This window comes from Canis lupus, chromosome 2 (genome assembly GCF_011100685.1).
Source record: "Canis lupus familiaris isolate Mischka breed German Shepherd chromosome 2, alternate assembly UU_Cfam_GSD_1.0, whole genome shotgun sequence".
In the NCBI taxonomy this organism is placed as follows: domain Eukaryota; kingdom Metazoa; phylum Chordata; class Mammalia; order Carnivora; family Canidae; genus Canis; species Canis lupus.
The window spans coordinates 39,993,549-40,137,727 of NC_049223.1; the positions used below are offsets into that span (position 1 = coordinate 39,993,549).

General features: G+C 39.4%; 2 protein-coding genes and 1 non-coding gene across 8 annotated transcripts; 2 read left to right on the forward strand and 1 right to left on the reverse strand.

Annotated features, from left to right (window-relative positions):
* The first annotated feature begins 5,977 nt into the window (after window positions 1–5,977).
* Window positions 5,978–6,085, forward strand: LOC119870540. The gene has a single exon (XR_005356216.1). It is a non-coding gene; the product is annotated as a U6 spliceosomal RNA (small nuclear RNA).
* Window positions 6,086–27,751: 21,666 nt separating this feature from the next.
* TCERG1 (transcription elongation regulator 1) lies at window positions 27,752–93,457 on the forward strand. Of its 6 annotated transcripts, XR_005355502.1 has the most exons (24): window positions 27,752–27,900; window positions 34,636–34,861; window positions 37,439–37,591; window positions 38,453–38,846; window positions 43,155–43,397; window positions 47,738–47,800; window positions 48,970–49,170; window positions 49,900–50,012; window positions 51,078–51,166; window positions 60,388–60,548; window positions 62,310–62,366; window positions 62,517–62,583; window positions 63,671–63,721; window positions 65,089–65,224; window positions 66,042–66,131; window positions 75,460–75,578; window positions 80,082–80,232; window positions 84,254–84,418; window positions 84,932–85,114; window positions 87,245–87,424; window positions 88,096–88,179; window positions 89,542–89,642; window positions 90,462–90,555; window positions 90,825–93,457. XR_005355502.1 is itself a non-coding variant. In XM_038530523.1 (23 exons), exons 1-23 carry the CDS (start codon window positions 27,842–27,844, stop codon window positions 91,024–91,026), a joined length of 3,288 nt encoding a protein of 1,095 aa, XP_038386451.1. In that variant the 3' UTR covers window positions 91,027–93,457. The 6 variants fall into 6 exon arrangements, 5 of the variants coding, with proteins under 5 accessions (XP_038386454.1, XP_038386455.1, XP_038386451.1 ...); XM_038530523.1 differs by lacking the exon at window positions 90,462–90,555 and having other exon boundaries at window positions 27,842–27,900; XM_038530525.1 differs by lacking the exons at window positions 27,752–27,900; window positions 90,462–90,555 and adding an exon at window positions 28,556–28,680.
* A 1,384-nt stretch (window positions 93,458–94,841) lies between these two features.
* Window positions 94,842–96,185, reverse strand: GPR151 (G protein-coupled receptor 151). The gene has a single exon (XM_038529577.1). The coding sequence runs from the start codon at window positions 96,183–96,185 to the stop codon at window positions 94,842–94,844; it is 1,344 nt and encodes a 447-aa protein (XP_038385505.1).
* Window positions 96,186–144,179: the final 47,994 nt, after the last annotated feature.

Consider the following 144,179-nt stretch of genomic DNA (forward strand, 5'->3'; position numbering starts at 1 on the left):
CCCTGCTCCTGTTTTTCATCTTAAGGCTTTCTTGCAGACTTTTTTGCACAACAAAGTTCCAGATGAATATTTCACACTAATGTACCTTGTCTAGGACCCAGGGCAGTCTGATGTATTAATGTGTTAACCTTTACTGTCCAGAAATGGCAGAAAAATTAGAAATCTATATTCATTAGGAATGGCAAATGGAAACTCAAATATGTACATAATGTATATTTAAATATTTTATTTTCATATATTAATTATGAGGAGAGATACATTTATCTACCTTAATTATAAGCAGTATATACATGCTGCTATTTCCACTTTGTTTGGAACTGGAAAGAGGCAGATATAGGATCAGAATCCTGGTTTGGCTGATACCAATGCCAGCAGTCTTGCCACCATGCCATGCCTTCTAGTAGGTATTAGGATTTGGTGGTAGTTGTGGTTCCTCAAAGAGTTTTTAATTCTTTACAAAATAAGGATTTTTATGCACACCAAACTGATCACAGCGGCCACATGTAAGGAGTGGAGAGAGATTGATAAGAGAAATAGGAATTTTACATCTCTGTGTTGATTGACTTATTTAAATAATGAGTATGGGTTCATGTAGTTCTTGTCAATTTTTAAAAATTAATTAAAAAAGCCCCTTGTGCATCAGTACTGGGAATACCAAGCAGTACAACCACTTTTGAAAACAGTTTGAAAGTTGTTAATCAAGTTAAATATACACATACCATATGACCTTGCAATTAATTGCATTCTTAGTTATTCACCCACTAAAAATGAAAGCATATGCCCACAAAAAATCTGTACCCAAAGTTTATAAAGCTTTATTCATAATCACTAGAAACTGAAAACAATCCATGTGTCCATCTATAGGTGAGCAGATAAACAAGCTGTGGCACATCTTACAAGGGAATATAACACAGTAGTAAGAAGCAACATACTACTGATATATGTAACAAGGAGGCTGAATTACAAAAGCATTTTGCTAAGCTAAAGAAGTCTGACATAACAGGTTACATATGATTCTGTTTATATAACGTGCACTAAAAGTGAAAAACATAGGGACAGAAATCAGATCACTGGTTGCTGGGAAGAAGAGGGGGGAACTAATTATATAGTGGCATGAAGGATCTTTTTGGAGTGATGCAAATATTTTTACTTGATTGTATTGGTGGTCACACAATTATGTGTGGATTCATCAGAACCCATTTAAGTTTATATCAAAAAAGGGCTAACTACAGATAAATTATGGTTTATATTACAATTGTATAAAATATAGTATATAATGTAATAATATTACGTATAATATATAGTATATAGTCTAGTGTACACTAATAATTTAAATCCTAGTATATAATTGTTATAGTATATAGTATTACAGTATATAATTATATATTATATAACTACTAGCATTAAATTATAGAATGTAAATATATACTATAATTTAAATTATGTTATATGTACTTTATATATATACTATAACTTATAGTCATATATAGCTATATATGTCTATATCAAGTTAATGTTATTTTAGTAGAAATTATAATTTATAGTTTATATTTTTATTTGTAGTTTATATAATTATATATGGTTTATATACAATTATAGTTTTATTTTATTTTGTTTTTAAAATATTTATTTGAGAAAGAGAGAGAGAGGGAGAATGAGCTGGGAGAGGGACAGAAGGAGACTCCTCCTTGAGCAGGGCAGCCCTACATGGGACTTGATCCCAGAACCCCAGGATCATGACTTGAGCCGAAAGCAGCCGCTTAACTGACTGAGCCACCCAGATGCCCTATAGTTTTATTTTAATGTAACATAATTTATATTATAAATCATAGATCAATAAATATAATTTAAAATTTAATAAACAGAGAAAAGGGAGACGTTTCAAACAATTAAGGCTAAAAATGACATAGTGAATACCTCATAGGGATAAGTTCAGCAGAGTGTGGACCATCTGGCAAAGACACAGCAGCAGGAACTGGGTGGTGGGTGATTATGTGATGATTTCCAAGGTTCCTATTCCTTGTTCTAGATGCTCATCATTGTTCATGCATCTCTCCACTCCAGGAGGCAGCTATTCGCCTATACCTGACTCTCCAGTGAATTAGAATAGGCCCCTCCTCTATGTGGAGGAGGTGCAGAACCACGGAGCACTCCTTTGCTGGCAGATGGTGCCCTAGTGAACCTCAAGGATGTCTCGGGACAGGCAGAACAAAAAATATGTGCCTTGTAATAGTCTCAGGTAGGAAGAAAGTAGGAAGAAGGAATCTATCTGCTAAGCTCCATCCTTTTTTCTGTTTCCCACTGGTCAGGCTTTACCCTAGGGAGAGTTAACTCTTTTATGCCTCAAGTTACCTCATGCAATCCTTTTAGCAGCCCTTTGGAAAGCTAGATTAAATGCACTATGCTTTTTTTAAAAAAAATTTAAGAGTCTATTTATTTATTTGAGAGAGAGTCGGCGGGGGGGGGGATGTGGAGGGGCAGAGGGAGAGAGACAAGCAGATTCATACTGAGCTCGGAGTCCAACAAGTGGCTCTATCTCACAACCCTGAGATCGTGACCTGAGCTGAAATCAAGAGTTTGATACTTAGGGATGCCCGGGTGGCTCAGGGTTGAGCATCTGCCTTTGGCTCAGGGCATGATCCTAGAGTCCTGGGATTGAGTCCTGCATCAGGCTCCCTACAGGGAGCCAGCTTCTTCCTTCTGCCTATGTTTCTGCCTCTCTGTGTGTCTCTGATGAATAAATAAATAAAATCTTAAAAAAAAAAAAAAAAGAGTTGGATACTTACCCGACTGAGCCACCCGGGTGCCCTAACGTACTATGCTTTTATAGCATAAGTCCAGATGTGGCAAGAGAAGCAAGAAACCCAGGGCATGTAGCTCTTAGATTTGGCTGCACAGAGGCAGTGGGGAGGAGGGTTCTTGGCTTCTCCCAGCAATGAATGATCAGCCCTAGGTGGCAGATACCTATGGGCTTAAGGGGAATCAGGTCATTACAATGGCAGTCAGGCCAGAACAAGCAGTGGGGTCCTGAAGTTAATGGCACCAAGAGAAGATGAAAAGGCCTAAGATTACAATTCAGGACTCAAAATTATTTGTTGAGTAAATGAGTGAACAAATGAATCAATGGAAATGATAGGAAGATGGTAGCAGAGGCAGCAAAGTTTTTAAATCTTCCGAAATTCCCTTAAAAAAAAAAAAAAGACAGAAAACTCTAATGGCAAAATCCAAGGCTCAATGTCAACATCTTTAAAAAATCTAGATGAACATGATATCTTCATGAACCCAAAATATAAGCAGATGGAAGAAAATTACCGGTAACTAAAGACACACTGTATATCCATGCCGCATGAGGGAGCAGTGAGGTATCTGACGATCCTGAGAACTCCAAAACCGACAATGGGACTTAGTGAAATGCAGAGTGAAGCAATTTGAGAACAACTGGAATGAGGAGGACTTGCGAACACTCCAATAAAGCTGTGGCTGTGTGGGGTCCACGATAAGATGCAAAGATGCTGGTATAGTCTTGGCTCTATGAACTTTCACAATTACAAAGCCCCCTTTCAGGAGAAAGTTTCACTCCAAGGGTAGAGCTCTAAGAGTAAAACCCCTATGGGGAAGGACAGGGTAGAAGAAAGGAAAAAGAAAGTCTAAATAAAAGAGCAAAGAAACCATATCTCAGGACGCAGAAGGCCATTAGAAAAGAACTCTGTGAGGACCTCGTAAGAGGAAGATCTAGAGCACTGAAGCCAGAAAAGCTGTTCAGACTCACCCTTTTTTCACAAAAGACAAACTGAATTCATATAAAAAGAAACAAATGAATTTGATCATGGTCAAATCCAGTATTAATCTGGATGTGTTAACTTACTTCATTGTGGTAATCATTTTACAATATATATGTATATAAAATCATTGAATTGTATACCTTAAACTTTATACCATATTATACATTAATTGTATCTCAAACTGGGGAAAAAAATCCAACACTGTTATCATAGAAAAAAATAGCCAATTAAGAACATAATAACATGCCAACAATGAAAACATATTAGAAAGACATGCTTAAAAACAGATGAAAAATATAACATTATTGCAGGATGAGCTTACAAACTAATAAAACATTAAGAAAAGACTACAATAAAAATTAGAAAATCTCAGAAATGGGGCAGGAGAACTCAGAATTAATATTAATTGTTTGAGAAATGGAGACTAAAATGGGACCTAAGGGTGAATAAATATAAGAGATAATAACTGATCTAGGAGGTGAAAACGAGTGAATTTCAATAAATCAAAGAGATTGAAGAGAAAGTGGTGGATATAGAAGGTGAGCCAAGAATATCAACACACATATACCTAGGATGAGTATTCTCCTGTTAGAAGACCTACAAATAAGAAAATAAGAAGTAATGGAAATTGAAAACTAATTTACATTTTAAAAGCTAACATTTAAGGAAAACTTCCTGAGAAATAGAGATTTGACACTAGTACCTAGGAAATGAATCCTGAATGATCACTATCAAGATATATTCTAGAAGATGTCTGGAGTTTACCAAAAAAGAGAAAAATCATTTGGGCATTTAGTTAAAATATCAAGTGACTTAAGTGACTATCTTTGGACTTTATTCCATAATGAATAGAGCAACATACTGAAAATATTCAAAGAAAGGTAACACTAAGGCAAAGACTTTATATCTAGCCAACATGTTAAAAGTAATGAACATTAGAGAACCAGAGAATATAGCTCCCATGTGGCATTCCTGAGGAATTTACTAAGGAAAGGTTTTTTAGACAACCAAAAGGGAAAGGCATTGATTAAAGGACTAATGATGAGCATAAATATGTAGTTACCCATAAAACTATGATGGCTATAAGGAAAGTACTTGCTCAGTCCACTTGAAAAACAGAATATGGGATGCCTGGGTGGCTCAGCAGTTAAGCGTCTGCCTTTGGCTCAGGGCATGATCCTGGAGTCCTGGGATCGAGTCCCACACTGGGCTCCCTGCATAGAGCCTGCTTCTCCCTCTACCTATGTCTCTGCCTCTCTCTCTCTGTGTCTCTCATGAATAAATAAATAAGATCTTTAAAAGAAAAAGAAAAGCAGAATATATTTGTTGATTGTTTTATAGTTACTGATGGGGGTAAAAGGATATTTATTCAAATGAGAAGCTGGTAAATTGGGATGAGAGGAAAGAAATTATTAACTAATTTAAATATTTTGGGGGAACTGATAGAAAATAACAAAAATAAGATGGTGTGTGGGGAAACTAAGATTTCAGCTTCCTTTTTAAAAAAATATTTTATATATTTATTCATGAGAGACACAAGCAGAGACATAGGTAAAGGGAGAAGCAGGCTCCCTGCAGGGAGCCTGATGCAGGACTTGATCCTAGGACCCTGGGATCATGACCTGAGCCAAAGGCAGACATTCAACCACTGAGCCACCCAGATGCCCCTTATTTTAGCTTTAATACAAAACTAACTATTAAAGGGGTACCTAGGTGGCTCAGTTGGTTAAAGCATCCAACTCTTGATCTCAGCTCAGGTCTTGATCTAGGGCTTGTGAGTTCAGGCCCCACCTTGAGCACCAGGCTGGATGTGGAGTCTACTTAAAAATGACAACAACAACAAACTAATAATTAAAGTAAGTAAAAATATATTTGAGAAAATGAGTACAATAGACCACATAGAGAAAAATTATTGCTATGAAAGGCTTGTATATATAATATATAGGACAATAGGAATTGAAAAGAATACGATTCAAAGAAGTATATACTACATACTACCATCTGAATAAAAAAGAAGGCAAAATGAGGACATATGTATGTATTTGCTTATTTTTGCAATTAAGAAAGGATAAACCAGAATCTAATACAATTTGTTATATATGGGGATTGAAGAAAATTTCTCTGAGTTACCATTTCATGTGATTTTGACTTTTGAATTATGGCACTGTTTTTACTTATTAAAAAAAATCATATCAGTGCTCCCCTTCAGCAGCACATATACTAAAAATGTAATGATACAGAGAAAATTAGCACAGGCCTTGTACAAACACAATCTGTAAATTCATGAGGTTCCATATTTTCATGATGGGTGTTAACTAAACTTACTGTGGTAGTCATTTTGCAATACATACATATTCTTTTTTTTAATCTTATTTATTTATTCATGAGAGAGAGAGAGAGAAAGAGGCAGAGACACAGGCAGAGGGAGAAGCAGGCTCCATGCAGGGAGCCTGATGTGGGACTCGATCCTGGGACTCCAGGATCACGCCCTGGGCTGAAGGCAGGTGCTAAACCGCTGAACCACACAGGGATCCCAATACATACATATTCAAATCATGAAACTGAAACTAACACAATGAAACTAACACAATGTCAATTATATCTCAATAAAATTGGAAAAAATAAAAATAATAACATTTTAAAAAATACAAATAATAATGGGGCATCTGGGTGACTCAGTCCGTTATGCATCTGACTTGGCTCAGGTCATGATCTCCTGGGATTGAAGCCCTCATCAGGCTCCCTGCTCTGAGGAGAGTCTGATTCTCCCTCTCCCTCTGCCCTTCCCCTCCACTTGTGCGTGCTCTCTCTCTCTCTCCCAAATAAATAAATAAAATCTTTAAAAAATACATAAAATAAAAAGCCCACTACCACAAAGAAAAAAAAAAAAAAGAAATCAACATGGAGAGGAAAACCCTAATTTGAAGAGAAACAAATGAATTTATTTCAAGGTTAAAAGCCTTTTAAACACACCATTACCTTTAGTCAGCTATATTCTAAGGATAAAATAAAAGCTGCAAACAATCTTGTACTTTATTAGTAAGTTTATTGTGGTAGAGACATAGTGATTCTGAACTATTCAGTGTATTGTAGGGAGCTGTAAGTAAGCAAATATACTGATGTCGGTGAAAGCCAGGGTTTTCAATGTGGGAAAAAGGAGATAAAAATAGGGACTAGGGGAAAAGAGGAAGGACCCTGTAGTGTTGGATTGGAGTTGGAGGACTGAGATAAATTAGTTATTTAAAATAAAATACACTTCCTGACTCTGTCCCCTGAGAAAGGCCTAGAAGCAGTGACACCCCACCTGCAATGAGCACTCTTCTCACTCAGTTCTTGGTTTCTAACAACTTTTTCTTCCTGAAAAGAACCAGGTCTGATTCCAGATCTGGGCCAAGGAAGGTACAAGATGAGCTTGGGATTTCCTCTGTTAGAAGAACAAAGAAATGCTCAAAAACAGGCAAGTGTCAGAAAGACATAGAAACCAGTTTGAAAGGGCTCCCATTTTGAAGGAGAACACATTTTGGACAAACTGAAGATCAAGAAGCAAGAGAATGGTAATGAACATTCTGAGTTCATCATGATACTCAAGAAAATTGCAGAAGTGTGTGTGAGGGAAACGAAAACCCTTTTTCTTCAACAGTGGAATGTCAGCTAATAATGTAGAAAAAATGATAGATTTTCTTTAAATTGTGGTTTTTGCAATCACAATTGCAAATTGTTGATTCAGGCAAGCCTTTTTAATAATTGTTAAAGCAGTGGCTGAAAGTTTTGGGGGCACAAGATACTCTCATATTCTCACAGTACAATCCCTCGGGTTACTTCTTAATCACAAAGGAGAAAGATATGTCTTTATGACTGAGAGTGCTACCAGACAGCACCCCAATCAACTGATTCAACTTAGTGTGACCTATGAAAGAACACAGTGACATCATGTGCCTTTTGTTGTGATGCACTGAGAAGAACCCAGCCTCACTCCTGTAGAGCTGTTGCTAAAAATCTTTAACTGGATATAATCTGGAAGAAAAACCAGGCAACTCAAATTGTGGACATTCTATAAAAGCACTGGCCTGGGGATGCCTGGGTGGCTCAGTGGTTGAGCGTCTGCCTTCGGCTCAGGTCGTAATCCCTCTGGGGTCCCAGGATTGAGTTCTGCATCGGGATCTCTGTGGGGAGCCTGCTTCTCCCTCTGCCTATGTCTCTGCCTCTCTCTACGTGTCTCTCGTGAATAAATAAATAAAATCTTAAAAAAAAAAAGCACTGGCCTGGGGCACCTGGATGGCTCAGTTGATTAAGCATCCAACTCTGGTTTCGGCTCAGGTCATGATCTTGGGGTTGTGAGACTGAGCCCCAAACCCCATGTTGGGTTCTGTGCCAAGTGTGGAGTCTGCTTAAGACTCTCTCTCCTCTCTCCCTTTTCTGTCCCTCCCTGCTGCACTCTGTCTCTCTTTCTCTCAAGTAAATAAATCTTTTATAAAAAAAAAATAATAAAAGAACTGGCCTGAAAGTCAATGACAGGAAAGACCCATCCCTGCCCCCAACAAAAAAAGCAGGAGAATTGTTTTAAAATAAAAGAGAGACTGTAGGATGACTTTATTTTCCTTTTTTTTTTAAATTTTTACTTATTTATGATAGTCACAGAGAGAAAGAGAGAGAGGCAGAGATACAGGCAGAGGGAGAAGCAGGCTCCATGCACCAGGAGCCCGACGTGGGATTCGATCCCGGGTCTCCAGGATCGCGCCCTGGGCCAAAGGCAGGCGCTAAACCGCTGCACCACCCAGGGATCCCTGTAGGATGACTTTAAAACAGCATGTAATTCTTGATGAATCCTGGATAAGAACAAAAAGAGAAAGACAAACTCAAAAAAGCACCAAAGGATGTTACTGGTTACTCAAAAGAATGCCCTTGTGTCTTAGGAGGTAGATCTTGATGTATTTTGGAGTGAAGCTTCATAAAGTCTCTAACTACTTTTGAAATGATTCAGAAAGAAAGCCCTTATATAGGGGAAAATGTCCAGTGAATGTATGTAGCTGAATGTTAACAACTGATGAATATAAGTGAAGCATATTTAAGCATTCATTGTATTATTTTCTCAACTTTTCTGTATGTTTTCAAATGTTCATAATAAAAGGTTGGGGTGGGGGACAAACATATGGACTGCAGGTAGGTGCAGGACTCCACAGCAATAAATCTGCAGGGTAGCCAGCTAGTGACCCAGGACCTGAGTGACCTGGCCTGAAAAGATGAGCTGTACTGTATCTGCTGGGATCCTTCTGGCTTCAAGTAACAGGATACCTGAGTCAAAGTAGCTAAAACTGTAAGGACATCTAATTATCTCATGTAACAAGAAGTCTAAAGGTGAATGGCTCCAGGGTTGGTTAAATCGTCAACTCAAGGATGTTATAGCCCTCTGTCAGTTCCTCTCTAGTTCTCTTGGCTTTATTTCATTTTGTGACTATAAAGTAAACCATACAACCACAGCTTCAAGCATCATATCCTCATATGATATGTCAAAGCCAGCAGGAAGGGCATGGCCTAGCTCTTCTATAGGCTTTGCTCTCTTGTATCAAGGATAAAATTCTTTCCCATAAGCCTCCCCACCCTTCCTGAAGATTCCTCTTCCATCTCTTTGCCCTTCCGAACCAATTTAGTTTCTCACTTGGGGTTGTTCACCTGAACAAAACTAATTGGGAGGGATGGTTGTTGGATAGGCAGCCAATCATGTTTGCCACATGAGCCAGTCACACTCACTTGGTCAGGAATCTGAGCCAAGAAACCTCGCCTGGGCTTGCTGTTAGCACTCAAGCTGGTGGTGAATAGACAACCAGAAGCTGAGTCATGCCCATGGCACACTAGGCTTTGTAGAAACCAAAATTAAGAGAAAACTCAGGACATCTGGGTGGCTCAGTGGTTGAGCGTCTGCCTTTGGCTCTGGTCATGATCCCAGGGTCCTGGGATTGAGTCCTGTATTGGGCTCCCAATGAGGAGCCAAAATCCCTCTGCCTATGTCTCTGTTTCTCTATCTGTGTCTCTCATGAATAAATAAATAAAATCGTAAAAAAAAATACCACACAAGAGAAAACTCTATAGAGAGAGTAAGGAAGCTATTTGGTAGGGAAAGGAGAACATAGCACCTGTGCTGAGAAAGGTGGAGTTGCCTTGAGGGCTAGAAACTGCCCCTCAACCGCCTAGATCCCTTGTTTCTTAGTTATGATTTCAGTTCCAGGCCACAGAGAATATACCAGTAAGGACTTATTTGCCAATAACAGAAAAACAAAAAACAAAAAACACCAAGAAACTGCCCTGGCATGAAAGCGCAATTAGTTATAATTGCACAGAAATATCTTAAACTACCCAAGGCAGGAAGTTTGGCTTGCCTGGAAAATGTTAGAACCTTCTCTCTGCCTCTTCCTTTGTGTTTCTCTGGAGTTATTTCAACCTTATCTCTGCAGTAGGATATCTTCGCTTGCTGGCCCCATGTTATCCTACATTCATCCACACCTCCTAAATTTGTGTTAATGTTTTGAACCCACAAAGAACCCAGGTGATAGTCCCTAGGTCCTGGTTTCAAATTCCCACAGGAAAGAAGCCGAGAGGCCCAAGTGGGGTCAGATGACCAATATAGCAAGTCCACAGGCTTCAGGTCACAGCAGACAAGCATGGGACAGGGAGGAGGGTCAGTGCTTGGAGAAAGGGGTCACTGGCCTAGGCTGGAAAGATATCCCCAAAGTTATCCATCATGATCTTTAAGATAGTGGTTTTCAAGTTTTGGGTGGAAATTGGCCCCCCAGGGGGACTGTTAGCAATGTCTGGAAACATTTTTGCTTATCACAACTTAGGGGGTCGGTGTGACCTGCATCTAACACGCAGAGGCCAGGGATGTTGCTAAACATCCTATGATGCTCTCACAACAAAGAACTATCTAGTGCAAAATGTCAATATTGCTGAGATTGAGAACCCCAGCTTCCCTTTTGATTCTAGTTCTTTCAATCAAGTCAAGTATCTGTACCCACAGAGAACAGACCCAGGCCTGGGAAGTCGTGGGGCTCAGTTAGTATTTGTGGGGCGGAGAGTGAATGAAAACACCATCATGAGAGTGTGTGGATGCTGATTCCGCTGCCGATTATGTGGGTTCAGGGGGCACCCTCAGTGCAGGAGCACACAAAGGCAGGAGACCGTAGAGTTCTTGCCCTGGGGTGGGGCGGGGCGGGGGGGCTGTTAGACAGAAAAAGGAGATGGCATAGGCAGAAACATACAAGCAGAAGACAGAAGCATAAACACACACACTTTGGTCTTACAAGTGTTCAAAACACAAACAGCAGCTGCCTAGCCGGTCCCTACTCCTCCCCACACACCATAAGGTAGAGCTGTAATCCTCGCATTCCAAACAGCTGCCAGCTATGATCAGAGTGTCTTTTTTTTTTTTCCACACTAACTTGTCAGGCAGAAAGGGACAGGCTCCAGGCCACTGGGTTTTCTTTTTGGCGTAGTCAGTTCAACATCTGCTTTCCTTTCCTGAGGAGGGTTGTCAGCCTAAAATCTTGAAAAAAAAAAAAATTCTATAAATGGTACAGAGCAGAGAAGGGTTCAGAAACAAGGAGAAGAAAGAGTTTGTAAGGCTCGACATTTTCCTGAAATTCCTGATAAATCCACGTCTACTATTTGGCAAAAGGAAATAAGTTTTATGGACTTTGCCCAGCATAATCAGTCAGAAGGTAGATAATTTAGGGTCTTTGCTGCCCTCTACTGATAGTAACAAAGACTAGCAGGGGGTTCAGAGGGAGAGAGGCTTTTCAGCAGAGTGCTTCACCCCTTCATTTAATTTTTCAGCACGTATTTACTGAGCTTATACTCTGTGCAGACGCGGGGTGAGGCATTAAATACAGTCGTGAGAAATGCGTACCAAGTCCTTGCTCTTATAGGATGTACATTCTAGCAAAGGCGATAGACGGTGTGTAGGTCAACAAATAAAAAGCATTTGAAGGTTGCTTAAAATGCTCTGAAAGTAATGAACAGGGTAATGGGGAGAGGGGACAATTGAAGATTGCATGGGTCGGGAGGTGACACATGAACTGAGAATGGAAGCGGGAGACAAAGCCAGTAGTGGTGAGAACAGGACCCAACCCAAGACTTTCCAGGCAGTTCCAGAGCTGGGTGTAAATATGGGAGGCAGGAAAGATCTTGGTAATTTCTGGAACCCAGTGCGGAGCAGGGGACAGAGTGGAGAGAAGGCTCCAGATCATGAAGAAAACCTGCAGTCTGCAAAGGAACTTGGATTTTATTCTGAATACATCTTACTCAGTAGAAAAAGGTATTGAAGGTTGCTATTTTTGTTTTTAAAAGATTATTCTTTTGTTTCGTTTAAAGTAGGCTCCATGCCAAGCGTGCAGCCCAACACAGGGCTTGAGCTCACGACCCTGAGATCAAGACCTGAGCTGAAATCAAGAGTTGGATGCTTAACCAGCTGGGCTACCCAGGCACCCCTAAAAGATCATTCGTTTTGATGCAACATATTTGCTATAGAACATCAATAAAGACATTTCCAGAAGTACCAGAAAGTTTACAAAGGTACATGTCAAGTAAATAAGTGAACATCTAATAGGTAAACATACTTTGTCTCCTCTGTGGATAATAATGTCCCTGTGTAGGACCATGAACAAGACTAGGAGGTAGAGCCAGAGGGGGCTGTGCGGGGGTCAGGCTGGGCCAGAATGATGCTGTTGAGATGGACACAAATGAATGGGCCCGAGGTGCCTTTGGGAGTTGCATCTGCAAGACAAGGAGATGGGCTGCAGGTGGAAGATGATGAGAGTTGCCGAGGCTATGAGGGCAAAAAAAATTGGCCCTGACATGCGATTGAAGAGAAGTGGCATTTGCAGCCTGCGACCCTCGCTCCTTATGGGCCGGCAGGTGAGGGCCATGCACTGGTGCTTCTTGGCTCTCTTTCCTTCTGCTCAGTCTGGGTGATTATACCTGACAGGTCTCAGGGAGGCATTCCTCATAAAAATGGCTGTAAAGCCTTTTGCTAATATGAAGCCTCCCATAAATGTCAGGGGATGAGAATTACAGCCCCGCAGCCTCATAAAAGAGAGAGCGTGTCGTGGCTTGAGGAAGCCACAGCGACTGGGAGGGCACCGAGCTGCCTTTGGAAGCTGTATTTTAGTTTCGGGGAAGAGAGGACGGGAGGAAGTGGAGTGCTGGCTGAGGCCACAGTGGCTCCCAGCCTTTCTTGAAAGGCCCAGTTATCAAACCTGTCAGCAAAGTCTCCCTGCATCTGGCCTGGGGCTTCTTCAAGGTGAAGTAGAAGAACTCTTAACTTGTTCTTACTTTTAACTAATGAATCTGAACTAAGAGTTGGTCTTTCCAACGGTTCTCTGCAACTGCTCTTACTAACTCAGTCAGGAGGAGTAGGGGTATTAGGGAATCTGGCCTCGGGCAGTCTCTGATTCCAGGGAATAAACAACATACTGCTTCCCACCTCCTCCAGGCCTTGACCCACCTGTCAGCTAATTAGTACATGTTCCCCAGGTGTTTTTCCTGCCCTGAGCTGCTCCCCTGCTCACCATCTGCCTGACATCCCTTTGATGTACCCCATATGTCTAACAGCCCCGACCCCAATGCCCTTTATTTCTCCCCTTTTATTTCTCTCTTTACTGTGCATTCAAGATACGGCTCAACATCCCCAGGATCATATGATAAGCATGGCATTGTGCTGAGGTCTTGGAAATGGGGCTGAGGGGCCTGGAAATATGATCTGAAGGCCCTGCTCAGAAGTTACTCATCAAGCTGACTGCCAGCTGGATGAGCAACTTTGAGGAGCACATACACACTCGAAAAGTCGAATAAAAAAAATAACAATGGCTAACATCTATATTGAGGCCTTGACTGCATGCCAGGCACCTGCCCGAGGGCCTTATCTCCAGGGCAGGGGGAGGGGGTCTTCAGAATAACCTGAGGAGGTGAGTATGACTGCTATTTTCATTTTCTGTTGCAGGAGCTGAGGTTTGTGGAGGTGGTGAGTGGGGGAACCCTTCTTCAGTGTAAGAGGGCCTGATCCTGAAGCCTGGGCCCTGCTTTGTCTTTGGCCCATCAGTTACGATGACATGAGATTCCTTAGTGGCATGGGGGATATTCTGCATGCTGTTCCCTCTCTGAAGCCATGCTGTCTTTTTTTTTTAAAGATAGATTTATTTATTATTTATTTATTTATTTATTTATTTATTCATTCATTCATTCATTCATTCATTCATTCATTCGAGGTGGGGAGGGGCAGAGGGAGTGGGAGAGAGAATCTCAAGCAGCCTACCTCCTGAATGCAGAGCCAGAGGTGGGGCTCGATCTCAGGACCCTGAGATCAGGACCTGAGCCAAAATCAAGTCAGACACTCAACGGAGTGAGCCACCTAGTGCCCTGTGCTGCCTTTGTTTTTTTCCTTTCTCCTACACAACTGCATGTGCACATACACGCACATACACATACACCCCTTGATCTATATGCCCATCCCAACTCTTGGATCTTAGCGCACTTTGACATCGAATCAAAATTATACCAACATTATTGCATGTTCATTGAGAAAGCTTTTTCAAGGGCAAACACCAATAGCCGCAATAACTTCCAATAAACTCCAACAAATAATAACCTCCCCTCCAAACATCAACAAATTTATGGAGCAATTTTCTACATTATAAAACATTTTTATAAGTTTTGCTGTAGATTTTTTATTTACTAAGGTAATAACAATAAATAATAATAGTAAAGTAATAACCCTGTCTTTCTGGCAGAATTAAGTGTTCATTTAAATTTCAGAGCGCAGATCTGAATCATCCTGCAGTTTTGCCTGTATCAAATTTTACTAGTTTTTAGATTGTTTTTGTGAGGGTTCTTCAGTGACTGTTGTTTCTACCAGATCCAACTTTTCTGAAACAGATTTTGCAAATATGCATCTGATGATTCGATCAGTCAATTTTTAAAAGAGATTGATTGATGGGCACTGAGGGGGGCTCTTGACGGGATGAGTTCGATATTGGCAAATCGAACTCCAATAAAAAATATATAAAAGAGATCGATTATTTATTTATTTATTTAGTTTATTTTAGCAGGGTAGGGGCAGAGGGAGAGAAGCAAACTCTCTGCTGAGCATGGAGCTCAACATGGGGCTCAATCCTATGACCCTCTGAGATTATGACCCTTAGATCAGGACTGTGGGGTCATGAACTGAGCCAAAACCAAGAGTCAGATGCTTCACTGACTGAGCCGCCCAGGCGATTTGATCTTCAGTCAACTTTTAGTCAACAACCACATCTTAGCACATGCAGTCATGGCCATTTTTAGTTTTAATTTGTATTGGTTATTTTTCCCAGAAATACCCATTATAAATCGGACATCAGACTAGTAGGTTGTATTTATTTCTTAGTTACCTCTGAGAAAGTTGAGAGCCTTTTATGCAACAGAGAGAGCTAGGTAAAACAGAGAGAAAGATCCAGACATGAGGAGATAAATATAATGAGTGGAGATCAAGTAAAAAGAATAAAATCGTATTTATAGTAATGGTAATAGCTACTGTTTATTGAGCACTTACTGTGAACTCTGTTCTAAACATTTCAAATAGGGTTACATTTATTTAACCCTTACAATAATTCTTTGCAGAGATATAATTATTACTTCCATTTTCAGGTGGGAAACTTTTTGCACAAAGACTGAAATCAATTGTCCCAAAATACACAGCCAATAGAGGGCAGATGCAGGATTCAAAACCAGGCAGGCTTGTGATGGAGAGTCTGTAGCAGTCCTTGTACATTTATTGTTTACTTCTCAATATTGCAGCATTGAAACACCCTCTGGACAAAATGGTGACTTAAGTCAAAATGTCCTTCTTTCACCCCATGCTTTTCTGCAATCTGAAATGCCCTCCCACACCATCTGTGCCTAAGGAAATCATACATTTCCTATGGAGGAGCTGGCCTGACCTCAAGAAGGAAGGGCCAACTGCCCACAGGGCTGGGACTCCTGCTTTTCTGCTGGGCTTCCCAGGATCTGAGCTAATCCTTGCTGGAGATCTTATCATATGTTTTGCAATTTTTGCTTCTTAGTCTTCCTCCTTAGACCACAAGATCCTTAACAGCAGGAGTTGGGTCTCATTATATCTATTACCGCGTCCCAGTGTCAGACTGGTACAGATTAGAGAGGCTATGAAATTTCTTGAATGAATGAATGTGTCATTTCACTAACAGTGAATTCCACTAATAGTTATTTGCTTTATTATTTACTTTTTAGTGCTATTACTTTGGCCTGACAAATTCTTCTATAAAGCGACCTGTAACCTGTCATGGCAGTTCTGGAAACTTCTTAACTAAAAGGGCATGAAGTTTTGATGTTGTGGTGTAAGTGACTGGGCTGTGAGTCAATTACTTAATTTCCACTGTTTTCTATTTTGTTCTAGAAATCCTACAGTATCTGGTAATAACAGATTTCATTAGCAATTTGAATATAATAAATAAAAGTCTAAAACCAGAACAGGTCTATTTAGAATATACATCTGTCCTGCACTGTGTGTGTGTGTGTGTATATATACATATGTGTGTGTGTGTGTATATATATATATATACTTACTGTACTCTATACTTGATCTGTAAGGTTGGAGAATTTATCCCTATGTATTACCCAAGCTGCCCAAGTCAGAAATCCTAATGTTGCCTAAAACTTCACCTGTCCCACACTGCAATCCAATCCATCACCTAAGTTTTGTTGATTTTATCTTTTGTGGTGGGGGAGGGGGGTGCAGAGGAGGAGGGAGAGAGAGAATCCCAAACAGGCCCACACCTAGTGTGGAGTCTGATGTGGGACTCAATCTCATGACCCAGGGAGCCAAAATCAAAAGTCAGATGCTTAACCAACTGAGCCACCCAGGTACCATAGTTTAAATAGTTCCTGAACCTATGATCTCTTCTCAATCTTGCTGTCATTATCTCAGCTCAAAGTCTCATCATGGTAAATACTGTCTCCCTAACTTCAGTCCTGCTCTATTTTAACTCCTTATTCTCCCTATAGTCCAAGTGATCATTTTAAGAAGCACATATGATCCTGTCACTCCCCCACCTGAAACTTTTAAATCATTTATCACCTCCAGAGTAGAATATAACCTCACCCACCTTTCCAGCCTGCCCCCTGCCACCCCCTGGCACATTGGTCCTAAATGTAGTTCCTAAAATAGCTTCCAAATCACTGTCCCTAATGCATCCTTTCCTAGTCCTTTTTGCTGCCTCAGTTTCCACCTCCACAGAGGAGTTTTCCTCCAAATATAGTCCCCCATTCTGTGTTTCTGAGTTCTAAGCAGTATGGCATAAATGTTTGGAGCAGACAGAGTCATGTAGAATTGACTGAGTGGCCCACTTATACGTAGGAGTTTGGGCAATTCAGTTAACCTTTCTAATTCTCATCTGTGAAGTGGGGATAATAAGTAGCTGCCATGTATTATTGTCATGAGGAGTTCCATGAGAAGTTCCATGTAAAATACCTGCATATAGTAATCCCTTTGTAAATACTAGTCATTTGTCTTGACTAAGATTTGGTTAATCTACCCCCTCTTCTAGACTGTGTACTCCATGGATAATGCCTCTTGCACCTTTAGTAACTAAGATAATTTCTCACACAAAATGAGCATCCATTAAATATTTGCTCAATGGACACATGAATGGACTTGCCAGATGGACAAGTTAATCATCTTCTGAATCCAAAATTAGAACACTTGGTCTGATACATTTTGTGTAATGGAGAAGAGTTCAAGTAACTTCTAAAACAATGAGTTATTATGTTAGCAATAAAAAGTTATTAACTCACTCTGTCCCAAGACCGGTGGGATGCATAATGACGTACTGCAGACATTGAGTTTCATAGATTTTAAGAAAGAGAGCGTTCAGTCAGATTTCACGAAGGAATACAAGATCACGGAGACCTGGGTTCTAGTCCTGTCTCTGCCACTAACTGGATATGTGACCAAGAGAAAGTTTCCTTATCTGGAGACAAAGAATGTTCGGTCAGATGATGTCAGAGATTGCTTTCAGCTCTCCAATAAAGTTCTTTTGTAACTTCTCAAAATTACAATTGGAGAAATTGTAAATGACAGGTAGTATACAAAGCAATTGTAATAGAAGAGTCTTAAATATTATCTTTCAATGAGGATTCCTGAGATAATGTCATTTTAATTTTGAGAAACAAAAAAATTTTAATAGTATGATTTTGGAGCTGGAATGAGCCATAAGACATGATTATTGTTAATAATAATAAGGAAGAGGAAGGCTCCCTCCCACTAATCCAGTAAAAGAAATGCTATTTACTTTACACAATGGATTTGATTAACTGTTTGTGTTAATAACCAAGTTATTGCAAATGTGTCATTGAATATTTTGGGACAAGTCCAAAATACTGAGTTAAACTAATAAAATGCATATACAGTGGACTTAGATCTAGTCATCTGTGTTAAAGAATCAAAAACTTGCACATAAGTGGGTGACTATTCCAAGACAAATCCAAATTAGGGTAATCTTAGGGAATGTGATTATCATTTAGTAAGTGAAGGCCTAAGTAATCACATGGAATCCTACTAGGGAAAAATTGTGGAAGTAAAACAGACATGGTTGTCTTGAAGCAGTATACTCCACTCTGTGGCTCACAGATCCCAGGTGGTCCATGGAATTATCTTAAGAGTCTACAAATTCACGAGCTCATCAACCATTTGTTGTCTATTGACTGAATCAACCAATGACGCTGATGGTAAAAATGGCTTCCTCTCTATTTGTTTTCTATAGAGCAGAATAGAAAAGAACACAACTCTTTAAAATTTCCTTCTAGTTAGGGAAGTAGGGTTAGATATACATGGGAAGAAGAGGTTCTTGTGTAGGGCAAAGAGTTCCCCAATGCAAGGGCAGACACAGATGGTCTAAATGGAGGGTATATATCTCTATTTGGAACAGTGAATTATCAAGCTTTCATGACCCAATGTTATTAAAAATTCAAATAAAATAACTTACTGCCCTTGTTCTGCTTCCAGTCTCATTGAGCTGTTTTCTGGTAATTTTGCTAGCTTTGTTAAGTCTGCCCATGGAGAGGACAGGGTCATCTTGCTCACCTGACTATTGTAATTCTCCATAAATAAACTGGCATTCTGGTTTATGGAGATGGATCTTTCTGTGCTCAGTTTAAAGTGAGTGTTACTGACTTCGGTTTTGGTCTTATTTTGCCAACGAAATCTACCTGGGAGACTGTAAAGCTAGGAGTACAATCCTTAACCACAAGTATTTCCCAAGGTCAAGGGTACCTTTGGAGGTCACTTGGCACTCATGTAGCTGAAGCTTTTTCTAGGGACATTTTGCACTGCTTGCCCTTATCATTGGATAAGCATCTTGTCCCATCCTCTCATTTCATGGACGAACTAAGGTATACATCACAAAATGACTGTGGTTTTTATCCTCTGCACTTAGTTGGCATCATTGAAAGCTAGCTTTCTGCAAGCTGATGATATATTTTGAAAAATTTTTTATTTTGAAATAATTCCAGATTTATGCAGGAGACGCAAAGTTAGCACAGAGATACTCTGCATCTAGTTTCCCCTAATGTTAACAGATTACATAACCATAGTACATTTATCAAAACTAAGAGGTACAATACTAAGTGAACTACAAGCTTTATTGAGAGTTCATCAGTTTTTTCCACTAGTGTCCTTTTCCTGTTCTGGGATGCAATCCAAGATACCATGTTTCATTTAGTTGTCACATTTCCTTTGTTGCCTTAAATTGGTGACAGTTTCTCAGTCCTTACCTTTCTTTCATGACTTACACATCTTTGAAGAGTATTGATCAGGTATTTTGTAGAATGTCCCTCAATTTGTATGTTTGATGTTTCCTTGGGTTTAGACTGCTGTTATGGATCTCAGGGAAGAATGACACAGAAGTGAAGAGCCCTTCTTATCACATGGTATCAGAAGTGCATGCTGTCACTGAAGATATTATCCTGCAGCACTTGGTTGAGATGGTGTGTGCCAGATTTCTCCACCGTTAAGTGTAAAGAATATTAGGTAGAGTAAGTCACTATGTCAACCTACACTCAAGGAAGGGGACATTGAGCTCCATCTTTTGGAGGGAGGAGTATCAAAGAATTCATTGATGTATCTTAAAACCATCACAGTATTTTATAACTTTTGGGTGGAGATATTTTGAGCCTCTGCCAAATATCCTGTTTCTCTCTATAGTTTCATCCACTAATTTTAGCACACATCAGAAGAACCTGCCTAGAGCATAATTACTGTAGTATTCTTTTGTTTTCTTCATTCTTTCTACATTTGTTAGAAACAATATTTTTAATGGATATGTTTGTAACCCAGGGTGTTTTGTGACCTGGTATCTTTTTATCTGGCTCCTGACCTTGGTCACCAGGGATAAGTCCTTGTCTTGAGAATCTCTTTTCTTCTAGAAGAGAGATTCACAGGTTTCTTTCCCCCTTTCCTTTGTAGTGATCAGATTTTCTCTAAATTTTGGCATTTAAACAATAGTACACATACCATTGTTGTCAGCTTTCCAACAAAAAAGTCAAACATGAGATTTCTGTTATCTTAATCCATTTTATAGGATGCTCTCTTTAAAAATTTTTAATTTACAATTTAAGTATAGCTGACATATAACGTTACACTAGTTTCAGGTGCACAATATAGTGATTTGACAGCTTTATATGTTATGCAATGCTCACTATGTTGAATGTAGTTACCATCTATGACTATAAGGTATGACTACCTTACTCTTTATCTAATTTAGCTGGTGTTGGGATAGTTGGTATTATCAGTTCACTTTACTTTCTTTCTGTTTTTAAAGACTTATTGGGATCCCTGGGTGGCGCAGCGGTTTGGCGCCTGCCTTTGGCCCAGGGCGCGATCCTGGAGACCCGGGATCGAATCCCACGTCGGGCTCCCGGTGCATGGAGCCTGCTTCTCCCTCTGCCTGTGTCTCTGCCTCTCTCTCTCTCTCTGTGACTATCATAAATAAATAAAAAATTGAAAAAAAATATTAAAAAAAAAAAAGACTTATTTATTTGAGAGAGTGAGGAAGGGTGTGAGCAGAGGGAGAGATAGCGGGAGAGGGAGAGAGAGAATCTGAAGCAGATTCCCTGCTGAGGGCAGATTCCGCATATGGGGCTCCATCTCAGGATCCTGAGACCATGACCTGAACCGAAATCAAGAGTCCGATGCTTAGCCCACTGACACACCCAGGTGCCCTGTTTACTTTCCTTTCTTATTTTTTGTCAGACTACAGACTGGAAATGTAGGCAGATACATTTTGCTGTGTATCAGTTTAAACAGTTTTATGTAGTTCCCTACATTGCAACGTCTCAAAGGCTTAGATTATTTTCTTTGTTAATGGAAAATTCCAAATATTAAAGAATAGAGAGGATAGTATCATAAACTCTCATCTACCTATGACCCACCTTCAGCAATTCTCAACATGCAGTGAGCCTTGTTTCATCTGTAATCCTCTCCCCTGACTTGCAGCTCCCTACTCTTGTTTATTTTGAACCTAATCCCAGGTATTACATTATTTAATCTGAAAGTCTTCAGTAGGTATTAGAATGCTTTTTGTTGTCAACTAGAGATGATAAACAATTCGTGAATTTGCTTGTTAACTTATTTATTGACTGGCAGTGAGCTACATTCAAGAGAAACAAGTTGAGTTGAAAAAAACATGGATTCAGTCCCTACTCTCTTGGAGACTACATTCAATTGGACATTGAAGTGACAATCTGAGCCACTTTAGCTACTTCACTTGTTAGTTACTTAACTTCTCTTTGTCCCAGTTTCTTGATATGTAAAAAGGGATAGTAATGATAACTTACTTAGAAGATCCTTGTGAAGAACAAATGGATAATTCATGGAAATTTGAGCATCAAGAATGATGATTGATTTTAGTTAATTGAAATGGATTGAATCTATTGAAAACCCATGAGTCCATGCTAAAGCTTAAAGAAAGGAGTCAGAAAAAACCAAATTTGTCTCTAGTTGGGATGGCTATCAAATCACCTTTTTATTTTGAGAGTTCATAAATGAAGGGAAAGAATTAAGCATTTATCCACTTTTTAAAATAGAAACCTGTATTTTATAGTTACTAAATAGCTGCTGTTGTTCAAGGAAATCTCCAATTTACAGAATTGTTAGCCGGTAAATGTAGAAGGTAACATAATTAGAAACTTATTATTTTGCCACCCCCTGAGGAGAACATTGATTTAGGAAAAGACAAAACCACTAAACACCACTAAACCATTTAAGTTAACAGTTGATAGATAGGGTGACCTCATCCAATTTTATCAGAAATAGCCCTGGTTTCTAACTACAGTCCATATGTAACTATTAATAGTGCAGATAGTATTCTAATTACAGTGGAAGGATGTAACTGTCATTACTGTAATCCAGTGTCAATCTCAGCATTATCAAGGGTGGGATAATCAGATATGCGTGGACTTCTTGGTGTGTTATAACTGAAATAAACAATACTACTTATGAAATTTTCTTCATAAAAACGTTCAGTTTATATCTAACCAAGTCTTCACATCTAATTTCCAGCTTACAGAAATACCAGGGTTAAAAGGAGGAATCAGAGAAATCCAGCAGGTGGAACTGGCCTGGTATCTTCAGCAAGTCAGCATCCTGATAAAAGGAACTCTTCTAGATCAAAAGCGACTTAAGCAACATAGCAACCAGATGCATCAAATGGTTCTGAATTGGATCTTAATTTGGACAAATCAGCTGAAAATGACATCTCAGAGACAGTTGGGGAAATGTGACTATGTACTTGGTATCACTGTTAACTTTGTTAGGTGCGAAAATGTTACTTTTGATATGCAGAAAACTGTGGGTCTTTTTTTTTTTTTAAGAGATATATACTGATGTACTTAGTGGTGGAATGTTACAATATTCATAATTTACTTTAAAATACTACAGAATTAAAATAGAAAAAGTTGACAGGAAAAGAAATAAGACAATATATGCAAAATGTCATCTACATAATGCTCCATGTTACAATATGTAGTAACAAGTGGTTGGAATGTTAAAAGACATGAAGGGTGCTATAGGAAAAGAATATAATAGAGGATATTACCTAGATGGGCATAGCAGGTCAGATGGCCCCCAGCGATCTCTGCCTACTGGTTTTCAACTCTTGGGTAATCTCCCCTTGAGTGTGAGCTGGACTGACTTACTGACCCGGTTCTGATGAACAGGATATGTGTAGAAGTGATGAAATTTCACTGCCAACATTGGGCTACTAAAGTCTGTGGCTTCTGTTTTAGGCATTCTCTTTTTCTCTCTCTCCCCCTCCTTTCCTCTTTCCATTTCTCTTTCTCTCTCCCTTTCCTTCTCTCTTTCTTAAGATTGCTTATGCTAGGGATCCCTGGGTGGCGCAGCGGTTTGGCGCCTGCCTTTGGCCCAGGGCGCGATCCTGGAAACCCGGGATCGAATCCCATGTCGGGCTCCCGGTGCATGGAGCCTGCTTCTCCCTCTGCCTGTGTCTCTGCCTCTCTCTCTCTCTCTCTCTGTGTGACTATCATAAATAAATAAAAAATTAAAAAAAAAAAAAAAGATTGCTTATGCTAGGAGAGGCAAACTGCCACATTGTCATCAGCCCCATGGAGAGACCCATGGGTGTATCCTCAGTTGTTAAGAACCTGCAAGGAAGTAACACATGCCAACAACCAGATGAGAGCGTTTAGAAGCAGATCCTTAAACTTCAGGTGAGTCTTCCATCTTGGCTGCCAGCCTGACTGCCATCTGACAAGAGACTTACAGCCAGGGGCTGCGCCTGGACTCCTGACCCAAGGAAACTGTGAAATAGTAAATTTTGTTGCCTTAAGCTGTTAAATTGTGGGGCAATTTGTTATACCCAGAAATAGATAACTAATACAGATAAGGAGTTACCTGAGTGAAAAAAGGCACAGGTAAGCTGCTATGATGATTTTCTGCTCTGATCCTTATGTTGATTTAGTGTGATGTTTACTATTCAGAGACTAATATTGTTCTAGTATCTTGGCTGAGAGCTCACTGTTTTCACATGTATGGGTGACAAAGCTGAAGACTATCTTGATCTTAAACATTTAGGTGAAGCATTAGCTAGCAAAATGCCCTAGAGCAACTCGGTTAACAAATTTTATTGAGGCTTGTCAATTGTTGCCTAGGCCATGGCAAATGGTTATTTATAAAACCTCACAGCAACTCTTTCTTTTCCACATAAAGAAGCTGAAGCTGTGGGAAGTCAAGTAATTTGCCCAGGATTACACAGCCAGTAGTTAGTAGAGCCAGTATGAGAACCCTGTTCTCATTTACTCGAAAACCTGTTAGCAACTGCTGTCTATCTGGCCTCTTAGGTAGTCAGCAAGTGTATCTCCATTTCTGACTTCTCTTTCAGTGTTTCAAAGACAAGTATTTCCAGGAAGGAACAATATAGCTGCACAGCACAGTGGATAGTATTGCTTTATAGGTAAATGAACACTCTACCAGGACTTGGGGATTCAGTGAAGAAAATAGAGTCCTTTCAAAGTATTTCAGTCTAGAGGAAAGAGGAAGAAATGATATATTAGCTATGCTATCTTTGTGGTTTGGGTGAGATGTGGGATTTAGCAGTACCCAATTGGTTTTGGTGTGACATAAATCTGTGCTTGAATCCTAGCTTCACTTCTTTTTTTTTTTTAATTTTTATTTATTTATGATAGTCACAGAGAGAGAGAGAGAGGCAGAGACACAGGCAGAGGGAGAAGCAGGCTCCATGCACCAGGAGCCCGACCTGGGATTCGATCCCGGGTCTCCAGGATCGCGCCCTGGGCCAAAGGCAGGTGCTAAACCGCTGCGCCACCCAGGGATCCCATAGCTTCACTTCTTATTAGCTGTGTGCATGTCACTTCGAGCCAGTTATGTGCTCCCTCAGTTTTTCCATATGTAAAATGGTGACAGCAGGTCTGCCTTGCAGGGCTGTTGAGGAGATTAAAGACAGTGCATGCAAAGTACCCACCATAGGTTTAAGATGGTGCTTAAAAATGGTAGTTATTAAAAAGAAAAGCCTGATTCTGCATTGGAACCATTTTTCAAGATCACTTCTGAAGAAGTTTTAGCTTCATAGCTAAAACTTAAAGCCTTGATACTAATTAGTCTTAAACAAACACCGGCTCTTTACCTCATTTTGATATAGTAAGTTTTAGGGTCCATAATTCAATTGCTGCCAATTGGGCAAAGGTGGTATTTGTTTTTCTGTTCTGTGTAGATAGGCACAGTTTTAGTATCCTGGCTCATCAAGCTTTGACTATTGGAATGTGCATTTGGTCTGCAAAGATCAGATATTTGCAGTATGATTTTTGTAACTATTGAGTGCAAAATAACTGAATTTCAAGCTCAAGTTTATGTGAATAAGTTGTGGCAATGAAAAAATGAAATGATTATACATGTATAATCATGTATATATACCATATATATACATATGTATGTATGCCTGCTCTAAAATCTAAAAAGAAGATAATACAATAAGATATAAAAATCTAAATGTCTATATGTAGATATAAGTAATAAAACTAGCAAAGGATAAAATTTTCATTACAACTGCAAAGAGTTAAAAAAAAAAAAAAAAAAAAAAAAAAAACAACAACTGCAAAGAGTTTCGTCCATTCATTCAAGCTGATAGTTTGTTTTCACTTTTTGTACAAGCCAGTGATTTGCTTTCTAGAAGATAACTATTTTGAGGTGTTTTATTTCTCCCCCAGCCACGGGGATTAGTTTGTTGTCAGCCATCTATACCAGTATTAATCTCAGAATAGTTTGCCAGGATTTGGGAATGCATACTGATGTTGAAAAAGAGACCTAACCTCTCACTCTTAGACTCCAGTTTGTTTGAATGTCACATATGTAGTGAAGTTTATTTATTTTTAAAGATTTATTTATTTATTTATTCATGATAAGACAGAGAGAGAGAGAGAGAGGGAGAGAGAGAGAGCCAGAGACACAGGCAGAGGGAGAAGCAGGCTCCATGCCGGGAGCCCGACATGGGACTCAATCCCGGGACTCCAGGATCGCGCCCTGGGCCAAAGGCAGGCGCTAAACCGCTGAGCCACCCAGGGATCCCCCTGTAGTGAAATTTAAACCATTCTTTCTTTCACCAACTGATCACCTCAAAACTCTGTTCAGCCCTGATTACATTTTATCATACTTAATTGATTTTGAATATTTTAGTGGGGTTCAGTATAGCAAGTGTTTATTACAATATAATTCACATAAAATAAACTTTATCCTTAAAACTGTACAGTTCAGGGCAGCCTGGGTGGCTCAGCAGTTTAGCGCCTGCCTTCTGCCCAGGGCATGATCCTGGAGACCTGGGATGGAGTCCTACATCGGGCTCCCTGCTTCTCCCTCTGCCTGTGTCTCTGCCTCTCTCTCTGTCATGAATAAATAAATAAAAAAAAATCTTTAAAAAAAAAAACGCTCTACAGTTCAACGCATTTTAGTATATTACCAAATTGTGCAACACTCATCATCACTATCTAATTCCAGAACATATTCATCCTATCCGAAAAGTAATCCCATACCAATTGGCAGTCACTCCCTTCACCCCCTGGAAGCCACTAATCTACTTTGTCTGTTTGGATTTGTCTATCCCAGGCAGTTAATATAAAGGGAATCATACAATACGTAGCTTTTTCTGTTTTTTTTTTTTTTTTTCTTCCCCCACTTAGCAAAATGTTTTCATGGTTCATCTATGTTGTAGCATGTATCAGTACTTCCTTTTCATGACTAATATTCCTTTGTATGGATATAGCACTTTTTTTTTTCTTTTTAAATCCACTCGTTACTTGCTGATTGGACATTTGGGTGACTTTACTTTTTTGGCTATTCTGGATAACGCTGCTATAAACACTTAGCACATGTTTTTGTGTGGGTGTCACGTTTTCAATTTTCTTGGATACGGTCCTTAAGAATGGGGGCTTTGCGGCCACCCTGCTTTGGGTTTAAGGTCACGCTGTGCCACTTACTAGTTCTGCGAAGTTTCGGGACTCGTCCGCACCTCCGTTGCCTTTAGCGGCTGCGGCTCCTCCCGGTTCCCGCCTGCCCGTGTTCGCAGACGTCGGAGAGCGCGTCAAGTCCCGAGGGCCGGGCCTGCTGCAGGCGGTTAGGTCTGAGTAAAAAGGATCCATTATTTTGAAAAAAAAAAAAAAAAAAAAAAAAAGATGTTATTATTTAAATATTTTGATGGGTTCGATACTGTTTGGTTAGGGGTCATCTTCATTACGCCTACGATACCCGAGCCTAAAGATTCGTCTTTCAGGTTTTCCCCACCTTTAACAAAAAGAGGAATGAGCAGAATTGCCTCCGGGAATCAGGGTGCGCGGATTTCGGACAGGCGTGCCTCGAGGTTGAGGGACGGAGGCTCCGTAGGGAGCAACGCGAGCAGAGGCTGGCCGTCTCCGCGACCCGCGCACCCCGCCCGCCGGGCTGCTCGCGAGGACGCGCTTCCGAGCTCGCCGTCTAGCGCCGACCGCGCGGGCCGCAGCGCCCGACTCGGAAAAGCCGGGAGACGCCTCTTGCCACAGCCGCGCCGTGATCGGTGTGGGCGCGGCCCGGGTCGGGGTTTGATTGGCTCTCGCCACGGAAAGGGGCTCCGCGGGGCCAGTATTGCTAGGAGGGGGCCAACATGGCTTCAGAGCTGGCTTTCCTGGAAGCCGGCAGACACGTGGCTACCGCAGCCGGCGGTCCGCGGGAGGACCTCGTCCTGCTTGCCGCGAGAGGGCGCCGGCGGTTCCTCGTCGCGCCCGTCTCATTTCCCATAAAGCCTCCGAGTGACCAATCACCTGGCTGTCTGGATACCGCTTTCAAAGTCGGCGGGCCCGTCCGCCAATCGTGAGGCGGGTACCGCCCTCAGCCCGAGGATTGATGGGAAGCTGCACCAATCAGCTCACGGATCTCTGCGCTCTCCGCCTCGCTCGCACGGGATTGACGACGCGTCCGGCCAATAGGGGACGCTCAGTCGGCGGGTGGATGAACGCGGCCCTCTGTAATGGCGGAGCGTGGCGGGGACGGGGGGGACGGTGAGCGATTCAACCCGGGGGAGCTCAGGTAAGGGGCGCTGCCCCCTCTTACATTTCAGCACGGGGGAGTCCCAGGGGCTCCGCCTGCGGCGCGGAGGTCCGCGGTGGGGGGGTGGGCGGAGGAGCCGCGGCGGCTCGGGGCCAGGACCGCATGGGGCTGGCGAAGGGGGAAGGGGAAGGTGGCTTGAATGAGAGAGCCGGGCCGGGGCTGGGCCGCGGCCTCCGGCGCCTTGGGCCGGCGCTGCCCGACGCTTCCGCGGGGCCGCGGCGCCCCTCGCGGGCTGCGGCCTGCGGCCTCCGGGCGGGGCCCGGCGTTCCCGCCTTGCGGCGCCGCCGCCTCAGCCGCGTGCCGCCTCCGCCTCGGCCCCGGTCGGCCCCGGTCAGCCCCCGTCAGCCCCCGTCAGCCCTCCTCAGCCCTCCTCAGCCCTCCTCAGCCCCCCTCAGCCTCCCTCCGGGCTCCGCACCGCGGCGGGCCGGGCGTCCCCCCTCGGCCCCCCTCCCCCCGCGCTCAGCTCCCGGGACCCCCCGGCCCCTCCTGGCCCAGCCTTGCCCACGCCCTCCGCGGCCCGCGGGGTCTCCGCGTCTGCCCCGAACCTTCGTCCCCCACGTCGCTTGCTTTTCTGAACTTCCTGTGTGTTTCCTTCCTTTCCCCCCCGCTGCGCTTCTCCGGGCGGCGGCGTGAACCACAGCGGTAGCCGCAGCCGTTTGTTACGTGCTGCTTCTGTGCGCCTTTGGAGTAGTTGCTATTGTCATTCTGCAGGCCACAGACCAGAGTCCTCTCCAGTTAAGTTACTTGCCCATCTTACAGGTGAGGAAACTGCACCTCGCAGAGGTCGAGGAAGTGGGACGAGGCCGCATAGGTGGGATCGTGGCTCCAGGAAGTGGCTCGAACCCAGGCGGGCGGGCTCCCGAGCCTGCAGTCTGGATCGCTCTTCCATACTTTTGCTTACGCCATTGCCCTGAAGAGTGCAAGTGACCTTTCCTCCTCTGGAATCTGCGATTAAGATGTGGTTCCGTAAAGTGTCTTGATAAAGTAAAATTCTTTAGTCAGCGATTTTTGAGGACCAGAGGGACGGAGCTTTATGTATGTTCGGTACATTTTTTTTTTTTTTTTTAAGCCCCCTTGCATGGGGGAAAATGTCATTTCAGATGTTCAGCTCTCATTCTGAATTGTGCCATTGTCAGCGTTTGGAAATGAAAAAGAGCAGTGTAGGTTATGAGGACTCTTTAGCATTGTCTGGAGTTCAAGATGAAATTGTATAAAGAAATGGGTATTGTTACTCAAGTTTTCAGGAGAAAAAAATTTTCTAAATTATGAATTGTCACACACAAAAATCCTTGTTTGACAGGAATAAAATCTTGTTTTCTTTCAGAGATGAATTTCAAATCCTTTAAACCCCATATGTACACTTTATTTTTTAAAGATTTAATTTATTTATTCATGAGAGGCAGAGAGACAGGTGGAGGGAGAAACAGGCTCCCTGTGTGGAGCCTGATGCAGGACTCCATCCCAAGACCTGGGGGATCACGACCTGAGCCAAAGGCTGACGCTCCACCGCTGAGCCATCCAGTGGCCCCTCCCCTCCCCCCCCCCCTTAGGTACACTTTAGTAATGAGTGATCAAAATGCATTGTCAGGGTGGTTCAGTATTAGTGATGGAACGTTTATTCCTGATTGTGCTCTCAAGAGAATAGTTACTTAGCTAGTTATATTGGGAACATTACTTTGCATTTTAGAGCTTCACAATGAGTAGCCTTTTAGACTTTTTTATTTTTTTTTTAAACTCTTTTTTTTTTTTTTTAATTTTTATTTATTTATGATAGGCACACAGTGAGAGAGAGAGAGAAGCAGAGACACAGGCAGAGGGAGAAGCAGGCTCCATGCACCGGGAGCCCGACGTGGGATTCGATCCCAGGTCTCCAGGACCGCGCCCTGGGCCAAAGGCAGGCGCCAAACCGCTGCGCCACCCAGCGATCCCTTTATTTTTTTTTTTAAAGATTTTATTTATTTATTCATTGACACAGAGAGAGAGAGGCAGAGACACAGGCAGAGGGAGAAGCAGGCTCCATGCAGGGAGCCCGACGTGGGAGTCGATCCCGGGTCTCCAGGATTACACCCCAGGCTGCAGGCGGCGCCAAACCGCTGCGCCACTGGGGCTGCCCCCTTTTAGATTTTATTAATAGGAGCCTAGATATTGTTGTAAAACTGACTTGAATAGGGTTTTAAATTAGGTGTTCTCTTGCGTATATTTTATACCTTGGCCTCTTGGGTTGGAAGTTGCTTCCAGAGCGTATTGTAAAAACTATTTCATGTAAATAAAATAATTTATTTTAGCATTTCTCATGGTTTAAGAGATTATCTATTTATGTGGCTTCTTTGATGGTAGAAATTGAGCCTTAGTTTTTGTATTTGTATTCTTAATGTATATCATGTTCTGTCTGTAGTAGTGCCTGGCAAATAAGGTATTCAATGGATGTATGGTAAATAATATAGGAAATTTAGAGATGGTTTCCTTATTGGACCTATATTTTGTGTGTGCTCTGTGACAGTCATTGACCTAGGTACCTGCTGGCATTAGAGTCTCTTGAACCAGACTAGAAACCTTTTGTCCTCAAGGAGCTTCCATGCTACTTAAGACTGATCTAAATTCTAAATTAAACTAATCTCATCAGATGATCAGCCTGCAAGTGTGAAGAGCCTTTTGCAGGGTCACCGAGTAATTGGCAGGGTCTAGGTCTCTTTACAGCCCTACCACTTAATTTGATTCCCATATACCAGTAGCACCTCTCTATTTTTGCCCCTTCTATTAAAGTACTTGCAGTGTTGTCTTCACTACAGAGGGCGTTGCATATCTGGATAGAATACTTGTAGGGAAATACATTTGTTCTTTTGCGGAAAAAAAAGCTATTTTTTTATTCATATAAGAAGCCTTCTGTTTTCCAAAAGGATTGAAAGTGGTAGGGATGCCAGTAACCCACAGTAGATAGAATTTATTCAGAGATTCAAATGCCACCTATCCCTTCATGTTTGAGGACCATTAACAAAACTTCTGTAGAGTCCTGTTTCTGTAGATCCTTTATCTGAGGGCTTTGTTTACCTATTAATGCTTTACATCTTACAACAAGGTACTTGCAATCTCAATTTACCCAACTGTACAATGTGCATAAGAGTACACTGGTGCTATCCCTGGCTAGCTGCTTTAAACAAGTTATTTTTTTGTGTCATAGTTTCAGTGGTGCCAAACTTAACCTTAACTGGTTGTCTGAGTATAAACGAGTTGGTATAAATACTGTCCATATAACTTGTCTAGTATATAAGAAGTATCCAGTTTTCACTCTCATTAAAGGAGTAATGCTTGAACAAGTATCATCCTGGGCACTGGGTTGCGGCAGTACACTAAAAGGAAATTATATACTAGTGGGTAGAGATAATACAGAAGTAAACAAGCGAGGAATTGCTCTATAGCATTTATCATAATTGAAAATTCACATTGAGTAATGAGCCAGAGGGATTGGGAGAGGTTTGGGATGGGAAAAGAGTTTGAGGTAACGTTTGAACTGAGACAGAATAATGAGCCAGTTATGTAAACATCTGGGGAAAAGCATGCCAGGCAGAGGCTTCAAGGTAATGAACTGTTCAAGTATTTGATCAAAAAAGAAGACTGGAGTCTATAGAGAGGTCAGGTTACAGAGGGGTCAGTTATAGGGAGTCTGGTAATAGTAATTATAGTAATATAGCTATTATATAGCTATGGCAATATATAATATAGCTATGGCAATATAGCTAACGCTATAGTGAAGCTAACGTTCTAATATTAATACCGTTTAACACCTACTCATCTTCCTATATACTAATGTTATAGCCACAGTAATACTAGCTAATACTTAGTGAAGACTTAACTGCTAGGTGTCGCTCCAAGTACTTTTTAGCTCATGTTTTCCTCGCAGTTTCTAGTAAGGTTGTTGGGATGAAACTGGTATAAAGAGCTCTGCACGTGTGTCATACAGATCTGAATCAGAAGATGCCAACTTTAGGCTGTTGATGGGGGAAATTCTGTGAATCTTGTCACCATTTTTAGTGGCAGACTTGATAGCTAAGTTGTTTAGTCAAATTGCCAGTGAAGTGTCTTTTCAAGTAGTGCACTGTGCTAGGTTTTATAGGGGAACGAAAGTAATGATAAAGTCGATTACTGTGTACCGGATACTATCCTAAATGTTTCACAGGGATTATCTCATTGAACAGAGAGATAGGAGATAGGTTTTATTTCTCTTCCCCTGCTAATTTACATCTGAGTATACTCAAGCTCAGAAATTATGTAACGAGCCTCACAACAAGAAGCAGAGCCCTGATTTGACTTTTCTGTGATTCTAGAGCCTAAACGCTTAACTTCAAGCTGTTAACTAGGAAGTGAAATTCTAAAGAAAGAATTACTGTAAATTTTTCAAAAAGGGAGAGGCAGACTCAAAGGAAATCAGAAGATTAAGGTGCATTTTTAACTCAGTGCTGAAACAGAGTATCTTTCCTTGGCTTTTAATATTTTTCTGCCCAAAGGTTAAGATTTTCTTCAGTAACAATGGCTGTCTTTGGGGGGTGCCTATGGTTTGAAGAAGACTAATTATTCTGATACAATCATTGCTGCTTTTTTGTAGTCACTATTTTTACCTCATACTTTGTAACCTTGAGTGTACAATCATTTGCAATTTTGGTTAAATACACTTGGTATAATAATTCTTGGATGTGTTTATTTATAATCCTGGCGTTCTCATGGAAGGCATATTGATTCTTAGGATTTTTTTGTGACAGTTGACCTACAGTGTGGAAAATTTAGAAAGTTCAAAGGATAATCTTAAGCAGAAGGTTGAAAAATGCAGAAAAGTTGGAAGAGCTTGGTGAGGAGAGTATAAAAATTATTATTTTCAAATATACATAAGGAATGTAACTAGTAATCTTGTGAGCACAGAAATGTAAATTTCATGTGTAAAGGAGAGAGAGTAGCTACTGAGAAAAATAAGGCGAATTACCTTAAAAATAGTTTTTAGAATATTCTGCATAACCTACTTGTAAGGTAGCTTGTGTAGGATATCACCTAGGTATTCATCGGTTGATTGCACACATACTGAGACCTACCGTGTGCAGACCTGTGTGCTAGGAATATACAGGGTAGTGGGACAGACCTAATTTCTGCTCTAAAGGGCCTTATGTAGACAACAGGGCGTAGTGTTTAAGAGCCAATTGCCTGTGTTCAAATCCTAGTTTTACTGCTGAACCAGCTGTGAGGTCTTGGGCAAGTGATACTTACCTTTTCTGTGTCTTAATGTCCTCATCTTTAAAATGAGGTTGATCATGCAGTTGAGCTTTGAACAATGTGGGTGGGTGATAGGGATGCTGACCCCCAGCCCCCATGCAATTTGAAAATTCAAGCAGAACTTTTGACTCCCCCCAAAACTCATCCATTAATAGCCTGTTCTTGTCTGGAAGCCTTATCCATAACATAAGCAATTGATTAACACATGTTTTGTATGTTATATGTATTGTATACTGTATTCTTACAATAAAGTTAGCTAGAGAAAAGAAAATCATAAGGAGGAGACTATAAGTTAGTACCGTACTGAATTTAGTGAAAAACATTTGCCTGTAAGTGGACCTGCGCAGTTAAAACCTGTGTTGTTCAAGGGTCAACTCTAGTGTCTTACGTCATAGGGTTATTATGGTGGTTAAATCACTTAAAAAGAGCTTAGAGCACTGCCTGACATAGAGTAAGCAGAGTTAGTAATTTTTTGAAAAAGCACTTGTAAGAAGAGGTGGATAATACTACGTTAGATGTTACTACCTATCTGTTGAAGTGCCATGGAGAAAACCAAGGTGTTTAGCTAGAGTTTGAAGGATGGAGTGGGGTGCAGTGTAGCAAAAGGCTTTTCATTTAATTAAAGAATACTTGTGATCTCTGAAGCCACTGCCCACCTCTCCTGTAAAAACTTTGTATTTGGAAGTAATTTCAAGAATTTCCAAAAATGAAGGTAATCACCTATTGTTAATATTTTCTCTCTTCTGCTATATAATTTGCATGTATGCATGCTCTTTGTTAGTCTGAACCATTTGAAAGTAAGATACATATACTATGGCCCTTTACCCCTAAGTACTTAAGTGTCTATTTTCTAAGAATTGAGATACTCTCTTAACTACAACACAGTTATCCGACTTCATAATTTTGTTTTTAATAAAATTTTATTCATTTATTCATGAGAGACACAGAGACATAGGGAGAGGGAGAAGCAGGCTCCATGCAAGGAGCCCGATGCGGGACTCAATCCTCTGACTCCGGGATCACGCGTGTTTGTCTAATATCTCCTCATTATTAGATTGAGGTTATACATTCTTGCCTGTAATAGGTGATACTGTATCCCTCTCAGTCACATGGTATCCATTTATCCATTTTAGATGATAGTAATTTTGATCACTTGGTCAGGATGTTGCCCAGTTTCCTTAATATGTAGTGTTTCTTCATCCTATCCTGCAACTGTAAATAGCATGTGGGGAAATGTCTTAAGACCATCCAAATATCATCCGTATCCAAAGTTCCTCCCAGATTTGGTGACCATTGATCATTCTTACCAGTGTACTTTTTGCCATGATGATTGCAAAATGAGGACTTTACAACTCCACTTGCTTTTAAGGGCCTTTTAAATTTGATTTTAATTAGAGATCAGTAGCTACATTTTATAATTTTGAGAAGGAAAAATTTATGCATTGCTTTCTCACACAGGATGGCTCAACAGCAGGCCTTGAGGTTCCGAGGCCCGGCTCCCCCACCAAATGCAGTGATGCGAGGCCCACCACCTCTTATGCGACCTCCTCCACCATTTGGTATGATGCGAGGCCCTCCACCACCACCTCGGCCCCCTTTTGGACGCCCTCCTTTTGATCCTAATATGCCGCCAATGCCTCCTCCAGGAGGGATTCCTCCACCCATGGGCCCTCCACACCTCCAGGTAAAGAATGTAGAGGTTGCTGTTTCTGTGTTAGTGTTAGTATCGATATTATATATGAGTTTTGCTTAAAAACCAGTTCTTAGTTTCATTGTATAGGAAAATGGGAGCTAAAGAGAACATCCATATGTTAGCATCTTTGTCCAGAAGCAGTGGTAATATAATTAGTACAGAAATTCAGAATGGGAATTTAGATGGTGATAGGAAAAAAACCATACATGTAAAACTAGGATTCAGCAGGGTAGTTCTTACATGCCTTTGTCTCTTGAGAATTTAGTAATGTCTTTATGGGATATGAAATTTGAAGTCTTAATATATAGAGTGAGCGAAATTTATTTTCATTGATCCATATTGCCAAGAAGTGTAAATGTATGTATATATATTTCTGAGCAGTTTCCCCCAGAAATGATGCCTAGGAAAGAATCTAGAAAGTGACAATTAATACGTAAGTGGAATACTTGGATTTTCTCTCCCTGAGGAGAAAAAAAGGGTTATCTTAAAATTTTAGAAATAGAATTATTGTGGTATTTCTTTAAATAAATGCTTTTTTGGTATTTTAACCTGAGGCATTATATTTTTCTCTAGTTTACATAGACTCATTTATTGTCTAAAATGTCATGAAGATATCAACTCTCAAATGTCTACTTTTGAGATTGTATTCTTTTTGTTTGAGTATGTATCTGTTTTCATGTTTATCTAGCCAGCACACCTCTGAAACCGAATATAGTGCTGTCATCTGCCCTCCATTAGCTTAGATAATCAAGATTGAACTTACTAAAAATAGAAAAGGGTAACGATGTAGCATTTAAGTGAAGTTAATTCAGTCTAGATAGGGTTATATTTATGGAAGAGACACAAGGTTTTAATATTTTGCTAAGTAATTGTATTGCCTTCCAAGTAGTGGATAGTTCCTATATGCCCCCCCCCCCCCAGTATTAAATGGTTTTATATTTCTTTGAAGATTAGAATAAGAAATAGCTTTTTGACCTACTGACTCCGGTATAACTTGTAATGATAGGTGGATATATTCTAATTTGTGTCTTTAAGAGTTAAATCTACTTGTGAAATAACCATAAAATGTAATGAACTAATGTAACTCTCTAATGGAAATAAGTCAGATGTTGTAATGTGATATTTTCTAATGTTGTGATGCATTTCTTGGTCTTGATGGATAAGAGAGTGGTTTTACTTCAAATCCAAATGATTTCCAGCTAATGGTGCATGAAACGTATTTAGGGTGGTTATTTCATAGGATGAAAGTCTGTGTGCTGTTGCTGGAAAGACCAAACTGAATCCAGAAAAACCTGGAGTATGGGAAAGACCGTTTTAGACAAAGGAAATGCAGTTTCATATTATTAGCATAGTGTTTGTCCCATTATACAGTTTAAGATACTTTGGGTAGTTCAATTTTAATGTTACTTATAGATTATAGAGGCATCTTTTAAATTCCTGTTCAGAATCTGTTTTTAAAATATCAGACCACTTTTCTGCTTTAGTAAGTTAAGATATAGCAGTTGCAGTTAAATTGTTTGACTTGGGGTCTTGTGTCAGCAATTGTTAAAGAATGACAGTAAAGGAATTGTCAGAGATAGGATTAGATCAGCAATGGCTCCAGGAAATTTGTTAAAAATTGTAATATATACCATTTAAGTTCTTATTTTCACTAAAAGTAAAATGGATAACTATTTAACTGTCTTTGAAACTTCCTGATGTTTGTGTTTTTAAGCTACATTATTAGTATTATTTGGGAAAAAAAGGAAATGATGAATATTTTCCTACCTTATTATAGTTAACTGCTTTATAGGAAAAGAGAATAAAGGGTTAGGTATAGCTGATTTTTCTTTTTTAGTTCTTGCCGTGTTATTTTATGAAATAATGTTTCTCTTATGATTGGTTCCTGTCATAGATGAGGTATGGAGGCATTGGTGTGCTTGGTGTTCAGCAAAATGCTAAATCAGTTTTTTCCTTTTGAAAATAATCCACTGCCCAGGGTCATGAAATAATACAGTTAAAGTAAAGAATATAGCAAGATTGATTCATCCATGAGGCTGTAACACAGTGAGGACTCCTGTTAGTATTTTTTTAAAAAATATTTATTCATTCATTCATTCATTCATTCATTCATTCATGAGAAACACAGAGAGAGAGAGGCAGAGGCACAGGCAAAGGGAGAGAAGCAGGCTGCATGTAGGGAGCCCAGGCCTCCAGGATCACGCCCTGGGCCATAGGTGGCGCTAAACCGCTGAGCCACCCAGGGTGCCACCCTGTCAGTATTTTGATGTATTTCTTGTTAAGTCTGTTTTAGTAGTCATTTTTTTAATAATAAATTTATTTTTTATTGGTGTTCAATTTACCAACATACAGAATAACACCCAGTGCTCATCCCGTCAAGTGCCCCCCTCAGTGAGTAGTCATTTTTGTTAAAGAGAAACTTGTCTTATACAACCTAGATGAATGTATTTAAATGGACTATAAAACTAGTTTCTCTTATATACTACTTTACTATTGGGTAGAATTTAGTTATTTGAAGGAAAAGAAAGATAAATGTAAGTGACCATTACTGTTTTCCTTAATCAACAGAGACCACCTTTTATGCCTCCGCCCATGGGAACCATGCCTCCTCCGCCGGGTATGATGTTTCCACCAGGAATGCCTCCTGTGACTGCTCCTGGTACTCCAGCACTGCCTCCTACCGAGGAGATATGGGTTGAAAATAAAACTCCAGATGGGAAGGTAAATTATAAAATATATTTAGGTGGTTATCCTGGCAGATGGAAATCAGTGACTGTATCCTTGCCAATTAAAACAAGTTCCAGATAAGCACTGGATAGGTTAGAACGCCAAGAAAGGCTCACCGGATTGGACTTCTGCACAGACGTAGGGTTGCCTGGAATGCTCACATATGTTTACTTATGATTCTGGAAGCTTGGATTTTAAAGTGTCATGAGGTTTGGTGTTCTCTAGGAGAACTCCCAGAACTCCGCATATAGTAGTACTTACAGCTAAGACTAATTACAGTGAAAGGATCCGAAGCAAAACCAGCAAAGAAAGAAAGGTGTATGGGGCAAAGACTGGAGGAAACCAGGCACAAGCTTCCAAGAGTCCCCTCAGTGGAATCAAATAGAACATAGAACATGTTTAATTCCTTCAGCATGGAATTGTGACGGTACCTGTGAAGTGTTACCTACCACTGAAGCTTGCCTGAGCCAAGGAGTACAGGATTTTCAGGGAATGGTGGGAGCCCTCTTAGAATTCTGGTGTCCAAATGCCAGTCACGGGTCAGCTTTGCAAACAGGGCTTTTTATGGAGAGCAGTCTGAGGCCTGCTGTGTTAACTTTGTACACAAAATATAACTTTGGTTTCCTTTTAATGTTCAAGACAGTGTGCTCATAGGACATTAGGGGAAGGGGTGAAAAGGGAAAAATTACCTTTAGTATTACCTTTAGTATTATAATAAACCAACAGCTAGTTTCCATGTACTTCTTTTTTCTAAATTTTTTTTTTTAATACCTTTTAAGACAATATAGTTGCATTAGTGTTTTTTAATGATAGTTGACAGATTCTGGGATACCAACGATTTTGCTTCCTCTGCAGGTTTATTATTATAATGCTCGGACACGTGAATCTGCATGGACCAAACCAGATGGAGTTAAGGTTATTCAGCAGTCAGAACTGACACCTATGCTTGCAGCCCAGGCTCAGGTTCAGGCCCAGGCCCAGGCGCAGGCACAAGCACAAGCTCAAGCGCAGGCCCAGGCCCAGGCCCAGGCCCAGGCTCAGGCCCAGGCTCAGGCACAAGCACAGGCTCAGGCGCAGGCCCAGGTGCAGGCCCAGGTGCAGGCGCAAGTACAAGCACAAGCAGTAGGAGCTTCCACCCCTACAACCAGTAGCCCAGCACCTGCAGTGTCCACTTCAACATCATCATCCACCCCATCCTCTACCACTTCTACCACAACAACTGCCTCTTCGGTTTCGCAGACAGTATCAAGTGAGTACCAGCCAGCATGTATTTTCATTCAGGGGCTAGAGAAATGGACAAGTAGGGACTGCATTGCAAAATGATCCTAGTGTTTCAGGTATTATCTTTGATTTTGTTTAAAATACACATTGACATTAAGATTTTTGGGTTAAAAAAAGGAACAGGAATTTACATTAGAAGAAGAAACTATTTGTCCTTTTGGCATTCATGGAGCTAAACCGGGGAGTGCAGAAGTAGCTGTTCATCTTGGCCGATAGTAAAGCTGGGTGCCGAGGGGTTTGTAAAATAAGTGTCTTTGTTCCTGCCTTCCAGGCCTTCCAGTTTTTTTAATTGAGGCAAGCATAACATGTGGGACAATTAGAAGTGTGCACAGTCATTATACAGTGAGAATAGAAGGTGTAGGAAGTTAAGAATAGGGAGAGACAAGTAAATGGGTGGACAAACTGGGTTTTGAGGTTGGTCAAGAAGGATGGGTGGTAGGACTCGAGTAGGTTTCAAAGTAAAGATATTTTTTCAGGTAGAAGGACAGCATGAACAAAGGTCAGGAGATGAGAACAAATACAGTTCATAGGATTGCTAAGAAACTTCTGAGTTGGGGGTGGTTATATCGGTTAACATATTTAGAGTGAGACTAGATTACAAAGAGTTTTAAGAACAAATAGGTGAAGGAGGTAGGTTCCGGGGTCCTGTGTAAGTGCAGTGTTCTGGAACGTTTTTCTGATATTCTTTGTTTTTGCTGTGAGGGTGTTACTGAAATCAGGAAAAATTACTAGGAAGTTTTCATTAATCTCGTTTAGAGGTAAATAGGTCTTAGAATAAGATACAGGTGGATGGATGAAGAGCAGAGATAGAAGCAGTCAGAAAAGTGAGAGAATTTTCAGGTGTCACATCACAGAGGCCCCCCGGGGTAGACCTTTCCGAAAAAGATGAGAGGGGATTAATAGCAGATTTTAGGAATGGGAAGAGAAGAATTATTAATTAATTTGCTTAAAAGGATGTCGTTTATATTTACACTACTAGTTCCGGGAGGTTTTTTGTTTGTGTTTTTATATATATGGTGCTACTTAATTTTAGGCTGAGATTGAGCCCAAAAATAATTAAAGAATGATTTTACCAATTAGATTATTTGTTATGATACAGGCATGAAAATACATAGTTAACCCTATAGATAATTAGAAGTTGGATTATTTTGCTACCTGGATAATAGATGAGAATAAGAAAAGTCCCGTAGCTTCAGGGACTTGGGAATTATTAGTGTCTTTTACCCTGTAAGAAAGAAGTGAGAGAGATTTAATAGTAGTAGATTCAAATTGGATTGATAACAAGGAGTAACTGCAGAAGTCAGGTACACCTGATGTAGACTGTTCTGATATATTTTAACGGCTGTACTTGATATATTTTAGAAGTTTGGGGGAAAATGCGCTTAGTAGGAAGATGTAAGTAATGCTTTACGAGTATTTTCTCGTTTAGCTAAGGTGAATTCCGCCATGGAAGTATAACGGACAGGAGCTAGCTGGCTGAGGGCCTTTCCCTTCTTGTAGGCTCATGCTTCTCAAAACCTGTGTGGTAATTCAGGAAGCTGCCAGTTTTTATGGCATACCTGTGGCGATAGTGGCAGAAGGAGATTAATAAAAGCATTGCAGTTCTCTGTGGATGCTGTGTTGCTTATGCTTTGTTACCTTCCTTCTTAGGAAGGGGAAGGAGCAGTACTTTGTTTTAAAGAAGGTTGGTAGTAGAATACTTTAACTGTCCTGTGTGTATTCTGTTTCTGTATCAGAGTGGTCTATCCATTGGCCCAAAGCTGTCTTGCTGCTATGAACTATTCCTTTCAGAACTGTGGTTTGTCATTTTTTGTACTGCCCTTCGCTGATTGGGAGGCCCTTATTCTAAGAACAGAATAGCAGAAACATGTTCTTTTTACTGCCTTTAGGCATCACTTTTGATGTTCTTTCTGAGTATTCCTGATGTCTGTTTTTATTTCACTTGATTCAGTATCCTGAAGTGTTGTCATACTGCAGTCTTAGTATTTCTCCATCTGTTGTAGTCACTTGTCTTTTTAAATTAATATCTGAAGCTGGATTAGTAGTATATTTGAGGCCTAGCGTTTCATTAGTTATTTTAGCAAGAGGAGTTGGCAGGAGTTCAGTGACCATTAAGTCCTAGCTACCATTTTCCCAGTTTTCCATTGAATTCTTTCATTGCCTTTGTGTCTTTCCTCTCATGACTCATGGCCACGATCAGATTTAGAAAATCCTGTGTCAACAGGAGAAATGGGTTGAGTGAATAACTTTTTGCCATCTCTACTGGTGTTCCTTTCCACTTGAAATTTGATACTTTTGTAACTCCTATTCTTTTCCTGACTACAGTACTTTTTATCTTCTACTAATTATATCTAAATAATTATTACTATAACATTTTTAAAAATGTAGTTGTATGAACTGTGGTATAGTCCTGTGTGTTAATGGAACTAAAAATTATTAAGAAATTTATGTTTTAGCTCCAGTTGAGCATAAACTCATTTTATTGTGTGCAAGTTTGTGAAAAATGCTGATGGAACCCTCCTTCTCAGGGACATTGGGAAGAATAACTAGACATATTTTCAGCCATTACGGTAGATTACAAATGCTAAGTGGTATATTTATGGGACTGGGCAAATGTTGCATGTAATTTGTATTTTTCACACTGTTCTATAAAATTATATTAATATGATACTGTACCCTAAGGCTAGGTCTATGCTAGACCAACAATTCATTCCTGGGCCCCTGAAGATACTTGTTTGGCCCTGCTGTCTATTTAGCCAAGGTGAGTCCCGCATTAACAAGTATGAAATTGCTCACATCTTCCCAGCCTAAGTGAGTTTTTCATTAGTAGGAGCTGAAAAAGATACAAATTTTGTCAGTTGGATTATTGGGTGGCTTGTATTCAACAGTGTGCTTTCCCTTAGAATAAAATTGGCATAAAGATTGGGAATGCACGGTTTTATTTCATTTAATTTGATAAATTCATTCTTAGTCCAGTACAGGTAGTTTGAAGTTTTTCTTTACATCAAGAAAAAATGAAGTATTTGTTACCAGTGAATTACCAAAATGAATTCTGTTTTGGAACTAAATGGTTTATAAATAAATAATAAAGATGTTTTATAATATTTGAGAACTAAAACTTTTTAAGAAGTATAAAATACGAATTTATTTATTTTGGGAGGGTCACAATTTGATTTTAAATGGGATCCTAGAGATGAAATGTTTTATTTTTGTTACTTAAAAATAATGTAGTAGAGTCAGATTATCCCTAGTTTCACATTCTCTTGGTCTCTCACACTGGAAACCTGAGTTGTTATTATTTTTTCTTTTTCCACTTTTTTATTTTGAAATTATTGTAGAGAAACCTGACTTGTTTTTTACTCCATTTTGTTCATACTCAGTCATCAGTTATTACTTACCTTTTTCTCTGTTCTTCCTTGCTTGGACAATTCCAGAAAGGCTGAAATTGATTTTCCCACCTGTGTTCTTCCTCTTCTTCCCATTCATCTGCCAGATTAATTCATCAAACAAACATTGATTAATCCTTTCCATACAGAAACCTTCATTTTGCCTCTCTTAGACCTCTTCTATACTCACAAAGTCACACAAATAACACATGAATGCATTCTTAGAAAAAAATTGAGACTAATGAAGGATATGTAGCAAAATGTGGAAGGCATTTACAGATGTAATGAGAATATACATTTTGGTGTGCATTCTCCTAGATCAGTTTTCTACACTTACATTAGCTCTTCCCTCTCCCTGCCCAGTGAAGTGCAGACTCCTTAGACTTCTGTCACAGCCTGCTACTTGATGCCTCTGGCCTGCCTCTCCAGCCATAACTCTCTGGTTCTTTTGATATGCCTTGTGTTTTATTAGTTGACTGCTTGCCATGTATTTTCTAAACAATTCCTTGTCGTTACCTCCTCTTTGCTTTTACTCACTTTTCCCACTACTTATTTTCTCCCTCCACTTTGTCATTGTCCTTGTTGAAATCCTAATCTTTCAAGGCCTGTCATCACAGTATACAACTTTCTGTACCCTCTCACAGTTAGAAATGGTCTTTGCGTCTTGATGTACACTCTGCTACATTTATCCCATTTCATTTTATATTTTAGTTATGTTTGTATTTCATTTAGCTATTTTCAAGCTTCTTGAAGACAGAGACCTTGTTAGAAATTTCTCGCAGTGCATGGAATGGGCTCTTAAGTACTTACTGAATGAGTGAATGATGAATGAATATAGCGAAATGGTTTATGAAGGAGTGATACATATTCTTTTTTTTATCTTTTATCAGCACCCACAACACAAGATCAGACCCCAAGTTCCGCTGTTTCAGTTGCCACGCCTACAGTTAGTGTTTCAACTCCTGCTCCTACAGCCACACCTGTGCAAACTGTTCCCCAGCCGCATCCCCAGACGTTACCTCCTGCTGTTCCTCATTCAGTACCTCAGCCAGCAGCAGCAATACCTGCTTTTCCACCAGTAATGGTACCTCCGTTTCGTGTTCCCCTTCCTGGCATGCCAATTCCACTTCCAGGTAAACCAATAGATTCTAATAGTCCTTTCCAGCTATGTTTTCATATTGTCAGTTAGTTTGTTCTCATGTGTCTGTTGCATTTGAAATTTGCCTTGAATCTCACCTGTTTGAAATGTTTTTGAAAGATTCATGGCTAACTGCAATATTTTCTCTTCAGTTTTGGTAAATGTCCTTTTTTTGTTGTTGTTTACATGTCTTAAAATTAGAGCCACATTTGAAGCTACACTCACTTTTGATAATGGCCTCAGTGAGTTAAAAATGATCATCTTTTCATGTAACTATGTTCAAATGCAATATCTTTGAAGGACTGAGTCTGTGAAGTTGAGAACTTAACAGGTCATTAATAGCTAATACATATTGATTTTATACATCGTGCCCTGCTCTAAGCACTTTACGTGTAACTAACTCAGTTTTGCAACCATGGTATGAGGTAGGTACACAGATAGGTTAAATTACTTGCCCATGGTCACATAGTAAGTGATCGTGTTGGGATATGAGCTAAGCACTCCAGACCCAAATACCATGCTCTTAATAACTATGTTATACTGGGAAGAAAATGTGTCACTTAACTGTAAGAAATTCATCAAAAGCAAAACCAGAACTTTTCCTTGTAACATTTGTGAAATGAAGCATAACCTGCACCATTTAAATAGTTAACGGTGAGATTGTGAAGTGGAATTTTTCCTGTAGCGGTTAAAACAGTGACATTGTTGGGCATCCTAATTTGAATGCATTTGCTGTTGGCAAACACAATTAACCCTTAATCTGTGGTCTGTTCTCCTAGTATTTCAGTTTGAAGCTTTTCTACATTAGAGAGCTCAAGTTCACAGGGCTAGTTTGTAGCAGAGGTGGATAGAACTTAGGCCCCTTGTCTCCCAATTTCATATTCCTCCCGCTCTCTATTGCTACTTTATTTTTACTAGTTTTTATATAAGAATAGGGTTGTAGTACAGCTGTTTCTTAGATTTGTACATTTTAAAATTATCATTACTGTTCTAAATTATCTTTTTCCTTGTGACCACTTGGAAAAGAAACACTTAGGTATTTATTACACCTTAGCAAGAAAGAAACCAGAATTTTAAGAGGTTTTTTCCCCCTAAGGAAAACCTTTTGCACATTGTTGGTGTAGTGTTAGGTAATTAAGTGCCCAATATGTGATGTTTAGGAAACTCAAAACTATTTAAAAGTAAGAGGAAAACCAAAAATGTTTCCTCATACTAGGGATTGCCCTTTTTCTAAATTAAATTTAAGACAAGCTGCTGGATAATTGCCTCTTTGGATATACTCTTGGTAGAAAACCAGGTGATAAATGGAGACTAGGTTGACACTGATCATGAGCTCTTGAATCTTAGGTGTGCTTTGGGGTTAAGGACAGTATTCATACCAGCTGCTGGATTCTGAATGATCTGAAGGAGCTGGGGTTGTTAATTCTGTAGAGGGAAGATTGAGGGTTGGGTAGGGTAATCATATTACTGAAGTATTTGAGAGGTTTTCTAAAGGATTTTTATTTTGCTTCGGAAGTTGTTAATAGGACCAGTGGGTGAAAGGTACGGAGTAGCAGAATTGATATCTATAGAATGTTGAATTTTGTCACAATAAAATCCCTTCATTTATAGCTCTGTTTTGATGTCACAGTCTTCTCTGATCCTCATCCCAGGTTTTAGTGGTGACCATTTGACCAAATGAGGTAGTACCTATGAAGTTTAGTCATAAAAAGCATTTAATAAATGGCAGTCACTAATGTCATCTTGTAGGTCATTTGGAAGCGAGCTTGAGGTAGATAATCTGTAAAATTTTGTCCGAGATGCCAAGATTCCTTAGAGAGTTAATGTATAATAATAATAACAATATTTGTCTATGTGGTAAGGCATCTTTGATACTACGAATTCATTTTCTCATTTCCCTTTCAATTCCGTTCTCCATGGTGCTTTAGTGAGAAAAAAAAGAAAAGAAAAAGATGACTTGTTTTGCTCCTCCCCAGATCTTTTATATACAGTGGGATTGATCTCTTTTTATCAATTTGGCAGTAAGGTAAACAGGAAGGATTTGGATGTTATTTATTCTGGAGCTTTAAGTTCTATCTCTAATAGCAATGTATGGCTCTAATGAGAATGATTAAGGAAGGGATAGTCAAATAAGATGAAGGAAAGGAGTGGAAGAATTACGGGTAAAAAATACAGGAATAAGACTTGGCATTGGGAATAGTAAATTGGATTAAAATTACAGGATGTCTGAAACTATAAAATCTTAGAATATGAAGAAACTTGTCATTGACATTGGAACTCTTCAAAATGCTAAGTGAAATTTTCTAATTTCTTAGTAGAACATAATTTGAGAATAAACTTACAGGAAAATTGAAGATGCTCCCTTTAGGTTCTTTTTAATTTTATTTTTTAAATTTATTTTACTTATTTGAGAGAGAGCATGTGAGCATGAGAAGAGGGAAGGGCAGAGGAAGAGGGAGATAATCTTAAGCCACCTTCCCCCTGAGTACAGAGCTGGACATGGGGCTTATCTCAGGAACCAGAGATCATCACCACCTGAGCCAAAACCAAATCTGACTGAGCCACCCAGGCACCCCAGATGTCCCTTTAAATAGAAGATTAAAAATTCAGATATATGGCAATTTTGAGTCTTATGTATGTAATCATCCTTAAAGAAAACCTTAAGTTTATCTTTATAGCATGAAAAGAAACACAGATGACCTTTCAGTATGGTCTCTTTGTTGTTAGTCAAATGTAGGCATTCTGTGTCGGCCCAGTTGATATTTAACAATGGCACTTAGGCCTAAATATGAATAGGCTTGATTTTCTGTTTTAGATGGATAGTTAAAATTACCTTTTGGGAGTGGTTTTGGAGAACATTGAGAATAAAGTTCATATATGCTAAGAATTGAATTTCTAGTGTTGACTTAATAGGTTCAGTGGTCCTGCAGATGGCAGTATTTATACTAATTTAAACCTAATATGTGGTATAACTTCTTTAACCAAATTAATTTTTGCATTGCTTCTTTTAACGTTATGGAAAACAGAACCGTACATATGACTTAACTCAGCATGCTTTTATGATCTAGTGCTTTTGTTCAGTTTCAGAGGTAGTTGAAAGTTTAGCTTTAATATTCTTTACTTAAAATGGTAATTAAGAAATTAAAGGCATTTTTCAAAAATTGGCAGTATTTTTGTGTGTGCGTGCGTGAACTTAGGTACATTATTTACAAACCCAGGGGTTTAATTTCAATTTTCATCTCTAAATTAAGTGAAATTTATTTTCCTGTACTTTAGTGGGGAAAATAGTGTATTACTTTAAATTATTGGTACCAAACTAGGTTTAGTTTTTTCAACCAAAACAAATAGAAATTAAAACCTAATTCCCAAACTCCTTTTCTTCCTGCCTTCAGCCTTTTCCTTTAAAAGTTTTTTTCTATTTCACACTTAATTTTGGCTTTCTTCAATTAATCAGTCTTAGTTTTCCAGCTTTTCCTTTCATTCCCTTTTTATCACACTGTAATGCATCATGATGAGTCTTCATTCTTCTAAGAACTGTACGTAATTTCCATTCTTTGATACAAGTGCTACTCCTTTAGTTGGCTTAAATTATAGAGGTTTCGGAAACAATCAGCCCATGTAGTCATAAGTGATACTAAAGGGGCTGTATTTTTCTTCACATGTTAGCCTGCTTCCACATTGTTTCAAGCCTGTGACATTCCACAGAGCAAGCACTGAAAATGGATATTTTGTCATTAGTTGAATGCTACCCTTCTTTTCATCTCTGCCCTTTTATTTGAAATATTTGCATTGGAATATTTGGATCCATCTCATACCTTACTTCCTTTCTCTCACACCCTTCTTTGTCCTATCTTATTCTTTTTCTCCTTCTGCATGGTTATGCTCCATGCCTCAGCTTCTGCATGTAGTTCCCACTTAGCAGCACAGAGAAAGTGTCTTGTCAGTGTCATGCTGCATCTGCCTTTCACTGGTATCTAAGCAACAGCAGCATGGGTTTGATGTCCTGTGGGAAAATGTCCCACACGAGAACTTGTTATATATATATTTAATGAAGGGGCTTCCTTCATCGATTTTAAACTCTCAAGACTCCTTCAAGTATTATCACAGCTGGTTTGATAAAAAGGTAATTGATGCTATAATTTAGAATTAGTTATCATTGGATTTGGCACCACTTCCCACAAAATGTCAAACAAAAAAGAAATTTTACTCCATTCTTGGTCTTTTTCATTGGAAATTGCATTCTAAATTGTAGTGGTAAATTACTTCCCTGAATCCCAGTGGTAGCCGACATACCATGGCAGCTTTCCAACGTATGCTTGCTTATCCATTTTACAGGTGTAGCAATGATGCAAATAGTCAGCTGCCCGTATGTAAAGACAGTCGCTACCACCAAGACCGGTAATTTTTAAAACCATCTTAGTTTGTTTTGTCTGTAAGTTGGCATGGTAGTGAATGTTGTTGTTTATCCTTTTATTTATTTATTTTTGCCCAAGTGAGTGGATTTTTTTATATTTTTCTTTTTAATGAGCAGTATAAATGCAGTTGTCATATTTGGCCAACACTTAATTTTCCCAATTGCCTGTAGTATTAGCTTCTTTGGTTCACAAAAGCAAATAAGGTCAGATCACTTTATATCTTAATTTTTGTAATAAGTGTAAACAACTTCATTCTCATATTCATAACATTTAATTTTATTTTTGATGTGTGTTTTTAAGTTAAATATAAAAAAATCATTTCCATGTGTAAAGTGATGTGATTATGCTTGCATGCTAGTGAGTATATGTGTGTGAATATTTGTGTGTATAGTATAAACTTAAATTTTAAACTTCTTGAAGACAGCTACCTGAAACTTAAATTCTAGAATAGGATTTGAGGGTTTTTTTTTTTTTCAATTTGGATTCATATACCTTAAATTATTTATATAATGTCAGCTTGTTTAGCTGTCTGATTAAAAAAAAAATACTAAGCTTGGCTTATCTTTTAAAAAATAGAAACTGCCTTTTTTTTTTTAAAGGAAAAAAATGTAAACTGACAAAGAGTTAACAGGGACACCTGACTTAATCACTTAGTATATTAAAGTGGATTTGATAATAAACTCAGTCATTTACTTTAAAACTGAGAATTTTATTCATACCCTTTTAGGTACCTTAGAACTAGAAGATAATTTTGCCTCAGGAAATAGGCTCAGTAACTGTTTGTTGGCTTGATTTCATTAGAATTTGAGAGATTCTTTATAAAAATATATTTCTGTTCACATGTAGAGAATGTGTCATGATTTTTATAACTTACTGTTAGGACTTCATCATAACTTCGATCCAAATTTTTCACTATTCTTAAGGTACTTCTTGGGTTGAATTTCTGAAATCTAATTGGATTTAGATCCTTAGACCTAAACCAGGGAAATAGCATTAAGTAATGAAATCACATTTTATATGATTTGTTGTTTTTGTTCCAACTGGCTCATTCATTTATTAATATTTAATGGAAGATATAGCTCATATTTTAAAGTTTTCATTTTGCATTGCAGTTTGATACTTGGACCTAACTTTGTATTCTTCTTCTTTTAGGTGTATTGCCAGGCATGGCCCCTCCTATCGTACCTATGATACACCCCCAGGTTGCTATTGCAGCTTCCCCTGCTACCTTAGCTGGAGCAACGGCAGTTTCTGAGTGGACTGAATATAAAACAGCAGATGGAAAGACCTATTACTATAATAATAGAACATTAGAATCAACCTGGGAAAAACCCCAAGAACTAAAGGAAAAAGGTACTGTTTTAATGACTTGTTGAGACATAGTAAAAGCCACGGTACTATAAATAGAATGCTGTTTGAAATTCTGAGTTAAATTCCTTTTTAACGCATTTTAAGAATTTGCTAATTCCATTGTTGTTGGATTATTTATTTCTACCAAACTGATAAATATGTATGAATTTAAAAAGCCAGTTCCACTTAGATGTTGGTCTATGATTTTTTTCCATCCAGAGAAATTAAATTATTTATCTGTACACATAATCTATTATTGCAGTTAAGAATTATGTAATTGTTCTCCTGTGTAATTACTGAGATTATTGATATAAGGAAGAAATGTGTGTATAGCATGTGTTTCTGAAGAAAGAAATAGAGGCCCTTGGGGAGTCTTGGATGGAGAAAACTCATAATTTTCTGTATCATAAGTTCCTGTTTCTAAGTCTCTTAGTATCTTATCCCTTTGAGCAAAATGAATCATTGCTACAAAGGATGCGTGAGTGACTTGAAAGACTTCATGTCCCTCTGCAATCAGTGGTTCTTCTCTAGTGACAGTTTCCTGATGGGATAGCAAGGTATTTCAACTTGACCAGTACATTATATTGAAATTAATCATGATACAAAGAAGAACATTTTATCTTGGTGGTTAATAACTTCTGGTTACAGAGTATCTCCACTGTTTAGTCTCTGAAAGTTCTTGGAAAATTATAACAAAAACCATTGAGTGACATTGTCTTAACTTTGTAATAGAAAAATTGGAGGAGAAGATTAAAGAGCCAATTAAAGAACCTTCCGAAGAACCTCTGCCAATGGAGACGGAGGAGGAGGACCCTAAAGAAGAGCCTATAAAGGAGATAAAGGAGGTAAAGGGCCACGACCGGTTAACTTGGGAGCTAGCATTGATTATTGTCTACAATTTAGTTGTAATTGAAAACTCATCTGATACAGTTTTAGATAATTGTTAATGGTCTGACTTCTGAAATTTTAAGGTTCTTTGAAGTTGGTAATTCAATTTTTCCTTTAAAAGTTTCATTAATGTTAGTAAATTGAACACCAATAAAAAATAAATTAAAAAAAAAAAAAGAAAATGAGGTAAAAATAAAATAAAATAAAATAAAAGTTTCATTAAATTACTTCTTACAGTAAATCAAGGCCCCTAGAAAGAAAGGGCCTTGGACCAAGGCATGGACCCAGTTCCGGCCTCTTGATGTATAGACTGGCACATGGTAAAAATTAGAAGTACAATTTTTTTTTTTTAAAGGTTTTATTTATTTATTCATGAGAGACACAGAGAGAGGCAGAGAGATAGGCAGAGGGAGAAGCAGGCTTCCTGCGGGAAGCCCGATGTGGGACTCGATCCCAGGACTCTAGGATCACGACCTCAGCCAAAGGCAGACAGACGCTCAACCACTGAGCCACCCAGGCGTCCCATAAATACAATTTTATATATTTGGGGAATGTTACATTTTATTGGTCTTCTCCTGACACTGGAATGATCTCTAACAGCACTATAAGAGCTCTGCTTTTTGGAAGCTTCCTTTATTCAGTGAGAGACTAATGATAGTCATGTTTTATTAGTAAGGAAGTTATTAATAAGCAGGAGAAAGAAGGAACCTTAAGTGAAGAGGTCTCATCTAGTTTTCTATCCTAAGTTCTCTACTTCTGCTCCTAAGCAGATAGTTGGTGAATCTGTAAGATAGGACCATCTGCTGTTGCTGGAGTCTGCTGTTCTAGAATTTGGCTCTGTCTAAGGAGCAAAGTTTTAGAACCTTCTTAGAAGTCCCTACTCACAGTCTGTCCTCACTATGCTAGCAACAGGCCTGATGTTGGTTGTACTTTGAGGTATTTGCAGTATTACTTGTATTTGTGTGAGATTCAGGTATAGTTTTGTGATACTAATTAAATGGGAGTAACCTCATTTCCCTTAGGAGCCCAAAGAGGAGGAGATGACTGAAGAAGAAAAGGCTGCCCAGAAGGCAAAGCCAGTAGCTACTACCCCCATTCCTGGTACTCCATGGTATGTACTTGGCTCAGTTAGTAAGTTACTTTATTTCATTCTTTGTTAATTTATTGCCTTTTTTGATAAACGGTTTATCATATAGAATGAAACATGCTTTAAAAAATACATACCAAGTAGTTATTTTTATCTGGTTAATATTTTGGTTCTTGTTTCTTGTGTTTTGGAGTGTTCAGACCTAAAACTCAATTGTCTTTCTCCTTTCATTATAACTGTCTCTTAATTTTTATTGTGCGCAATTATAGACTTGAACCACTGTGAGATCCTGAATCTAGTTTTTATTGTGTAAAATAAGTTTTTAAAATTAGTTTAGGGGCAGCCTGGGTGGCTCAGCAGTTTAGTGCTGCCTTCAGCCCAAGGCGTGATCCTGAAGACCCAGGATTGAGTCCCGTGTCAGGCTTCCTGCATGGAGCCCGTTTCTCCCTCTGCCTGTGTCTCTGCCCTCCACCCCCGCCCCCCGTGTCTCTCGTGAATAAATAAATAAAATCTTTAAAAAATAAAATAAAATTAATTTGGTATATATGCCTACAAAGATGATTACACTTACAGAACTGTGTAAAATTTTTTTTAAGTGTTTTTCTTTTCTGCTTTGGTTTTCTTTTCTTTCTCTCTTTCTCTCTTTCTCTTTCTCTTTCTCTTTCTCTTTCTCTTTCTCTTTCTCTTCTTAAAAATTTGTTCATGAGAGACACATAGAGAAAGAGGCAGAGACATAGGAAGAGGGAGAAGGAGGCATCCTGTGGGGAGCCCGATGTGGGACTTAAATCCCAGCACTCCAGGATCACGCCCTGAGCCGGAGGCCCATGCTCAACCACTGAGCCACCCAGGCATCCCTCATTTTTCCTTTTCTTATTCTTCCTAAGTCAGTGCTCTGTCCTGGTCCTGCTGCAGCCCATTTAATCCGTGTACAATCCACACATTACGTAGAGTTGTTCCAGATGTCTTGTAATCTATAGATTCCCCTCCATTGTGTTTTCATTGCATCTTTCCTGTTTTTGGTATTTAAAAAATAAATGTTGGTTACATGGAGACTCACAGTCTGAATGTTACTATTGCATCCCAGTGGTACTGTTTCAGTCTTCTATTCCTGAATTTCCTGCAAACTTGCAAGTGTATGCAGATACCTGGTCAGATTCTCATCAGATTTTTAGCAAGACTAATTCATACGTGGACGTTTGGCAGGGTTGGGGGACATTTTTGGTTGTCATAACTTGGAAGGGGTTAATAGCATGTAATATCTAGTTGTTAGAGGGTAGGGATGCTCCTAAACATCCTACTATGTACAAGAGATCTCCCTACAAGAATTATTTAGCCCAAAATGTCAGTAGGCCTGAGGTTTTCACAGTAATGAGTTGGTTTGGGTATTATAGATTCATAGATTTAAATACATGTTCTTTGCTTCTCTCCAGGATAGTTATTATGCTTACCAAAGTTCAACTGTTTCATCTTGGGCTGCGTGAAGCCTCTTAAGATTGACTCCGGGGTTTTTTGTTGCAACCCTGTTCTTTGATACCTACCTTGTTTTCTACTCTGACAAAGATGTTTCTGGCTGTCTCATGTATTTCCTGCATCAGACCTAGATTTGGCCATTTTGCTATGGAGCCTGGTTTCTTTTCCTGGGATGTGGCATTTATAGGATCTAGGGATAGTTGTTATTACTGAAAAAGTCATTTTTTTTTAGACCTCTTTGCTAGACAGATTGAAGATTGAAGATGCACACATTTAAAGACATATCATGAGTTCATATAATTATTTGCAGTTGAGGTTTACTATAAGGTTTTTACTGAACCTCATCATCTAGTTTAAACTCAATATCGCCTTTCTTGCTGAAAATCCTCTTGCTAAGCGATAGCAACATAATTATTTATTTGCTTTTCTCACACACAAGTCACAGAATTACAGTACTAACACTGTCGCTTTTACAGTGTGATACTGAAACCATTTTTAACTCCTCCCCCACCCCCATTACATTTATGTTCAGGGAATCTTACTCGAGGGGTTCATTACAGATTATTCTGTTTTAAAGTCATTTGGAATAATTATTTTCTATATATTTCATTCTACCAACTTGATGCAAAGCCTCATTTTAAAAAATAAAATATTTACAAAATATTTACCACAATTGAAGTTATGAAAATAGTCCATTCAAAGAATATGTTCCTAGATTGTGGTTTCTGTGTTTGTACATGAAAAGTTGGTAACCAACTCTGAATCTCACCAGTCTGCAACTTCATGGGCCCTCAACAGTTTTCAGATTTGGGTCTGTCCTCAGATTGGTGGAACTTTTCTTTTGGAATTTATTTAATTATTGCTTCTCTTTATCTGTTTTTCCTTTTCTGGAACATTTGTTATTTGCATGTCACATCTTTTATGTTATCCTTGAAACCTTTTTTCTGTATGTTTTATATCTATAGTTTTTGTGTCCTGCTTTGAGTTGTTTTCTCATTGATCTGATATTATTAGAAGAGAATACGTGAATCCATAAATACATACATTATGAAAGAATTACATGGAAAAAATTACAGAATTCCACTTTCATCTAGCCTCTTCATTAATAAAAGTTTGGATACATATGCTTTCTAGGCCCTTTGCTATGCTTTATGTACATGTATACAGGATTTATGTGTGGTGTACATGCGTGTTTATAGTGTCTTAAAACAGTATTCCTGTTTTTTTTTTTTTTTTTTACTAAATATGTCTCAAATTTTGCTATTTATGTATATATAAATCTATTTGTGATAGCATAGTTTTCTGTAAACGGATAATTTTTCTATAATGAGTTGATTAGGTTGTCCCCCACAACTCCCCCCCTCTCCCCCTATTAACAAAAGTTGCTGTTGCTGTTTAGGACATCCTTAATACATACTTCTTTGTGAACACATTCAGATATTACTGTTGAATTGATTTTTAGAGGTGAAGTTGCTGAATCAAATGATTCTGTTATTTAATATTTGGTAGATACTGCTAAGTTAACCTCAGAAAGGTTTTGGCAGTTGGGGGGAGGGAACAAGGCAGGCTGGACTTAGCCAGTTAATATTCTCGGCAATAGCCTGGTAGTACCAATGTTCTCTCCCTCTTACCAGTGTCGGCATATTTTGTTTACATCTTGGGTAACCTGTTAAGAAAAAGAATCCTGTTACATTTTCCAGATGCTGGTGTAATTCAATTTATTTCATGTTGATTGGCCGTAGATTGCTTCCTTCACAGTTTTCCTTGTCCTTTTTATGAACTTGTCTTTTTCTTAATAGTAGGAGAGAGCCTTTTTTTTTTTTTTTAAGATTGTATTTATTTATTTGAGAGAGCTTAAGTGGTGGGGGTGGGGGAAAGAGACAGGCAGAGGGACAGCAGACTCCCTCTTGAGGGTAGAGCCTGTTGTGGGGCTCAATCCCAGGATCTTGAGATCATGATTTGAGCTGAAGTTAGACACTTAACCTACTAAGCCACCCAGAAAAGATCTTTTCATGCATGCTATTAACTCCTTTGATTTTTACATACATTACAGTTTCTCCCTACCCGTTGATTTTCGTTTTAATGTCTTGTCATACATAGATTTTGTATTTCAGTGAGATCATATTTATTGATACCCTAGGGAATATTCCCCCTCGCCGCAACTCTGTGTTCCTAGTGCTTATACAGCCCATCTGCATACATGTAAGACAACTGCTTATCTAAATTATTTTCCAAGTCTGTCAGTGAAAAATGTATTGTCAGTAGAACTTTAATTCCTTAATTATTTCCTGTTTCTTGTAAAATGGGTAAATGCTAAACAAATTACTAAGGGTGTGCTTGGTTGGCTGAGTGGAGCGTAAGACTCTTGATCTCAGGATTATAAATTTTAGCCCCATGTTGGGTATAGAGATTACTTAAAATCTCTTTTTTTTTCTTAAGTTTTTTCAAAGATTTTATTTATTTATGTATGTATGTATTTATATGAGACAGAGAGAGAAAGAGAGGCAGAGACACAGGCAGAGGGAGAAGCAGGCTACATGCAGGGAGCCCGATGTGGGACTCGATCCCAGGACTCCAGGATCATGCCCTGGGCCAAAGGCAGGCGCTAAACCGCTGAGCCACCCAGGGATCCCCAAAAGATTACTTAAACTCTTAAAAACCAACGACAAATTATTTAGCTAAGCAGGCTATGCCACTTCATTTGGATAATCAGATTTTTATTAGTCTTTGTATTGCTTGATATCTTCAGATGTTGATCTTAAAGTAACGGTTTCTTCAGAGTTCAGCTAGATGTGAAACATGAAGTTTCATATTCCTTACCGATACACTGGTATGTTTTACCTAGTATTTCACAACATTAGACTCTTTGTTTCAAAGAAGATCAAAATTAGAAGCATTTCGTATTCCTTAGGGTCAGTAAGCTTTAGTTTCTGGTCCAAGTGAGTTTTTAATGTTTTGACAAAAATTTTTAAAGCTTATGGACTAATTGTAATTTTTTCCATTGCTTCTTGAGATTGCATCATATGGCTTTAGCTTGCAATTACTTGTACAGTGTCCTGCAGAGTGCATAGTGAGGGCTGCCTATATTGGCTGTGCTTTCCTTGTGTGTAGTCTGTGTTGGTTTTTTTTTTTTTTTTTTTTTTAATTTTTATTTATTTATGATAGGCACACAGTGAGAGAGAGAGAGGCAGAGACACAGGCAGAGGGAGAAGCAGGCTCCATGCACCGGGAGCCCGACGTGGGATTCGATCCCGGATCTCCAGGATCGCACCCTGGGCCAAAGGCAGGCGCTAAACTGCTGCGCCACCCAGGGATCCCTGTGTTGGGTTTTAACTTAGGAAAAATGATCTTTCAAGTTTTACTTGGTATTGCATGTACAGAGAGTAGCACAAGGCCACTAGCTCTTGTGTTTCATAGGTTTTTGTTGTTATTCCCAGGGCTTTTTACTCCAGTATTTTATTATGAAAAAATTGAAACCTACAGAAACATTGGAAGCATGTTTCCGGAACAGTGAGCACCATATATTGACTTGGCTTCTACAATTAACATTTTATCATATTTATCATTTACTTACCATCCCTCATCCCATGAATCTGCCAACCATAGCTATTTATTAGATAGGTTAAAAGTTATAGATATTAGTACACTTCACGCCTAAATATTTTATCATGCGTTTTATCAGCACAGGGCAGTTTTTAAATAAGAATTCTTTGTCCATAATCTTTGTTAATTCTGAAATGTCCTGACAGCTTTTTACTCTACTTTTTTTTTTTTTTAAATTTTTATTTATGATAGAGAGAGAGAGAGAGGCAGAGACACAGGCAGAGGGAGAAGCAGGCTCCATGCACCGGGAGCCCGACGTGGGATTCGATCCCGGGTCTCCAGGATTGCGCCCTGGGCCAAAGGCAGGCGCCAAACTGCTGCGCCACTCAGGGATCCCTCCACATTTTTTTTTTAAAGATTTTGTTTATTCAGGAGGGACACAGAGAGAGAAGCAGAGACACACACAGGCAGAGGGAGAAGCAGGCTCCATGCAAGGAGTCCAATGTGGGATTCGATCACGGGACCCCAGGATCACATCCTGGGCTGAAGGCAGGCGCTAAGCCGCTGAGCCACACAGGCGTCCCTCACTACAAATTTATCGTTAGTACTGATGGAGCTGTATTAGCACATGTTTTGAAGTTAAAATGAATTAGTAAAATACTATATCTTAAAGTTGTTACTGTTGTTAATATTAAACAGTGTTTTAGAAACCAGCATAGAAAATTTAGGGTTAGGTCCCCCCCACCCCAATACAGTTAACCATCTAATGAGATGGCTTAAGTATCTCAGGATTATTATTTTTTGAAGATTTTATTTTTAAGTAATCTCTGCACCCAACATGAGGCTCATACTCATAACCCTAAGGTCAAGAGTCACATGCTCTCCTGACTGAGTCAACCAGGCATCCCTCTCAGGATTATTTTAATGTAACCTATAACACTCGTCTCCACATCTGCTTTTATATTTATGCTTTTAAAGATTTATTTATTTATTTATTTGAGAGAGTGAGGGAGCACATGCATATGAGCATGAACAGCAGGGACAGAGTGGGGAGGGAGAGAGATTTCCAAGTAGACTCCATGCTGAGTGTAGAACTGGACGTGAGGCTCAGTCTCACCACCCTAAGAACATGACCTGAGCTGAAATCAAGAGTCAGATGATTAACTGTGCCCACCCACGTGGCCCCCACACCTGCTTTTAAAATTAATTATAGAGTAAAAAAAAGTTTTGTTTTCCCTAGGATCAGTGAACTTTGGTTTTCTGTTAGATTGCATAACAAAATGTATCTAGTCCATTTCCACAAAAGATTTTGATTTAGTAGTACATTATACATTTTCTCATTAAAAAAAAAAAGATTTTATTTTTAAGTAATCTCTACACCTAGCATGGAGCTCAGACTTAGAACTCTGAGATCAAGAGTCACATGCTTTTCTGACTGAGCCAGCCAGGAGCCCCTGTTTCCTCATTTTTCTGTGTTACCAAGTACCGTTGAAGTACAATGAGCTGAAATATTTAAAGTTCATTTCTACAATCGACATAATTTCCAATAACCCCAAAAGTTTTCTTGTGTCTCTTTGTTGTCCTTCCTTCTAATCCAAACCCTAAGGATCCTTCTGCTTTCTGTTATTTTAGGTTGCTTTGTATTTTCTAGAATGTTATGTCAGGAATCATTTAGTATATACTTTTTTTTGTTTAGCTGCTTCTTAAAAATATGACATTGAGATAATTCATACATCATACAGTTGACTCATTTAAAGCATAAACTCCATGCTTTATAATATATTCACAGAGTTGTGCAACCATTACCATATTTAATTTTAGAACAGTTTCATTAGCCATTTTCAGTTTCCCCCCTCCTAGAACTTTAAAGGTGTTGTTTTACTGTGTTCTTGCCTCTATGGTTTCTGGTAAGGAATCCATGGTCATTGAACTTGTTTCCCTGTCAGTAGTGTGCCATAGTTTAGAAAACGGCCTAGAAAAGTTAGGGTAGGTTCCCCCCCCAGTAAAGCTAAATGTCTGCATAAATGACATTTACAGAAGGCATTTTTTTTTCCTTTTTTTTTTATTGGAGTTTGATTTGCCAACATATAGTATAATACCCAGTGCTCATCCCGTCAAGTGCCCCCCTCAGTGCCCCCCCACCCAGCCACCCCATCCCCCTGCCCACCCTCCCCTTCCACTACCCCTTGTTTGTTTCCCAGAGTTAGGAGTCTCTCATGTTTTGTCACTCTCTGATTTTTCCCACTCATTTTCTCTCCTTTCCCCTATAATCCCTTTCACTATTTTTTATATTCCCTGTATGAGTGAAACCATATAATGATTTTCCTTCTCCGATTGACTTACTTCACTCAGCATAATACCCTCCAGTTCTATCCATGTCGAAGCAAATGGTGGGTATTAGTCGTTTCTAATGGCTGAGGAATATTCCATTGCATATATAGACCGCATCTTCTTTATTCATTAATCTTTCGATGGACACCGAGGCTCCTTCCACAGTTTGGCTATTGTGGACATTGTTGCTATAAACATTGGGGTGCAGGTGTTTTGACTTTTCATTGCATCTGTATCTTTGGGGTAAAAACCCAGTAGTGCAATTGCTGGGTCGTAGGGTAAACTCTAAAGAACCTCCACACAGTTTTCAAGAGTGGCTATACCAGTTCACATTCCCACGAACAGTACAAGAGGGTTCCCAGAAAGCATTTTTCTGTAGTTCTTTAGCTTCCTGAAAACGTATTCTTTTTTTCCTCTCTTCGTTCTTTGGGCAAAATAATTATTGATCTACTTTCTAGTTTACTTATCATTTCCTGTCATCTCCATTCTGTTCTTGAGCCAATCCAAAGAAATTTAATTTCATTGTGTATTTTTCTTTTTAATTGTTAAATTTTAATTCCCAAATAGTTAATAGGCAGTGTTATATTGGTTTCAGGTGTGCAATAGAGGGATCCAGAGCTTCCATACAATACCTGGTGCTCATAACAAGTGTACTCCTTAATCCCTATCCCCTGCCCCACCCTCTGGTAACCATCAGGTTGTTCTCTGTGGTTGAGTTTGTTTCTTGGCTTGTCTCTTTCTCTTGTTTCCTTTGCTTAACTTGTGTGTTTTTCATCTCTAAATGTTTTAGAAATGAAACTTGAACTTTTGAACTATGAGTTTTCAAGGTTTTTTTTTTTTTTTTTTTTTCCTTCATCTCATGAACTCTAGTTATAATTACTGCTTTAAAAGTCTTTGATTGCGGGGCAGCCCGGGTGGCTCAGCGGTTTAGCGCCATCTTGGGACTGGGGCATGATCCTGGAGTCCCAGGATTGAGTCCCACATGGGGCTCCCTGCATGGAGCCTGTTTCTCCCTCTGCCTGTGTCTCTGCCTCCCTCTCTCTGTGTCTCTCATGAATAAATAAATAAAATCTTTTTAAAAAAGTCTTTGATTATCTCAGCAGAGAAGTTTATCTGATATTTTCAGCATCTAGATCAGCTTGGCTTGGCAGCTGTTGAGCTACTGGTGATAAATACCTGGTTTCTGTTGGGAGTTTTTCCTGCCTTTGCTGCTGCCACCGTGCTACTCTGTGACTGGGGCCCCTCAGGGTAGAGCTTTGAGGGAGGAAAAATGGGAAATCTATGCCCTCACAGTTGCTGCCTTAAAGTGTCTTTCTTTTTTTTTTTTTTTTTTTTTTTAAATAGTGTCTTTCTTCTGTACTTATTTTTTAAAAACTATATACAGTCCTTATATTCTTGTTTTTTATGTTTTGTCTGAACTTCTTGTAATTAACAGGAATAGTGAGTTATAGTGGGCTCTGGTGTCATAGTGCAATCAGTATTTCTTATTTTTTAGGCCAGATATAATAAGGTACTAAAGACCTCATAGCAGTTTGCATTTGAGTATGTAAAATTCTGATTTGGTAAGAAGTATTAAGAGATATTACATAATAGGTATTGTGCAATGATCTGTTCTTTAGTTTCCGAACAGCTTAATATACCATTCTTACTTGTTGTCATTAAATTTATTCTTTATGATAGGTTCAAGTGTTGCACAGTTCAATGTTGGACTGCTGTCGTAACCTTAGCCAGTCAGCTCACTCCTTCAGAAATCATCTTCGGCTCTGTAACTATTATTAAATATGAAGGTGTCCTCCCTACCTCCCCTCCTCTCCCCCTTTAGGCAGGATGACAGTAAAAGACTTATATCTATCACATATGTTCCGTAACGTAAGAAACCTGATATGTGAATCAATTTGTAGGTGTGTTGTTTGGACTGGTGATGAGCGGGTCTTCTTTTATAATCCTACCACCCGTCTTTCTATGTGGGACCGACCTGATGATCTGATTGGAAGGGCAGATGTTGACAAAATTATTCAGGAGCCTCCTCATAAAAAAGGAATGGAAGAAGTGAAGAAACTAAGTAAGTTTTAAATTAAGAATTTATCCTCTAATTTTATCATTCTTTTAATATTTTTATAGAAAATATGAAGCCATTTAGGAAAGCTTGCTATTTTCAAGAAATATAAGTAATTTAATAAATGGGAAATAGACTGCTATGCTAGTTTGAACTCAGTAGTAGAGATACTAAAATATAGAGAGTTTGGACAACTGTTTTTTATAAAATATTTATATGTATTTTTTTTTAACTTTATTAAGATTTTTTAGTTAGTCCAAAATATATTGGTTCTGCTATGACTTGTTTGCTTAATAATACTAAAATATTGCTCAGTTGAGCCATTTAGCACTTTGTAACCAGTAATATATTTTTTGAAATAATTAGAACTTTACAGAGTATTTTAAAAATACTTACTAAAGCTCTACAAAATACAAAATTTTATAAGAATATAAAAGCAGGGATCCCTGGGTGGCACAGCGGTTTGGCGCCTGCCTTTGGCCCAGGGCGCGATCCTGGAGACCCGGGATTGAATCCCACGTCAGGCTCCCGGTGCATGGAGCCTGCTTCTCCCTCTGCCTGTGTCTCTGCCTCTCTCTCTCTCTCTCACTGCGTGCCTATCATAAAAAAAAAAAAAAAAAAGGAATATAAAAGCATACTCTTTTAAAGATTTATTTGTATTAGCAAGCTCATGAGGAGGTGGAGTGGGAGAGAGAAAAAAATCCCAAGCAGACTCCCCACTGAGTGCAGAGCCCAGCCATGACCCTGAGATCATGACCTGAGCTGAAATCAAGAGTCAGATGCTTAACTGACGGTGCCACAAAGGTGCCCCAAAAGCTTACTCTTTTCAAGTAGATGAAGTTTAGGGAAGGTAAGTCTTACTCTTGATAATACAGGGACAAAGTTTATTAAGAGATTGTCTTTTAAGGTTCGGAAAGCATTTCACTATATATGACACAGATATTTTTACATCATTTTTATTGCATATTTGTCAGTAATTTGCCCTTATATTGACATAATTGTCTTTTTATAGAACTCCTCCATCTGCTGTAGAAGCATAAATGAATCCCCTTATACTTCCAATGAAATAAATTCTAATGTATGTCATTCATAATAATTGAGAAATCTTCATGTGTTTTATATATATATATGTGGTGCTACATTTTTGTTTACAAGTCCTTTCTAAATCAGTGAAGCTTTGCCTGCCTGTGCTAAGGATGCTGGGCACCATTTTTTCCCTTCAGCAGTATCTATTTTATAGCTTTGATACATGACACTATATAACCCTAGTGTTGAACCATGCCAAGGAGGTGTGAGGTTTGCTTTTGTTTTTTTGAATGTTTTTTTTTAATATTTATTTATTTATTATTTATGATAGAGAGAGAGAGAGAGAGAGAGAGGCAGAGACACAGGAGGAGGGAGAAGCAGGCTCCATGCCAGGAGCCCGATGCAGGACTCAATCCCGGGACTCCAGGATCGTGCCCTGGGCCAAAGGCAGGCGCTAAACCACTGAGCCACCCAGGGATCCCCTATTTTTTTTTTAATGTTTTCAGATATTTAATTCAGTTATTTGATAAAGTACATGTCTAATGAATAAACTTTACAAAGTGAATTCGAAATTTAATGTAAAGGGAAGATAAGTTTAGGAAGTACAGAATTGTTTAATCTTTTATAAAGGAGAGAGTATTATAGGGTGGATATTTTTATATAAATAGTAATTTTTAAAAAGAAAAGATTGTATAATATGTGCATGTAACTTCATAATAATATTTGTTATGTTTTTGCCAGGACACCCAACCCCTACAATGCTGTCCATCCAAAAGTGGCAGTTCTCTATGAGTGCAAGTGAGTAAACTCTTAAATTGTAGCTACTTTTTAATACTATTAAAGGAAGTATTCTGGTAGTGGCTAACGGAAGGATTCAGACTTAAGTGTTTTAACTGTTGCTTGCTTATTTTTTATTCTGGCGAAATTTAATTAAATTTGATCTTACAGTTAAAGAGGAACAAGAATTAATGGAAGAACTTAATGAAGATGAACCAGTTAAGGCCAAAAAACGGAAGTAAGTAATACTCACAGTTCATGTAATTCAGGTAGATAATACCTATTTTAAAAGTTGGTTAGGTCACAGTCAGTTTGTGGTCGGGACAGGTAATGTGTATGTTGTTAGGAGACAGAAGTCATGATTGCTCTCTAAGACCTGATACTATAAAACTTTGCTTTAGAATGTAGAAATGGTGTCCCTTTTATTGCTAGACTTGCAGAATATTTGATTACTTAAATATGTATTATAAAGCCAAGTGACATTTTAGGAATAGTTGCTAAATTACTTTCAGACATTCATTAAGCCTAAATTTTACAACAAATCTCCTTCTTACTAGTAGAACCCAACAGAGACCATTCCAGAAATTTCAGACGCACAGACTTCTCTCTCTTTTTATGTACTTGTCACTTAGCTAGTCCTTGGGTCTGTGTCATTACTGCATGGTGAAGAGGGAACCTGTGAGTTTAGAAAATGCTTTGGGGAAAAGAGATTGCCATATATGGGAGCATTTAGGTTGGCCAGTGCTGTGTAGTTGGTTAAAATTGTAATGTTTCTAATTATGGGGGGTGAAAGGCTGGGGTAGAGGGTATTTGTGTGTTGGGGGGGGTGGGGAATGGGACCATTATTTAGCAGCAAAAAGGAAAGTTTGAAGACATTATTAGGAACTGGATGAACTGTAGTCCTTATCTAAAAAGGACAGATTGAATGCAGCCAAATTATGGCAAAAAAATCAGTAAGACAACCCCTTGGAAGGGTGGTTCTTTTAAAAAAAAAATCATTTAGCAACAACATTAAGAAATTAAGTTATTAAAGAGCATCACTCATAATCAACCAAAGTAATATAGCTGTTTTCATTTTTGCAGTTGACTTTTTAGTTCTTGACCAAATATGTAAATATTTTTATTAGTTGTAATCAACTGATTTTGTGTTCTTTAAAAAAAAATCTAGAATAAGATGTTTGTTTTCTTAATCATTATAAATGACTGTATTCATTCTGTTTATATAATCATAATTTTGGATGTTCCTACAATGTTAAACTTTTAGGTTGTTTTTAATTGTTTGTTCTTATAGACAACTCTGTAAGGTTTTTAACTGCTTTTATCAGGAGAATGTCAAAGAAGTCCTTTATGTGGATTGCCCGAGCTTCTCTATTTAGGTACAAAGTTAAAAGCCTATTTTTCCTGGCTTAGTTTTTCTTTATTTCTTTTATTGAGATAGATAGTGATAGTTTGTATTGTGACATTTCCATTTAGTGTAATTCTGTAAAGGTTATTTGTTTTCATTAGTTATATTTCTTGGATGTCTTTTAATTCTTTATTTAAATAGTTCTTAAATAAATTATTATAAGAGGGTATATTGTTTGGCAAATTACTTTTACCTGTTTGTTTTGTGCATATCTTAGGTCACAGACTATCTCGCTAAGTTCCTGCAGGTCACGGACTATGTCTTCTATTTCTTTTGATTCATTCCCTAAGTTGCTAATAACCTCTCACTTAATATATTTGTGGGTCAGCCTTAGTTCCATTTAAATCTCCTGGGCTACCCTCACTTCCCTATAATAGCATGCTTTTGAAATTGATGATGTTTTTTGTCTTCCTAATTCCCTTAAGTTTGTGGAGGGCATGTGAGCCAATTTTATTTTTATACTTAGCAGATCATATTTAAGAAGGAAGATCTGCTCAGACACACCCAAATATTAACTGAATCACTTACTGTTTTGGATTATTCACATGAATGGGCCTTCTTCATAGTGCAGATGTTTGAGAGGTGACTCCATTTCATGTTTACAATCTCCCTTGAGTGAGAGCAACAGCAACAGGGTTGTCCTTAGCACTGAGGTGCATTTTTGGAGGAAAAAGAAGTAGTTTAGTCATTGATGAACAATTCTAATTCCATCTAACTACTCCTGGGCCTATGTTGCTCTCTGGGACCTGTACTTCAACTTAAATCTCAACTTACCACCCAGAAAGTGAGTAAAAAAGATGTCAGGTAGGTAAGGTATATATCTCACGTATCCACTTGGCCAAGTTTGCAGATATTTTCATTGTATTTTCAAAATGAATATTTGAGATTACTAAGACTTATACCAATTTTTATTAGATTAAAAATATTTTATGCATCTATAATGTAAAACATTTTAGAAAATACTGTTTTTCTTATATCATTTCAAGAACTAAAATTATATTTTGTGCTGTTTGTTTCTAACACATAGAGTCTTACTGCAATGTTAGTTTTTGTTTTTGTTTTCGAAAGTAAGGTAGTTCATTCTGTGTATCAGAGGGAGAGACAGCACAACAATATAGCCATTGTAACATCGTTAGAAGCTCATTGTAACTTTATTATTATTATTATAATGAAAGTTGCTTATCCCTTAGATTTCATTTGAAACCCTCAATATAATTTTTTTTGCCAAAAATATGCTGCTCAGTAGTGAGTCTTGAATATTCCATTGATTTAAAGATTTTAGTAAGATTCCTTGTTAATATATTGTCAGTTGATGCTTTATATTTTATTTTTTTATAGGAGAGACGATAATAAAGACATTGATTCAGAGAAAGAAGCTGCCATGGAAGCTGAAATTAAAGCTGCCCGAGAAAGGGCCATTGTCCCTCTGGAGGCCCGAATGAAGCAGTTCAAGGACATGCTGCTAGAGAGAGGGGTCAGAAAACAATCTTTGGGGGAGATATTTCTGTTTTGTATAAGTAATATAAATATGTCTTGCTAAAAGGTCAAATCTAAGGTTAGTGCTCATGTTGTGGGGGGGGATAAGGGAAGCCTATCAAATTACTGTACTCAAAGGGCCTTTTTCTTGGCTCATCATATCATGTTTAACTAAATGCCATTTTACTATCCTTTTAAATACAAATAACATTTAATATGTATTGGGTCATTACATTTTGGTGAGTAATATAAGATGCGTATTAACAGAGTATTAACATTACAGAGTGGCGGACTACGTGGGATAGGTAAGGTATAAGTGACTCTTTAATATTTTCACAATGGCTTTTGGTTAAAGGAGAACTGATACTTACTGATATTATTAATAAAGTTTAATTGAGAGAGGGTTTCAACCTTTTGGTTATATTCACAGATTCATTTGAGTAAGTATAATTGTTGAATTTAAAATCACAACATTGTTCAAAAGATTGGAGCAAGCATGGAAAATCAAAATGCAAATCTTCAAGGCTTTTTCTGATGTACTGATTTTTAAAATGTCACACAGTAGTGGTTATTTTAATGAGTAATTAAGTGTGTGTTATTTCTATATAATATAGAAATGTTCAGAGCCAATTAGTGTGGAAATTTGCTCTTGCTAGCTTCCCACTGCTTGTCATTTATTAGTGATGGAAACTTCAGTATGGTTTTTATTATGTCTCCTTTTTAAGCAGATGTCCTGTAGATTTCAAGGAAAATTATATGACCTTTATGTTTTTAGAGCCAACTTAATTATGAAGCAATACATTTTTATCTTAAAGGTGTCTGCTTTTTCAACATGGGAGAAGGAGTTGCACAAGATAGTTTTTGATCCTCGGTACTTACTTCTCAATCCTAAAGAGAGAAAACAGGTAAAAGGAAAATAACATTTAAGAAATGTATCTCCCTTTGCAGCATAATTTTACAACATAAAGAATAAACTAGCATCCTCCTCTCCCCTAACACAGTACTTTAAAAACATAGTCTTAAACCTTAGAACATAGTGATCATCTGTGTGGACTTTTCTACCTCAGAAATATTTGGATAGTTTTGCCTTTATTGTGGCTGTTGCTACTGCTTCATGAGCATTTTGTCTTTATGCCTTGTACACACTGAGGTTATATTTAAGAAGTTTTCAAAATTCATTTCAAATGTGCTTTTTAATTTACTTTTTCTTTGGCAAATGATGGCAAATTGAGAGTAGAAAAAAATGTCAAAATAGAGATGAGTAGAAAGGAAAAAGAAACACATACAATCCTACCCAACTGATGGGATCATGACTGAATACTGGTGTTATAACCTTCATGACTATTAGTGCCAATATATGTGTGTGAATGTGTGTGTGTTGTATATAGACAATATTCAAAGGCATGTTTACGTTTCATGTGCACATTCTACATCAAAGTGGCAGCTGTTAAAATGTCTTTTCATTATACGCTTAAAGAATTGATGGACACTTGAGGGTCTCTGCTGAACTAGAGTTAACACCAATTAGAGTTGCCTGGTTATTGAGTTGCCATTGATTCCCATGATGACTCAGTGATACATATCCTCTCACAGTGATTGCTTCTTCCTCTAAAGCATTGCACACTTCTAACTTAAATAGCTTCTGAATTACCTGGACCACCCTGACACTGATCTCTGTAGAACGGTGAGTATGTTGATCCACTTGCTATAGGGCTTTTGGGCTACAAGATTTCATTTGGTAGTCTGTCCTATTATATATTGATAATTTAACGGTTGGAATAATTCTCTACACTGCTTGTGCCATTATGCATGTAGGTGTCATCACAAACTTTTTATGAAGAGAGGACATTTATAGTGTGCCAGACCTGTATTTTAGTAGGTGTAATAGAAAAGCATGACTTCCCAGATACATTTGCATCTGCATTTCAAACGCAGTAGGGCTTTTTTGTGTTTGTTGTTATTTGTTTTAAACTGTGTAATGGTCTCATTCTCACCTGGGGTGATGGCCCTATCAAAAAGTATAAATCAGCCTTGATTCTTTACTTCTCTCCACTGTACATTTCAAGTCTGTCAGCAAAATCTACCTCCAAAAGCTTGTAAATACAACTTTTTATTCAGCATTTCCCCCACTGTCACTGTATTTCAAGCACCGTGACCATTTCTTGGTATGAAGAAGTCTGTAGCCTCTGACTGATCTCTGCTTCTTCCATTCTTGCTTTTTTTTTCTTTTTTTAAAGTTTTATTTATTTATTCATGAGAGACACCGAGAGGCAGAGACATAGGCAGAGGGAGAAACAGGCTCCCTGCAGGAAACCTAATGCAGGACTCAATCCCAGGACCCTGGGACCATGCCCTGAGCCAAAGGCAGATGCTCAACCACTGAGCGACCCAAGCCCCCCCATTTTTGCTTTTTCTGTTGTCAAGTTCTTTTTTTTTTTTTTTTAAAGATATTATTTATTTATTCATGAGAGACAGAGAGAGAAGCAGAGACCTAGGCAGAGTGAGAAGCAGGCTCCACGCAAGGAGCCCGATGTGGGATTCAAACCCGGGAATCTGGGATCACGCTCTGAGCCCCTCAGGCATCCCTGTTGTCAAGTTCTTTTTCCACACAGCATCCCGGCTGGCTCAGCGATTTAGCGCCGTCTCGAGCCCAGGGCCTGATCCTGGAGACCTGGAATCGAGTCCCACCCATGTCAGGCTCCCTGCATAGAGCCTGTTTCTCCCTCTGCCTGTGTCTCTGCCTCTCTCTCTCTCTCTCTCTCTCTCTCTCTCTCTCTCGTGTGTGTCTCTCATGAATACATAAAATCTTAAAAAAAAAAAAAAAAAGTTTAAGTGACAGATGAAGGCATTGTTACTATTCCCTTGCTTAAAAAATATGCGGTGCTTCCCATTTCATGTAGGATAAAATTGAAATTATCATGACTTAAGAGATTCTACTTAAACTCTTAACTGCATACTACTTGAAGTTCTTTTCCTAGATTCATTCATCCCAGCCACCCTTCTTTTGTTATGCCTTGAACCAGTTAGGCACAATCTGGTATTTGTTTTTCCTGTCTGGAATGTTCTTCCCCCAGGTGTTTGCATGTGCTCCGTCTTTTTATTCAGGTGTTTGTGCGAGTGCTTTCTGATCAGTGTATCTCTTTGCCTTCTTGCTTTTATAGCACTCATAGCTCTGAATGTCTAAAATTATCTTCTGTCATCTCCTAAAAATATAAATATAAATTCTGAGGGCTAGAACTTTGTTTTGTTCAGTGTAATGCTTGGAATGATGCTTAACCTAAAATCTCTGGAGGTTTATTTTAAATTTTTTGTGACTTATTCTTCATGCCACTGAGTGTTAACAGTTTCTTACTGAGTTAAATTACAAGTACCTATTGAGAACTAAAATTCTTTCCCAATTTAGGAGGCATTTTTGTAAGCTGATGGTATTATCTCCAAGAGAAATTCTTAGAAAGAGGAAAAATAACAAGCATTATTCTATTTAAATAAAAACTATACCTTTTAAAGGTTCTCATGCTGGTTGAGTAGAATTCTTAGAACTAGAGTGTAAGAAATGTAAAGAGAAGCTAACATTTGGCATTAATCCCTGTACTTTTTCAGTACTTAGTTTTATTATTTGTGTAAGAGGAGAAACCAATCAAGGAGGAACCAGTTAAATACTAGGATACGTATTTGCACTTTGTAACTTCATTACAGAAATGTTTGTTTTGATTTTAAAAAATCTTAACAGTTTAATTGAAACTGTCTTATAATCTAAAAGTACATCTCTTTCACTTTTGTCCTTTTCTAGTTATCTATAGATTTATGTGTATTTTACATCATTATAAAATAAGTATTTTATATAATTATAACCATAAATTTTAACTTTAGATTTTTCTTATATAATTTTTTTTAATTGGACTTCTTGACCGTTAAGGTGTCTTCCAACTCTTTTTTTGTTGTTGTTGAAGATTTTATTTATTCATGAGAGACATAGGCAGAGGGAGAAGCAGGCTCCATGCAGGGAGCCCGACGTGGGACTCGATCCCAGGTCTCCAGGATCACACCCTGGGCTGAAGGTGGCGCTAAACTGCTGAGCCACCCAGGCTGCCCTCTTGTTTTTGATAAAAGATCACTTAAAGAGTCAGAAATATTTTTGTTGATTTGTTTTTTGTTTTGATAAGTTTTAAAGTGAATAACAGGGTGGTCCGGGTGGCTCAGTGGTTTAGCACCGCCTTCGGCCCTAGAGACCCAGGATTGAGTCCCACGTCGGGCTCCCTGCATGGAGCCTGCTTCTCCCTCTGCCTGTGTCTCTGCCTTTCTCTCTCTCTGTATCTTTCATGAATAAATAAAATCTTAAAAAAATAAAAATAAAAAATAAAGTGAATAACATTTTTCAACAGAATCAGACCATTCCCATATAGGATTTTTGCCTCTGATATAGACTAGTTATGCTAATGCTTTGAAATAAATTGTTACCTTATTTCAAAATAAACATTTTAAGTAGTATGTGTTATTGAGAGCTTTTTATGATTGATAGTGTTACAATATGGTATAACATTACCAGGATAGTTACTGTTATCTGGCTGTCTTGGCCACTGTTCACTGAGTCAGTATCAAATTAAATTGAAGTGAGAATCAAATAATAGAGACCTGTTGAGAAGGAGAAACTATTCCTCTATGCATTAAATACTTGGACATCGATTGTGTAGGTATTTTTACACATTAGTTCTCTGACAATAGCTGGCTGACCAGCCATTAAATTGAGTTCTAACACTATCGACATGGAGTTAGAATCAGATCCTACAGATTAAGGGCTTAGTCCCACAAGACCTGCCTTCTCTTCAAATGCCAATAACAAGTAATAGGTTCCCAGATTCTGCACCCTTTTGTTCAGTTTGGCTACAAATCAGAGATTCCCATGGTACCCTCCTAAGGTTTAATAATTTGCTCTCATGGCTCACAGAACTCTGGGAAACATTTATATTTACTGGTTTATAATAAAAGATATGATAAAGGTTACAATTGAACAGCAGATGATGTACATAGGGTGAGTGAGGTCTGGAAGGGTCCTGGATGCTGGAGCTTCTGTCTCTGTGAAGTTGGCAGTATACCATTCTCTTGGCACATAGATGTGTTCACCAAGCCAGTAGCTCTCTGAATCCATTTGGTTACAGTTTTTATGGAGGCAGCTTGATGTTGGCATGATCTATAAATCACTGATCATTTGTGATTGGACTCAGTCACTAGCCTTTGAAAGTTCCAATTCTCTAATGATATGGTTGGTTCCACTGGTAACTGCCGTCCTGTGGTTATGTAGAAGATTCCCAAAAATCACTTCACTGACACTAACTTAAGTATAGTTGAAAGGGCCTTGTTATGACTAACAACATTGTTCTTTTCACCTTTCTCTATTTCAGAACTATAGGACAAAAGCCAGGTACAATAGTAGATGCCCCTATTGCTCTTATCACTTAGGAAATTATAAAGGTTTTAGGATCTCTGGCCAGAAACCAGGATGAAGACCAAATATATATATTTTATTATTATTTTTTAAATTCCACTTAGCATACAGTGTAATGTTAGTTTCTGGTACACAGTGTGGTGATTCAGCACTTCATACAATACCTCATCCTAACAAGTGCCCCTGACCCCTTATCTCCATCATCTGTTTTCACCCATCCTGCCACTTATCTCCCCTCTGGTAACCATCAGTGTGTTCCCTATAGTTAAGAGTCTATTTCTTGGTTGTCTCTCTCTTCTCTTTACTGATTTGTTTTCTTAAATCCCACATATGAGTAAAATTATTTGGGATCTGTCTTTCTCTGACTTGACTTTGCTTAGTATAATACTCTTTAGCTCCATTTATGTTGTTACAAATGACAATTTTTGTTCTTTATCAGATATATTTTTTTCTTAATATTACACTCATACTTTTCAAAAACTTGTATTTTGAAGAAAAATAAACATACAGAAAAGTCTAAAAATCATAAGTTTCAAAATTGCCCATACTATGTAATGACCTAGATTAAGACATGGAAACAGTTATGCAAGACAGCTAAGTCTTAAAGGTCTGTACAGCAATAGTGCCTGTAACAAGCAGAACTGCATTGAATGCTCAAAATTTTGCTAAGACAGTAGATCTTTTATTAAATGTTCTTAATATCCCATACAAAATAAGAATAAGGGCTGAGGAATGTTTTGGAGGTGATAGATATGTTTTTGGCATAGACTGTGGTGATGGTTTCTCAAATGTATATCTTCAAACTTAATCAACTTGTATACATTAAATATGTATAGCTTTTTGTATGTCAGTCATACCTCAATAAAGTGGTGTAAAAAAAGAAAAATGGAATATTACCAACATCTAGAAGCTGCTTTGGTTTAGACAGTATAGCCTTTTAGAATGGATGATTTTGATTATGTCTGTAAAAGTCAACTAGGAAGTCTTTGAAAATTTGCTGACTTTCATGGTGTTTATTACAACATTTGTTCACAAGTTGATGATGTAAGAAAATACTTAAAATAGAGAACGTAATAAAGCTGAAGTGTATTGGGAAGCATGACACATAATTGGGAGAAATTTGGAAGCACAACAGAACTCCCAAGTTTCTTTGAGAAGTTAATCTTAGCTAGTGATTTCTGACCTTGATGTGGGATATTATTCCATAGGAAGGGATGGTGAAGTTTTCTTGAGCCTCTGAAGAGAAAGTTAACATAGATTCTCTTGGGTTTTATTTGTAATTTACTACCTTAACAAATAAGAAAGTATATTCCAAGGGGGCACCAGGGTGGCCCATGTGGCTCGGGTCGTGACCTCGAGGTGTGAAGTTGTGCACCATGCAATTGGGCTCAGTGGGAAGTTGGCTTCTCCTCTCTCTCTCCCCCTCCCCTGTGTACCCTCTCTCACTCTCTAAAATGGAGAAATCTTAAAAAAAAAAACAAAAACAAAAAAAAAAACAAAGTATGAACCAAGAAAGGAGAGAGAAATTGAAAAGAGCCCTCTTTTCCAATTCCATCAGCATGCAAATTGTAGTGCTATATTTAGAGGGTACTGAAAATGACCTACATGCCTATCAGGAGACCAATGAGATAATGGTAGATATTTCCATACACCTATTAAAGACTAGTAGAGTTATATGGTCTGACCTGGAAAGAAGTATTAAGTGTTTAAAAGAAAACATTTTTTGTTTGACTTTTTCTGAAGATGTGCATGCACACATTTAAAAAGTCAAATAGTTCCATAAGATATGCTAGGAAAAATATTAGAGGGCTGTCCCAGTTGTATCTTTCTGAAGACAGTTCTTCCAGAGCCTTCTGACTTGCTTCATTCTGGACTGGTTGCCCTTAACACCTGATGTACAGCTGTTACCTTTGGGGATGACCACTCTTTACCACCATCCTGGGATTTCCCTAATCTCTCTTTTTTTTGGAGGGGGAGGGGTGGTTCATCTGTTTCCTCCATCATAAGTCTTTTCTTTCTTGGTTTACTCCCTTTTGATGCATTCTTTCCCTGTAATAGCTTCTTGGGAGAACATGCATGGGAAGTAAACTTCTGAGGCCTTGCATGTTTGAAAATACCTTTATTGTATACCCTTAATTTGGAATTGTTTGGGTAAGATATTTGAAATTGGAAGTCTTTTTCAGGATTTTGAGTATGTTACTCTTTTTCTGGTTTTCGGTGTTGTTTTGGAAGCTGTTACTTGTTCCTTCGTTTATGGATATATTTATTTTTCCTTTTGTAGGCTTTTAGGATCTTCTCTTAGTGTACAGAGTTCTGAAATCTCACTATGATTGTGTGTCTTCGTGGAAGGGGCCCAGTTTGCTGGAAGGGCCCTTGGTGGCCCTTCCAATATGTGAACTTGCATCTCTCAGTTCTGGGAGATTCTCTTGTATTGTTTTTTTTTTTATTTGTTTCCACCTATTTACTTTTTCTTTCTGGGACAGAAATTTTGCCCTTGTGGGCTTTTCCTTACACTCTCTTTCTCTTGTTTTCTACTTCTCTTTTAAAAAACAAAAACATTTTGGGTGACTTTCTCATCTTTACAGCCTAATCCTTTAATTTGATTTTTCATTTCTTCTGTCATTCTTTAATTTCTAGGGTTTCTGTTTTCTTTTCCCTGTTTTATGGTTCCAATATCTTAGTTTTATGAGATTGTTGAGGGTTTGTTTTAAAAAATTTCATTTTCTCCTGTGTCTCTGCGCCTCTCTCTCTCTCTCTCTCTATGTCTATCATAAATAAAGAAATAAATCTTTTAAAAAAGGAGGGGGGATCCCTGGGTGGCTCAGCAGTTTGGCGCCTGCCTTTGGCCCAGGGCGCGATCCTGGAGTCCCAGGATCGAGTCCCACTTTGGGTTCCCGGCGTGGAGCCTGCTTCTCCCTCCTCCTGTGTGTCTCTGCCTGCCTCAGTCTCTCTCTCTCTCTCTCTCTATCATAAATAAATAAATAAATCTTTTTAAAAAATAAAATAAAAAATAAAAAATTTCATTTACCTGCACAGTTTCTGTTTTTTATTTTGGTTTATATTTTTTATGTTGGAGAGTTTCCTTAGATAGTCTTTACAGAGACCCTGGCTGCTCATGATTAGGAATGAAGCACTAAAATGCTCTTTGGGCTCTCTGAGTGTCTGAAATGGGGTCCTATGACTTCGCTTAGTATAAAGTATAAAGCATGGATTCTCAATCGGGGCAGTTTTACCCCAGGATACATTTTAGGTTGTCGAGACTGAGGGGGTGTTATTGGCATCTGGTGGCCAAAGATGCTGTTAAACATCATCTGGCCCATGTGTCCTAAGTGTTGAGGTTGAAAAACCCTGCTGTAGAGTGATATTAGCCGGTGTGTTGAGGATCTCTTGGTGCAGGTTAGTTTTTTAGGCTGGTCAGATTTTTTAAAAGAGCCTTTATAGTGTTCTGATGAGGCACAGTCCTTACGGCTTTTGTTTTGGGAGAACTCTGTCTTACTCTTTGGTATGTAACTGATTAACTTGCTGTTTTCTCAGTCTTGTCTGCCTCATTTCTAATTTATGTTTCCCCCTAGGCCACAGATACTGTTTTACCTTTCAGAGCAAGGATCAGCAAAACTTTAACATAAAGAGTCAGATAAGAAATATTTTAGCTTCAGGGGCCACAATAGTGTAATCCTGCAGCTCCAGTGCAGGAGGACCCATAAATAGATGTAAAGGATGTAAACATGACTAAATAAAGATTTACTTATGGATCCTGAATTTTGGATTTCATCTGATGGTCATTTGTCATGAAATGTCATGAAATTTTCTAGTATTTTTTTTCCTAACCATTTAAAAATGTTAAAACTTTTTTGGGCTGTGCAAAAATAGGCAGCAGGCCAGATTTGGCCAGCAGATTGTGAATTGCCAACCCTTGTTCTAGAGAATAATCACTTACTTGCCACCTACTGTGGCAGTGCCCTCCAGTAGGTGAAGTTGGCAAGGGAGATCTACTGATTGACTGATTAAGATCAGTCTGTCTTTACCCTCACTTCTCTGGATATCTGGTGCTGTCACACTTGTGGAGCTTTTTGAGGATTCTCTAATTAAAATAAAAAAAAAAAGAAGATTGGTATCTTTGTTTTCTTGATTGCTGAGTTACTCAGGTCCACTTTCTCACATCTGCCAAGTCCTTTCCTACTTATACATGTTCTTTTTACCTTTAAGAGTTGCTTTTTCTCTTTTTCCCATTGGCCTGTTCTTGATGGTTTGTAACTTAAAATGTTCTATTGGCATTTTATTGGCATTTGAAGAAAACAGGAAACAGTCATGGCATGCATGTTCAGTTTATTGTCTTGTCTATATACATTGTTAAGTGGGGAAAATATTACAGGATATATGTAAAGCATTACATTTTGGTGAAAATAATTATGTCCTAAAGAGAAGCGCAGAAATAAATTTAAACTATCTGTTCCAGGTTTTTTCCTAGAAGAGATTTGGAAGGATTCTAATTTCTTTCACATATTTTATATTGCCTGAAATTCAATTTGAAATCAGGGAAAATGTATTCAATTTGAAATTAGGGAAAATGAAAATTAAAGATGCTTTTAAGTTTCTTCTAGAAATCTAAACAGAGGGTTTGTGAGACTTGCTACAGATAACTTATACATAAATGAAATATGTGTAGTTGGCGCATTTATCTATTATAGTTCGGACAGAGATATTTATTTAGTATTATAGATTCCATAGTTTGGTAATTAAATGATTTATATGAAAGACTAACTTGTCAAATTGGTTTATTTTTGTGATAGGTATTTGATCAGTATGTAAAGACAAGGGCAGAGGAAGAACGCAGGGAAAAGAAAAACAAAATAATGCAAGCCAAGGAAGATTTCAAAAAAATGATGGAAGAAGCAAAATTTAATCCAAGGTATATGATTCATTACTTAACATTTCAAAATATCTATGTGCTTTCTCCTAAGTTCAGTTAAGAAAATGTGTATCTTTTAGATAATTGGATTATTTGATTATTGGTTGCTGTATTTCCAATCTTCATTCTTAATATATTTCCTTTAGAGGAATCTCTTGTGCCCTTTGAGAGGCATTGGTTTTTGAGAAGGCTACCTTTGTTTTAAAAGCTTCCCTATGGGAGTAAATTTCCTTCTCTAGAAACTGGCAAATGATTTAAAAAAGAAAAATCTGCTTTTTAAAGTCTGACACATAATAGATTGTAGAATAGGAACATTATTTTGAGTGAATTGAAGTGGTAAAGGACCTCTGCTTTTGTCTGACATTTTCAGTTGATTGTTAATGGGTATTGAATCTGTATAGTGTATAATGGGCTGAAGAAGATAAGACATTTTAAACTTACGTGGCTAACATCGTAACACAATAATGGCATCATTTAGTGGATATTATATGTGCATTTAAAAGTATATGTACATCTCATACTTACTTTTCAGGTAAGGAAAGTAAGACTAAATTAGGTAACTTGCCCACATGAATCTGGGGTTTCAGTTAGATTCCATTGTTAACATTGAATAATCTAGGCAAGGGAGAATTACTTTCTTATTTATGGCTTAGTTTTGGCAGTGGTGTTAGACTGCTATGAACAATTTGTAACATGGAGAATCTCCAACAAAACTGTAGGGTAGAATTATGGAGCATCTGGTTAAGTGGTACTTTTTGTAAAAATCCATTTTGTTTAAACAGTTACTTTTGTCATTGGAGATAGAGAAAGTGATGCAGTTTGAGAAAGTGTATTTGGTATTACGATTTTATATTTAAAAGATGAAGAGAAACCTATGGCATTAATACACATTTCAGACAAAGTTAACAGAGTATTTGTGTTTCTGAAGAATGCAATATTTGTAAGGACGTAATCGAGTTTTAGGCTCTCTAAGGGTTCTTAGGTCTTAATGTTTGGTTAATCAGAAGAGTGAGTTCTTGGGTCAGATACTTGGGAGTGGGTTATTAAAGACATTTTGGGAGGCAGTTGAGGAAATTTGAGCATAGTTTATTATTACATGATATTAAAGAATTCATAATATTTTTGGGTACTGTGGTTGTGGAGGGAAAAGGATTTACTCTGAGGGAGATACATGGCTGAAATATTTATAGATTAAAGTCTCATGATGTCTGCAACTTGTTTTCAAGTGATTCAGCAAAATACATCTATTTATTAAAAGCATTATGGATCTGGCAATAACTGAAATTGAAGAGATGTCCATTTTGTGGATTTGACAGATTAAGTTTGCTGTGTCAAGTATCCTGCTAGTGTTCTTTTGGAGCTGATAGAATTGTTGGAGTGATCTGTATTTTGCGGGTTACTTCAAAAAATAAAGCCATGAGGTACATAACTGGAAGTCTCGCACCAGGAACATTGTGCTGTATTGCTATATTAATATATTTAATAGTAGCCTAGAGATTAGGACCAATTTTAGTGAGTGGCAGAAAATGAGGAGGAAAAACTTAAAATGGACAAAATAGTGTGCATTAACTTAAGTTCACTTTGAAATGGAAGAAAACCACTGTCACTAAGCTTTTTAGTAGAGTTTGTAAAGTCCTGGAGCTTATTCTAAGGAAAAGAATGCTTGGGGAGAATTACCTTAATGCCCATTTCTACATCTTTTTTCTATTTTTGATGGAAAGGTTAAGGCATTCTTTGTAGGGTCAATTCCTGGTCTCCTGCTTCTATTATCCACCTTCAACTCTCCTTGAGAGAAGAAAAAAATCTCCTCTTACCAAAGCAGTGCTTTTTGGAGTTAAGAGATAAGTCATATAAAAATCTATCTGAATTTAATGCTAAAACTTCATCTTAGTCTTTTCTGTGAAAAATCATAATTATTTACCTATTGTATTACAAGTTATAGAAATACCTATAAAATAATTAAATTCTCACTTTTGTAAGTTGATTTTGCATTTTAAAAAGTTTATTCTTTAATCATAGTAGTAATTGCTCTTCTCTCTTAAGATTATAATGCAAGGTGCTTAATTTACCATAAAAAGAAAACATTTGGGGATCCCTGGGTTGCTCAGCGGTTTGGCACCTGCCTTTGGCCCAGGACGCGATCCTAGAGTCCCGGGATCATTGGGCTCCCTGGCATAGAGCCTGTTTCTCCCTCTGCCTGTGTCTCTGCCACCCCCCCCCCCCCCTCTGGCTATCATGAATAAATAAATAAATAAATCTTTAAAAAAAAAAAAGAAAAAGAAAACATTTGATGCACTACATATGATCCCCTTTCTGGGACATCTGTTTTTTATCTAAAAATTTTATTAAAGGTACATACCCATTATTCAAACCAACTGCAATATTTCATTAATGAAATTAGGTATTGTAACATGTAAAAGATTGTTAGAATCAGGATTTGGTTGCCAAAGTGTAAAAATAGCAAACACTAGCTGTGAATGATACTTCTAGTTTTCAGTTGCTGTTTTAATTTAAATTCTAAATTTTGAAGTTAACCAGTTTTTTCTTTATAGTGAAAGTTGTAACATAATCTTTATTTTAACACCAGAGAAGATGTGTTTTATAATTGCATTGAAATAGTTAAATAGTTCTTAAAAGGAGAAAGTTAAATTTATTTTTCCCCTCTAAAAAGATGTTAAATGTGGGAGTATTTATTATAAAAGCAAATTATTATTATGCTTCAGATATTGAATTCAGATATTAAACTTCAGATATTGAAGTATATCCAAACATGAAAGCTATATTTAAAGCCTTTTATTTGTGAAGAAAATTTTTATGCTGAGCCTCATTAGCCCTCATAGGCCTCATCTTTTTATATAGCCTGCTATATATTACTAATCTTTCACTAAACATACCTTAATTGTGCTTTTTGGATCTCTGCATGTTGATGTTTTCATCCAAACCAGGGAAAGTTTTGATGAGCATTTTTTCTGCTCTGATTCATTTTTTTCCCTTTTAGAAGTCTAATTACACCTATTTAAAGTGTTTGGTATTTTCTCACATGTTCCTGAGACTATCTCCGCCCCCCCAATTTTTTTCCTGCGTATTCTTTTGGTTAGGTAACTGGTACTGATCTAACTTGGAGTCACTGCCTCTTTATTCACTGTCTGCTCTTTTGTTAAGCCCATTCAGTGAATTTTTCCTTTCGGTTAACTTTAGGTTCTTTTTTTTTCTGTTTTCAATATCTGAAACTTTTTTAAAAAATTTTTTAAATATTTATTTATGATAATCACAGAGAGAGAGAGAGAGAGAGGCAGAGACATAGGCAGAGGGAGAAGCAGGCTCCATGCACCGGGAGCCCGATGTGGGATTCGATCCCCGGTCTCCAGGATCGCGCGCTGGGCCAAAGGCAGGCGCCAAACTGCTGCGCCACCCAGGGTTCCCCTGAAACTTTTTTTCATTCATTAAGACTTTGTTTTTAGTTCTTTGAACCCATTTTTCTTTAATCCTTTCAGTATAATTATAATAGATTATAATATATTAGATTATAAAACATTTATCTCTGCCTAGAACAACATCTGGGCGTTTGGGGGTTAGTTTCTGTGGATTTAAAGAATTTTTTGGTGTAGATTATGCATTCTTTGTATGTTGAATGTTTTCTTATTGAATGTTGGAAATTCTGGGTATTTTCTTCACAGGCAGTTCATTTTATTACAGGCTGACCTTAATTTAGCTTTGATTTAAGGTTTTGTCAGTGCATATCTTGGAAGGTGAAAGGTTTTTCAGTGGTCCAGCTCTGTCTCCCTGGTGCACCTTTTGTGGACTTTATTGTTCTAATGTTGTTCTTTTTCTGTACTTCTCAGTTTCTATGTATCACTTTGGTGGGGAGTGTAGTCTTTGCCTGCTTTGGGACAGTTCAGCCTTGGTGGTCTACTTACTCATGGGGAATTGTTTTGTGGTATAATTATGGGGTAATCTCTTCCAATAGCTTCTTCCTCTGCTATTTTAGCACCCAGACTCTGATCCTTACTGCTTATGGCTATTGAGACCACTATATCCTTGGAGTATAACTTCTTGGGAAATTGTCCCATGGCAAAGGGCAGTTGGGACACTCCTTAGTCTTAGAACTCTTACCTGTTGTCCACTGTTTTAAAATCAGTTGCTTCATAAATTTTGTCTTGTCTTATGATTGTTTCTGGAAGAAGAGCTAATTCAATAAAGTTACTCCTCCATTGCTGGAAGCAAGATTCAGCCTTCTTAAGTCTCTGGAAGCACATACATTTTTTTGGCTCTTTGATGTGTTATCCCCCAGTATCATGCTGATAGCTTGCAAATTGCTAACCACATTTTCACCCTTTAGCCATCTTTTACTCCTTTCTGTAGCTCATTGTTCACTATTTAGGTAGATAAGGGACTCCATGATTCTTTGGCACATACTCTTGCTGGCAAAATGGTCTTCTGCTATACCTTTCTACAAGCAGAAATAGCTCTACCAAAGTTAGCACACTTGCCATTTTGTTACAGAGCTACTTTTAGTGAATTTGCAGCCAAGCATGCTAAAGATTCAAGATTCAAAGCCATCGAAAAGATGAAAGATCGAGAAGCCTTATTTAATGAATTTGTGGCAGCTGCAAGGAAGAAAGAGAAAGAAGATTCGAAGACCAGAGGTGAGAAGGTAAGATGGTTTTAGTTCCAGCGGTGTGATTGACAGGAGTGTGAATAGAAAGGGACTGATGTGGGGGGCTGTGTTGCTAATCTCATTCACGAGCATAAATTACAGGACCCACAGTTACTGTTTAGCTTTATAAGTTAACTTTTACGATTGTTTATATGTATGAATTGTCACTTCACTTCCATGATATTTATTTTAATAACTTGGCTAAACTACACAGATTTGCTTTACATTTTATTTTACATTTACAATTTATTAATACTGAGATGCCCAGTAAACCCAGAACTGTTAGATCTGTCTACTCACTGGTGCCTGTTAAGATTTCAAGATTCTTAATAAGTGGTAACCTTTAAATTTCAAAAAGCTTTTTTATCTTTTTTGCCTTCTAAAAGATAGCATTTTAGTGAGTTTCTAATCTTTTAGTAAACATATCTTACATATAAATTATTGCTTATCAGAAATAAAGGTCAGCTATTAAAGATTAATGAATTCCAAATGTCATTTGATAGCACTATCATTAGTGGAGAGGAGCCCACCACTGGAGAAGCAGACTGGTGGAGATGGCACCAGTGGTGCGTGAACCATCAAAACATAATAGCCACTCTCCTTAGTGTCCCTGTGTGCTTTGTGAATGGAGAAAAAGGAACTCTGAAGCCTAATCATTTTTGGCATTTAAAATGACCTGTTATTCCAGAAAGTTAAAACATCACAAATTCTATTAAGAAATGTTGTTAGGGGAGTAAAGCACTCTTACTAGGAAGAAGCCTCTTTCACTGTAAATAGCAAATGTTGGGTGAAGTAACTTTTGTCAGAAATACCTGAAATTTCTTGATTTTATAATATATTGGGCCTCAGTGTAGATCCTTCCAGAATTATTTCACTATTAACTTTTTTCCCCCAATGATTATGCTTCTCAGGAAATGTGCGTAATTGAGTGTTGAATTAGAATCATGTCAATGAATTGTTTGCTACTTTTGACTTTTAGTAATAGCCTATTTGATTAAAGAAAATCAAGTAATGATACTCTATGTGATTGCTTTTATACAAATTGAATTTTCTGTTTGCATTTGTAACTAATGTTCTTTTTCTAAACACTTCTTAGTAACTATTTTGTGTTCTGTTTTATAACAAGTGGATAGACTTTACAGTTTTGTACTGTGCTGCTTGTCAATCACTTCAGTCTGACAGCTGTCAATCATTGATACCAAAGTATTATGGGATTCCCTAGTGAGGAAAGAATTGGTATCTCTGTGTGGTGACTTAGCCTCTCGCAGTTCCGGTACTTTACATTTTTTTAGTCTTTTTCCTTATGAAATGGTGAGAGTTGTGCCCAGAATATGTTAATTGAAATGAAATAAATAGACATTAAATAAACCTAATATATTCAGCTTTATTTTCTTTTGATTGTAAAATTCTCTAAATTGCAGGTTTTGTTTTGTATCATTACTAAATTTTTTAAAAAGAGGCAGGAAATTACTAAAGTGAAACTTTCTCAGTCAGTTGAAAGAATGCAAAATTACTAACTAGACTGTGGAAACAAATCTTCAGGGGTTTAAATATAGTATATTTTATATTTACATTCTGAAAAGTAGCTGGTTAATGAAGTTTTACCACTTTCTTCATGACTTTTATTGTGCTCATTTTTAGGAAGTTTATTGTCTACTGGTTTTTAAAAATCACATTTTAACTATGTGTAATTGAATAGTAGGATTAGTGCTTAGTAGCATTGGATTTTTTTTCTTTATTCTTGTGATTCTCTAGCTGTTTCTTGTAGCATTGAGATAATGCAATTAATAGCTGAATAGTAAAGGTTTAAAGGTAATTATTTGCTGAGTCAAAAACCTATGAAGGACATTGACTTTTGATGAAGTCGCCTTTTTTTTTCTTTCAGAAGACATGTTTCATATAGCTTTTACTGATAATTTTCCATTTTATAAAAAATGCCCCTAAAACTAAGCATTTTTTTTAAAATGCTTATTTTTACTAAACTGTTTAGTTTGCCAAAATATCTGCTTTTAAGTGTTTATTATAATTTTTAGTTATTATAACCAAATTTTATAAAATTACAGTTCAAATAATATGCTTTTTGGAATAACACATTTGAAGTTGCATATAAATAGAGTTAATCCTCATGAAGTTGGCATTTTTCTCTCGACCCTCCCTTAAATTTCATCTTGAACAAGTTAAGCATTTTTGTTACAGTTACAGGCTATGGAGACTACATTTCCTTATTAAACTGAACAACATAGATGGTAAGGTATTTCCATTTGGAGAGAGAAGAAAATAGGGAATATAGGGCCTCAGATTGCTGCTAGTGGTATTTACTTTTTGTTTTTTTTAAATTACATTTACAATTGTTAAATAATTCCCATATAGGTAGCAGTTTTGGTAAACCACATAATAAGCCTGTCATGATAGTATCCACAGTGGAAGGAAGATTAACTTTATTTAAAGTTCACTTTGTTTATATATCACACATTTTTAAAACCTATGTGTTAATCCTTTATAGGTTTTGTGTCTAATATGTGAAAATTGTCTTTAAGTCAATATAAATTCCTACGGCTTGGAAGGATTCCTATTTGATACAGCTTGCATGCTTTATTTAACATGAATTTTGTCAACTTTGCTTTGTAGTTATATGCATCTAGGAATTGGGTGTTCATCATGTCAGATACAAAGCAGACAAGATGAACAGGAAAAGTGTTACATCACTATATCAAGTAGTTTCTTTTTTCATTGTCTGGAAATACTGGCTTTATGAGTATTTCTTACTATTGCACACAAAGGCAAGAGCCAAGTTTAGTAGTAAAGAAATCCACAGCTGGTGTTAGCTCTTGTCTTTTAAAAAATTCTCTGATAGGGAAACTTTTTCTTACAACTTTCAAGGTATTTTCCAGAAAGAACACCGTCCTCCCTTTTAATCCTCTCATAGAGGAAGTGAAGGTTTGAATAGGAAAAAGGAATGATTCCATTCCTAATTTCTCATTCCCTCCGTCAGGTAGGAAGCCAGCATGTTTAACTCTTATGGGGAGGCGAGGTTCTTGAGATGATCGGAATCCTCTATTAAATTGTTACCTCGTGTGTCTCCCCTGGTAGGGAGTATAAGATAATTTAAGATTAAATTTTAAAACAGGTCCTCAAAGGTGCATAAAAAATAAATGCCTACCTTGTCCCTTTCTTCCCTAAAGAAAATGAGAATTACAGTTTGGGAGTGGGGTTTTAAGTATTGTATATGCTAACGCTAAAGGATTAATACCATTTTTACTCTTGGTATAATGTTACTGACTTGGTAATTGATGGGTTAAGAATGTTAATTCATTAATACTTTTGAGTTATATAATGGTAAAAGCATATGATTAATGACTAAAAAGTACAAAAAATCTGAATATAGTTTGCATAATTACTGATTATAACCATAGAAATTCTGTAATTTTATATGTAAGAGTGCGAAGATTGCTTTTTTAAACTAAAATACAAAAATTTACCCTGCTCTTTACCTGTTTTTAAACATTTGACAATTAGTTTCAAGCTCTGAATGAATGAGACTTATTTGTGCTCAGCTTTTTCCAAATTCCCCTGTAGTAACAAGAAATAGGTCATTCTTCCTGTCTTGATGTTACAGTATAGTTTACTGTCAGTTCATAAGCCTGAATCTTACCTAAAAATGAATGTGAATTCTTGTTTTTTATTTAAAAAAATGGCAGTTATGAAATGAAAAAGTTAAAAACAACCTAAGAAGATTTTTTCTCTGTATTTGAATAATTTCGTTGGAGAAAATTACTTGTTTTGAATTTGGTAGATTTTAAATGAGAGCTTATATGTGTGTTGATTTTTATATTTTTCCTAAAAGAGCAATTTTGATACTTTTTTACTAAAAAGTATTCTGCTATAAATGCATTTAAAAAGTTACTATTCTTGTCTTTAAGGTAAGTGAATAGTTCTTTCTGCTTACAAACATTTGCATATGAGGAATTTCTCATGGTACATCTCCCCCCTCAATCCCACTACATGTTTTGAAATACAGATTAAATCGGATTTCTTTGAACTATTATCTAATCATCACTTGGACAGTCAGTCCAGATGGAGCAAAGTAAAAGACAAAGTAGAAAGTGATCCACGTTACAAAGCAGTGGATAGTTCATCAATGAGAGAAGACCTTTTCAAACAGTACATTGAAAAAATAGCCAAGGTAACCATTGTTTTTACTTGTACTGTAAACATGGAATAATCAAAAATTTTTTTGAACAATAAAATTCTTAATTGCATTATAAAGGTATTCACTCCTCTTGGGATTTGGAATTTGTCCTTTTTAAAAAAAATTATTTTTAAGACTTTATTATTTGAGACCAAGGGCAAGAAGGAGAATAGGAGCAGAAGGGTTGGGGAGTATGGGCAGAGGCAGAGGGACAAGCGGGACCCCCCCTGCTGAGCAGGGAAACCAACGTGGGGCTCCCATCCCAGGACCCCGGGATCAGGACCTGAGCTGAAGGCAGATGCTTAACCCACAGCCACCCAGGTCCCCTGGGATTTGGAATTTTTCTTGTTGGTATTCTTAATATAAGGATCTCTAGTAGTTGGTGTGGAAATGAGGTGGTATAGCGTTCAGGTATATTCTTGATAAAAACCAGGGTTGAAATTTTCTGTTTGGTAAACTAGTTATTCTGTGGAAACATATTTTGATAATATAATTTTACTTTTACAGAATTTAGACTCTGAAAAAGAAAAGGAGCTTGAAAGGCAAGCCCGCATTGAGGCAAGCCTTCGAGAACGAGAGAGAGAGGTTCAGAAGGCTCGTTCAGAACAAACAAAAGAAATAGATCGAGAGAGAGAGCAACACAAACGAGAAGAAGCTATCCAGAATTTCAAGGCTCTTTTGTCTGACATGGTATATATTATTCTTGCCTCCCCTCCCCCCCAAAGTATTGGATATTAGAGATCTATTACCTTGTTTAGTGAAATTTTCATACTCTTTAAATTGACTCTCAGAGATATAATTTGTTAAGTTTTATAAATTACAGTGTTTTCAAATGCAGTTCTTGGTATTAGCACCATTAGAATAGGAAAACCCTAGTTATTTAACACTTTCAGAGGTTAGATATTTTGTGTATATAAAAATTTACAATCCTTTAGCCTCAAAGATAATTTTTTTAAAGATTTTATTTATTCATGAGAGAGAGAGAGAGAGAGAGGCAGAGACCTAGGCAGAGGGAGAAGCAGGCTCATGCAGGGACCCTGATGTGGAACTCGATCCTGGGGATTACGCCCTGAGCTGAAGGCAGATGCTCAGCCACTGAGTCACCCATAATTATCTTATGTCCCTCAAAGACAATTTTTTAAATCTTGATAGAAATTAATTAAATTATCACATGCTGAATATAAATTAAATAATTAAATTATCACATGCTGAACGCCGTACTAATAAACAAGTGTTGAATGTAATTAATTAAACCTTTTTCTTGATGATTTAGGGTCATTACTGTGGTGATGAATTATTATACATGTAGATGGTATAAGATCTAGGACTGGAAGTATACTGACCCCAGGAGATACCCTGGAATTGTTTTGACAAACCCTTCTGCATCACCCAGGGTTGTTGATGTGTGTAGGGTTTTCTCCAGACAGTGAATGCCGAAGGCTGCTCTGCTGTTCTGCTTGTTTTGTCCTCTCTCCATGTCACCGTCTCTCCTGCTGTTTCTCCTCTCTTCTTTTGTAAGGGCTCTTTACTACTGTCTCTTCTGATTTCTTTTCTTGATTCTGCTGATCTGTTTTCAGTTTCCTCTTTCATTTCTCTGGACAGTTACAGTCATTTCCTGATTGTTCTCCCTGCTTTTACTTTCCACAAATTCATCCTCTTTATTGCAGTCACAGAAATCTTCATAAAAACCAAATACTATTTTGCACTCTTCCTGTGGCTTGCAGAGAGAATGTTCTCCTGGCTTCTAGTGGTCACCTGCATTTAAAATTTCGTCTTCCTAGCGTAATATATAGGCTGTTCATTCCTTGACTCACCCACCTTCATATTATGTTATCCTCTGGTTTCCTCTCTTGCCCTCTAAGCTCCAGCCTTTCTGAACTACCTCTAATGAATCATACTTACATTAACGAATCCGTCATTGCTCATGCCAATCCCTCCACCTCGAATGCCTCCTGATGCAAACTCATTCTTCAAGAGAACACTCAAGTATCTCTTTTGTGAGGTTGATCTTGGCTCGTTTAAGGCAGATCTGTTTTTCCTATTCCCCTTTGCCACCATATGTTCAGATACATCTCTGCAGCATATACTACGTGCTGTTGCTGTTATTTGCGTATATGCCTCTTTTCTTAAAAAAGTGAGTTGTTTGACGGAAGGCATAGTGTCTTATTTGTTTTTACAATATCAAGCTTCATGTTTAGCTGACACGTTTTTCAGTGCTTGATAAATGTTGGTTAGATAAATACTTTTGCTTTTTTTTTTTTTGCATTTTTTTTTCTTACGTGTCTTTTCAACCTCTCATATTCCTTAGCATTGGCTGCTGTGTGACTAGCAATAACTTGTGATGCCATTTGCAGCCATGAAGGATACCTTTCTGCTGGTTATTGAGCCAGCCTGATCCGTCATACCTTTTCTTATTAGCCATGTTAATTCTTGCTTATGCTGGAAATTGATAAGTGTACATTTGAGCTCAAGATTTGTTGAGTGTTTTTTTTCTCCTGTGACCTCTTTAGTACTTCAGTAAGATATTTCCTGTTTTATTTGTACCATTTCTCCTACTGAAAGTTGGCAAGATGTTAAGTTAGAAGCTCTTCCCTTCATCCGTCTCCACCTGTCAATCCATACTTGATAGCTTTAGGTGAGCTCTGAGAGGTGGGCTTTTTGGCTTTAAAGAAGTAGATTTTCAGTGACTGCTTAACTAAGGTGGAATCACCAGTAGCTCCTTTCATTATTAAATGTATCATTTTAAACCTAAGTAAGTAAGTCTTTTATTGTTGAAATATGAGAAGTCTATGGTGATAGAATTTCTTGGTATGTTTTTAGGTACGTTCTTCAGATGTGTCATGGTCTGATACTCGGAGGACTCTGCGGAAAGATCACCGTTGGGAATCTGGATCTTTGTTGGAAAGAGAGGAGAAGGAGAAGCTTTTTAATGAACACATTGAAGCACTTACCAAAAAGAAGAGGGAGCACTTTAGGCAACTTCTGGATGAAACTTCTGCAGTAAGTTCCTTATTTTCCCTGTTTAAATCTAGATGGGCCTTCATGAATAATTCCAAAAGTAAAACATCGATGTGATTATTGGTGTCATGGTGTTTAGGTCCATTACTGGAATTCATGGGTTTTATGACCCTTTCTTTGATTTTATTTTTCCTTTTTTTAAGTAAAATGTTAATGGCAGTCTTACTATATAGAAATTACTTCCTTCTGCAGTTTTCACATTCGTATTTGCTCCTTTGGTAATTCATGTCCCTAGCTGTATGATCATTGGTCCCTTCCGATGATAGGCTTAATAGATTCCATCTTTTGCTTCATCTTCAGTGTGGTACAGTGGCCCCCTTCTACGTACCCTCTGTTCAGGTTTTCTCCTGATTCTCTGATCTCTTTTTGATGATGGTTTCTTTAGAAGTTATGGTGTGATCTATGGAGTTTGCAAGGCTTGCTAGGTGATAGTCTTAGGCTCATTGAAGTATGGCCATGAAAATAACTCTTGTGGCAAGCCAGAAAGAAATTTCATTAAAGCTGCTTCCCTGTCCTTTAATTAGTCCAGTTAAGTTTGGGCAATACAGGAGGTGGCAGGTCAGTGTGTGATGTCGTGTACCAGGTATGCTCCCCTTTGACCCTCAATAAAAGTGAGTCATATTTACGTTTTTTTATTCACTTGCCTTTCAAAGATTACCTTAACATCCACATGGAAAGAAGTAAAAAAAATCATTAAGGAAGATCCTCGGTGCATTAAGTTCTCCTCCAGCGACAGGGTAAGAGGATTTTGTCTGAGATTTACTTACTGTCAGTTTGTAAATATTAATTGGGTGCTTAACAGTACCACTAGTTTCTTGACCAAAATGGAATTGATGGTGTTAGGTGAATAATTTGTAACTGTTTGAGAAAGAAATCTGAATTTTAAATTCATATTTTGTATCTTGCATGATACATTAACAAGAAAGCACAGTAGAAACTTAAAAAATTTAATCCTTGGAGTCAAGCCTCTGTTTGGGGATGTTAGAACTTTAATGAAGCTGTGGGGTTTTTTTTATTGTATAGTTGGGTCCGACTAGGTAAATACATTCTCTCTGACAGTTGGGACCAGGTGGTCAGAGCCCCGTGAAGTGTGTAGAAGTAGAGCTCCCTTCTGGTACATTCTGCCTCCTGTATGGAAAACAAACTCAAGCTGGGTTCTGAAATAGTGACTGATGGCGAGGGCAGCATAGTTGACCACAGTCTTAGTTTATCCTTGGCTTTTCATTTATTCTCTGTCTCCATCATTGCCCTTTCCTGGTTGATTTCTCCAGGTCTAGGGTGCATAGCCCCATAGATGTAATATTCTTTCCCCTCTTGCTTTTTTAATAAGTTGGGTTTTAGATGTGTGGGCCACAGCATACTCATGGCTGGGAGGGAGTGGTAGACGAACAGCTGATCGATCCAGTCTCAGTTTCTAACTTTTCTGATTGTTTGGAATTGACAGTCTTTTTTTACTTTATTTTTTTTGCCCAAAGAGCTTATCCTCATCACTTCCTGTTCCCTTACTAGAAAAGCTAAATGCTTTTGGTGCTAGGTGATATAAATACAATCTATGGAATGGCGAGTTTACCCCACCCCTTAATCTCTTTATTTTTAAGAGTGTCTACTGCTTGAGGTTGTTAGGAACAATAGCCTCCTCAGACCCTCAGCATAGTGTCATCCCTAGCAAGCCCTCGAGTTTAGCTACTGCTCATACAGTGTATGGGACCTTGTTCCTGGTTTTTTTGTTTTTGTTTTTTTGAAAGATTTATTTATTTATTTATGAGAGAGAGAGAGGCAGAGACACAGGCAGAAGGAGAAGCAGGCTCCATGCCGGGAGCCGGATGTGGGACTTGATCCTGGGACTCCAGGATTGTGCCCCGGGCCAAAGGCAAGCCCTAAACCGCTGAGCCACCCAGGGATTCCCTCCTGGTTTCTTTTGGCCTTAAAAATTGTACATTGTGCATTTTGCATTTCAGTGAATGTTACATGAACAAAAATGCACCTCAGTGGCTTTTTCTTTTGAATTATTTATGATGTGACTTAACTGGTTTAATAAATAATTGATTCTGATTTTGGAATTAGTGACTTTTTTTTCTAATCTTACTGTCTTTTTGCAGAAAAAACAAAGAGAGTTTGAAGAATACATCAGAGACAAATACATCACAGCCAAAGCTGACTTCAGGACGCTTTTGAAAGAGACCAAATTTATAACCTATAGGTGTGTGTAATGAAATGTTTCATATCAGCAGTCATTGTCTTTACTAGTCCTTACTCTGATGGCCAAAGCATTCTTTGCATTCACACACATGTTGACATAATTAATTTTTAGGAATAAGAAGAAGCAAACTTTTATCAAAGGCCAAATACAGCCCATGTCTACCTTACCTTTTTTTTTTTTTTTTTTTAAAGAAAGGGCCCAGATGTCAATTCTTATTTTGTGTTACCCACCCATCCAGTTTTTTAAACACACTTTTGTTTTTACTTCACTGCTTTTTTAGGAGTACCATTACTATTTAAGAATTGTGTCTGTGAAGAGACTTTTAAAATAAGTCCTTCACTATTCATTATCTTTGTTTCCTGTGGAGACTATTCAGTGTTATGGAACAGTTTGAAAGCTTGAAATCATCTTATTTAAGCTCAGCAGAAACTATTACTTTTTTTTTTTTCAGACGATAGCAATTTGCTGGATACTTTAAAAATTCTAAATGATAAAATCAGAGTTTTGAAACAAGATTTCTCCGTAACATGCCCAATAGTTCCACATTCCCAACAGTTGACCATCAGGAAAATGAGTTTACATTGCTTAGCGGTCAGTGTGCAGGAAACAGTTTTGTTTCATGCTCTAGTTTTTCTTCCTTTAAGGGAAAAATTGGAAACATCTTAATGAAGGGTATGTGCACGGGAGGATAGATAGTGCTGAGGGTGTGGTTTTTAGGTATTTTGTCATTGGATTTTTTGGTCAGGATCCTTAATGTTTTGCATCAGCTTGGGCTTTTAAATTAGATGTGAAGTAAGACTTCTTTCTACATTTTTATAGTTAATTTAGTGAAAGATGTGAAAGTGAAAGCTTGTGAGAGATGCTGGGATTGGCAGCCCCGCAGACTGAAGTCCTCTGTTCATCCACAGAACAGGTACAGCACGGGCAAGATTTACCCACCCACCCTCAGCCCTGATCTGGAGGGACCACCAGTAGGGGTGGGAGGGTAATTCAGCTTCTGAGGCCCTTTCACTCCTTGGAGTCTTTGCTGAGGCGACTTACAGAGGTGACCACTGCAGTGAAATTTTTCTTAAAAAAAATAAAATGGAAACACGATTAGGAACTAGATGGACATTTCCAGCTCATTTCTGAAAGACCTATGAACAGCAGTCAGTAATTCTTGGACTTCTTTTCTTATTTCAGATCCAAAAAGCTAATCCAGGAATCTGATCAGCACCTGAAAGATGTAGAAAAAATTTTGCAGAACGACAAACGGTATCTAGTACTAGACTGTGTGCCCGAGGAGAGGCGTAAACTGATTGTGGCATATGTGGATGACCTCGATCGCCGGGGTCCACCCCCACCTCCCACAGCATCAGAGCCCACGAGACGATCAACAAAATAATTCTCAGTACTCTTCCACAGGGGTATCTGAAGTCAGAACGCTTGCATGAGCCAATTTTCAGGTTTTTACATGTATGTGCATTAGTCAAACTATTGCAGAACCATCTGACGAACAGAAGGAGAAGCATTCGTGAACAGTTTCTGAACAGAGAACACTTTGGAAATAATTTATGCTTTTCTTTGTGTGGCATGACTGACATACATACTCAAATATAGGCTGTCTCTAGTAAATCTAAAATCTCGAAGCTAAAAATCATCCTTTTATAAGAGGTGTGGAAGTCAGTGACTTTTGGTGACGTTCTTTCTAGCAGTGTTAAACATGCAAGACGTAAGAGCATTTGTGGTTTGAACTTGCAAGATGCAAATACCACAGACTCCAAGAAAAACCTAAGTTGGGGTTTGTTTTGTTTTGATTTTGTTTTTTAAAGCGGGTAAAAGAGAAAACACTGAAAATTGAATTCTTATCTTCCAGAGGCTAAGATTATTATAATGGACATACTTTTACCTTTGTCTCTAAAGAACACTTTAGTTTTGTTTGTTCACTTAATGTGCTTTGATTATCCCCTCAGAATTATAGGCCAAGTCTTGTTGTTTAGCCTAAGAGAAGATTTATTTAGTCATTTCTTCTCAGGTATGGAACCACGGTCATAACTAACATGTTGGCCAGAATAGAACTGCTGGCTAAACACGTTTTATTTACCATTAAGTGATCTTTATCAATATTCTGGATTAGACAACAAATTACCTTTCTTGGGTGTTCCCTGTAAACTATACTCCTGTTTGAATGTTAAACTTTTGTTTCTAAAGTTTAATTTTAAGATGTTTGAATGTTCAGTTTATGTATTTGAACTACAATAAACCAACCCTTTTTATATATGTGGATTGTATATGATTATTGTTACAGAATTTATAAAAGAAACTTCTTTTAAACCTGTTCTTAGAAGCTATAGCAAATTAATTTGGCACAAAGAAAGTTGACTTTACATCTTAAATATCACATAATTTTTAAAGGCTTGCATATAATAAATTATTTGCAATATAAAAGGGAAGGAATGTAAAAAACCATTTTGGTGCTTGGTCTCTTAGCAATATCTTACTGCTTCGTGGCAAGAAGATGCCGATCTTTTTATTTCTTTTCTTGTTTTTGTCTTTTATATTACCATATGGGTGATTGATGCCTTCTTGGCACCCTTTCAGTGTGTCCTGCACATCATACCCTGACACCCACCTTTGATCCCCCCACTTATTTGTAGCTGTATCTCCCCAGTTTAAAGACTTCTGTGTCTCATTCCTTCGCAGATTTCTCATTTCTCATTTCAGATTTCACATAAATGCTTAAGAAAAATATGTTACATGTATAATTTCTTTTCCCTGTTAGACCGGTTGTGATCACAACAAAACAAAATGATTAAGTGCTGATAGATCTGTATTTGCATGTCATGTGCACACAGACACATCACATGCAGATACAGACTCGTCCACACTTATGTTACTTAGTACTTAGCTTAAGTATATTAAGTGCCACAGAAATTATGTATATAGGAGACTGGAATTACCTGACTAAGGTCTTAATCTGTACAACTGATCATTAAGATATCCACCCTCCCCTCCACCCCACCACCACTTTTTTTGCTTTTTTTTTGAAGGTCATTTTTATAATTCCATTGAGTGGCTTTTAAGTTCTGTGAGAAATGAAACTACTGTGTTTGCTAAAAGGAGCACAACTATTCTAGGAATATATAACTGACCTACAAAAGTGAACTTTCTAAAATGCTTTATTTTTCTGAATTCTACACGATGTTGTTTGCCCACTATCTGTTTCTCACAGTTGAAAAGTGTGGAAAAAAATGGTTTGGTGATAACTTATTCTGATTTCTACTTCTTTTGTAAAGTGTTTGGGATTGATTGTTCATTTAAGGTGCAAATCAAACTTTACTATGCAAGATTCTTTAAAAGATCAAGTCAAGACTGTGTATTAGGTTCTTAATGAAAAGGTCACTGTAATTACACTGTCTCAGAATGTCCATCTTGATTTGGCACTTACCTGCAAACTCCTTAAAAATACTTGCTTCAGTTTACCCTGAGACCTCTATCAGTGTGAAGCTCTGACCTCCCCAGAAAGCCCCATTGTGCCAAATGATGATTTTGAAAGGAGCGTTCAAGACAAAGACAGCTTTTTAAGTCTCAAAAACTATCTGAAGTAAAGCAATTGTTTTTATTTGTTGATAAGTTAAAATGTCAAACACTGGAAGCTTATATCCAACATTTACTATATATAATGAACAATCTTCAAATAGTTCATCACAGACAATTTTAAAGGTAATCCCTTTGTATAACTATTGTCTCACCAAACAGTATTTGGATATTTGGGTTAAATTGTACTTTGTGATCTTGTGAGCCTTAAAATAAAATTTGTAATGAACCAAGTAAAATGGAAACAGCCCTATCTTCTGTTTAAAAAAAAAAAAAAGGCAAACCACAACCATTTGTAAAGATGAAAAGCAACCCCAAAAACCCACAGACATTTTTTAAAAAATGAAAGTTCCATCCACAGCATATTTTTATCTTTTAAGTTCTCTGTGGCTCGTCCTAAAGGCGTTTTTTTTCTGAGGGACCCCCCTCCCTGCAGATACCCTAGATTTCCATTACAAAGTAATCAAGAATCGTGGATAAGTGTCCTTATATTTAATAGGGAAAGAAATGTATCATAATCATGTTTTATTGGGTATGCTTTACCTTGCCATAAAGTGAATAGTTACTGCCTTTTACTAGAATTATGCTGGTAATAAATATGTTTGGGGACACAAAATTTAATAGCACTGCTTTTCTCTCTGCATCACCCCTTGTGCTGTTTGTTTTCTGTTCTTAGCCAAGTTCTGTCTTGTATCCATGGAGTTTTTCTTTTCCTAATTTTGTTTTCTTTTTTACACTTTCCTTGTTACTCCTGATCATCTTTATAACAAAGACCCTGAGAAATTTTAAGCCTCGGGCAGGATTCAAGTTACAGTATTCAGGAGACAGTACTATTTGACAAGAAGGATGACCATTCTTTGTACTTGAGGGTTGTATTCAGCAATTACTACCTTGTATCATTAACCATAGCTTCTGCTTATCTTGACCGAAAGGAGGTATTGGGAGGAACAGGTAATTGGGAAGAGAAGGAAGGGCAGTTTTAAAAGTTCTTTCTCCATATCAGAATTTAGAATGTCCTGCTGAGCTGCTAAAGTCCTCAGACTCACAGAGGTGGCTTTGCAAAGTGAAGCAGGTTTTAGGATAAGGCAAAGTGCATTTACTTAAACTGGGCCAAAATAAGCCATGGTTTGAAAACCCACAATAAGGCAGTGGTCCTTACTCTAACCTTCAGTCATGGAAATTCTGCATGGATTAAGCAAATGAAGAACACTCCTTAGCACTCATTGATGTGTTTAAAATCTCTTCGGTGGAAGTAGATTTTGAGCTTTGGTTATATGAAATAAAGTCTGATAAGGGATGCTTAAGGCTAGCAGGTTCTGGAGTAAAAGTAAAGGAGTTCAGCTTTTGGCAAAGATGGGCTCTGCTCGAGCCAGTACAAGGTGGTCCTAAGGAGTACCCAGTAAAACCATGATTGTGAACAAGGGACAAAATAGCTGGAATGTCTAGTCGAGTGTGCCAGAAGCATCTTCACCCAACACTTAGATTAATTCTTTGGACTGCCAGCATATAATTCTGAAACAGAGTCATTACCCTTACTGTGGTGGTCTTACCAAATCGCACATTTTGAAAATGCATACTGTGAAGCGCTTTTGTAATTCCTAACGTTAATAATTTTACCGTGTCTTACGTGGTAAAGGCTGTAGTATCGACAAGCAGCACTACAAGTAAATTAAATGCAATCATCACAATTTGTTTTGCTTTGAGACTTAACCTATTTATCACAATCTCTGTCTCCTGATCTTCACGTTCCCAGGGGATAGGGTCATTCTCTTGTACACAAGGGACTGTGTCCCTCTCGTGCCAGAACTGCTCTACATCAGGGAGGATGGGAACCTGTGCCTTCTCAGTTTTCTCTGTGTTGGAGGAGGGAGAGCCAGTTTTCTCTTTCTCTGGTATGGATGCTGGGGACTCAGGAGATGGAGCATTGTCGGGAGGGACCTCCGAGTTACCCGCTGGTGTTTTCTGAGATTCTGAGGCAGTTGGTTGCTTTCTGGTTATCATCCATCTCCATAAGCTTTTCAAGTCTTCCTTGAACTCCTCTGACATCACTAGAAAAATCAGAGGATTTGCCGAAGAGATGGAAAACAGGAGGACTTGAGACAGGGCTATAAAGCCTTGCGGTGGGGCCGGGCCTCCAGCTTTCACATGCCATATCCACAGCCAGGCCACCCACTCCGGGAGCCACAGAACAGCGGAGGTGACAGCAATGCTCAGCAACATCACCGTGAGTTGCTTTGAGCGCAGCTGGTTTCTAAGATTCTGAGTCTTAGTTCCCCGCTTTTTACACTGGCCATAAGCTCTCCAGAAATAAAAACTGGCAAAGAGTGACGGGAAGCAAAATGCCAGGAGAGGGTAGAGCTTACCAAACGTTGCCATGAACTCTTCGGCCATGGGGGGTACATCCATGAGGCACACTTCCACCCCTGCGTGAAGCCGGGTGGTGCTGAAGAACCATTCTGGCAGCGGCAGCAGGCTAGCCACAGCCCAGATGGCCACCAGCACTGACCAGATGGTGCAGCTGCGGATACTCACTTGCTTGGCGGGGTCACTCGCATACATGAAGCATACCTTGGCCACTGCAACAATCGTCAGGCTCTTGGCTGCCATGCACGTGTGGATGAACCAGTCAGAGGACTTGCACACAAACCAGCCGAGATCCCAAACACCTTTGAAGTATGCTGTAGCTCGGACGGGTGCAGAAAACAGCAGGAGAGAGAGATCGGCCAGGCTGAGATTCAGAATCAGGGAGTGGATCATGGACGGCTTTCCTTTCCAAGCGCTATGAAGGAGGACACCAATCACGCAAACGTTCCCCATGAAGCCCACCAGGCAGACGGCCACTAAGAGAGCCGGCACGATGGTCCTCCAGTCCTTGGAGTCAGAGGGCACGTACCCTCCGACAAAGTGGAGGTGAGCAGACACATTCATGGTGCTGGAGTTGGAGGCGGCGAGGGCAGCTGCCAGCATCACCTCTCCCGCACAGCTCGTCCTTACAGGAGGTAGCTGCTTCTTGCCTTCCTGCCTGGCTCTTAAGCTCTTAAGCGTAGGAAATAAATAAGCTGTCATCGGTGTCAAATGACACCTCTGCACCCTCCCCTCGCTTGTTTCCTGAAAGCCAAATGTGGAAGAAGGGTGACCGCTCACCTCTGCGCTGTCCCATGCGGTGCACCTTCCACTCCACCGAATGGCAGGCAGCAGGGGCGCTTGGGTGCTGCTCATTAGCGAGCCTCATGTCAAATCGGCAGCCCCGTGGAGTTAAAACCCCATGTACTCATAAATGATAAATGAGGACGACATACATGTAAGTGGGATATGTTCCTGGGGGGTCACGAGCCAGTCAGGCAATTATTTCCAACCAGCTGTTTCTAAAATCTTGACCGTGGACTGTAATTCAGGAAACACTGCCTCTGAGCGAGTGACGCTTGGCGCCGCAGCCTGCACCAGATTCACCCACGTGCTTGATCCAGGTGGCTCAGGGGTAGGGCCAAGAATAGGCATTTCTGACAAGCTCCCAGTGGATGTGGATGTTGCGGGGGGACCGCAGTGTTTCAAAGCGAGAGCCCGTGAAGCTTCTCCCCCTGCAGAGAGGAGCTGCCGCCTCGACCCAGTTTATAGCACCGGCAGCGGCCGCCGCCTGGGATCAAACGCGCAGAGCTGGATAAGGAAAACAAGTGCAGGGGAGTCCTATGTAAAAATCTAATTACAGATGGCTCCAGGTGTTGTGAGGTTTTTAGAAATGGTTTTAGACTCTGAGTTAGACTATGTGGAATATGATCTCAACAGGTGGTGGTGATGAAGCCAACCAAGTGATGGACTAGGCTGCTTTGCGGAGACAACTCCTAGAGGATTCACCAGGAGCAGAGGAATAAGAGAAAAATAAACAGTCTTTATGCGGGAGGCATTTGAGGCATTTTAAAGAAAGTTACGTGTTAGCGTTGGGACATGAGAAAGTCCTTGGAACAAAATATTCTAGAGCTGGTATTGACACGTTATGGGCAAAGAGGCCCTGAATGCATCAGAGGAGCCAGGATTGTTCAGGAAAAGGAGTCTGTGGCATCGCCATAAAGACGCGTCCTCCTCCGAGTGTGGCCGAACCAGAAGGGCTGAGTGTCAGACTCTGAGAAGGTGCTGGGCCGGGCGTCCCACCTTTGGGATCTGGTCCTGGCTCTGCTCTCAAACCAGCCTGTCTCTGCAAAGTAAGGAGGTGACGCTTAAGTACTCCTGGAAGCCCCAACCTCCCCGATAAGAACCGATGGCATAAATGGCTCCTGAATATTGGGAGGGCTGTCGGTGTGTCTGTCCGCCTTTCCTCTGGAAGGCTGTGCTGCTTTGGGAACAGCAATGTGGGCAGCACCTGGTCCCAGCAATGTAGTGTGTGCACCCCCCAAGGCGCCCCTCATGGGGGGGAGAGGCCACACCATCCTATGGGGAGGAAATGGGGGGATAGGGAAACTCCTTGAGCACTACTTGGAGTAAATGGTGTCATGTGACTTGGAGATTCCCCGGCGGCGTGTGTGGAAGACAGCAGTTCAGGGCCAGAAACAGACCCCTTGACATCACAGCTTCAAGCTTGTGACGCCCCAGGCTCCTGAACACATGGGACAGACACGAGTTCGAGGAGGCTCTGACGTCACCAAAGTCTGCTCTTTAAATGACAGCAAGGGAAACGAAGCTGTGTCGTGTGGTTCTTCCCCAGTCTGTTACGTGGACTTGGGGGAGGCCTTCCCCGCACTCTGGCTAGAGACCAGATGTGTCCGGCCTGAAGGATGCGAAGGCTGAGTTTTCTACATTTTTTTGGAGGTAATGTATTTTAACTTTTTATTTTGAAGACATTGCAAAATCACAGAAAAAAGTGCAAGACCTTTGCAAGTCCCATACTTCATCCAGACTCACCAGTTATGAATACTGAGGCACATTTGCTCCCTCTCTGCATATATACATGTGCCCATATGTATATATACACACACGAACGTATTACTATTTTCTGAACCTTCTGAGAACTAGAAATGAGTTTTCGAGTGTTCTTCCTGGATCCTCATGAACCATAGAAATCAAAATAGGACCATGTGCTTGTAGCACAGAGGAAGTCTGTCCTTTGGCCAGCCCCGGGACCCAGTCTCACTTGATGCTTTTCTTCTGATCTGTCAGCACTTGTGCATCTAGGTCCCTACAAGCGTGATCTCCAGCTTGTGTCCACTTTTTCGTCATTTCAACATCATTTTCATCTAAAGGCTAAATGTAATTTAGCAGACCTAAAGGGGAAAAAAACCCACCATATGCATGTGTCTTATATGCAAGTTGACCTTTGTTGGTAACATATTGGCTTAAGTATAGGATTAGATTGTAAGCATAGTGGACGTTTGTCGGGTTTCCCTGTTTTTATTTATTTTGGCGAGCTTCCTAGTATGTGAACCCCTTTCCTGTTTGATGGAAGGGATCATGGGGAGAAATTATGTAGGAGAAGTGGACCGAGCAGTAGAATACAGAAATAGTTATTTGGGATGAAAAGTGGAAGCAGCCTCCCCACCCTCAAAATGCTGAAAACAACCCAAATGCCCATAATGGTGAATGGGTAAACACATGGCTACATTCATATAGCGAAACACTATTCAGCAATATAAAGGAACGACACATGGGGCGCCTGGGTGGCTGTCGGTTAAGCCTCTGCCTTTGGCTCAGGTCATGATCTCAGGGCCCTGGGATCCAGTCCTGCGTCGGGCTCCCTGCTCCGAGGGGAGTCTGCTACTTCCTCTCCCTTGGCCCCCCCTCCCCTGCTCATGCACTCTCTCTCTGTCAAATAAATACATAAAATCTTTAAAAAAATTTCAAGTCATAAAGGACCTCAACCAGCTTAAACTTCAAAAGAACCCAAACAATGCAAACTAGTGGCTACACTTTTAAGTGGCTTTTAAAATAGTTATAATTCCGGTGTAGAAAACCTAGTGTTATGTTAGTTTCAGGTGAACTTAAGTGGCTTTTGAAATAAAAGCAGAGCTGAGGGGGCCCTCCTCCCAGGGCTGGGCAAAATTCACCCTACGACTCAGGTCCAGGGAATGGTGAGTGGTAATAACAACCATTTCCTGGGGGAGTCCTAAGTGCCAAGCTTGGTGCTGCACATTTTACGCACTGGACCCTCAGGACAGCTCCTGGAGAGGGGTGCTGCTACCACTGCCTTCTTATAGATGGTGACCCAGAGACCCGAAATTACTTGCCTGTGGGTCTGTAGGTTGCACAGCCAATAGATGACACCCTCATGGGAGCTGACCCCAGGCCTAGGGATCTAGAGGTGGTGTTCATAAAGCAGGCGCTATCCTCCTCCCACACCACCAAGGAAGCTGTGGGATACTCAGTTCTTTAGGCAGCATGACTCTGAAAATGGTGGGGTTCAGTTCAGCAACATGTATGGAGCCCGTTGGCTCTGGGAATACGAAGCTTGTGTGGTTTTCTCTCGGCGCATGTGTACCGAGCCACTCCTGTGTGTCGAACACCAAACACATGTGCTAGGGCTTGGCACCCTCGGTGGTGGAAGGGTCCCTTGTCTTAAGGAGCTGCAATCTAGGTGAAGGGAGGAACCGACGAGCAAGTCCAGGGACAGGGCCATAGGAGGCAGGCTGAGGGGGGGTGGTCCCTGGAGGGGCTCCAGGGGGGTTCCTGGAGTAAACCAACAGTTGGCGGCGGAGGGTCTGGCGCAGGCCTCCTGCAGGCATGAAATCTAAGCTGGGACCTCAGCCCTGCCCCTCCCGCGCGTCTCTGCTGGAGCTTGTGGGTGATGTGCTGGGGTGGGGGGTACCCTTGCGTTACACACAGCAGAAAAGAGCTGATTCGTATCAGAGAAGTTAGCACGTCTGAGAGCTCATCCCTCCCTCTGCCTGTGGGTTTGCAGGCCGCGGATGTTGCAGGTGAAGCTCAGGGAGGAGCAGAGTGGATCGGGCTGGGCTTTGGCGGCCAGCTTCGGCGCGTGAGCCCGATGAGCCACTCAGCCCGGGCAGTGCAGCCACACGGCAGGTTAGCCCCCAGGGAGCAGGTCCCGGCCGGCCCCTCGCTCCCACTCTCACAACACACAGGTGCTGTCTCCCCTTTGCCAGCGGCTTTGCTATGTTGGGAGTTCCTCTCCCCAGGGCCCCGGTCGTGTTATTTTTGGGGCCACACTTCAACTTGTTTGTGTGCAGTCACTTTGGCCAGGGGTCCTCCTGACTGGCACATCCTGCTATTTCAGGTTTCTTGTCTTGGAGGATTGTTCCAGGCTGCAGATGTGAGCCGAGGGCCAACCTGTATCTAAGGGAAGAGTTGAGTAGGTCTGGCTGGGGTCTAGGTGGCCACTCCTACAAGACAGTACCACCCCTCCTGTTTCTTTCTTTCTTTTTTTTTTTTTTTTTTAAGATTTTATTTATTTATTCATGAGAGAGCAGAGACATAGGCAGAGGGAGAAGCAGGCTCCATGCAGGGAGCCTGATGCAGGACTCGATCCCAGGACCCCAGGATCACACCCTGAGCTGAAGGCAGATGCTCAACTGCTGAGCCACCCAGATGTCCCCACCCCTCCTGTTTCTGCTGTTGGTTATGTGTCACCTAAGTCCACTGTAGGCATGGCTCTCCCGTATATTTCAAATTCCCTAGACTGCGAGTCTAGAGATCTGAACCCTGCTCCCTAAAAAATGAGACTGTTACACCTGCACAGGACCCTTCTGTGTGGGTCAAAGCTTCGTTCCAGATGTGCAGACAGATGCTCTGACCGTGTACGTTGACTTGTCCTATTGAGGCCCCTGGCGCCTGGGTAGCAGGGCACAGGCTGGGATGTACGAGTCTCAGCTGCTGGACTGATGCTTCTTGTCCCTCACATTGTCTTGCACTTCGTCCTGCTGGGGATTTTTGTCTTTGTTGTTAATTCCTATTTTGATTTTATGGAGGATGAAATTTGGGCATAGATGTCAAGGCTCTTTGGAAAGCACGAGGATGGTATAAATATAAGGAGGTCGATGCATCTTGCCTGCTAAGGCAGAGCTTGAAAAAAAAAATCACTCCTAGTCTCATTGAAACACAGCTGTGGTCGATATTATGATGTGTATTCTTCAACCTTTTTTTGTCCTTCCCCAGAATTTGCTTGCTTTTTACAGGATTTGTTGTTATAATGCAAATGATAATTGTAGCTATGATTTTTGTTGTAATGTAATGAGAGGCCTTAGTCAAAAAGATCCTGGAGAACCCTGTCTCAGGGATTGATTCCACCACAGTGAGTTGACGCAGGTCTGCTTCTTGTTGGCGCACGTTCTCTTGGGAGAACAGAGTCTTCTCAGCAAGGAAAAGGGCTGAAATATTTATTCGGGGGGTCCCTGGGTGGCGCAGCGGTTTAGCGCCTGCCTTTGGCCCAGGGCGTGATCCTGGAGACCCGGGATCGAATCCCACGTCAGGCTTCCGGTGCATGGAGCCTGCTTCTCCCTCTGCCTGTGTCTCTGCCTCTCTCTCTCTCTCTGTGTGACTATCATAAATAAATAAAAATTAAAAAAAATATTTATTCGGGTGCCAAATGGTGAAAATCCTGCTTTGAACACAGTCAGCCCATCCCTGGCTATAGTTCTTTTGTTTTTGTAGGCTATCATTTGATGTCGGTCCTTATGGAATGACAGGTCCCATCATTTAGAGGAAAATCTAGTTAAAAAAAGAAACAAAATTCCATTGCCATGTCAATTTCCTTAACTTTTTTTTTTTTTTTTTTTAAAGAACTGTAGTGGGATACTGGGACACCTGGATGGCTCAGAGGTTGAGCGTCTGCCTTCAGCTCAGGGTGTGATCCCAGAATCTGGGATCGAGTCCCACATCGGGCTCCCTGCGAGGAGCCTGCTTCTCCCTCTGCCTCTCTCTCTCTCTCTCTCTCTGTCTCTCATGAATAAATAAATAAAATCTTAAAAAAAAGAACTGTATTGAGCTGTGATTCACATACCATAAGAACTCCTCCAAGTGTACAATTCAGTCAGTGGTTTTTGGTATTTTACTCTTCACACCTTTGTGTCCATCCTGATGGGATGATTTCCTCGGGTCTGACTAGAGATGTTTCCATGAACGCCAAATCCAGCAGGTGGCGCGTGGCATCATCACAAACATCCAGCTACAGGAGGAAGGTGCGATGTTCAGAGACGTGGCATTCGCCTGCTTTCCCGTGGCATGTTAGGGAAGAAGAAAGAATATTACCATCCCTGAGTCTGGGATTTGTCTTTCTCTATAACATGGGAGAGGCAGCTCTTGTGATCTATAGATTGTGTTCTTCATATTGACTCTTGGAAGGGGAAAAACAAAAGTTTAAAAGAATTTTATTAAATATCCTTAAGGACTAAATATCATGCTGCAAATCTTTGTAAAAAGAAAACATGTCTGGATGGAGGGGAAGGAAGGCAAGAACTTGATGCCAAGTATTTCAACCTGGGTAAACCATGTTGGTTCTGGTAGCTTTAAGGCTGAGTGTGTTAACCTACAAAAAATTAATCTTTTTCAGTCTCTCATTATAAATCCTTGATGAAAGTTCAGGACATCCTTCTAAAACTTTTCTCCCTTAGCATTATTTTACCGCCTGCTGAGTACTTATAATTGACAAGAGTTGAAACATGCAAGTTGGAGCCACTCTCGTGAAGTAGGCCTATAATTTTTACTGACAAAATTTCTAAAAATTAGGTAAAGGAGTTGTTAATGTCATCAATTGGTGGAAGAAAGTGAAGCACCCCAGAGATTTTGGCCTGATAGTAGTTACAAAATTGGTTACTTGCTGAACTGAGCTAGACCCTGGATTCCTGATTCTGGTTCCAGCTCCTCCCACCAGATAAGCCTCCCAGTGGGACATCAGTACCTTGAGAGATGATTTCAGGTAATCTGTATTAGTTTTTTATTCTTGCTGTCATAAATTTCCATAAACTTAGCGCCTTAAAATAGTACAAACCATCTTATAGTCCTGGAGATCAAAAGTCCTAAAATCAAGTGTCTGAAGGACTGCATTCCTTCTAGGGACTGTAGGAAGGTGACTGCATTCCTTGGCTTGTGGTCTATCCTCCATCTGCAAAGCTAGCAGCAGAGCATCTCCCTCCAAATACCCCCTCTGACTTCTGCTTTCGTTGCGGCATCTCCTTCTCTGACTCTGAGCCTGCTGCCCCCCTCATATAAAAGACCCCTGTGGCTACACTGGGCCCACTGGATAATCTAGAGTCATCTTCTCTTCTCAAAATTATTTAATCATGTCTGAAAAGTCCTGTTTGCCATATAGGTAGGGTAGCATTCACAGGTTCCTAGGGTACAGGCATCTTTGTGTGTGGGGGTATTATTCTCTTTTCCATGCATTCTTAAAAAAAGTTTGGTGAATTTGGGAAATGCTGGGACTACACAAAGTTAAATAGGACTTCTCCGCACTTAAAAAAAAAAAACTATTAGAGCTTAGATTTGTTGAGACTTTTGTCTTTGTGAAGCACTTTGCTAAATTTTACATGGTTTGCCTAATTATTGTGACAATATTAAGGAGTTCAGTTATTTTTAGGTATCAGATGAAGAAACAGAAGTTCAAAGGTAAATGACTGATGCAAGGTCACATTGCTATAAGTGGTAGAGCTAGAATTCAAACTTATATCTGTCTGATGCTAGAGCTTGAGTCTTGAGGTTCCATGATGTTAATACTCTAATATGTAAGGCAGCGGGTGTGGATGCAGAATTTTCCAGATGAACTTAGCCAGCATTATAGCATCTGACCAGGCTAGTGTTCTTCAGAACTCTTTATGAAACGATACACTTGGTGGCCTTGATAGCAATGTTATCCAATAGCACTTTCTATGATGATGGCAATAGTCTATATCTACAATTTCTAATATGGTAGCCCTTAGCTGCCTGTGGTGATTAAGCACTTGAAATGCTATTAGAATAGCTGAGGGACTGAATTGTAAATTTTATTTGATTTAAATTACTTACAATAGAAATAGTCACATGGGGCTAGTGGCTTCTACACTGGGCAGCACAACTCTTGACTTTTCCCTGTTATTTAAGTTAAACCCAGGCCTGGGTTCATGTAATTACTTTTGAGCATAATACTCTATTTGACAATTAATTGGTATAAAATGCTATTTGAGGAATGGTTGCTGACAGCTTTAGAAAGTGAGAAGGATGTGCTTTTGGGTGGAAGACGGCAGTAAAAGAGGATTTCAGGCGTCATAAGAAAAGCCAGTGGAGATTTGCAGACCACTGAGTCCCAGTCTTTGATACAACTATCTTGGTTGTTGGTTAACTGATAGTGTCCTGTAAACATGGATGTCCTCATGGAATTATTCTCAATTGTTCAACAAGAATCTATGAAGCCATTCTATTTAACTGTGGGTAAATCAAGGCAGTAGGACTAAGGTCTTGTAAAGTCGTTGAAGCCAGTTTGTTTGGGGAGATAGTATGTACTCTGGTGAAAATCATCCATCGTGTTACATAGGACAATATCATTGGAAATGGAAAGCAAGTACTAAGTTAACACTGTGGTCAATAGTGCTGACTCTTAATTTAGCTGTGGAAAACATTTTTATCAGATGAAAGCTAAGGCAGGAGCCCAAAATCTGCAACAGATAAAATGAGAACCTTTCTGTTTGAAGCAGGGGTTGAGTGAATCATGGTCCAACAGAAGCCCCCCTTACTTCCTATTGAGGCCCTGGAGCTATGTCTCTGAAACTCCAGGGTATATCCGTCATGGAGAATCTAGAAAAAGGGTTAAAAGCTCAGAGTCAGGAGAGCTTCCGGATTTCTCAGGAAACGCTGCACAGGAGAGATGGATATGACACCTCCCAGATGACTTTATATGCATATTTTCAAATATATGTTGTATGTAATCTCGCAAAGATGCACTAGATGCCTTTGTAAATTTGCTTTTTCATATTATTTCATAAATAACTTTGAATGCTTGATCTACATCTTTAAAATGGCTGCTGAGTATTCTGTTATATGTTTGTGTGGAGCAGGATATAAGTTTGAGAGGAAGGGGATTTTTTTAGGATCTCATGTCACTGATTGAAGCCGGGCCATTCCCGTCAACCTTGGGTACATTCCTTACCTAGAATCAGACTTAGCAATTACGAAAGGGCCATTCTTGTCCATAAATGCCACATGACACTGGAGATCATTGAATTGGGTTTAAATCTTGCCAGTCATTTGCGTTTCCTGTGTCACGTAGGTACTGCAATCACCTGGACAATTGAATATCGAATCCTTGATTTCTTCACAGTATCCATTACAAGGTCTTTGCCCACTGAATCATGAGTGTTGCATTTCAGGAGGTGACAAATTCGAAGTCATGTGGTCAATAAGTGATTGGCCTAGGATTTGATCCCAGGTGGTCTGTCTTTGCCATTTGAGCTCCAACGCATTAATGTGTCTCTAACATAAATTTTCTAATAACTGTAACCCCAGGTAATGAATTATCAAAGGGAGTACATGTAATCACAGTTCCATCAGGGACTCTGCGGCCGAGCCCAAACCACTGATGAGCAAGCAGTGCCCCCTGGTGGCAGCTGGAAGTACTGGGTCAGCTGACAGAGAAGAGTGAACCTGATGATCTAAAGGTACTTGCCGAGTGCCGGTAACTGGCAAAAATCGTGGTTGGATGAAGGTTAAGGACTATTGCCGAATGGGACAAAGATGAAAAATACTTTTCATTGGGATCAGGACATCTCAGTATAGCCAGAGGAAAATGAACACAGAGATTAAAAAAAGAAAACATTAAAGATGCTTCTGAGGGGGTAGGTGTGCAGTCTTCTAAACTGTGCAATGAGGACCAACAGCTTTGGGCTTCTTGACAGGTCGTTTGAAATGGAGAATCCCAGGTCCCACCCCGTGGTCCCCAAGTCAGAATCAGCGTTTCCCAAGAACCCCAGAGGAACTGATTTGCCCCATAAAGTGTGGGAAATGCTTGCACACAGCAGAAGCCTTGAGCTCTTGGACTGGAGATTTAGATAGAGCTGGAGTGGATCCTGGTTCTGCTGATCCTTAGCTGTGTGCCCTTGAGCTGAGTAACAGGTGCTTCGGGTTTCCCAGCTGTAAGTGAGGAAGGCGGTCAGTACATTCCTCGTTGGGTCATCGTGCAGCAGCCCTCACCGCTGTCACTGCCAACACTGAATGAGGGCTCACACGTTCCAGGCACTGTTCGGAGCTCCTCTTAATGAGATCTTGAAGGCTACATGCCTGGCCATTGGTAAATGCTCACCAGTGGAAAAAATGCTGGATTGTGATGATTGTAATCCTCCTAGGCATGGTCTTAGAGCAAGCTGATGGAAAGGAAACGCCTCCATGGAAGACAGGAAGACTGCAGGTTTGGCAAGTGGGGGCCAGGAGCTTTGAGGGCTGGATGCTGAACCCTGACCTGTCTTTTCATTAGTAATGCAAAAGAGATGATTTAAGATGAAACCAGTTTTCAGAGAGCTTGCTTAATCTAATTGACAACAGGAAATCCATTTAAAACACTGGTTCTGAAACCTTGTGATCCGAGGCTCCCTTTACACTCTTCAACATTATTGAGGTCCCCCCTTGGAGCTTTTGTTGATGTGGGTTATAGCTGTATCTTCCAGTATTGACCTTATTAGAAGCTAAACGCTGAGATAGATTTTAAATATTAACTCATTTAAAGATATGTTAACATAAGTAATAGTTTTTATAAGAAATAACTACACTTTCTAACATACAAAAACTCTTGGGAGCCGTGTGGAGTGTTGACTGTCTTTGCAAATCTCCTTAATACCTGGTTCAATAGAAGAGCAAAGATTCTCCTATCTGCTTTCCATTCAGTGTGTTGAAGTATCATTCATCATGTAGACTCTAGAAAACTCCACTGTACACTCATGAAAGCAGGAGAGTAGGAAAGGCAAATAACATTTTAGTATTCTTAGAAAAGAGCTTTGATCTCATGAGTCTCCTGGAAGGGTCTCAGGGACTCCCAGGAAACTGGTGGTTTAAAAGATGAAACACATTCATTGTAAGTAAATATATGTAGTTGAAGACAAACTATTCTTTGAGATTAATTAATTGCTTAATGGGCCAGAGCTCTGCTGGGACCTCAAGTTGTACTTGAAATGCATGAAACAATTTCTGTAAGCATTAGAATTCTCAGCTTTGCTAATTCGGATTGGTTTTACACACCTGTGGGGTTTATCGTATTTCCACAGGAGTCTTTGATTAGGTGCACTTGGCAAATTACCTTTAGATTTCCAGTTCAGCTGTAAAATATTTGGCATTTTACATTCGTGGGCTGTTCTGCTGCTAGTTAGGAATGTGGTGATTAACTTGCAGGGTGGGATCAAAGCATGGCTTGGCTTTCCTGTCTTATTTTATCTTTTAGAGAAGAGAGAATGGTGGTAAAAATAGAACAGAACTATCTAATTAAATATGTCTTTCAAAATACAACTGTCAGGGGAGCCTGGCTGTCTCGGTTGGTGGAGCTGTGACTCTTGATCTTGGGGTTGTGAGTTCAAGCCCCATGTTGGGTAGAGAACTTACTTAAAAAACACAATAAATAAATAAAAATGAAAACCCAAATTGAGTTGTCAAAGTGTGTTACATTGGAACGGGCTGTAAAATCTTGGGCTGCAGACTGGGAAGGCCTGGGAAGGTAGTGATTTCCCCTGCTTGGAGGGCTGCATTTGGCATGAGTTCAGTGACAAAGAGTGCCTTGTGTTTTGGCCCCCTTTTCTGTGACGGCTACTTTGAGTACCACGCTGTGTGACAAGAAGTTGTGCATCCAGTCTTTGGGGGGGCTAAGTGCCCTGCTGCCCCTTAAACTTGAGGACCAAATTGATATGCGTTATATATTCAGGAATATGGGGGACATTATTTCATATTTTCATATTACTATTTTTTTGTGTGGAAAAAAAAACCCTCAGGGCTTTGCTATGCAAATGAAGCAATTCTGAATTTTCTTCTCAAATCTTAATAAGAGAGCAATTTATATTTGACGTTTGGCATACCTGTTCACTTCTTAAGTGGTTGTCAAAGTCAAGTTCAGTTTGTATTTCTTGAACACCTATCCTGTGATGCTAGAACAAGTCCAGGAACATGGTTAGAGAGAATTTTGTTTTTGAGAGGCTGACCGCGTGGATTGCAGCTGGTAACCAGCAGGCGGGGCTCCTGTGGCAGCTTTGTGCAGTCGCAGGGCTTTGCAGCAGAGGCCCACAGCGAAAGGAGCTTGCTGCTGAGGACAAGAGCTGTGGAACCTGTGCGACTTCAAATCACCTACATCAGGCCTGGCTGGTGGATCCGGAACGGGATCTGGGTCCCTAAGAACCCCCTTGCACTCATGCTAGCTGCTGATTGCCTTGTATGAAGAAAGCCCCATTTTTGGTCAGATCTTGTGCTTTCTCAAGAGAAAAAAGTATTCCAGATTTCTCGGTGAAATTCTTTCTCTTTTTAAAAAAAACTTTATTTATTTGTTCATAAGAGACACAGAGAGGCAGAGACACAGGCAGAGGGAGAAGCAGGCTCCATGCAGGGAGCCCGATGTGGGACTCGATTCCCGGACCCCGGGGTCACGACTTGAGTCGAAGGCAGACGCTCCCCCACTGAGTGGCCCAGGCGTCCCTCTCTGTGAAATTTTCTGATTGAAAAAATCGTTCTTAATTTCTTTTAAAGCATCATTCAGACAAAAAAAAAAAAAAAAAAAAAAAAAAAGGACATTCGTGGGCTGAATTTGCCCTGTGGTTTGCCAAGACCTATAGAATCCTAGGATGATTAACGGCCCAGACTTACTGTCTCTTCTTAGGAAAGGAAATTACCATCGTATTTCTTTATACAGGAGGAGAGTGGCATATAGAAAACAAAGGTAGAGTTGCTTTACTATTTCAGGGGAAAGTCATGCAGTCTTGAATCCTGCTGATGATAAATTTTTGTTTTGGAGTCCTGAGATGGGAGTTGAGCTGCTTGTGAGGCAAGAATTCTCCTTCAACACAGTCCTTTTTGAGTATTAATTAGTATTTAGAATTGCTCAATATTTACAATAAGCCTAGTGGTGTGGGAATGACCACACCCCCCAGGTTTGTGGGATTGTCTTTCACATATCCTTTTTCCCCTGCGACCGCTTGCACACGTGTCAGCATGGTTTCTTGGCTCGCGACTGGGGGCAGTGCGGTGACCCTCTGGCTGATGACCCGGCACCTGCCCTCCAGCCCTGCTGCACCAGCGTCCCCAGAGGTCTGTCTGCATTTGCTTTGGCCTTCCTCCAGAAGGTTCTTTGTTCTTTCTCTCTGGGCAGCAACTAGAATTAGATCAAGTTTTTTCCTGCCTCCGTGTTCCTTCTTCCTCTTGAAACACTTGAGTGCCTTCTAACTGCTCATTAGGTGAAAGTGAAAACCCTCCATAGACTGGCCTGTGCCCGCTTCCCCTGATTGATCTTAGCCGTGTCCTCCGCTCTGCCCTCCAGCCACCTGGCCGCCTATTTACCAAGGTTTCTTCATCTCCCAGCTTTGCAACAAAACTGTTTTAAATCCAGCAGAAAGCTTTAGTTCCAGTTGAAACCACAAGCCCTAAGCTCCAGGGACATGATGAGAAACACTGAGTAAAGAGGATATTGACACAAGTATTTTCATTTTATTTTTTTAAGATTTTATTTATTTAATCATGAGAGACACAGAGAGGGACACAGAGAGAGGCGGAGACACAGGCAGAGGGAGCAACAGGCTCCCTGCAGGGAGCCCGATGTGGGACTCGATCCCAGGACTCCAGGATCATGCCCTGAGCCGAAGACAGATGCTCAACCACTGAGCCACACAGGCATCCCTTCATTTTATTTTTTAAAAAGTTTTTGTTCATTCATTTAGGAGAGAGAGAGAGAGAGCGAGAGAGCACTGCATTAGTAGGTGGAGGGGGAGAGACATTGGGAGAAGCGGACCCTCTGCTGAGCAGGAAACCCATCGGGTGGAGGGGTTCCAGCCCAGGACCCTGGGATCAGGACCTGAGCCCCCTGGGTGCCCCAAGCAAGTATTATTAATTTTGGTTATTCTTTATCCTTTATTTAGAGACATAAGGGAAAGGATAGAGGATAACGATACTGGGAAGCATAAAATTTGAGTGAAATCTCTATTGATCATCTTTTCAGCGTAAAGGTCAAGTTCTTTTTTTTTTTTTTTAAAGATCTTGTTTATTTATTCATGAGAGACACAGGCAGAGACACAGGCAGAGGAGAAGCAGGTTTCCTGCATGGAGCCCGATGCGGGACTCGATCCCTGGACCCGGGATCACACCCTGAGCCAAAGGCAGACGCTCAACCGCTGAGCCACCCAGGTGTCCCTAAAGGTAAATTTCTAAGTGTTCACTTAAAAAAAGGCACAAAAAAATTGAAAAAAATAAAAAAGGCAAAAAAACTTGTCTGTAATACTCAGTGGTTGGCTTAAAGAGTTATTTTGAGGGTTGTAGATTTGTATCTTGGAAACTACTTGAATGTGTAAGGAAAACAGCATTTGTTAACATGTTTGTAGAAGAATAGTGATCTTTAATTTTGTGATAGTGACCAAAGACCATGGGTTAATCTTCCTATAATAAAACCAAACAGTACATTTAAAAATAAAACCAAATGAACGTTGTTACTGTGAATCTTGGATCACTCTTAGGCTTCCGTTGGTTTAGCTCAGCAATTCCCCATAGGACTTCTGGTGATGATGGAAATGTTCTACATTTGGACCGCCCAGTATGAAATGGACTACTGCAATGAAGGAATAGAATACTTGGTTTTAATTAAACTTTTAATTTTAATTAAATGATTAAATCATTTAATTAAACTATTTAATTGTTTTTTTTTTTCAATTTTTATTTATTTATGATAGTCACACACAGAGAGAGAGAGAGAGGCAGAGACACAGGCAGAGGGAGAAGCAGGCTCCATGCACCGGGAGCCCGATGTGGGATTCAATCCCGGGTCTCCAGGATCGCGCCCTGGGCCAAAGGCAGGCGCCAAACCGCTGCGCCACCCAGGGATCCCTAAACTATTTAATTGTAATTAGAATAGCCACAAGTGTGTGTTGGCTTCTGCTATAGTCTGAATGCTTGTGTCCCTCCCCTCAAACTCCTGTTGAAATTCTAACTCCCAAGATGATGGCATTGGGGGGCAGGGCCTTGCAGGACGTGATTAGGTCATGAGGGTGGAGCCCTCCCCCAATGTGATTATTGCCATTACCATGAAAGCAAGAAGTCTATGACCGGGAAGAGTGCCCACATCTGACCCTGCTGGTGTCCCGATCATGGACTGCCAGCCTCCAGAACCGTGAGAAATCAATTTCTGTTTACAAGCTACCCAGTCTGTGGTACTTTGTTACAACAACCTGAACAGATTAAGAGAGTTACCAGCTAAAGGTGACTTGGTGGTTAAGAAAGTGTTGGGAAGACTTTGCTTCTTCAGGGTTTATTTTAAAAAATACGTGGGTGATTCTAACAGGTGAATTTGAAAGTACTGTGTGAACTCTTTAGTCTATGATAGGGCCTGTGAACATGCAGGGTCTCACTGCCTGGAATATTCGTTCCCCCTTTTTCCCAAGCTAACTCATCCTCATCCTTCAGATCTTTGTTCAAGCATTGCTTCTTCTGGGAAACTTAGCCTGATATTTCTTAGGAGACCCAATCTCCTATAAACAGCACTGGTGCTTCCCCTTCACTACAGTAAATGTGTGTTGGGAGGAGTGGTGGAGATGCAAAGGAGGGACGGATCACACCAGACAAGTAGCAGTTGCTTTGTGATTGCTTTGGGGAACCAGGAGATGGATGCGGATGCAGGGAGGTTTTCCACTGGAGGCGGTGCATGTGGAAGTTCTTGTCTGGCATCGTTGTCTTGATAGAGCCCGCCAAGGAACAGGGGGCCTGAGGCGGGCAGATTTGGGAATTAGGATGATGTGGTCATTCTGAAACAGGAGAGTTGCTGGGTCTGGGCCGATGCCTCGTTGAGGTTGGGGATGCCAATTTATTGTAATTCCAGTCCGCTCGGGCAAGGCTTTCCAGGTGTGCGTGTAGAGGAAGTTGACGGTTGGATCTTCAGGGTTGGGGTTTTGCCAAATCTGGAACAAAAGGGGTCAGATGTGTTGAAATCAGGAAAAATTGCTCTTCATTTCTGCTCTGTTGTTGAGACACCTGGGGCTTCCTGCTGATTTTGCTAATATGTCATCCGAACTCAGTGAATGTGAGTTGACTGTGGATGCAACATCTCAGTGACATACTCCATTAGCTTCCCTTGTCTTTGTCACTTGGGGGGGGGGCACCGTAAGACCAGCGGGATATGTAGGTCATGCTTTCTTTCCAGGCCCGTGGCTGACTCAGGATAGAATTGTGGGGCATCGCTCTCACTGCACAGGAGCAATCTGACATGACGTCAACCCTGTGACAGCCATACGCCTTCTTCCTGACTTAGAAATGGTGATGGTGAAAGACTAAATGCTTCTGACAGGGCAAGTAAATGAACCTAACCCTCCCCTTCTGGGACCCAATGATTCAGCGACAACAAAGCCCTGCAAGTAGCTCAGTTGGGATTCATATGTATCTGGAAGGGCCCAGGCTTGTTGCCTGCTGGGTGGTTTCTGGCGGCCAGCCTGCAGGTGTATGTGTGTGTGTGTGTGTGTGTGTGTGTGTGTGTGTGTGTGTGTGATGGGGCTTCCCAGCTGACCATGTAGGTGAGAGGCCCCTGGGGGGTGCTGCTGACCTGGTCTAGACCTTCTGTGGCTGCACCGGGGTAGCTCGGTGAGAAGCAGCTCCGGAGCACCTGATGCCCTGAGCCTTGCCAGCTGCTGCTTCCTCAGGCTCTGCCTCCTTCTCTTGTTTTCATAAAAAAAATTGTGTATCAATTTGAGAGAGACAGAGAAAGAGCACAAGCAGAAGTAGGAGCAGAGGAAGAAGCAGACTTGTCACTGAGCAGGGAGCCTGACCATGTGGGGCTTGATCCCAGGACCCGGAGATCATGACCTGAGCTGAAGGCAGATGCTTAACCGACTGAACCACCCAGGCGCTCCTCATTTTCAATCTAACATGGATGCTACCCTTTTACTTTAACGTCATTTCTTAGATATACAGATACATGAATGAATTCTAAAAAATGAAATAGGAAAGAGCTGTGTTTTCCTTGGCCTTCTCTCTGTAATTGCAGCCTTGCCCTCCTTTCCCCAGAGATGATCACTGAAATTAGTTGAGTGTGTATCTTTGCAGACTGTTGGACTTGGCTTCTGTATTGCTGAGGATTTAGATTTGGCTGCATATGATAGGAAAACTCAAATAAAAATAGCTCAAGTCAGTTGGAAGTTTCATTGTCACATAAGGAAGTTTGGAGGCGGGCAGTCCAAGGCTGGCATGGTGTCATCAGGGATCGGGGCACCTGTCTGCCAGCCCCTGTCTATTTTCTCCATCCTCAGGGTCACCTCCTGGTCCAGTATGGTGACAAGAGCATTATTCATTCTATCCACATCTAGGGCCAGACATGGAAGAAAGGAAGGAGATCTTACTTGCACCTATTTCTGATTATAGCTCAGTGACCAGAATTTAGTGGCTATACTTACTTGCAAGAGATGCTGGGAACTGTAGTTTTTCAGCCAAATTCATTTCTACAATAAATAAAGTCATAATTCTGTTATGAAGAAACAGGGGAGAATGCAGCTTGCAATTTCTTTCATACAAACCTCTATGTATAAAAGTATGTAGTGTTATGTTTGTGGATTATATTACGCATAGAATTTTCATCTTGTTTTTCTTCTAGTGCAATACCTGTTAGAGATCTTAGTATGTCAGGATGCAGGATTCTGCATTTCATTCATGCTTGTGTAGGATTCCACGTTGCCAAAATACTGTGATTGGTTGAGCTGTTTCTCCAACGGAAATCACTTAGGTTATTTTCACCTTTTTTTTAAAAAAATATTTTATTTATTTATTCATGAGAGACCCATAGAGAGAGGCAGAGACAGACATAGGAAGAAGCAGGCTCCCTGGGGGGGAACCCAATGCAGGACTCGATCCCAGGCAGACACTCAGCCGCTGAGCCACCCAGGTGCCCCTATTTTCAGCTTTTCACTATCAGCAGTACCGCCACCAACACCCTTGGATGAGGTTTCTTGTGTACACTTACGTGTTTTCTTAGTCTATTCAGGCTGCTGTACCAAAATACCACAGACTGGGGGGCTTCTAGATGAAAGAAACTTATTGCTCACATTTCTGGAGGCTGGAAGTGCAAGATCAGGTCCCAGTGTGGTCTGGTTCCGGTGAGGGCTCTCTTCTCAGTTGCAGACTGAGAGGCTGACATCTTGCTGGGTCCTCACGTGGTAGGCAGAGCTAGGGAGCTCTATGAGGTCTTTTTTTAAGAGCACTAAATGCCTTCATGAGGCTCTACTTTCATGTCCTAACCATGGATGACCTCTCAAAGGCCCCACAACCTAATTCCTATCACAGTGGGTGGTAGGATTCCAACTTGCAAATTGTGGGGGGACTTAAACATTCACACTGTAGCAGATGTCTTGCAGAAGTGAGATAGAGAAGTGAATTGGTGAGTTGAAATTTATGCACATTCACAATGTATCAGGTAAGGCCACATTTACCTCTGAGCTGGCTATCCTATTGAATACCTCTCCATCTGTGTGTGAGCGTTTGGCTCACCTAACTTGGCCTACACTTGAGGTTATATTACTGGAAGGTTTAGGACCTCCTAATACTGGCCTCAAAGAAATGCCTGTTGAGACTCAAGAGATCAATAAATTAGTTTTTATCTAAAACTCCAAACTTCTTGTCTATTAGGTAATTTTACCACTAACTTCACTTCTATTTTGAAGGCAACTGTCTCCTACATAGCTACATCTGGGCCATCGGTGCTATGGGACTTATGGCAATCAGAGAAGAACTCTGTACTGAGGGCCTCTTAGTACCAACCTTCCTCCCTACTTCCAAAGATGGGGAAGCCAATACATACAGAAAGGGAAGTAAATTGGCCAGGGTTTCCCAGGTAGAAATGTCAGCGTTGGGATTCAAACCAGGCTGGCTAAAATCTCTTGTCCAACCTGAAACACTGCATATGCCTGTGGCCATTTAATATTTTAAACACAACCATTTTGAGTCTCCCCATATGCACAGCACACTGATAATGGTGTGGATGTTGTGATTAGAGAGAGACAAAGGTGTGAATGGGGGATGGTGATTTAAACGTTGTGGGGACAGCCCAGCCATTACCTTCAGGGTCAGCTCATAATGTAGAAGACGGTGTAGGACTCACCTCATACTCACCGTAACACCTTCTGTAGATATTGACCTTGTATCATGCAGCAAATGTCGTGTGCTAGGGGAGTTGCTGGGGTGCTGAGGATCCCTCTGCATGGGAGGAGGTAGGTTGTGGTAATTTCTGGAGAACGCATATTGAAGCCACTGAATGCAAGAACCTTCTACTTCCTCTCGTTCCTGCTGCCTTTGTCTCAATGCAGGGAGTGCCCTTTCAATAATGAAAATCATACACTGTCACTTTACTCTGATGACACCAATCTTCTTGCTGGAATATGCTAGATGTTCCCACTTCAAGAGCTTTACATTTGCTCTTTCTCTGGAGTGCCCTTCCTAGAGATCTTCTCAAAGCAGGCTTTGGGGTCCTTTCAGGGAGGTGTTTCCTCACATGTGTTGTCCCAGTGATAGCCATGCAGCGTTCTCCCCATGACCTCCTCTACTCCCTTGAGGGTCCTCACCTGCAAGTCCTCCTGCATCACTGTGTGTCTGCCCCATAAGGACACCTGGGTGTGAACTGCTCCAAGCAGAGCCCTGGTTCAGGCTGCCTTCCCTGACTGGAACAGAGTCTGAAACAGTCAATGGTGGTTGTATGAATAATGAATGTAGAAGTTCTAGAAGATCAAGGTATAGTTGATTTGCAGGTTGGTTCCTCGGAGTCTGCTTTTCCCTTTGAGGGTGGGTGGGGGGAATGACTGTCATAAGCAACTGCTATGTGGCAAATAAATAAGCTATTTGATATGATTTCAGGTGAACTCACCATAATTCCATGAGGAAACTGATGCTTCATTGGGCAGGTGGGGAAGCTGAGGTGATTGGCATAGTCAGGACTAGAGCTGGCCCTCCCAACGTCATGCCCTTCTCACTGCTTGGGAACTCAGGATTCCTCACAGTTTTCTACTTTTTTTGACACTACCCAATTGGATGCCTTAAAGAGTCATGAGCAAGTGGTTACTTCAATAAAAAATAAGGGTGACTGTATCAGGACCAAATCCTTTGGGGAAAATGCTTGGCATAACTTTATCCTATTTTCAGCAAAAGGCAATTCCTCCCTTCTTCCTCGTGTTTGGATCCTAGTCAATCAGCTCCATTTACCTTTTAGATGCAAGCAAAGCGGTCCTCTGTTTTCTTGGTACCTTTCGAGTGGATGGCACAGTATCTGCCCCTGCTAAGTTCCCAGACTTACCTATTTTGCCACTAAATAAATTTTGTCAGACTGGCCTGGCTTGGCAGGAGATTACACGTTATGTTGGTGTATTTAAAAAGTGGGTAATTCATTTGTTAAATGAATATAGCAATTATTAATTTCAATTTATCCTGTTTATTGGGAACAGCTGTTCATTAACATTTATTTAACTGCTAATTTTAGAGCCAAACTAATTACCTTCAAACATAGCGCTGTGGTATTCTGTGCAGAGAAGTCTGCCTAACTGCCTGGCATGCCAGGAAGGAAAATAGGGAGCTCTCCAGGCTGCTGTTTTGCAGGTGACCAGGTGGGGGCTCTCCTCAGTTGGAGTTCAGACCTTATGCCACAAATTTGTCCTTGAGTTGGAAAAGCTCCCAGATGTTCTCAGGCTACAGTGGCAAATTGTCCCTAATAGCCAAGCAGGCAAAACGAAAATTAATGAAATGGGAAGGTCTAAGAACTCACAGAGCATCATTGTACTGTGCTACAATACTTGTATATTTTTGTGTGTTTTTTTAATAGATTTTATTTATTTATTTATTCATGAAAGAGAGAGAGAGAGAGAGAGGGAGAGGGAGAAGCAGGCTCCATGTAGGGAGCCCGACATAGGACTTGATCCCAGGTCTCCAGGATCACGCCCTGGGCTGAAGGCGGCGCTAAACCACTGAGCCACCTGGGCTGCCCTGTGTATTTGTTTACTTTTATTTGTTACTGTACTTTTGATTGACATAGAGTTAGAAGAAATCTTTCTTAATAGTAAGAAAGACAAGCATGGTGATAAATGATCATTGACTCGCAGTCAGAAATTCCAGAAGGCAGTAAGGACTGGTGGCAATTGTAGCAAACTGGAGAGTGTACCATTGGAGATTGGGCAGCTGTTTTTCAGAGGAGCCAGTTGGAATGTGGACCCCAAATGGTCAGATCTTTTAATTTTTCAAGGGTAGCTAGATATACAGATTTTTATGTGATATCTCCCAAATTTTAGATGTGAGCTCAAGTTTCAAAGGAATACATAGTATATAATAAAAGAATACATCTATGAATTGAGACCTACCTGTTGGTAGCTTCTAAATGAAGGGTTTCCCAAGACCTGCTTTCTCTTCAGGTAATACTCAGGTGGCAGGTGAATAGACTGACTTCTGGGATTAAATCTAATTTATTTGGTTTTCAATAATTTCTTTGGTCTCACTAAAAATATTTTGTCCTTTTAAAAAGATTTTATTTATTTATTCATGAGAGACAGAGAGAGGGAGGCAGAGACCGAGGCAGAGGGAGGAGAAGCAGGCTCCATGCAGGGAGCCTGATGTGGGACTCAATCCCGGGACCCCAGGATCATGCCCTGAGCCAAAGGCAGACGCTCAAACGCTGAGCCACCCAGGTGTCCCAAAATATTTCATCTTAAACAAAATTGTTAATCTGTCTATACCTTGTTATCTTCATTTGTGAGATGAAAGAGTTGGGTTTTATTTATTTATTTACTTTATGAGGTCTAAATAAAATTTTCATGATCTGCAACTTTAATATGGTTGAAAACAATAAGTAACATGCAACTTACAGGAGTCAGTTAAATAGTAAAATAATTTTCGGGATCCCTGGGTGGCGCAGCGGTTTGGCGCCTGCCTTTGGCCCAGGGCGCGATCCTGGAGACCCGGGATCGAATCCCACATCGGGCTCCCAGTGCATGGAGCCTGCTTCTCCCTCTGCCTGTGTCTCTGCCTCTCTCTCTCTCTCTCTCTCTCTGTGTGACTATCATAAATAAATAAAAATTAAAAAAAAAAAAGTAAAATAATTTTCATGTAGGAGCCATTTCATGTTGGATCTATTTTTTTTTCTTTTAGAGACCCTTCCTCTTTGCCATACTCAAGACCTCAGCTACAGTGTGTATGAGGATTACTCAAGGTCCTTATAAAAATGCAGGTGCCCATCTCCCTGGGATTCTACATATTTTTAGCATTGGATAGTAGGCACCCCTGGTGGTCCTGATGCAGAAGGTTCCCGGAGCAAGCTTTGAGAATCTTGTGCTTTGGCACTTAATGTCTATCACCTTCTGGATGATACACTCCTCCCTCATGTGGATGAGAAAGCTAAAAACCACATTCACCTATCTCTCTGACCATTAGGATTCTTTTTTTTTTTTAAGATTTTATTTATTTATTCATGAGACACACACACACAGAGAGGGAGAGAGAGAGAGAGAGAGAGAGACAGAGAGAGAGAGAGACAGAGACACAGAGGGAGAAGCAGGCTCCAGGCAAGGAGCCCGATGTGGGACTTGATCCTGGGACTCCAGGATCATGCCCTGAGCTGAAGGCAGACACTGAAGGCAGACACTCAACTGCTGAGCCACCTAGAGGTCCTGCCATTAGAATTCTTGATGGAATTTAAATCCTGGCAAGGAGATGACCTTGCAATTTTGAAGGTAGTAGGGATGCAAGGACCATTCTTTTTGTTTGCCTTGAGATTTTGTGCTGTCAGTATATGTGAATGTTAGTAGCAGCTGGCTCCGTGTTCACTGTTCTATACTTTTGTAGTCTGGGGAAGCTGTGGCTTAGGCAGTGGTGGTAGCCATGGAAACAGCTACAGCTTGATAGCTCACTGGTAATCATAGCTCCTGCTCTTTGGATCATCACTGTGATAGTTGATAATCTTCAAGTCAGAGCCTGTTTGAGTCAGTACAAGTGAGGTTCTGCTGGGTAACAAATAACCTCAAAATATTAAGTGGTTAATCACAACAAAAGTTTATTTCTTGTTTATAATATGTGCCCAGTGTGGATTGTTGAGGGGCTGTGCTTTGTGATTCCTCCCTCTAATCTTGAGACAGATGAATTAGCCATCAACTCAGTCTTTGCTGGGTACCATGGCAGAGGGATGGAGAGGTGGAGGGATGTCCTAGTAATCATCATCACCTCTGACCAGAAGGAGTGCATGTCTCTTAGTCTAAAAATATCAGTGATTGAAACTAGCCACAAGTTTCATCTAACCACCAAAGGGTTAGGAAGTGGTTCTAGAAGTGGTAAGCTGAACTAGTTGGTGAGCAGGATTTAAGATTCCCACAAAAGCCTAGAGGCGGCCTTTAAATTTCATTTAGCTAACTCTTTGAGTGATTCTTTTTTGCAAGCATCTAATCCCTGAATTAAATCTCCATCTTTTCAAGATACCTAGAGTGGGTTTTGTTTTATTCACTCAACTCTGACCATTCAATAAATACTCCCTTACACTTGTTCCCCCCTCTTCCCCACACATATACTATCTTGAATCTGTGTTAATTTATATACTATATAAATCATGTTCTTTGAAAATGCTTACTCCCATAATGTTCTCACCTGTGGAGGTTCCAACCTTAACCATCCCCATTAGTTAAATCCTATTTCTTATGTTTATATAGCTATGGTGTATATATGATCCATCAGAACTCTGGATTTCCCTCCCCTCTGCATGACACCTTTAGCAGCCTCTCAGCTCAAGCTCCCATGACCTCACTCTACAGAGGGGCTCCACTCTCTCTGGCCACCCAGCATAGTCTGATAGAGGATGGCTCCTGGAGCAAGGTTGATGGGGTCTCAATCCAAGCTCTACCATTTCCAGTTGTGTGACCCATGGAAATGTCTTAACCTCTCTCTGTCTCATTTTCATATATATAAACTGGCAGTATTTTCTGTATAAGAGTTATTTTGAGCATAGATCTTTTAGAATGGTTTGGTACATGATCAGTACATTTCAGTCAATTACACATTGTCCAATGTTTAAAAAATGAGACATAAATGATCCAGTAGATGGTTTTGTTGAAACCATACCTGAACATAGGCAGCCTTTAACTTACAGAGGTAGGTTCTTGTAGTGATCTTTGCATTTCAAGGACAGAGTCTTGGCCAATTGCTAGCATGTCTATTACTACCTCTTTCACACTGATGAATAGTTACATGAATGAATGAAGTTTGAAAAACCCTGATCTAGTCCATTAGTCCCACAGTCACTCAATTTGAAACCTGGTCTCAAAAACTCTGGAGCCTCTTCACTGAAGAGCTTTTTCATTCCCATCTGAAGCAGCCTGGGTTTGTAGTTTTTTTTTTTTTTGTTTTGTTTTTTGTTTTTTTTTAGCAAAGAAGGCTCCAGAGTGAATGTTGATCTGGGAACACCCTTCTGAGGCTGATTCCTAGGCTTACAGGACTGGCTGAATTTTACAAGTTTGCTCCTAGGCGTACCCTTACTAACGGAGTAAATCGATCTTTTCTTTTTCCCTCAAAGCTCACCTCTCTTTCCTCTCTCCCCTGTTTCTGTTAATGATGCCACCATATTGCTGGTTAAGTTTTGTAATTTCAGTTTCTCAGGATTGGTTGCCTGGCAGGAAACATTTTTAGAAATCTGAAAAGAATAGGATGGAGATCAGAAATAATTGTCTGCCTTGGTACGGATTAGGAAGAAGACAGCCCACTTGATCAGTTCTTCAGCTATAACCAAAGCAGACATTCAGTCTTTTCTCTATGATTGTATTTCCTCATTAAATCTTCCTGGGCTACCTTTCTTCACTGTTCCACCAATCAATTTCTATTCCCCATGAAGACCCAGTGAAAACCCTATGTCTCTTCTTTTTTTAGGGCAGTTTTAGGTTTACAACAAAATTGAGAGGAAGGTACATAGGTGTACCATATATGCACTGCACCTATCCATGTATAGTTTCCCCCATTATTAACAACCCCCACCAGAATGTGCATTTTTCACCACCATCTATTATAATTACCCCAAGTCCATCATTTACCTTAGGGTTTATTCTTGGTGTTGGACATTTTATTGGGTTTGGATACATGTATAATGCCATGGACCCATCATTATATTATAAAGAGTATTTTCAGTGCTCTAAAAATTCCTTTGTGTTCCATCTATTCACATGCTCTGCCTCCCCCCAACCCCTGATATTTTTTTATGGTCTCCATAGTTTTCCTTCCCAGCCCCCTGGATGTTAGATATTTAGAATTATATAGTATGATTTTTTTTAAAGTAGACTTTTCAAATTGGCTTCTTTTACTTAGAATTATGCATTTCAGATTCCTCCGTGTCTTCTCATAGCTTGATAGCTCATTTATTGTTAGTGAATAATATTTCATTGTCTTGATATACTAGTGGATTTATCCACTCACCTACAAGGATGTCTTGCTTGTTTCCAAGTGTTTTGCAATTATGAATAAGACACTATAAACATCCAAGTGCAGATTTTATATGTATATAAGTTTTCAGTACTTTTGGGTAAATACCAAGGTGTGTGATTGCTGAATCGTATGGTAACAATATGTTTAGTTTTGAAAGAAACTGCCTTTTTTTTTTTTTTGCAACTTTGTAATCTGTGTTCCAAAGTGGCTGTACCATTTTGCATTCTCTCCAGCAATATATGAGGGTTAGATTTTTAACATAGATTTTTGTTTATAGATATGTTTTCAGAACTAGATTGGCTATTACCAAGGGCAGGGGTGAACTACATTTTACTGTCATGTGAATAATGTTCATTGTCTTATTCATAGAAGCTTAAGCAATAGCACTGGATTTGATAATTTTTTTGTACTTCAGTTGGTTGGTGCACTAAGGATGGGTTGAGGGACATAAATACTTCCCAGTTAACAATGGTGTTCAGAGACTTTTGAATTACCTTGGAAGGAATTAGAATAAGGCAAGTTGGATGACTGCCTGACAAACTCTTTTCCTCTTCACCTACCCCATCCACTCTTGACCTGGGTACCAATTCATATTCTTTGCTTCTCAGTTTGTTTGCTGCACTTGGTTAGAGAAGCTGTATTTGCATTACCTGGGGAGCTTACCCTTCTGTTAGCAATGGTAACTTTTACCAGTTTGCATTTCTTTGCATAATTACTGTGTTTTTCTTCTGAAAGTTTGGAAACTTCCAGCATTCCCTGACTGCCTTTGCTTTTCATCACATCCCCAGAACACATTACTGCTCCCAGTAAATAGGAAATATTGAATAGCTACTTTTCAGATGAAGGAATGTTTACATTAACTTTTAACTAATTTTTTATTAATTCCCATCATTTTGCATTATCACTATCACAACTTGATCACTTCTTGTGACCATATTAGGATGGGTGAAAGATCTGACATGATGAGGAAGTGAAATAGATTGGAAATGTCCCCAACCCCACTGTTGAGGCCAAGGGGACTGGCTTAATTATAAATAATTATATATTCTAGATTATAGTAGCCTTAAACTCAATACTAATTTTCTATTAATTTCACTAAATCTTACCCAACACTGATTATATGGGTGTTTTTGTTGTTTTGTTTTGGTTTTGGTTCTTTTTTGACTGTGATGTCCCTTCTGAGCCCTCTAAGCCCTCAGACTGGTCATTAATACATGATCATATACCTTGGCTATGTGGAAGAACCAACAATACAAAGTTATCTTAGGACTGCCAGAAGAACTCAAATCATGCACTGAAGAAAACAATTCCCTTTCTTGCAATATCAGAACGTCACAAAGACCACAGTTTATATGGTATTACTTCACTTTTAATTTTACTTCCAAGCCACTGATCAATAGGATTTGAACCCATGGTGAGAATTTTGCCCTAAAAAAAAAAAAATCCCCACTGTATGCAGCGGAGAGATGCAAAGAATTAATTGCCATGTCAACTTTCATTTTCTGCCTAGTTACACTGAGCTAATATCTAGATTTCAGCTGTATTTTGTAGGCAAACAATGTGCAAGCTACCCATATTCTTTTGAAATTAACAAGGGTTGAGCCCACATGTTAACTTCAGAAGACCTCAGATCTGTCTTGCTTATATCTGGGACTTGAGGCAAATCATTCAAATGGAAAACTTCATGAACAGAGCTGAGGACTCTGCTCATTGTGGTGGATTCTGCAAAATGGAAGCGAGGCCCTGTCATAACAGCCTCACTTTTGCTGCAGAGCTAGAGGTGGTCCCCCAGTTCAGGTGGACTATGATACAAACCAAGAATGGTTCACGAGTGGCCTTGGTATTCTTAGGTATTATTCCTCAGAGGCATTGACCTCTATGTTGAATGTCTATAGTTGTACCCTGTCTCCATGATCCCTCATCATGAATTCATAAAAAATGAGTCTACTTTTATCACCTGCCTGTCTCACCCCTGGTGGCCAGAGTGGTAGTTGCTAAAAATAATGCTAATTATAGCAATAATAATAGCTGCCATTTATTGGCCATCTGCTACATTCTTGTAGGTTGCTAAGGGATTCCTGTGTGTTAGGTTGCTTATTCTTAAACCATGCTGTTGTCAGAGACCTGTCTCATCTTGGGGAGAGTTGGTTTGATGTGTATCTTCATGGGACTCTCCATGGTGGGGTAGTGCCCTACTTTCACAGGTATCACACTTCTTCTCTCTCTGCTTCTAGGAGGCATGTTAGCCAAGTAGACACTCAGGGTGGATTCTCTGAACTTGAGCATGAGCTAAAAGACAAGAGGGCAGAGAGGGGATGATGAAATCTGTTTGGGCTGCTGGCAGTAGCATTCTGGACAGACTTACTGCCCTGTCTGTAGAGTACTGGAGGCTCCTGCTGACCTTCCATGTGTGCACATCTGTACTTCTGTAGATTCTCATATAATCTTCTTGGCAGCAACCAAGTATTCAATCATATCTATGAATTGAAAACTTTTTTCCTATTTCACAGAACAGGAAACTGAAACCTACAGAAATTATGGACCAAGGTCATGTACAAGTATGTTGCAGGGTTGGGTACCTCACAGACATGGGATATCCAAATAAGTTGCTGTCACTGACCATCCATTGTCCAGGTCAAGAGACTCTTAGCTCTGCTTTCCTGGTCCATTAGATATGGTCACAGCATCCCAGAAAGACAACAGAATGGCCTAGTCTTCACAAAAGACATGTGATAAGGTATTTCCTTCATTTAATGAGATAAGCTGCCTTGATTTTCTTTACCTGGGTTGATCTACTAGATATCCTCCTCATTCTTACCCTCTTCATGTTCCCCTTTAAATGCACCAAAGGATTGCAAACCCATGAGAAATTTCACATTAAACACAAATTTCTTGTTTCTTGAAATCTAAAGCTCCAATTAAAAGAGAAAAACCACAACTGCATAGAACTTCATCATTTGAGCCCCAAGACAGAAAGCAGCAATAAAAGAGTGACACAGTGGAAACAAATTACATGCATTTATCAGTAAATGGGGCTGTGTATGCTAATGGGCTTCAGCTTGGGAACTTGAGGCCTGGCCGAGTCAGGCTGGTTAAAAGCACAATTCATTACCAGGAGCCAGTGAAGGATACAGGCGCAGCATTTAGTGCCTGCTGTGGGTCCCACAAGAGCAGCTGAGCACATGCATGTTCAATTGGAATGATTTCTGCTGGACCCCGTGGTTGTGAAGAGGCTTCAGGGCAACAGGACCACCCTGACCCAGGCCATGCATGGGAACTAAGGCGGGCACTTCTCAGGTTCCTGGGATGTGTCACTTACTGTGCTAGGAGCTTTATGGGCTTTTTTGGCCTTTGAATCCTCAAGGCAACTTTCTGATACAGGTAGATGACCACCCTATTTTAAAAGTGAGGAAATGAGGATTCAGAAAGGTCCCTTGTTGAAGGTCACATAGGAAGGGATCGGTACAACATGAACCCAGTTTTTAGGTTGCCCTTACCAGGCTGCCTTACCTCACAGGACCTGTGTCTGAGGAAGAGGAACTCCCAATAGTCAAAGCATTTGTGACAATGGGCCTTCAAATTGGGTCAGCCTGGTTTCAATCCCCTTCTCTAACTGTGTGGCATCAGACAAATAAGACCTCCCAGCATCTGTTTCTCTGTTCTGTGGAGTTTTAATATGTTGTTGTAAGACATCAGATTGGCCGGCTATGTGACACAGTGAGGGGCACATGTTGACAGTCAATGGGCATGTTGCTGTTATTTTAACTTGACTTGCCTTTGAGGCCCCTACATTCTTTGTGTTTATTAACCTCTGTATATCTAAAGGACTGCAGGGACTCCTTTTCCTAGCTCTAAACTGTCATCCCAACTTGTGGGCATTTATAGAGCCTCCTTGTGTTAATGTTGTGGACCTAGGTGCTGTCAGGAATCAAATAGAAATGGAACTCAATTGGTGAAGATTACTACTTTTTTTTTTTATTACTGCATGTGACAGAAAATAAAATTCAAACAAATAAGAACAAAACTGTCTCAAATTGAAGAATGTCTCTGGCTTCAGACTTGGTGTGATCCAGGCTCCAACAACATAATAGGTGCCTGGTGTGTCTCCTTGCTTCTGTGCCTGCATTTTCTTTACTCTGGGTTAGCTCAGTTTGTGCCTGTTTCGAGTGATTCCAGTTCTCCATCTCAGGTTCATGTCCTTGGGAAAAGTGAGAGAACCCTGGAAAGTTCCAGGACTCACTCTGGACTGTCTGAGACAAATGCCCCCAACCCCACTGATGAGACCAAGGGGACTGGCTTAATGATTAGCCTTAGAGAGGTAGGCTCCTGGCCAAAAGGACTGTGCTGAGAGGGATGGTCTCCCTCTGAGAGGAGCTAGGGTGGGTCTGCAGAAGTAAGGAGATGGATGCTGGGCAGCAAATAACCAAATGCTGGTAACAAGAACATAGCCTCTGTCTTTCTGGTACTAGTCTAGTGCAGGAATCAGCAAACTTCTGGAAGGGGCCAGTTAGTAAACGTTTTAGGCTTTGTTGGCCATGTGGTCACTACTCAACTGTGCTGTTAGAGTGGAATACAGTTGGAACCAATTTGTAAGTGAATGAGCATGATTGCTTTCTGATAAAACTTTATTTATGGACACAGATTCAAATTGCATAATTTTTATGTGTCATAGAATATTCTTTTGATTTTCTTTAACTGATGAAAACGTAAAAACCATGTCCTAGCTTGCAGACCATACAAGAACAGGTGGCAGGCTACATTTGGCCAACCCCTGGTCTGTAGGTTAAGAACAAAAAATTTCCCAGCCCTCCCATTTCCTCCCATTGCCATGTGTTTTACTTTTTATTTATTTAAATTTTAGGTAGTGAACATACAGTATAATATTGGTTTCTGGAGTAGAATTCAGTGATTCTTCATTTACATGGAGTACTCAGTGCTCATCACAAGGGCCCTCCTTAATCACTATCACTCATCTTGCAGAACCCCATGCACCTCCCTCCATCACCCTTCACTTTGTTCTCTGTTAAAAATCTCTTAACAGCTTGTTCTCTCTCTTTTTCCACCCCCCCCATAGGTTCATCTGTTGTTTTTTTTTTAATTCCACATGAGTGAGATCATATGGTATTTGTCTTTCTCTGACTTATTTCACTTAGTGTAATACATTACACTTAGCTCCATCCACATTGTAAATGGCATTGGCATATATATTTATCTCCTATACCATCATTAGCAGGGAAAGTATGGCAGTCCAGGTGAGGGGCAATTGGTCCAGTGTTTGATGGGCAGCAATACTCAGGTCCAAGTACCTATGAGCAATTTTATATTTAACAGTCTTTTGTGGCCGCTCCAGATTATTATGTTGGACACACTTAGGAATTTTCTCTGTTTTGTAAGTCTCGGAGAGCTCTTTGATCAATCACCAAGTATTTTCTTGGTTTTCGATCAGTTTTCTAAATAGCCACAGGAGGAAGAAAGAAGTCCAAGAGTCCTTTGATCTACTCCTTCTCTCACTCTTAACTCGAGTCAAAGTAAAATTTCTGTTATTCTGCATGAAAAAAATTAATATTTTACATTTTAAAACTTGAGCTCTTTCTCTTCCACATATGTGAGCTTGTTGGAGGCAAATTAAAAGTATTGAGATTTCCAGAAGACCAGCATTTAAGACTATGCACTAGAGCTGCTTTCAGATGTTTTTCTTTCTTTAGTAAAGTCCAGAAAAAAGTCTGGAAAATACCTTTGTAAAAAAAATTCAAGTATAATTAATATAGAGTGTAATATTGTTTCAGGTGTACAATATAATGCTTTGACAGTTCTATGTATTTCTCAGTACTCCTCAAGTAAGTGTACTTTTAATCCCCATCACCTATTTCACCCATCCCTTCACCTACTTCCCCTTTGGCAACCATCAGTTCTCTATAGTTAAGAGTCTGGTTTTTTGTTTTGTCTCTTTTCTCCTTTTTTTTTTAATTTTTATTTTTTAAGATTTTATTTTTTTATTCATGAGAGACACAGAGAGGCAGAGACATAGGCAGAGATGGAAGCAGGCTCCCTGCAGGGGAGCCCAATGCAGGACTCAATCCCAGTACCCCGGGATCATGACCCGAGCTGAAGGCAGATGCTCAACCACTGAGCCACCCAGGTGCCCCGTGTTGTTTTTTTTATTATTTTATTTAATTAATTAATTAATTTTTTATGTGCTCGTGTTGTTTTTTTTTAAATGCCACATATGAGTGAAATGATGTGGTATTTGTCTATATCTGACTTACTTAGCTTAATACTCTCTAGATCCTTCCATGTTGTTACAAATGGCAAGGTTTCATTCTTTTTTTATGGCTGAATAATATTCCAGTGGTGTGTGTATACATACATACATATATCACATTTTCTTGATCCCTTCATCAATCAATGGGAAGCTTCCATAATTTGACTATTATCATAATGTTGCTATAAACATTCCTTTGAATTCATAATTTTCCTTTGAATTAGTAGTTTTCTATAAGTACCCAGTAGTACAATTGCTGGATCACAGGGTAGTTCTATTTTTAACTTCTTGAGGAATCTCCATTCTATTTTCCACAGTGGCTATACTTGTTTACATTCCAACTAACAGTGTGTGAGGATTCCTGTTTCTCCACATCCTTGCCAACACCTCTTGTTTCTTGTGTTGTTTATTTTAGCCACTCTGACAGGTGTGATGTGGTATCCAATGGTTTTGATTTGTATTCCCCTAATGATGAGTGATGGTGAACACCTTTTTTTGTGTCTGTTGGTCATCTGGATGTTGTCTTTGGAGAAACATCCATTCATATCTTCTGATCATTTTTAAATTGGATTATTTTCTTTTTGGGTGTTGGGTTTTATAAGTTCTTTATATATTTTCGATACTAAGCCTTTATCAGACATGTCATTTGCAAGTGTTTTGTCATATTCCATAGGTTGCCTTGTAGTTTTGTTGATTATTTCCTTCATTGTGCAGAAGCTTTTAATTTTGATGTTGTCCCAACAGATTATTTTTGCTTTTGTTTCTCTTGCCATAAGAGACATATCTAGAAAAATGTTTCTACAGTTGATGTCAACGAAATTACTATCTATGTTTTCTTCCAGGAGTTTGATGGTTTCGGGTCTTACACTTAGACTTTTAAAAAAAGATTTATTTACTCATTTGAGAGGGAGGGAGGGAGAGAGAGAGAGAGAGAAGGAGAGAGAGAACAAAAGCAAGGGAAGAGGCAGAGGGAAGAGACTCCCCACTGAATACAGAGCCTGACATGAGGCTTAATCTCAGGACCATGAGAGATCAAGACCTGAATCAAAACTAAGCATTAGATGCTTGATTGAGACACTCAGGTGCCCCCACACATTTATATCGTTTATTTATTTTGAATTTATTTTTGTGTATGGTTTAAGAAAGTGGTCCAGTTTTATTCTTTTGCACGTAGCTGTCAAGTTTTCTTGGCACCATTTGCTGAAGAGACTTTTTTTCCCATTGCATATTCTTTGCCTCCTTTGTTGTAGATTAATTGACCATGTAATTATGGATTTATTTCAGGACTCTATATTCTGTTCTATTGGTCTCTATGTCTACTTTTGTGCCAGTACCATACTGTTTTGATTATTACAGCTTTGAAGTATATCTTGAAATCTGAGATTGTTATAACTCCAGCTTTGTTGTTCTTTCTCAGTATTGCTTTGGATTTCAGGGTCTTTCATGGTTCTATACGAATTGTAAGATTATTTATTCTAGTCCTAGGAAAAATGCTGTCAGTGTTTTAATAGGCAATATGTAGATTGTTTTGGGTACTATGGACAGTTTAACAGTATTCTCCTAATCCATCACCATGGGATATATTTTCATTTGTGTCCTCTTCAGTTTCCTTCATCAGTGTTGTAGTTTTTCAAATACTGGTATTTCACCTCTTTGGCTAAGTTTATAGGTATTATTTTTTGTTTAGGTATTTTATTATTTTTGGTGCAATTGTTAATGGGATTTCTTAATTGCTCTTTCTGCTGCTTCATTCTTAGTGTATAGAAATGGAATGAATTTCTGTACATTGATATTGTATCCCAAAGCTTTACTAAATTTATTTATCAGTTATAGTGGTGTTTTGGTGGAGTCTTTAGGATTTATTATATATAGTATTAAGTCATGTGCAAATAGTGAAAATTTTACTTTTTGCTTACCAGTTTGGATGCTTTATTTTTTTGTAAGATTGCTGTGGCTAGGACTGGTAAGAGTGGACATCCTTGTCTTATTCCTGATATTAGGGGAAAAGTTCTCAGTTTTCTACCTTTGAGCATGATGTTAGTTGTGGGTTTCTCCCATGTGGCCTTTATTATGGTTAGATATATTCTCTCTAAACCTATTTTGTCAGGAGTTTTAAAAATCATTAATCATTAATATCAAAAGCTTTTGATATATCTGATGAGGTCACCATGTTTTTATCCTTGGTTTTGTTAATGTCATATATCACATTGATTTTGTGAATTTTGTTCTTTTAAAAATTTATTTATTTATTTATTTATTTATTTATTATTTATTTATATGTATACCCATTGTGTACTTATTTTTCTACACCCACTGTTGGGCTTGAATTCATGATCTCAAGATCAAGAGTTGGACCTCCACAGACTGAGGCAACCAGATGCCCCTGATTAGTGATTTTCAAATCTTTCTGCATCCCTGGAATATATCCCACTTTATCATGGTGAATGATTTTTGTAATGTATTGTTGGATTCAGTTTGTTAGTCTTGTATTTAGAGTCTATTTTGTCTGATATAGGCATTGCTACTCTATTTTAGCCTCCTTTTGCATGATAAATGTTTTTTCATCCCTTCAGTTTCAATCTTCATGTGTCTATGTCTGAAGTGAGTCTCTTATAGGTAGGATACAGTTTGGTCTTGCTTTTTTATATCTTTAGTCACTCTATGTCTTTTGATTGGAGCATTTAGTTCATTTACAGTAAATGTAATTATTGGTAAGTATGCCATTCTATTTCTCATTTTACACTTGGTTTTGTGTTCTGTTATTTTTTTTCTCTTGCTCGATTCCCTTGTGGTTTGATGGCTTTCTTTAGTGAAATGCTTAAATTTTTTCTTTATTTTTTTTCCATAACTTTTACAGGTTTCTTATTGGTGGTTACCATTAAGTTTATATATAACATCCTTTACAAAATAGCAGTCTATATTAAGTTGATGATTGCTTAAGTTTGAACCCATTCTAAAAGCACTGAATTTTTACTCCCCTTCCTCCACTCCAGGTCTTATGTTTTGCTGACTTGAGTATTCCTGGTTACGCTCTTTTTTCATTTTGGCTCTTTGAATATGTCATGACACTACCTTTGGGCCTGCAAAGTTTCTGCTGCAAAACTAGCTGATAGCTTTATAGGGTTTCTTTTGTATGTTACTATTCTTTCTCCTGCAGCTTTAAAAATTTTCTATTTATCACTACTTTTTTTGCCACTCTAATTATTATGTGTCTTCCTGTGGTCCTTCTTGGGTTGATTTTGTGGAGTGCTCTCTGTGCCTCCTGGATCTGGATCCAGGAAGATCCAGAGACATCCATCTGGATGTCTGTTTCCTTTTCCAGATTAGGGGCATTTTCAGGTATTATTTCTTCAAATAAATTTTGTGCCCCCTTCTCTCTTTCCTCTGGGATCCTTATAATGTGAATGTTATTACCCTTGATGATGTTGCTGAATTCCCTTAACCTATTTTCATTTTTTAAAGATATTTTATTATTTATTTATTAGAGAGAGAGAGAGAGAGAGAGCACACAAGTGGGGGGAGGAGCAGAGCAAGAGAGACAAGCAGACTCCATGCTGAGTGCAAACCCTGACATGGGGCTCAATCGAATAACCCTGAGATCATGACCTGAACTGAAATCAGGAGTTGGACACTCAACCAAATGAGCCACCCAGGCATCCCAACTTATTCTTTTTATATTATTTGTTTTTCTTTTTGCTGTTCAGCTTGGTTGCTTTTTATTACTCCATATTCCAACTTGTTTGTTTGTTTGTTTATTTATTTATTTATTTATTTATTTATTTATTTATTTTACTTCCTTCCTTTAATCCACTCTTGATTCCCTCTAGAGTATTTTTCATTTCAGAATTAGAGTTCTTAATCTCTGGTTCTTTTTTATACTTTTTGTCCCTTGTTTGAAGGTCTCACTGTCATTTTCTACTCTTTTCTCAAGACCGGTAGGTATCATTATGACCATTATTTGAATTCTCTATCAGGCATGTTGCTTATCTTCATTTCATTTAGTTACTTGCTGTGATTAATCCTGTTCTTTTATTTGAGATGTAATCTGCTGTCTCCTCATTTTGTCTCTGTTTTTGCTTTTCTGTGTTACAAATGTCAGCTATGTCTCCTGATCTTTAAAGTAGTGGCCTTATGAAGAGGGCCTTTGATACCCTACAGGGCAATGCTCCCTCCTCACCAAATCAGGCACTTAGGGGATGTCTCTTATGTGTGTTGCATGCACCCTAATCTTGTGGCTGAGCCACATTTGCCTTTGGTCTAGTTTTCTGCAATGGCTCTTTGCTTATCGTGGGTGGGATTTGATTCCTGTGTTGTCAGGGGGGCAGTCTGCAGCCTCCTTTGACTTATAGTTGGGTCAAACCAGGTGCTTAGCCCATTTGTGGGGGCTGTGATCACACCCAACTGCAGGACCGTCCCTTGCATTATCCTCAAAAGGCTTTCATTGGTGGGTAGGAGTATGAGGTAGCATTAGCAAGCTAGGTAGAGAGTGTTCCAACTGGTTTCTTCGGGTGTCTGCTTATCTAGGTTGTGGGTGTGGGGAGAAATGGCACTTGACAACTCTTTTTGTTCTATTAAAGACCCTTGCCCCTTCAGCACATGTTCTGAGATTAGTAACTATTTTTCCTGTATACACCAGGCACTTTCCACACTGCTGCTTCTATGATGTCTCAGTGGGGTTGTTTGTTATGCTGTCTTTTTAAGGATAGAGATTCAGTTTCCTAGTTCCTTATGGCTCTCCCAGAGCCAAGCTGGCGGGTTTTAAAGTACCTGGAGTACACTCATATGTGGAATTTAAGGAAGAAAACAGATGAGCATATGGAAAGGGGGAAAAGAAAAAAAAAGGAGAGAGGGAAACAAGCCATAAGTGACTCTTAACAACAGAGAACAAACCTCAGTTTTCTGGAGGGATTTGGTGAGGGATGGGCTAGATGGGTGATGGGTATTAAGGAGGGCACTTGTTGTGATGAGCGCTGAGTGTTGTACATAAGTGATGAGTCACTGAATTTTACTCCAGAAACCAATATTTCACTATATGTTAACTAACGAAATTTAAATAATAAAAAATAAAGTACTGGAATTAAACTCCATTGGTTGTATAAATGCAAGAAGTCCCACTGGTTTTCAAAGCCAAATGTTATGGGCACTTATCTTCCCAGTGCAGATCAACTGTGTCTGGGGTGCTTGGTTAGAGTCTGTTCTTTTTACTTCTCTGTGTTGTGGCGTCCCACTTTTAGTTAGTCTTTCTGGGAGTTTGGTTCTCTATACAGTTTACCTCTCCTACCATTTTCAGTGTGGCCCTCTCTCTATGGTTAACTGTGGAGACTCTGTTCAGCTGGTATTATAGTTCTCTAGGTTAGTTGCACTCATGTGGCTGTTATCTTGGTGTATCTGTGGGAGGAGGTGAGCTTAGAATCCTCCTGCTTTGACATCTTCTCAGGCTCCTCTATATCAAGCAAATATCTTTTGATACTCATAAAGCTGGATTTGTTTCAAAGGCTTATTTTGGCCTTGTTTTATCTTTACAGAGACTATGTCCTTCCTAACTTTTTATATTTTTTAATTTTTAAAAAAATAATCTTTACACCCAACATGTGGCTCAAACTCATGACCCTGAGATCAAGAGTCACATGTTCTCTTGGTTGAGCCGGCCATGTTCCCCTTGCTATTGTCCTATAAAATTGATAGTAAAGGTAAGGTATTATTCCCCCCCACCCCAAGACAACAAAGCAAAAAAACCAAAAAACAAAAAAACCCCACCCAACAAAAAATCTTCCATAAACATGTGGATCTCTATTTTGAAGTCAGGTGGGTACATTTCATGAAATTCAAAGGTTTGAAAAATTCAAAGACCTAAAATAGGAGATTGAGTTTCATACTTTTATTTTTATTTATTTTTAATTTATTTATTTGACAGAGAGAGCACAGGCAGGGGGAGCGGGGCAGAGGGAGAGGGACAAGCATACTCCCCACTGAACAGAGAGCTCAATGTGGGGCTCAGTCCCAGACCCTGGGATCATGACTTGAGCCAAAGACAGACGCTTAACTGACTGAGGCACCCAGGCACCCTAAGTTCCATACTTATAGATCATATATTTTTTAACATTTTAAAAAAGATTTATTTATTTATTTATTTATTTATTTATTTATTTATTTATTAGAGAGAGAGAGACAGAAAGTAGTGAGGAGGGGCAGAGGAAGAGGGAGACAGAAACTCAAGTAGACTCTGCTGAGTGCAGCTCCTGAAGTGGGGCTCAATCCCATTGACCAGGAGATCATGACCTGAGCATTCAAGAGTTGAATGCTCAACTAGGCAACCCCATATTTTTTATATGAAAATATTGAGCAGGAAACACTAGCTTACATAAGCTTATTTATAAATTATATATCTCTTACTGATTCCATATGGGTTAAATATTAGTAAAACGTAAATGTTTATTTTTTTAATTAATATGTATTTCCATTCTTCTTCAGTGGACCAATTTGCATTTTAGAGGCCATTGTTTGGTTTTGAAGAGTCTGAAAAGAACATCTCTTTAGCCTACCTTGGCATCTGTAGATGGCCTTCAAATAATTTATGACCCTCTGGGATCCTATGCAAATTGGTGTATGTTTAGTTATTTTTCTAAACTTTGAGTCATCACTTAAATCAAATTCTCAAAGATTGGGATCTCCAGAGAAAACTACTAATCTAGTCCAGCTGCTCCAAAGACAGAAAAGAAAGAAAATTGCCAGAGTCAAGTAAATTCTGAACTCAGCTGATATTTGCATTTACTGAATTCCTGTTTCACTGCTTTTAGGTTGGCTCAGGTCTCTGTCTCAATCTCATTTGGGGGATTAGGTATTCACAAACTATATAATATTCTCTCGATTTTAGAGTTGAGTTTTTTCTTTGCATTTTTAAATGCTAGCAATACTTTATTGAAGAATTATTTTCAGAGTAAAATGCACAAGTTTGAAATGTACAATTTTGTGAATTCTGACAAATGCATACATCTAAGTAATCACCACCCAGGTTCAGGTGCATGATTTTTCCATCACTTTAAGATCTTCCCCTGTTTCCCTTTGCAGGCATCCCCTCTTTCCCATGAGAGGCAACTGCTACTATGATACCTATCACTGGGGATTATTTTGGTCTAGATTTGAATTGCATATAAATAGAAACATATGGTATACAGTTCTTTTTTGGTGACTGATTTCTTCAATATAATGTTTTTTAATACTCAAATAGTTGCATGTGGAAGTCCTTTTTTACTGATAAGTATTCTCTTGTAAAGATACACGATAGTTAATATATTTTCTTGCTAGTGGATATTTGAGTCCTTTTGTCTTTGGTTATTATGAATAATGATACTATGGACATTCATGTACATGTGTTTTTGTGAACATATACACTCACATATCTTAGGAATATACTCAGAAGTGAAATTTCTGTGTCAGTGGGTAGGTGTTATTTAATTTTATTAGAAGCTACCAAACTCTTTTTACAGTGATGGTACTGTTTTATATTCCCACTGGAAGTACATGAGAGTTCCAATTGCTCTGTATCATTGACCACACTTGATACTGCCTTTCTTTTAAAATTTTGTTTTTCTGGTGGGTGTGTTGTGTTCTTCTTTTCGACTCCATTTTAACACTTCTAAATTTGAGATACTTTTTAGGGTTAATTCAAAAGAAAGACACTTACTAGTCAGAGGAATGAGTAATGACAGATCAGAGATTGTCTCTGACTCCTCACATTCAAACATAAAGTCCACAGAAGGAATCTGTTCAATTGTAAGCTTGCCTGAGAGATTTCTTTAGTAGTATCATTTTAGGTAGATCTAAGTTAAATGTGGATATCTCATTATTGGTCAAAGTATCTTCAAAAAGATAACACTATACTGTACCATTGAAACGAAAGGTATTGTATATACAGACTGCTACCCACTGCAACTAAAGGCAGATCTGTCCAAATGCTTCGGAGTAATTGATAGTTTTTTAAGCTCAAAGAAGCAGGTGTGACAATTAATGTGCCTGAACTTCCTCTGATTGACTTTAGTGAATAGCTGTTTAACTTCTAGTAGTATGTATTTCAATTAAGAAAAATATAAATGATGACTTTAACTGAACAGGAAATGAAGATAAACCTTACTACTCTTTGATTTGTCTTGGAAGTATGTTTTAAGCTACACATACACATGGTTTCAAATTCAAGTTTTGTAATCAAAGAGTAAAATATGTCCTTCATTTGTCTTCCTTGGGAGAGGCCAGTGTTATCATTTTTTGTATGTGAACTTCAGGAGATGTTCTATATAAAAACAAGAAAATGTCTATCTTCCCTTGCTGCTTTCTGGTCCTCCTCCTCCTCTTCTTATGAAAGAGACAAATGGAAAAACAGGGGGTATGCTCTTAAGCAGTATTATTTTCCCATTTAACAATATACTTTGATTACTTTGAAATTTCACTACTACTCCCTAAAGTAGTAACAAAGAGGTTAAGAATATAAATGTAGGTTAGGGAAAGCCAAGTGTTGCTGCAATGCCAACAAGACTGCCCAAGGCCAAAAGTGATCTTGATGAACTAGGCTTAGTCTCAAACATTGCTTGAGAAGATTCAGGAAGAATTATGTTACTTACATGAATACAGGTATGCAGTTAATACTAAGTCAAAAATCATGACACCTTTCATATAATTTCTAGTTCCTCAAAATGTTACTTTGTTGGTAGGTACCCCCTTCATTGTGAGGAAGATGAAATTCTAGGTATCTTCTCTTGGTTCAGGATCTGAATACTGTCTGTCTCTCATGTCTAGAGCCCTTTGAGAAACTGCTCAAAGCTGTGGAGTTTTATCCCAGAAAAATCAATGTAGGTACAGATAAGTTGATAGGGTTTATAGACTACTCAAGGCTAACTGGTCCAAATTTCTTGAAGCAAACAGTAGGCTCTGATTTGGTGGGAATGAAAGAAGATTATATTCTGTTGGTTGTCCATCCCTTGGGATTGTTAGTACCAGGCCTATCATTTTTATTACTTTAGGAACTGTCATAAATAAAAAAGCTGATGGCAGCTTTTTAGGGGGCACAGGTTAGAAGGCATAAGCTTACAAATGATTTCCTTCCATCATTTCCTTTGAAATAATGAGTTTGTGTTTGCCTACTTAGAAATTTTTTTTAAAGATTTTATTTATTTATTCATGATAGACATAGAGAGAGAGAGAGTCAGAGACACAGGCAGAGGGATAAGCAGGCTCCATGCTGGGAGCCCGGTGTGGGACTCGATCCTGGGACAACAGAACCATGCCCTGGGCCAAAGGCAGGCGCTAAACCACTGAGCCACCCAGGGATCCCCTACCTACTTAGAAATTATATGCGATAATATAGTTGTTAAGAGCACGAGCTTGAAAAAAAAAAAGCACGAGCTTGATGTCAGAATGACAGAGGACAAAGGAGTGAGATCCAAACTGCTCTGCCACTTACTTAGTACATAATAATTGATACTTTGTTAGCCTCTCTTTTTAAATCTATAAAGTAGGGATAACAATATACCTTCTGGCTTGGTATGAGGATTATGTGAGGTAATGAATGAAGCACAGTGTCTCTGTGAATAAGAAATCATTTATTATTCTGCCCCAATGACTGTGATTCCTAGTATTTTGGAATTGTATTCTATGAATCTGTATAATAATTATGATTATTTTAAAAGATACGTGATCTAATCACCTTGAGACCAACTGAGAAGTTCAAGATTATGATTGCCAAATGGCACAAGGATAGTTAGAAACATGTGCTTAGAGTTCCATTGACCACTGTGGAAAATGGGTTTTTAGGGATAGAAATGTTAAAGAAATGTTAAATAAAGTTTATGGAACAGAATAATTATTGTAATTGTAACCTCAGCATCTTGTACTTATACACATTGATCTTCTCAAGGCTAAGAAGCTTTTTATTATTACTGTTAAACAAGTTAAATGGGATCCCATTCAAGTTGCTAAATTGCCTAATAGTGTAACATATGCTTGTGCTTGGTCTCATGATTCCTGAGAATTTTTTTAAAAGGTTTTATTTATTTATTTGACAGAGAGAGGGAGCACAAACAGGGGAAGCTGCAGAGGGAGAGGGAGAAGCAGGCCCCCCACCAAGCAGGGAGCCCAATGCGAGGCTCAATCCCAGGACCCTGGTATCATGACCTGAGCTGAAGGCAGACACTTAACCGACTGAGCCACCCAGGTGCCCCTGATCCCTGAGAATTAAAAGAATGTGTAGAAGCACTCTAGTCACACAAGATTTGTTGAAAATGGTTATGTTTCCCAAATTTGACAGATTCTCCTTATCTTTCTAATTCCAAAGGCAAAACCCATCTGTAGTCATTTATTATTTTTTAACCTAAACAATGAACAGTCTAGCAGGGATTTCTGAACCTAAGTAGGATTTTCCCAAGTCTCTGTGTGTGTGTGCAAGCATGCCTGTGTATATGTATCTGTGTGGTATCTGTGTGTGTTTCTACATTTGTATTCTTTTCCAGTCATCTTCTGACTCAGAAGAGAAAAGATGCTAAGAAATAGGAGCATGAGAAGTCCATTTATCACTGGGGTCTGCCTCTCTGCCTGACTAGTGGCTCCCCAGGGAGTCCTAACCAGGTGCTGCTGAGTCCAAGTTCTTCTCCCCACCCCCAAACAATTCTGGGAACACTGTAATTTGAGCCTGTTCTGTCACCGTCACCCCCAGGCTTTGCAGGATCTCCCCTCCCCCATTCATCTCTGGGCCCATCAGAGATGTGGGCAGAGGAAGCATTAAAATGGATAGATTGATAGCCCTAAGATCACATCGATCTTCATACGTGTTGAATATTATGTCAATTATTCATCACTCAGAGATATCATTGCAGGGAAAAATCACATTAAGAGGAGACGGGAAAACGAAAGGTTATAAATTCCTATGCACTGCATAGTTTCTGGCAGCTCTGGAATTCAGTGCTAGCTCCTCTGTGGGAATCTTGTTGGAATGCAGGAGACTTAGGCTTTCTGTTAGAGATATTTCTTCTCCAGCTTTTGTTCCCAGCAGCAAAAGGGCACCTCCCTGTAACAGAAGAAGGGCTCCATAAGTCTGTAAACAATCCTCCTAAGCGTACTCTGAATTCTGAAACCACCAAGACTTTGATATGTCTGAAAAATGAGGTTTTCTCTCTTGACTCCTCAATGAAGCCTTTGCTTTACCCCTAGATGGTCCCAAAAATGGGTGTCAGAGAAGGTGGCAAATGCTACAGGTTAATATGATTCAACCTAGCATACAGAGCAGTGGACAGAGAGAATGTGGGAGTGCAAGGACTCTGCCACCAGACTATGACTCAACCTTTCCAAACCTGTGTGTCCTCATTTTGTGAGTTTAGGGATCATATCAACTTCAGTGAGTGGTTGTGAGGAATAAATTAGATGACCTAACTTACATAATTATGAATCCCCCAAGCACATGGAGCTGCCATTTCTTCTTTCCTTTCTTTTTTTGAAATAAAAGGATCTTTTTATTATATAAGAGAAAAATGGTGGAGCAAAGTACACCAAAATAGTCCTAGAAGGCCATGGGAAAGCAGAGATCCTAAAGGTGAATGATTGGCTTGTTTTCTTAGCTCTTTAGGTTAGAGGAGTGCACCCTTCTAGGTTTATATAAAAGTTGAAAATTATTTGATTTACTTAGTTTTATCTCTTAAAAAATAGACCTTTCTCCTTCCTCCCTCTTCCTGTTGCTCCCTTCCTCCTTTGCCCCCTTCCCAGAGTTAAATTCATGCTATCTGACATGATGAAGTGGCATCTCAGATTACATGGAGGGGCATGAAATGAAAGGGGATGAGAAGCTGGTCTGGTTCTGCTCCAATCCTGGATGAGCTGCCATTTCTTGATGTCACATTTTGTGGGAGGTCCACTAAGCAGTTCTGTAGGCTTAGAAGCACTCTAGTCATGCAAGATTTGTCGAAAATAGTATTGTTTCCCAAATTTGACAGATTTGAGTCCCTGAAGGTTCCTAGGGTAGAGCATCTATACCTCTGGAGGGTTCAGCACTACACATGGATTCTTCTGGAGGCCTAGTCCAGCAGCTGCTGCTCTCCTTTGCCAGCCTCCTTTCCACCACTTGATATGAGTCCGTCATTTTACTCCCTCAGAAAATACCAACACAGGGACCGTCTTTCTACTATCCTTATGTGCACCCAGTAGATATTCTTGGAGCTCCTAAAAGGTGCTGTGGAGCAGCAGTTGTAAGCAAGATGAGAGGCTTGCTCCCTTGGAGCTTCCATCCCAGTGGGAATGTTGCACCAAAAATGAGTCACCAGCAAGTGCACAGGAGATTCAGGAGGTACCAGGTGTTGTGGAGGTGATGCAGAATGCGATAGGGTATGAGTTCAGGGAAGGCCCTTTTGAGGAGATGTCAGTGAAGCTGTGACCTGCGGGGTAGGAAGGAGCCAGTTTGGTAGCCATCTCCAGGAAGAGTGTTTAGGCAGAGGTGGTTGCAAATTTGAGCCTGATGTGGGAAGGAGAGGCAGACATTTTAGAAACAGAAAAGAAAGATGGTGTGACAGGAAAATACCATCTGAGATGATGAGAGAGGTAGGCACGTCTAGAACTTGGAGGCCATGTTAAGGAATTTGAATTGCACTTGGTACAGCTGACGCATTTTTATTTGTAGTTATGGTGGGGAGGTCATGTGGAATTGGTTGTGAGGCAGGGATGTGATGGGGAAGAGCAGTTACAGGCTCTACAGTAGGTAAGACTGATGATTGTGGCTTGGATGAGGTTAGCACCAGTGGGGAGGTATCAGTAAATGGATGGGCTCTGGATTTTGGTGCTGGCTCCTCTGTGTATGAAGAGACTCTACTGAAGGACTGAATGTGATGAGGGTAGGGTAAGGGAGAGATGGGATGGCTCCTAAGTGTTTTGTAGGTTTAGGTTTTGGATATCCCCAAAGCTAGAAAAAAAAATGGTGATTTTGGCTCACAAAATGGACCAGCCTTTTCCTGCCTGGGGGATTTTCTCACTGGTTATGTGTGTGTATAGGCCCTGGTCTCCTGTGCCCTGTTACTTCTCCGTGGTTTTTTCCTTTTCTCTCTGTATATACTCTGTTCTAAGGGCTGAATATTTTTGAGCCAAGATGACATTATTTAGAGCTTTTTATCAATATTATATGGAGTGCCCAAACCTGTACTAGTCCCTACAGGAAGGAATGGGGAAAGACTTCTCAAAACCATTATTATGTTAGTGTCCGTTGTGCTACTGCTTCTTGGAACAGCACCCCTTCTTCCTTGCCCCTCCTTCAAGGGGCTGTGTTTCCTTGAACACAGTGCTGGTTCTGCATAACATATGTGGTTAGGGGCTCTAGGCTCAGTCTTGGCTCTGCCACCATTTGGTTGTATCTTCACATCTTGAAAATTTACTTCCCATATCTGTAAAACAGGAAACCCCCTTCCTAGGGCATGGAGGAAGATTTTAGAAGACACTGTAGAGGACCTTAGCTGGTTACTGCCATAGTTCTTACTATTTTTATGGACTTAAATAAGGAAGTCCTGGACCCATTAAAATGAAACATCAAATGATGGGGTCTGATATTTTGCTGCATTCAGCTGGCCATAGAATCAGGGATTACAAGGACTTTGGAGAACATTTTCCCTAGTCCCTTGATATAACTAGACTGACACATTTGAAAAGATCCTTTGATTTCTTGAGGCTGCATACTTCTCAGAGGGTGTTTTGAGTAACAGGAGCCATGCAAAGATCTGCTGAGAGACTTCCTGGTCCAATAAGCAAGACATACTACATATGAGATTCCCTTCTTATAGATTCATAAACTGTATAATAAAGGCTTTGAGGCCTGTAATAAAGAAATCTGCCAATCCATGTTTGTCACAGCATTTTCCAATGGCTTTCTAAAGACTCTTGTCCATGGCCAGTCCATCCTATAGAGTAGGTGTTCCTTGGTGCATTCTTGGAGACTCTAGTTAAGCTAAAGGAAGCTACATTTGAAACAGGTTTGATTTCCCGAGACATTTCATGGAAGGAGAGATTTTAGCAACCTCTCCTGATCAAAGGCTAGAGCAGACAGGCAATTAGTGTTTGAGGATCTTTCCTCCCCTTCCTTAGCAGCACCTGGGTTTCCTCTGACTTCAAGCCTCTACTTGAAGTAGAGACATGGGACTTACTTACCTGGGACATGATATTTCTCATCAAGCTCTGAACAGGGGGCCTTTTAGGAAAAAGAATCCCTTGAGACTCTAGGAGCTTAACAAATGAGGAGGCACCATCTGCCCATACAGGTTGTGAAAACACCAGAAACCTCATTTAAAACAGAGCCAGGAAGCCCTGAAGGGGGAGCTCTGACATACATTCTACTCTTTGCATCCTCCATAACCAGCAGGAAGAGGGAAGTAATTCCTACATTGACAAGGAAAGACATTTTTTACTTAGGAATTTCATCTGTTTTTAAGAAAAAGAAGGAAGATCTCTCCCTGCCCCAGTAAGTACACACTAGCCACTGCTTGCAGCCAATGAGAAACTCCCACAGTCTCCAACTCCTGTTCATCTCCAAAAAACTTTTGTTAAAAACATCACTCCCCAGTTTCGTCCTAAAACCTAATAAATAAAATCTGACCTTTCTTTGTCTCTTCAGACGTGCCTGTGGTTTCACCATAGCTTCCATGTCTCAAACTGCAGTTCCTCTGTCACTAAATAAACTCATTTTCCTAATAAAATAACTGGCTGTTTTATTTTGAAGGTTGACAAGGCTGATTGGTGAACTTCATATCTAAATGAATTGAGCTTCATCCTGCACCCTTCCTGTCATCTTCCTGCCCTGGTCCTGGAGAACTTTGTCCTCTCCCAATCAGTGTATGGTTGGGAGGTAAGGGGAAGTTTGGATGGAGCTGAAAACTAAGAAGCTGTGATAATGGGATAAAAATGGAATTTCCTTTTTCAAAAACAAAACTCGCAGAATAGTTTGAGAGAGAAACAAAAAAGCTGTTTGGTAATACTGACCTGGCAGGTTGGGTGTCACTTCTTGTGTTCTCAGACAACTTCCCCTGGAGTTTTTGTTTCACAGGCTGTCAGTGGGAAAGGAAAGGATCCTTGTTCATTCTCATTACTTTACCACCAAGAGGTTTTGCCATGGGGGAAATAGTTTCTTTTTCAGATTTCAGTTTTGAACTCATATGCATCTGTATTACAACTTAGTGACTTTCTTACTGCACAGATATATTGAGTCAGTAATGTAGAACAGGTGAGAGGCTTGTCCCAGTGCCCTTGGAGCTAGTGTTCCACTAAGGAAGGTGGAGGGACCTGATAGCTCTAGAAGCACCATGTAATTTTGCTTTGTAAGATCTTAGAGAGGCTATCAAGCATTGATCTTGAGGGCACAACATTTTAAATGTAAAGGATCTTTCAGATTAATGCAAAGGCTTTCACTGTTCCAGTTTTCCTGAAAGTGCACTTAAAAATTCATGGACTTATGTTGTAGTATTTTCCCTATGACATTGTAATTTTGTGTTAGGCTTTTACAAGCAGTAATCTGGTTGGCATGACTGTGATCCTCAAGGCCTCAAGAGAGCAGATCAGGGCACATACTAGGCTCTTGAAGCTTAGAGAACTAGAGATCATCAGGGTCTGGGGTATACTGGGACTGTGTCATGGAGAAGGAGATGCTTGAGCTAAAGAATTATTCCTAATTACTTTAAACCATTTAAAAAATATTTTATTTATTTATTCATGAGAGACACACACAGAGAGAGGCAGAGACACAGGCAGAGGGAGAAGCAGGTTCCATGCAGGGAGCCTGAGGTGGGACTCGATCCCAGGACCCTGGGATCACGCCCTGGGCCAAAGGCAGATGCTCAACTACTGAGCCACCCAGGCGCCCCAACCTTAAACCATTTTAAAAAATGAATATATACATGGTGAAAATTTAAATACTACAAATAGGTATTCAGTAAAAAAAAAAAAAATGTCTTCTCTTGGACACCAATACCTCAGGTTTTCCTCCTAGAGGAAGATAGTATCAGAGGTATTATAAATGTATAAAAGCATTTATGTAGGACTTCTTCTCTTTTTAAAACCTAAGCATTGCTATACTGTGCCTATTATTACTCATTTTCCCCCCAATTCTTGTTTGATTGCTGGCTACCTATCCACACAGGTAGAGCTGCTCCACCCTA

What these genes read in the sequence shown, in the direction of transcription:
- TCERG1 (XM_038530523.1), top strand. Translation starts at nt 27,842, where the DNA reads ATGGCGGAGCGTGGCGGGGACGGGGGGGACGGTGAGCGATTCAACCCG. An exon ending in CCCATTCCTGGTACTCCATG is followed by an intron (nt 51,167 to 60,387) that starts GTATGTACTTGG and finishes ATCAATTTGTAG; the next exon opens with GTGTGTTGTTTGGACTGGTG. An exon ending in GTTAAGGCCAAAAAACGGAA is followed by an intron (nt 62,584 to 63,670) that starts GTAAGTAATACT and finishes TGCTTTTATCAG; the next exon opens with GAGAATGTCAAAGAAGTCCT.
- GPR151 (XM_038529577.1), bottom strand. Translation starts at nt 96,185, where the DNA reads ATGCTGGCAGCTGCCCTCGCCGCCTCCAACTCCAGCACCATGAATGTG.